This window comes from Delphinapterus leucas, chromosome 2 (genome assembly GCF_059928025.1).
Source record: "Delphinapterus leucas isolate spDelLeu-1000000601 "Yukka" chromosome 2, BTC_Dleu_Yukka2, whole genome shotgun sequence".
Lineage (NCBI taxonomy): Eukaryota > Metazoa > Chordata > Mammalia > Artiodactyla > Monodontidae > Delphinapterus > Delphinapterus leucas.
The window spans coordinates 45,538,456-45,682,634 of record NC_143130.1 but is presented as its reverse complement, the minus strand read 5'-3'; the positions used below and the strand labels follow the sequence as shown (position 1 = coordinate 45,682,634).

Genomic DNA, 144,179 nt, shown 5'->3' with positions numbered 1-144,179 from the left:
GATCATCTATGCTAACAACTTTAGAGATTAAGAAACTGAGACTAAGAGATTACAAAAATTGTCTGTCTAAGATCATATAATTAAGGAGAAAGTTAGGAATCTAGCCAGGATGCTCCCCCCACCTCTGGTCCCTACATAGTTATATTTTATCTTCTGTAGTAACCAGCCTCATTGATGACCTCCAATGATCCCTATTCCCTGCCAATCACACTCTTGTATCATCTCCTCCCAAACTGAAGAGGGCTGACTTGTATAACCAATAGGATATTGTGAAAATGATAATGTGTGACTTTTGAGACTTGGTCATAAAAGACATCATGGCTTCTGTCTTACTCTTATGTATCATTTGCTCTGAGGGAAGGCAGCCATTATGTTGGAAGGATGCTCAAGGGCTCTTTGGAGAGGTCCACATGACAAGGAACAGAAACAGCCTGCCTATGTGCGTGAGTCTTTTTAGAAATGGATCCTACTGCCCCATTCAAGCCTTTAAATGACCGCAGCTCCTGCCAATATCTTGACTATAGGCTCACGAAAGACCCAGAGTCAGAACCACCTGGCCCAATGGCTCCTGAATTCCTGACATACAGAAACTGTGTGAATAATAAATGTTTATTGCTATTAAATCACTTAGTTTTAAGGCAATCTGTTATGCAGCAATAAATGACGAATATACTTCCCATTGTGAGCAGTAATTTCTCCAAGGTTTGTGCACATTCACTTTTCTCCTCCTATATTCCAAGCTTCTCTTCCTAAAATGTAGTTATAAATCCACTTTTTTAGTAGTTCCCTAAACTCACTTTCAGAGACATTAATCAAATGAGAAAAGTTACTTCAATAATCTGATTTCCCCATGACCTTCACCCAGCTGCCCCAGAGGTTTTCCATCTTGTCCCCAAGCAATTTCCTCACCATATACTCACGTCTAAAGCCTGAGATAAAGTTGACTAGGCAGTGTGAATGTCACATACTCTATATCTCATCTGTCCTCTGAGGAACGCATAATAAGATCTGAGATGCATCTTGTTGAAAATTGGATGCTGAAATGATAGGATCATGGCACTTAAATATATTCTTGTTTATTTGGTCCGGATCCCATGTTTCTCTCTTCTTTAAATACTTCTACCATCCTCCTGTCCTTTATGATTTATCGTCCTTATTACTGAGAAACCAAAACCATAGAAACTGGTTGTTAACAATACTCATCCTTTTAAAAAATGTATTTATAAATCAGAGCCCCTTCTTTTTCCAAAGCAAATAAATTGTGAAGCCTCTAGTCCCCCAGAGACTTGACTATTTATGCAACTCCCTTGAGAAAAGGAAATAAGAAGTGAAGATCATGAACTCACCCCATCTCTGCCCTAGGAAACCTAAGATACTTGTCAAGATGAAGGGAACAAGATGCTGGCCTATCAAGGGATTGATTGTTCCTCATCCTAGCTGTATGGCCAGGAGCAAATGTCATCAAGTCCTTACAAGTGGGGGTGAGAGTGAAGCAGAGCCAGCAACACCTTCCAGAAATATTCAAAATTATAATGAGGAATAAATTAGTTAACTGCAAGTGCTTCCCAAACTTTCAAGAGTATACAAATTACCTAGGGATTTTGGTAAAATGCAGATTCTAATTCATAATGCTAAAGGATGGCCTGAGATTCTGCATTTCAGCAAGCTCCCAGGAGATGCTAATGCTGCTGCTCTAAGGACCACCTTTTGAGTAATGAGGATATAAAAGAATCGTAGCTCTTAGCAATTATTATTGGTGTTGTTCATATGATCTCCATAGCAAGAGTAGTAATGCTGGTAAGTGGCAGAGGTGAGATTTAAATCCAAGACTAGCTCTCCCTCCCAACTCCTATGTTGCCTCTGAAAAGGAGTAAGATATGCTTAGAGCAGGGCTGGGTGACAACTTCATAGAGTCATTATGCCAGTGGTCTACCATGCCAGTAACTTGCCTTGTGACAATTCAGCCCTGATATCTTAAAGGCTCCAGAAAGTAATTCCAGCAGAGGAGTGAGGAATTCGTTAGAGCCTCCACCACATTATCACATGCTGAGGACTTTCCAGGTTGCCCAGAAAGCATCTGTCAGCAAAGTTAGATTCTATCAAAAATGAAAATTGAGGCTTAATTCAGCATGGGGAGGAAACTGATTGACCAGAAGATGGGAGATTAATCCCCTGGGCCACATCTCAGGGGTGAGAAGGGGCTAACTGTTCTATGTGCATTAGAATCAATTAAGCACTGTTCACCCCAGGAATCACAGGCAGGAAACTCTCTCCCAGGACTGAATAAGCCCGGAGACAGAGGCACAGACCTTCGCTCTTATGGCTTCTCAGTGGAGGGTTGGGCCTGAATAAGCAGACTTCTGGCTTTATAGGGGGTGTGACAAGGCTGCTGAGACAAGCCTGGCATTATCTTACACTTACAGCACCTTTGAGGCAGGAGTGCTTGGCACGTTTATATTATTTTGTCTTAAATATGCCAGTAGTCATGGGGAAAGGAAGCAGAAATTAACTCTGAGAAAGGAAGATGTGGGCCATCCTCACATTCTAACACATTGGCGTCGGACCCTGGGAGTTGGTTACAGATGCACCAGCAACTAGTTGTGGAAGGTTAAGGACTAGTGACGTACTTGCAATCACAGTAAGTTTAAAATTTGACTAATAAGACTTATGACTAATAATAGCTACTCTTCTGCCTCAGATGCTGCATTAGCATGATAAATGCATCATCACAGTCAATCTTTCCTGTAGCCTTACGGGGGATGGATCTGTGACCCCTGCTTTACCAAGAACTGGAGTGAAGTTGCTTGCTGGCTTCCAAAGGCACAGGTGATGCTACAGAGAAATTTGCCTTTCATAGCAGTTGAATATGTTGGTAGAGAAAAGAGATTGAGCATGAATCAGAACGCAAGATTTGTGAAAGCACACGAGGGAAATGAGAATAGAAGGGTCTCGTCATTACTGACGAAGATACAAGCATGATCACCCAATCTTTCCTAGCTATACAAAGCATTCACTAGAATATTTGTGAGCTTTATGTGTGGGCAGTGTGTTGGAGGTTCAGACTCGTTCTAGATGTGGCTACAGTTTCTTAACAATGCTTCTCTCTTGCTCCACTTACAGCCACATTCATTTGAAGAAGGCAGCGATGATCTGAATTAATTCTCACTAGAAGTTTGGCATCACAAAGCCTACATTTATTTTCACCCAGGTCACTGGTGTGCCCTGGAAACTGAGGAATAGCAACTACCTTTTCTGATCCTGTATCCTCATCTATAAAATGGGACTAACCCTACTTACTCTACAGGACAGTTGAGACGAGCAAACAAAATAATAGTTGAGAAAATTACTTGAGCATGCTGCACAAGTGTTAGGTGTGGAACATGTGGAGGGAAACCACTCTCCTTTCTTCCCCAGTGAAGCGCCCAGCCTCAAGCAGGTATATTCCTATTTTCTAGTTCTCTCTCAAAGAGAATGGCAAAGGATGCATGAATCAGCAGAGCATACAGCACTGCCTTTTCTTTTCTCAGGGTCATTTTTCCTTTTTCTTCTCTTTCTACTGGCAACATGGCCTTTTGAAGATTGACAGTGACGCTTATTGGTTGGGTCACTTCTTTATGACCAAACAGAAGTTCTCTTTGGGAAACTGAAACATGCCTCCTTCCAACATCCACACTGAGAGAGGGAAGTTGGCATGAAGATAATCAAAAAAATCACAGGTAAGCTGGCCAATCCAGTTATACCTGACCCTAGGTCATAGACCAACCCTCCAAAATCTCAGGAGCAAACACAGCACACACTCCTGAGCATGTGCACACAAGCTATGCATCCTCAGTATGAAGGGAAACTCCCTGTCCCATCTCACACCCCATGTCAAAGCAGGGTCTCTACCAACTGTCAGTGTCAGCCAGGAGGACCAAAGCTGGAACAGATGTCAAGGTGGGGCCATTAGCTAATGGTCATGGAACCAAAACCTCACTGACAGAGCAAAAACAAGGTTAGGAATGGGCTGAAGTCTTCTCAATATAAGAGCAGAACTTCCTAAATTCTGTGATGCTCCCTCAGGGCTAACGTGGTCTTGCCTCTGAGAGTATTCACTCAAGATCAGCATTCCTGGACACGTTCAGGCAAAGTCTGCAGAGTCATTCCGATTTGGACGTTTCCAGAGAGGATGGGAAGCTCCACTTCCTGAATAACTTCTCCAGTACTTTCCAACGTTTGTCTCATTCCCACAGAAGAAAACTTGGGAAGGAGGAACATGAAACTGGCTTCTACACCTGGTTTTTGTTCTCTTCTAAGTTTGTAATTATTTTCACTTCTTGCTTCTTCCTGACTTTTTTGTTTCCGTTCATTTCAATTCTTACACTTTGAGGGGTAAAATTAATTTGTGCTAATAATTTGAAAAAAGAAGTCCAATATTTTGAAAAACATTGGGGGCACAGAGGTTTTTTTAAAAAAATTTTTTTAACATCTTTATTGGGGTATAATTGCTTTACAATGGTGTGTTAGCTTCTGCTGTATAACAAAGTAAATCAGCTATATGTATATATATCCCCATATCCCCTCCCTCTTGCGTCTCCCTCCCACCCTCCCTATCCCACATCTCTAGGTGGTCGCAAAGCACCGAGCTGATCTCCCTGTGCTATGTGACTGCATCCCACTAGCTATCGGTTTTACCTTTGGTAGTGTATATATGTCCCTGCCACTCTCTCACTTCATCCCAGCTTACCCTTCCCCCTCCCCGTGTCCTCAAGTCCATTCTCTATGTCTGCATCTTTATTCCTGCCCTGCCCCTAGGTTCTTCAGAACCTTTTTTTTTAGATTCCATATATATGTGTTAGCAAACGGTATTTGTTTTTCTCTTTCTCATTTACTTCACTCTGTATGACAGACTCTAGGTCCATCCACCTCACTACAAATAACTCAGTTTCATTTCTTTTTATAGCTGAGTAATATTCCATTGTATATATGTGCCACATCTTTTTTATCCATTCATATATCAATGGACACTTAGGCTGCTTCCATGTCCTGGCTATTGTAAATAGAGCTGCAATGAACATTGGGGTGCATGTATCTTTTTGAATTATGGTTTTCTCTGGGTATACGCCCAGTAGTGGGATTGCTAGGTAGTATGGTAGCTCTATTTTTAGTTTTTTAAGGAACCTCCATATTGTTCTCCATAGTGGTTATATCAATTTACATTCCCACAAACGGTGCAAGAGTAATCCCTTTTCTCCACACCCTCTCCAGCATTTACTGTTTGTAGATATTTTTACCATGGTCATTCTGACTGGTGTGAGTCATTGTAGTTTTGATTTGCATTTTAGAGGCAGAGTTTGAAATCCTAAATTCTTATCCCAGGAGCTTCTTTGAAGAATATGCCAAACCTCTTGTCTTCCTCTTCTGCCGTTAATTTTGATTTGAAGTCATGTATTAACCTATCATCCATTTACTTGCCAAGGAATTATGAGGGTATCTTGAATATATTAACCTTACACATCCTAGGATTCTGTCATAGATTGGACAGCCTTTAGCTCCACAACTTCTAAAAGCACGATATTCAAAGGGAAACTTGCAGCTTGACTATTCCCAAATTTCGTCAGAGATTTTAAAAAGCCCGGCTGCCCTATTTCGTCTACCACCACGTTGAAATACAAGGATCAACACTAGGGCTTAGAATATATGGAGATAATTAGGAATTCCCTAGGGAAAAAAAGGAAGTAAAGGATTAACCAAGGAGAGCTATTAAATAAAGGATTAATTCTTTCTTCTCAGTTATCACACATAGAGTCTTCCTCTCCACTCCAAGCTCCTCCCCAAACCATCCTCAGTCAAAGCAGGAGCCTATCAGAGGGAGAAGAATGTCTCTTTTTTTTAATCCCTTAAATTAGAATTCTCTACCTGAAATTGTGAATGCTAGTTAATGATAAGCAAGGCCCTGGGGCCTTGAAAGGACCTATGGAGCAGAGTTTGAAATACAGAGCGACAGAATGGATTTGCCAGTTGCTTTGGTTATGCATCCAGCATACTTTTTAAACACAATAATATCTATCAACTGGTTAGTACCTTACATGTGTCTAATTGGGGATTTTCCCATAAACAGAGACTGAGTAAGGAGTTCAGAAGGTGATGCCTGAATACACAAGTGAGGGAATGGAGACAGTGAGACAGGGAGCAGGACAGGCCAGAAAAAGGTGCATTTTCAAAGTCACTGTGAAAAGCAGCAGGGCTGTGCTCTGCAGGGAGCTCTGAGGAGTGTACAGCACACAGCACAACTGAGCACTGGGGCACTGACCCACTGCCTCCCCTTCTCCCTTGGATAGGGCTGCTCTAAGGGGTATTAACTGCTCCCGGCCCCACTTCCTGTTGCTACTGTGCACTGGCTGAGCCAGCTCCAGATGCCTGTGGCAAAAAGTGGAAAGAGGCTCTGTGCATTGGAGGAGGGATGGAATCGCCGCCAATGGAAGTGGGTGCACAACTGCCCAGCTGAGCCACAGCTGAAATCAGACGTGGAAGGCCAGCATGTGACAAGCAACACAAAAGGGTCTGATACACATAGACACACATCATAACCCCTGTCTGCTCCTTCCACCTCATGACTTTTGTACAACCTCTATGGAGAGCAATTTAGTCATATCTTTTCAAATAAAAAATATACATACCACTTGACCAAGAAGCTCAGATTCTAGGGATTTGCCCCATGAATATTCTTGTTCATGTGTGAAATGTCGTATGTACAATGATGTTTACTGAAGAATTATTTGTAATGGCAAACAATTGGGAGGAAAAATCTCAGTGTCAATCAATATGGAACCCATCAAATAAATAATGATATATCCACAGAACAATGGAATTAGGATGATAATTAACTATATTCGATAAGTTGCATGAAACTGTCATTAACAAATCAGAACGGACACTCAATAGACAAGAAGAGCAGCCAGCTGGCATGCCCATAATGATGCATAAAATGTCAGTCATGAATGGCAAACCTTGTAGCAGCTAAAAAATGAAACTTCCCTATAGTCATAGTTATAATTCCCTTTAGATCATCGTTCTGTTAAGAAATTCAAGCTGAAAGTTCAAGCATCGTGCCCTCAGTTCCCTTGGCTAAATTCTTCTGCCTTTGATGCTTATTTGAAGGGTGAATGGAAGGAGATATTTAATATATTAGGCTTATTATGCAGTTATTAGTAGAGTGGTTTTTCTCCTGTCCAAATCTCCATTTTATTCTAGATGTCTAAGCCCTTGATTGAATTAAAAGCAGGAGTCCTGTGTGTGAACAGCCAGACCTTACAGAGTTAAACTACTTCCACAGCAGGATCACTTCATCAAGCAAACTGATAAATCACACTCAGCGGGGTTTTTCCTTCTTCCTGATAGCTTTCTTCTCAACTTTGGCATGCAAACAAAATTGTATTAGCCTTAAGAAAAAGTATCCAGAATCTTGAATCCTACTTAGTCTTCCCCATGGAAACCAAGATCCTGGAGAGGTATGTCCAGACCCATGCAAAACAAACCTCCCCATCCAGCCTCCTGCATTCTCTGTCTTTAAAGGCAGAGAAAACTCACGAACCCAAACCACATCATGCTTTTTAAATCTCAAAAGGGGCTCACCTAGGATCCCATGCCTAGATTCATGGCTTAAATTCAAAGTGAAAAAAAGCAATTCCTGGATTGGAGCTTCCTGGGGAGTTGGTTATCCCTATAGGGTCTCTCCTGCACCTATTCAAGCAGCCATCCCGTCCTCTGGCCTCAACATGTGTTCAGCCAAATGTACAACATAGTACAATACACCCAAAGCAACCATCATAATTTAGACTGTCAAGGAAGCAAAAAGCAGTCCCTACCCAGAGTTCTGTCTGGCATTCTGCTTTCTTTGCCAGTAGGGAGATATCCCTGGGGATAAAAGGAAAACCTCCTATATCAGGGTTAATTCCAAGAGTGGTAAGGATTCAGCACAGTGTAGGAGTTAAACCTCTGTTCATTAAGACCATCGTTCTTCGACTGGATGTTTTATGAAGGACTGTGAACAATCCCATAAAACAAAAGCACTTGCCCTTCTCTTTTCCAACCTTGGAGATTACAGTTTGGATCCACAGTAGCTTAAAACAAAGCACATGGTGAGAAGCCTAGTTCATCACAATGACAAGGACTGCAGTAAAATTTCAAGGAGTTGAGCGCCATTCAGCCCTGTTCACAGACTGAATATGATGATAAAACTTGTTGATTCCCTAGTCTTCACTAGGGATTGTGGAGCCAAAGGGGCCATGGGGAGTTCTGGGGCTTAAGGGGGAAGCAAAGGGGCTTGTGGGGAAGTGCGTTCTCACAGCAAACAGGACAGGTGTATGTGCTGACATCTTTTTGGAACATCGGTCTCCAGACAGGCTTGTCCTATTTCCCTGTCATGTCACTGAACCTTGCGCATAACTGAAACAGGGGTGCTAAGTTCACTTCATGAACTCTGGAAAGTCCAAAGTGTAGAAACACAGGTTAGTAATTTCCTGTCTAGATTTTGTAGTTAATGGAAGGGGAAACATGAGACAAGCGTTTTTTAAATTTTCTTTTATAAATAAAATACTATTTAAATTAGCAGCATCAAATTTCTCTTCCATTAGGACACTTATTTTCCATTTGTCATTAAAAAAAAAAATTTCAGGGCTTCCCTGGTTGGCGCAGTGGTTGAGAGTCCGCCTGCCGATGCAGGGGACGCGGGTTCGTGCCCCGGTCCGGGAAGATCCCACGTGCCGCAGAGCAGCTGGGCCCGTGAGCCATGGCCGCTGAGCCTGCGCGTCCGGAGCCTGTGCTCCGCAACGGGAGAGGCCACAACAGTGAGAGGCCAGCGTACCAAAAAAAAAAAAAAAAAAAAATTCAGATAAATAAAACACCTTTACCCCCACTCATTTCATTCCCTTCCCTTTACACACGCCCCATGACAATTACTCAAGTTTGGTATTTATTTTTCTCACATATGTCTCTATAATTGTATATGTATATACTACTGAACAATAACTAGTATTACTTTGCATGCTTTTAACTTTTAAAAAGTATATGTATTTCATTCGCGTTTGGTACTTACCCATACTGGTATGACTGCTCCAGTTTAACCTGGCACCATTTAATAATGCATTATATGAATCTACCACAATTATTTATCCCTTCTCCTGCTGGTGTGTAGTTAAGTTGTTTCCAACTTTTCACTATTACAATACTGCTACAATAAACATCAATGAACATCTTTGTACTTGTCTCTGGCACATGTGAAATGGTTGTGGCATGTTTTGAATAAAACAGTACATCTTGGAGATCTTTTTGTGCCTGTGCATGTTGTTATCCCTCATCTTTTTAATGCTTAAACAGCATCCTAGCAAATGAACTCACTAAAATATATTTAAATGTGGATTGCTGAACATTTAGATTGCCCTTCCCTTTACTTTGAGATATTAACAACAATGCTACATGTCTCTGTGAGCTCACGTGAGAGTTTCTCTATTGTATGGACCTATATTTGCGATTGCTTGGTCAAGAAGTGTGTGCTTTCAATTTTGCCACCTACTGCCAAATTGCTCTCCAAAATAGCTTTACTGATTTGCACCACAACCAGCAGTGCATGAGGATATCCACTACTCTACCACCTTACCGTCTCTTAGTACCATCATTCCTACAGGTTTTTGCAAGTTGATAGATTTGAAGTGACATCTCAAAATGTTTATTTTCATTTACGTGATTACTCGTAAAGTTGAGCATCTTCTCATGTATTTCATCGTCTGCTGATTGTGGGTCCATATCATTTGTTCCCTTTTCTTCTGGGGTGACCGTTATAAAAGTCTGTTTCCGATAATCCCTATAGTCTAATAACTTTAGGAGAGGATAGTCCATTGAAAACTTAATTGAGAAAAGTCGAAGTAAATAACAAATAAAACGGCTAACAAGTAAAATAATCCTAAAATCTAGTAAGTGAATGAAATTAATGCATATCTGGTTCTCAGAGCTTTGGGAACTCGACAACGATGGCTGTTCTATAAGTGAGAGATATCTGCTCAGAAGCATGTAAGTCTCTGCTAGCAGTGGAAACCCAACACTGCTTCATGCCCGCTTTGCATGAATAGGGGAATAGGGAAGGAACTAACATTGTCGAATATTGACTCTGTACACAGTGCTTAACAGATATCATCTCATTTAACCCTCGCAAAAAAACTGTGAAAGAAGTATTATTTCCCGCCTTCGAGGATGAGGAAATAGAGACTCAGAGAGAATTAAATGTTTACCTTGAGGTCATGAAGCTTGTAATCAGCAGAGCCAGCATTCGAACCCAGGTTTGTCTGCCTCCAAACCACATGCACTTTCCACTGTACCAGAGATTCATAATCCTTATGGATACTGTAGTTTGAAAAGAAGGATGGCATTTGGAATGGTAGCCATCCTTCCAGAAATAATTATTTAGGGAGCTTAATAATGCCCAAATTTTTCTGAATCTAGCCATCAGGGACATTCAGAGGCACACTTTCCCCACCACACTTTCCCTAAAAGGAAACAGTGGCCATCACATTATTGTTCAAATATTGTACCCTCTGTGGGGAATTGATATGCATTCTCTTCTGTTTGCCTTACACTACTTGTCCTCCTGCTAGGAAAGGAGTGGTTAGTTTTTCAGGAAGCAATATTACCTGCTTCCTCAAGGGGGTTGATGACTTGACAAGGCATGCTAAGGAGGAGAGATGAATCAGGTTTGAAAGAATATAAAACAAGTTTTTTTTCAGTGAGCACTAGAATTTATGCTAAAAATTTTTGAATTAAACACATACCCATAGAATATATTACACATTTTTTAAACTAGTGGTTTATTTCCCAACTACAGCTGTTGGGTGATTACAGAAGGAAGCCAAATTGAGCCCTGACAGTATGCAATTTGGGGAATCTTACAGGAATTTGTGAAGTAGTTTTCATAGCTCTTAAAATGTCTTGAACTCTGACAGACTTCCCAGGAGTTTTAGGGCAAAGCATTTTTTAAACTCCCAGTGGGGAGATGGCCAAGGTCCTCTGCATCGTACATCATCACCTGGATGTGATTTCAGCCAAAGCTCTGCTGGACAGTTCCCACTGCATCCTCCCACTCCCCACAAGCACTTTTCCACTTTCTGCCTTCAGATTCTTTTGAAGTCAAGGAAGCTTGTTCAGTCTTTATACAGAGCCAGAAATTCAAGAGAGTTAATGCCTCTGGAGGCATTAACTCCAGAGGAGTTAATGGAGATTAACTCACCCAATAGGAGATAAAATCAGTAAGTAAATGTCCCACCTCTGGCCCTACAAAATGAAATTCTAAAGCATATTCTACATACCCATTTACCCATACCCATCGATTCAATAATGAATGCACTCTTTCTTGGATTTCCTTCCTTCCCTCTCTCATTCTCCGTACTTTCCCCATCCCCCCTCCCCGGAGCACTTCCCAAATAAACTACTTACACTCAAGTCCTTTTCTCAGGTTCTGCTTTTGAGGGTACCTAAAACAAGACCCCCAAATTCTCACATATATCTATGTATCATTTTAGATATAACCTCCTCCTCTAAGAAGCCTTCCCTGATTTCTTCTAAGTATTAAAAAAAAAAGCATAGCTAAACTTCCATTTTATCACACCATATTTTAATTAGCTACTTATTTTTCCATGTCCCTCACTAGACAGTGAGCTTCTTGCAGATAGAGACTATATACAATTGCATGCTGAATCCCTAGCACAATATCTGGCACATAGTAGGCACTCAGTAAATATCTGATGGATAGATAGAGACAATAATGTGTAGGTACTGGGCAAAGTACTAGACAGTCATATACCAAGATGAACAATATTCAACATTCCCTTTGATCAAGAGGATTCAGTGCACTGGAAGTGACAGATGTGTAAACAGATAAATTGCAAAGCATCATGTTTTGCTCTCCAGTGGAGATGTGAAACAAGCATTGCTTAAGCTCTACCTTGAAAGGCAGAGAAAGGCTCTCAGAAAGATATTTGAGCAAGGACTTGGAGAAACTTGGTGTGTCTTTATTAAATTAATAAAGACAGTTAAAATAAAATGACTCACATGTGTTGAGCCTTTATTTGGTACCTGCTACTTGTACAAAGGGCTTTTCTGGCAGTATCTCATTTAACCTCCAGAGATAGATATTGAACAGTTCCATTTCCCAATTAAAGAGACTGGAGTTTGTGAGGTTAAGAATTTGTCTCAATTTGCACAAATAGCAAAAGGTAAAGCCAGGATTCTGGTTTATTTAATATCCAACATTTATTATAACAAAACTTGCTACTCTGGGGGTTACAATTCAAGATGGTGCTATAAGAGGATCCTGAACTCATCTCCTTCCCTAAATACACTGAGTCTACAGCCTCATATGAACCAACTTTCTCTGGAGAAAAAAAAACAACTAAAAACTGACTGAGCAACTCCTACACCTCAGCTGAATGAGAGAAGACCCACACTGAAGCAGGTAGAAGAGGCTGGGACACAATCTTGTCATAAACCCCAACACCAGTGCTTCCACCTACAGTTGGGAGAGAACCCAAAACCTGGAGCTTCTCCCTGAGGAGCAGAATTTGAACCTCACATAGGGCACCACCAACATTTAAGACCTGCACCTTAGAGATGAGCCCCCAAAACATCTAGCTTTGAAAACCAACAAGGCTTGCATCCATGAGACCCACATGGCTACAGCAATCCGAGAAACAGCTCTTAAAGGACTCAAATGCTCAGACTCACCCACCTCAGGGCCTATTGCAGAAGTGGTTGATACAGGGCACCCAAATGTCTGTGGGAGAGGCTCACTGGCTTGTCTTAGAGCTCTGGCTAGGGGGCAGGCACCTGATTGGACACACATTTGGGGGCATGCTCTTCAGACAGAGACTGACGGGTGCCATCTCTATGCTCTCTCTCTGCCTTGCTCCCACTGGAGAGAATCATCTTCTTTTTTATAACTCGAAGACTTTTTTCTCTCTTGCTCTTTCTCTTTTTACCCCCAGCAAGCACCATTTATATTCCTGTCCTCCCTCTGCCTTGCTCCATCCAGTGGATGCCATTTCTTTTTCTTCTTTTAAATTCTAGACATCTTTTTTTTTCTTTATTTCTTTCTTCCTCTCTTTTTCCTTTCTTCTGTCGCAGTGGGAGCCATTTCTACTCTCTCCCTCTACCTCACACTCCCTCTGCCATTCTCCAGACTACCCATGTCTCTAGGAAAGGAGCTTTTACACACATCTGGTTCCCTGGTTTTACATCTGGTGACTGGGTTTTTGTGGCTGATGCCAGGGGACACTTTTACATCACCTGGCTCTGGTAGCCAGTAGGGCTTATGCTCATGGGCTCCACAAGACTGTAACCAATGGAGAAAGAGTTCTTAAATGGTTACCACCCCCAGGGCACAGCAAGAGGCAACAGACCTAGGAGTTTGGTCTTTCTATGGAAAAAGCTTATTAGCTAATCATCATAGCTGCAGCCTGAGGGGCAGGCTTCTAATTAAACACACATCTAAAGGCTTACTGTAATCCCTTCCAGAGACTTTGGATGGTGAGCATTATCTTTATGCTCTTCCTCTGCCATGCTCCAGAGCATGAGAATCTCTCAAAGTGAGGTTTTACATGCATCTGGTGCCCCGGTTTTTACTCTAGTGCCCTTGTCTTTGAGGCTTCTGCTCAGGGGATGCTCCTTGATCATCTGACTCTGGTGGCCAGGGGGACTTGTGTTCTTGGGTCCTACAGGACTGTAACAATCAGAGAGATAGTTCTTGGCAGGCCACCACCTCCAGGGCACTGCACAGACAGCAGGCTGAAACATCCCCAGTCTTTCTGTGAAGGAAGACTATTTGCTTGTCCTGGAGCTTCAGCCTAAGGGACAGGCTTCAGGTTTGGCAGACATCTAGGGACTAGAGACGTGCTCTCAGAGAACACAGGCTGGGGATGCCATCTTTGGGCTCTACAAGAATGTTGCTTATACAGTCATCTGGAGCCCCAACTTTTGCTACTGCTATCCAGGGGATACCTCAAGGTAACTCGGCTCTGGTGGGCAGTGGAGCTTATGCTTGTAGTCCCACAAGACTGTATATATTGCATAGTTTGAAAGCTGCTACCTAAGGCTCTGGCTTCAAGGCGGCATGAATCTACGTGTTGACTGAGCTCCTACCCTTTGGGACACTGCCAGGTCTTGGCACGCCCTCAACTACTCTGAGCCATTAAAAATGAAATAGGCTGCTTGGATAATCACAAAGGTTTGAGAGACAACCAAGACCTAGTGCGGAGTTGAATGATGTTTCATCTCCTACATGAAGCCACTCTTTCAAGACTGGGAGAAGTGACTGTCTTATCTAACGCATAGAAATCAATACAGAGAATCAAGCAAAATGAAGGAACAAAGGAATATGTTCCAAAAGAAAAAGCAAGAGAAAACCTCAGAAAAAAATTTAATGAAACAGAAATTAGTAATTTATCTGATAAAGAGTTCAAAATAATGGTCATAAAGATGCTCACCGAATTTGGTAGAAGAATGGTGAACATCTTCAAAAGAGATGGAAAATATAAGAAAGTACCAAATGGAAGTTACAGAGATGAATAATACAATAATTGAACTGAAAACTAAACTAAAAGGATTCAAGAGCAGATTAGAGGAAGCAGAAGAAAGGATCAGTGAACTTGAAGACAGAACAGTGGAACTCACCCAATAAAACTTGCTACTCTAGTGGGATAAAAGTCAAAAGATGGGTTATTCCCTATGTGCCAAGGACTTTCATGTGAATCCAGGCATGGGAAAAAACAAACAAACAAAGCCTTAGGGAAAAGGGGTATGATGTCATTTTTGAAGAATGACAGGGCTTCCCTGGTGGCACAGTGGTTGAGGGTCCACCTGCCGATGCAGGGGACATGGGTTCATGCTCTGGTCCAGGAAGATCTCACATGCCACAGAGCGGCTGGGCCCGTGGGCCACGGACACTGAGCCTGCACGTCCAGAGCCTGTGTTCCACAACAGGAGAGGCCACAACAGTGAGAGGCCCACGTACAGAAAAAAAAAAAAAAAAAAAGAATGACAAACACTACCACATACCCCCACATAGCCTCAGCCACATGCTTACTCCACACCAAAGCTCACGTTTATCCTTCTGCAGTTGAAGAGTTACAGGTTCTGCCTCTCTATCTAGTTAGAATGGTGTGTACCAGCCTCTTTCCTCTCCCTCCTTTGATTCAACTTTTCTTGAAAAAAAAAATGTATACACACACACACACATATATATGTATATATATATGTATGTGTATATGTATGTGTGTATATATGATTCTACTTGGAATCACTTGTTATTTCTTCAAGCACTTCTCAATTGTTTTAAATCAATCCTCAGAACCTCCCAAAAGGTGCATCTGTGCACATCTCTCTCTCTCTCTCTCTCTCTCTCTCTCTCTCTCTCTGACACACACACACGTGCCAAGGAAAGATCACCAACGATCACCTGAATTATATACATAAGGGTGATTTGGGGATTTACTCAGTAATTAGGAGATAATGTTAAAATTTTAAGGCTAAACTCTCAAGACTTCAAATTTCCTCTCAAAATGTGATCAACTCTACCATAGAAACAAATTATTTCAGCACTTTCATTCTCAGTAGAGTCATAGTACTATTTTGGCAACTTCGTACAGGTGAAATATGCTTAACATGATCTATTATAGAAGTCATTTCGTAAAGGAGGGAAAGAGAGAAAGGGAGAAGAAGAAAGAAAAAGAAAGAAAGAAAGAAAGAAAGAAAGAAAGAAAGAAAGAAAGAAAGAAAGAAAGAAAGAAAGAAAGAAAGAAAGAAAGAAAGAAAGAGAGAAAGAAAGAGAGAGAGAGAGAAAGAAAGGGAGGAAGGGAGGAAGGAAGGAAGAAAAAGTAAGAAAGAAAGAGAGAGAGAAAGGAAGGAAGGGAGGGAGGGAAAGAGAGAAAGGGAAGAAGGGAGAGAGGGACAGAAATGGATAGAAGGAGGAAAGGGGGAAAGGGAAGGGGAAGGAGAGGAGAGGAAGCTACTTTTCTTCTAATGGGAATAAGTGTAGCTGCTGAATAAAGAAAAATAAATGGTAGGGAAATAAAATCCACTTTCCAGGTTTCTTTTCCATTAAAAGAAAACAGGAAGCTTCTTCCATTGCCTCTGTTGTGCAGTACACCAGGCAGGAGGGGAAATTCTGGAGGAGAAAAAATATCTTTGCTCTTACTTGAAATGCAGCATGGATAGATGAAGAAATTAAGATCTTCTAATGGCTCAGAAATAGCATAACTGATTAAGCAAGGATCCTGGGATGAAATGAGTAACTCCACTTTATATTATTTAAAGGAACTGACTCAGAAGAAGGGAGAGAGACTAATGACAGAGTGATGGGCAGTTATCAGTACCATATCAAAGGTCTGTTAATGGGATCTTGGAATGAGAATTGGGCTGTGAGTTGGTTTAGCTGAAGGCCGTTAAGAACCTCTTCCAGTAAGACTCTAATCCCCACAGGACTGAAGAAAGTGACTGCACTGCATAAAACATGACCATGGTTTATGGCACACTTTCTTGCAAAGATCTCAGGCAGCCTCTGAGGAATTGACAAAGCTGTGATTCCATGTTAATTGATACAAAAGGCACTGCTTTCCAGATGACCTCACACCTAATTGAATAAGGCAGACACACTTACCACATGTGATCATGTTTATTGCATGCATTATCATCATTTAGCATTTATCACCCTTTACCAGTAGCCTGTAACAGTTAAGAGGGCTGATTCTAAGATCTGATAGACACAACCCTTATCAAAAAATTAGCTCTGTGAGTTTAATCATCTTTAAAATAGTGGCAAAAAAACCAGTACCTTCCTCAAAAGGTTGTTGTGTGTGAGGAAGACTAATGCATGAAAAATAAAATATCTGGCACACAGTGAACATTTGTAAATATCAATATTATTTGCATTTTCTGAAAGCAGTGTGGGTGGATTTATTAGCTAGACTCTGCTCCTTGGGCAAAATCAACTAATAATTTTCAAGCACCTATTTTGTACACAATACTTTCATATATGCTCTTTATTCCTCATAGCACTTCAGTGAGGTATGCATTATTATTCCTACTTAAAAGCTGAGAAAATCAATGCTCAGGTAAGATAAAATAATGTGCTGTTCATCACTTGACTATAAAGGCGTTTGACTTGAGCTCAGGTCTTCTGACTCCACAGCATGGACACTTATACTATATTATACATTACAGTGTTATGACTTTTTACGTACGTGAATTTTTATAGCCCATATCCATTCGTGTTTTGATAAGCCAGTTCTCCCAAAACCAAGCCCAGTTTTATCACATTTGCCAATTTCTGTGGTGTAAATACTTCCACTAAGGCCAATGTCAACAATAAGCTTGGAAAAATCTTCTATACTTAACAATCTGCTCTTACTAGCCATTATAAGCCAGCTCCAGCCCAAAATTGACCTTATTCTTTTATATAAAACTCATAGAAACAGAGAGTTGGAAAAGTGGTTTCCAGGGGCTAGTGAGAGGGGAGTAGACAGGAATAGGGAGAGGTTGGTAAAAGGGTACAAACTTTCAGTTATAAGATAAATAAGGTCTGAGGAGTTAATATATAATATGGTGACTATAATTGTTAACACTGTGTTGTATAATTGAAATTTGCTAAGAAAGTAGGATTTAAATATTCCCACAAAAAAGGGGGGGTAAATATGTGAAGTGATGAATGTGTTAATTAACTCAATGGAGGGAATCCTCTTGCAATGTATACATATATCAAATCATCACGATGTACACTTTAAATATCTTACGATTTTAATTGTCAGCTATACCTCATAAGGACCTACCATATAGCACAGGGAACTCTACTCAATACTTTGTAATGACCTATGCAGGAGTCAAAAAAGAGTGGACATACATATAACTGATTCACTTTGCTGTACACCTGAAACTAACACAACATTGTAAATCAACTATACTCCAATAAAAATTTTTTAAAACTGTACCTCAATAAAGCTAAAAAAAGTGGGGTAATAATTAAATATTATTAAATGTATGTATGTGTATATATCCATACCCAGTTAGCACTAAAATAAAACTTCAGACTAGTGGTTCTCATCCTTGACTCTACATTGTAGTCACCTGGCAAGATTTTTCAAAGTCTTGATTGCCTAGGCTGTACCCTGGCCTAGCTCTATCAAAATCTCTGGAGATGATAGGACAAAGTGCCCACAACTGAGGGAAGTTAAAGCTTGATCCTGTGCCTCTTTCTGCCTATTGCTTGCTGTGTTCTTTTGCTCTCAGGCTCCTGACTTTCTCAGACCTTGTGGGTGCAACCTTGGAGCCTACCTTGGAGAGGCAGAGTGTGTTAGAGGGGCCAAGCCCAGACTAGGGCAGAGCCAGCCTATAAATCAGAGCCAGCAAACAGCAGGGAACAAGGCAGTATAACACAAGCAATGGCTCAGAAACAAGACTGGCAGCCGAGAGCAAAGGAGAAGTCCAATTCCAGACCAAGAAGAGGACCTAAGGAACTGAAGGGACACAGAAGCTAAGTAACAGACAATCAAACGGGAGTTGCCAAGGCTCAGGGTGGGAATCACACCAATTGGTTCTACCCTCTGCCCAGCCACTGCTCACAGTGTACCTGTGGGCAGCTCATTTAAATTCTCTTTGCCTCAGTTTCGTCTCCTATGAATGGGAGCAATGGTATCTTCATATAACAGAAGCTAACTCTGCCTCAACCAGAAAAGACTTTTTAAATTTTACTTTATCCTATTTTTCGAGCTCAGGTACACAGATTTGATCACCCACTTAAATACATGGCACACTTTTATCATCAGTCCATCTGTGGGTCTCTTTTTAATTTGTTTTTCACTTTATTTCTTGTTCTAATCCCATTCTCTTACCCTCATAAGCACCTTCCCTCCAGTATTTAGTATACATACTTCTAATCTACACCTATGTTTATTGTGTTCCCTTTCTATCTATGGAAATTATAGCTTATGAGTGAACCCTTTAAATTTACATAAGTAGTATCATAATAGTTTACTTGGGCTGCCGTAACAAAATACCACAGGTGCAGTGGCTTAAACAACAGGCATTTCTCACAGTTCTGGAGGCTAGAAGTCCAAGATCAAGGTACCAGTGGGACTGGTTTCTTCAGAGGTCTCCTTGGCTTACAAATGACTGCCTCTCACTGTGTCCTCACATGGTCTTTCCTCTGTGTGAGTACATATCTGGTATCTAAATTTCCTCTTCATAAAAGGACACCAGTCAGATTATATTGGGGCCTAACCCAAAAACTTCATTTTAACTTACCTCTTTTAAGACCTTGTCTTTAAATATGGTTACGTTCTGAGATCCTGGAGGTTAGGGCTTCAACATATGAATTTGGGAGGACAAACAAATTCAGTTTGTTATCAGTCCATAACAATTATTGTTTTATTATAGTAGATTTTTGCAGTCCTGGCACCCAATGAGCCACACACCTCCTTGGAACCATGTTCTGACTCCAGAATTGGCACATAACTTACTCTGGCTAATGGGACATTAGCCAACATGATCAAACAAAGGCTTGATAAATGTTTGTGCATTAGGGCTCGCCTTCTCTTGCTGCTGGCAAGTCCTCTGCTACCATGTGAGAAAGCCCAAGCCAGCCCACAAGTTGTTGCTGACATGAGACCCTCCCAGACATAAGGAGCCAACATCGGTGGCTAGATGGGCAGGTGAAGCCATCGCAGACAACCTAGTAACAATTCTTCCAATTGCCAACCAACTGCAGGGGAGTGAGTGAGCCCAGAAGAGACCAGCAAAACTGCCCTGCTCATCCCAACCCCAAATGTTGACTCACAGCCTCCTGAGCTAATAAATAGTGGTTATAAGCCAATAAGTTTGACATGGTTTTTTAAGCAGCAACAGATCTCATAGCAGCTATGGATCTTATTCTATTTCTTACTTTTTTTCATTTAACATTATGTATTTGAGACGTTGCTATTTGTAGATCTGTTTCACTCCTTCTGGCTGCTATGTGGCATTCTGTCATATGCACATGTCATGTTTTACATATCCATTCTCCTAGGGAGGAACAGTTGAGCTGCCTCCAATTTTTTACTCCACACACATTCTTGGAGATATCTCATTATCTGCCTGTGTGAGAGTTTCTGTGGACACAATACTCAGGAGTGAAATTTCTGTGTTGCAAAAGCCATATGAATACTTAATTGCACTAAATATTGTTGCATTGGTCTTCAGAATAGCTATAGCAATTTACATTCCTTCCAGAAGTGAAGGAGGGTCAGCCAGGGGACTTTTATGTTTCATATTGGAGCAGGAATCATTCCCTGATGGCAGCTAGCTTTCAGCCTGCAAGAGAAAGTAAGTATAAGTCCTGAGCTGGAACAGAAAGGAATGGTCTAGAAACCAAAGCCCAGCTTCTACCATAGGCAGATCTTAACACTCTTCATATAATTTATAAAGTCTGTAAACTATAGACTTTAGTTAATAATAATGTTTCAATATTTGTTTATTCATTGTAATGGATGTTACAATTAATGTATAGTTTAGGGATACATGTAAAATTGTAAAACTATACAGACAAGCTAAAAATATAGAGTGATTATTTAAAGGGAAGATTAGAGGTTGTGATCACAAGGGCCATGTAGGTATTTTCTGGGATGCCTATAATGCTGTATTTCCTGACCTTATTGAATAAGGGGTAAGTGTGCGTTAAAAGAGATGTTTGGTTTAGTAATATTCATTAAGCTTTATTACTATATGTTAACATATACATGTACATTTTATGTACGTTTATCACCATAAAAATATTTTTAAAGTAGAAATACACTGCAGTAACAAAGGAGATTTTCTCTGCCTGGTGAGATTATGGATATTTTTTCTTTTTCCTACATTTTAAAATATTTTCTAATTTTTTTTGCAATGCACATGAATGTTATTCATTATGTGAGAAGCGTAAACTCTACTTATTAAAGAAGGAAAGAAAAGCAGACTGTTAAAGAGCATCTGGCCAGAAATAGCCTTTTTCTTTCCATTTACAGCTTTATGTTGTGCTAAAAGTTGACTAGAAATATACCAGTTAGGGTCATCCAATTGCATGCCAAATGGAAACGTAAGGTAGAGTATAATGCACAAAAAATCTAGAACTGCTACAATATAGTTTTCCATAAGTCATTCTAATGATGTAAAAGATCATTTTTTCATAATTCCCAGTTTGGAAATAGGCTCACAAATAACAAAACTACGATGACTTTGGAGAAAACACAATGACCCACAGAAAAGATGGCAAAAAATTTCTTCCCGTTTCACAGCTTCCATTTAGAAGCAATTAAACATCTGGGCTGGTGCTTTCATTTGTGATGTCAAATACCACAGGGGAAGTTATAAGTGAAATAGACAACAGCCTAAGCTTGATTATGGACAGGCATTTCAAGGGAGCCACTCACAAGATGTTTATCCTTAGATAAGTCCAACATATGATTGTATGTGAACTTATGCAAGTCATATAAGCCTCCCTGGACCTCAGTGTCCTCATCTGTAAAATGAAGGCTTGGAAGAAATGACCTCTGAGGACCTGCTAGTATTAAAATGTTATGACTGAGTCTATCCAACATGCAGGAGGACAGGTCTTATGATAAAATCAATGCTGAAGATAATAGCATTGAATGTTCTATAACATTTTAATCTATAACAATACTTTTCAATCTATGTTCATTTTATCCTCAACAACTTCTCTTTTAAGTAGAAATAGATATATCATTACACCTATCTTGGAAATGAGAAAATTGAAACAAATATTGACATAATGCAATAGACAGCAAAAAATTTCAGTGTCTTCTGAAAATGTAGGACCTGCTATTATACAGCTGTGGGCTCTTGAGCATTCCGGTTCTCAAGGTTTGGGTGTTTTGTTTCTTTTTTATTCTCATCTGTAAAATGAGAGGTTGAACCAGACTAGATGATATCTATGATTCTTTTATTTTATGACTACAACAAATTCACATTCTAGTAAGTAGACGAGGTCCTGATTTTGAAAATAGCCTTCCCCCAATCAATGGTCACCTTATATAGCTCAGAAAACTTCGATGTGTGTGGAAATGGCCTAGAAGTCACTTACTTGGATACTCTTCATGGCCCCTAACAACCAATATAGTGCACACCAGTCTCTTCTCTGTCACTGAACTGAGTCAACAGAGACCCACGCTCTGATTCCAACTCATGATCGCTGAACCTCAGTTTTGTAATCTATAAACTTAAGGGCTTTATCAACAAATTGTGATTCTGGCAGTTTTTGATTCTGTGGCCTGGCCTTCATGACAGTGGGTCTCAAGCTTTAAGGGGCATCAGAACCACATGCAGGGCTTGTTAAAACAGAGGGCTGGACGGCAACCCCAGAGTTTCTGATTCAACACACCTGGGATGGGGCCCTAGAATTTGTATTTCTAACAAGTTCCCATGTGACCTTGATGCTGTTGGCCCAGGGACCACGTTTCGGGATGTTCATTGCTCTGAAAGGGATACAGCTCCAAGAGTAGGTGGACATAATAGTCAGCAAGTTTTTCATACTAAACGCTCCGTTTACTTTTCATCCATTGAAGAAGGCTGCCCTTCGTCCATGTGACTGTGCTTCAAATATTTGGAGATAATTTTCCTGCCCAGCTCCACCCTCTTATGGTCGTTTTCAAGCAGGCCATCATAAAAAGTTGTCTGGTAAAATTTAAACTATTTTCTCTAGCTTGGTGGAGCAGTAGTGATTGACCATGTCAGCAATAGCAATGCTTTTAAAAAATAAACTAAACACAAAGTAGTGAGGCTGGTTCATGTTGTTCTTAAATTTCTTCAAATTCTAGGACATATGTTCGAAAAATAGTCAGTATGCCACATTCTGCATTGCATTATTAGCTGTTAATTTGAATATATCTTCTTTCCCCAGTTTGATTATGTAGGTTGGATTCCAAGCTCCACCACTAATTATGTCTTGACCCTGGGCAAATTTTTTAAATTCCCTGCGCCTCAGTTTCCTCATATGGTTGTTTTAAGGACCAGAATGAGTGTGCATGTGCACTCACGTGTGCACACACACACATACACAACATAGAACAGTGCCTGTGCAGAGTAAGCCCTATATGTATTTCCTCTTATTGTAAGTTGCTTAAGGAAAAGGACAATGTAAATAGATATGTTTAAATAAATGATTGTCTTATAAAGGAATTGATTTCTCTAAGTAACTAAATTCATTAATAATAGAAGCTAATAACTCAGGCTTAAAAATCTACAACTGCTCACTTCCTAGGAAAATGGATTGACTTAACTTAGCAAAACTAGTGAATTCAGTGTTTGCTCATAAATACATTGACAAGTTGATGATTTTCATGCTTATTTTTCATTTTGCCAACACCCTTGCCCTTCTTCTGATACCACCTACCACATCTGATCACTCCATACACAGGACTACCAGATAAGTCCTCACAATCAGGCTTACCTCTCCCAAGGTAAGCCAACCAGAGCGCTGTCATGGAAATCTTGAAACTAGAATGGAGAAAGAAAGTCAGTCCTTGAGCGGTTTACTATAGGATGGGAAGCTCAGGCTGGATTTATATTCTATTTTCCTATGACATAGACAGGAGAAATGAAGGAAACATTTGTACATAAAAAGGAGGAAGAAAGAAAGTGGTACGTAGAGAGAATTGTATGTAAAAGAAATAGAAAGTCAATGCTAAAGAGCATCTGTGTTTCTGATCCCAGGTTTTCCTGAGAACTGATAACATTTTTATTCTCAAGTTCTGTGAGACACCCCCGTATCTTTAAAAGAAATCCCGTTTCGGGCTTCCCTGGTGGCACAGTAGTTGAGAATCTGCCTGCTAATGCAGGGGACACGGGTTCGTGCCCCGGTCCGGGAAGATCCCACATGCCGCGGAGCAGCTGGGCCTGTGAGCCATGGCCGCTGAGCCTGCGCGTCCGGAGCCTGTGCTCCACAACGGGAGAGGCCACAACAATGAGAGGCCCGCGTACCACAAAAAAAAAACAAAAAAAACCAAGAAATCCCGTTTCTGCTTGATTCAGCTGGTGTGATTTTCATCCACTTGCACTTAAATGATCCTAAACAATAATATGTCCTCCCAAGGTGACCTCTGAAGGTCACCATTCATTTAGATGTAATTGAGGCTACACCCAGAACTCTCCAGTAAACTTGGGTTTTTAAATGACAGTAAAAACTACAGGCATAAAAGTATTCCTCTGCGAGGTAATACCCAAGATGCTCACTTCTCAAAAACGAAAAAAAAAAAAAAAAGATTTAGTGAAATTGCAGGAGGTCAAAGTCTGAATCTTACATAAGGTCACAGTCATTAGAAGAAGAATTCATGAAAGAAACAGGTTTAACCCAGGCATAACTAGGCTCATACTCCAGTTCAGCCCTGAGATTCTGGCTTCAGGATATAAAAAAAATAAAAATCTCAGCCTTCAATGAGTTCTGCAAATTCAAGGCCTGCCTTATCACATGAAGGAGCCAGACTGTAATAGACAACCTTGATCTGAGAGAGAGAGAAAAAAACTCTAAGATTAAAAAAAAAAAAAAAGAATATAAAAGATAAAGCTTCTTTTTGGGTCTTCTTGAAAAGTCTTAAGCCACATTTCTACTCTCTCGACAAAGCAATCAGAAGAAAACCTTCCAGGGTTAGACAGTGATGGATGAGAAAGATCTGCTGGTCAGTCTTGGAGCTGCTCCCGAGAATGGCAGTGTGTCATCGTTTTACAGGCCCAAGGCTGTGGCACTTTCCTCATTGTCTAGAACAGTGTTAGAAGCTGCCCTAACATGCACTTCCTAGAACTAACAAACTGTAATCTGGGTTTAATGGTTTCTTTCTTATCTCCAAAGAAAATTTACCAAAAGTAATCAGGAAGACTTACCATGCAAGTCATGCTATAATTGATATTATGGCTGGAGCTAATATGGCTTTAGACTCCAATTTTCAAAGGGAAAAGAGGGCCACCCATCTGTTCTCTCTGATATGTTCTATCTCACTGCCCCGGCTGACTGAAAACCTGAACCCCAGAAGAGGCTGCAGAGGAAAAATTTCAAGAAAACACAGGAGCGTGAAGCTTTTGCTTAATCAAGGCCTCCTAGGTTGAGACCTTGCTGTCAGTCCCGAGGCATATAAATGAGTATTTAGGCAATATTAACCTTTCAGCTTCCATTATGATTAATATCATTTGTTCACTTATTCCCTCTTTGTTGGATCTCTGCCTTCACAAGTTGGACTTTAATTGACTCTTTTAATTGGCCTCTGTAGGATGTGAAAGTGCAAAATTTCCCACAGATTAAGAGAGAGAATAGTCTCTCCCAGGAAAGCATTCTAATGGAGAGAGAAAGACAGGGATCATGACAGGGTTGTAGTTGGAGCTTTCCTTTAATTTAAGACCCCCAGAAAATATACTGTCTTATATCAGTTAGTTTAAAAAAAAATCATCACAGTGTGACCCTCTTGATATAACTGCTGAAGTGGCTAGAATATCAGGTGGTTTGTAAACCCTAAGATGCATATCGGTAGGAGGTCATAGCTACTCTTTTCATAAGAGTTCTCTTACTGACCTAATCAATTCTGCCTTAAAAGTGATGCTCCTACAGGGAAGAGACTGGTGAAGAAATCTATGAAAACTTAACTCTTAAGCCTGCTTCCTAAAATCAAGGCTGAAGCCACGGCTCCACCAGCAACCACTTATATGACCTTGAACAAGTCACCAAATCTCTCTAGCTTTACTATCTCATTTAAAAACACAAAACAAAAAAACAAGAAAGAACCAATGCCTACCTGCAAGATGGGCTGCTAAGTACTCATCCATTCATTCCTTCAACCAGCAATCACCTTGTAATTCAAGGTGATAACTGCAATAGATGGGTTTGTATAAAATCCTGGGGCACAAAGAAGAAGCAATCGATTGCATCCAGAGGTGTTGGGACAGGATGCTCAGGGAAGGCAAGTTGGAACTTGGAAGATTCATCATGTCATCCATGCCTAGGGATCCATGTGAGAAAAGGTGGGAAGACAAAAGAACTTTGCGGGTTGAGAAAATAGGTCCGGGGCTCCGTGAATGGAGCCTCCCATGGCGGGGGAACTGTGGGAACAGAGGCTGGAAAGGGAGGCTGGGGCCAGATTATGCAGCCTTAAAATCAAATGGCAAACTGCATTGGGAAACACTTTCTAAATGGCAAAATGAACATAAACGTCTGCTATTATGATTACTTCTTTTCCTCTTTCCTTCCCTAATCCCCTTAAGTACTGCAGAGAATGCCAAATTCTCCCATCAGTGTTTCACAGAGAGAAGCTTTGAAACCTTCAGACTTTAGCTTGAAACTGGGCTCTGTATACATGCTGCAGTAAACCTCAATCTCCCCATCTTTAAGCTGGGCTTGATAACACCTACTCTGCAAAAATGTTATGGACGGTAGGAATCATTTACATAAAATGCCTGGCACATTCTAAGTGGTCAATAAATGGTAGCCATTAGCATATTTTTATTGGCAATAATGTATATGAAGTGCCAAGATCAATGCCTGGCAGAGAGGAGGTGTTAATAAATCCCCTTCATTACTCCTGGAGGTGGGAAGGGCAGTTTCTTGATTAGCCTCATTTGAAAAGGGGTCAGAATTCCACTTCTCCCAACAATTCTCATCTGAAAATTTCCACCCTCAATCATTCAATGGATCATGGAAAAACTTCTCCAAAGTGTGTTTTTCAGGCAAAGTAGTTCTATGGTCTGAATATGTAATAGAAACACACACACACACACACACACACACATGCACACACGCACGCACGCACATATGCGTGCGCGTGTTCTTACATACAAACACAGCTATACAGCATTTCCCAAACTTCTGTGACCACAGAACACATGCCTCTGTAGAGCTGAATTCAGTTGGAGAAAAGACAGGTAGAGCTTGATAACATGCAGACATCTTATCCAAGAGGAGATAAAACCTGGACAACTTACGGTAGTAGTAGTGATATCCATAATTCAGTGTCTTCTATATGCTTAGAATGTTACATGCATTATCTCATTTAATTAATGTTCATTAAAGTCTTAAGATAATAATAGCCACACTTATACAACACTATGTGCCAGGAACTCCAAGCTTTTTAATAATTGTTCAATTCTTAAATTAACCCTATGAGGAAAGTATCATTACTATCTCCATTTTACAGGTGAGAAAATTAATGTGCAGAGAGATTAAGGGATTTGCCCAAGGTGACAACTTCTGAGGAGCTGAATCAGGAACCAAACCCAGGCAATCTGGCTCCAGAGTCCATGCTCTTAACCACTGCATCATGTATCCATCAATTCAGGGATCCATTGCTAGACGTGCGAACTGAGGCACAGAAATAGAAGAGACACTTCTAGGGAAATCAAAAGATGTTCATGAGAGCCATGATGGATACTCAGATCATTCTCTGAAGTTCCTGGGCAAAGCTAAGAGGAGATGTAATTATTTCTGGAGAGTTGGTTATGATGCAGTAGAGAGTTTGGGACACACAGGGAGCCATTCTCACCTCCACTGGACCCCGGGCAATTCACAAAAAAAGTGTTTATCAGACAACCCTCAACAAAAGAAGTCCCTTTTCCTGCCTGAACCAAACCCCTAGTTTGACATGGATCTTCTGGAGTCTAGTCATGGTACTAGTCTCAGCAACATGGCTTGATGCATGGGCCCCAGAGAGACCAGTGGCTTGCAGCCCAAAACTTCCCTTATTGGACAAAACCTGCTCAGGTAGCAGGGTCCACCTGCTGCTCCCTGCTGTGGTTTAGCCACATCCTCGTTAAATCCATTCTAGTTCCGCTTCACTTACCGCTTTTCAATTTAACAGATGAGCCGATATGGCTCCTCCGTTGAATTTACAAAGCCGCAGATTCAGTCCTATGTCTGGCTAAAATACTTTAGACCACACAATCAACTCGGTGGGACTGGAGCTGGGTACCCTGTGCCATTGTCACTGACAGCACCTGCAGATGGCTTTGTTTTCCTCCCCCAGGCACAGTCACACTAATAGAACATCGAGGGCTTTATTACTTTTCCAGCACACTTGCTCGTCTTCTAAGGGAAGAGAGGATTTATGGGAGCTCCGGGACCCCTCAAGCCCTGAGATCCGCCCCACCATCACTCAGCAGGTGTCAGTGCTCTGAAACCAACAGGACACCAGCCCAGGTAACTTATGCTCAGGCTGGAGGCTTCAAAACCTCTCCATGAAATAATTTACCTCCTATGGTTCAGTCAAATGATAAACTATCACACAGCCACACACAGACACACAAACACATACACACACAAAGATTACTAGAGAAACAATGCAGAAGTATAAGACAAAGTTTTGATGTAAGAAAATTTTAAATGGCAAAATTCAGACTGGCCCATATGCTCTGGATCCAACTGTGCAGAAGTGTTTATGCAAGTGGTATGTAATAGGCTACGTGAAAGCCAGTCTTGTATTCAAGTGTTGGAAAAAGCATTTTTTTAAATTATTGCATATGCTTTTTTTATTTGATCAATTTGACCAACGTTGTATAAGATTTTGAACATAAAAGAATCACATATTCCACAAGAGCTTTTGTAAAGCAAGGAAGTTAATAGCCATTGATTATGTACTGCATGCCAAGGGATGTACATACAATATTGCAATTAACCCTTGAGACAAAATTATAAGGTGGGGAGTATTATCTCCTTTTTTCAGATAGCACAAAGTAACTTGCTGGTACATGACAATAGCAGACAGAATTATGGCTCCAAATCTTTACTCCATCTCCAACAATAGGATCATACATGCATATCCTTGGCCATGTAAACTTTCATTGCCCCTTGGACTTTGAGTTCAGCCTATATGACTTGTTTTGGCTGACGGCATCTTAGCCCATAGGATGCACACAGAGACTTTGAAAGCGCTTTTGCACTTGGACATGTTCTCTTCCACCTCTGCCATCACCAGCCAAGTCTTCTGGTTCCAAGAAGACACAAGAAGCAGAGCTACCCCAACGGAACCAAGCCCAAATCAGTCTACCCACTACCCACCCAACTCCCACACTGTCCCACAGACACACGAGCTAAATGAATCCTTATTTTTATATGCTACTGAGATTTTGCAATTGGTTGTTACTTAGCATTATTGTGGCCGTGTTTAAATGAATCTGTGACTAAGTCAGGATTCAAACTCAGACCTCTCACTCCAAATCCACAGTCTTTTTGGTGCCATATTACCACATAGTCTAAAACTTTTAATAAAACCACACTCAATATATGGGAAATTGGGCTGAAACAAATTAGATTTAAACAGGTTCATCTTTGTCATCCTTTCTCTTTTCCCACTACGACCTCTCACACCTAATATCCAAATCAGGCTGGCGCACATCCTACAAATGACAATGAATTTTATCAAGCCTATTCCAATGCAAGTATTGCCCTGAAATTCTAAAGCTGGGCTAGACTTGTTTGCAAAGAAATTTTACATAGTAATGTCTGCTATTAGGTAAACAGAATCATAGCAGAGAAACGGTTGAACTGAGAAATAGCTAAATAAATTGTGGTACATCCAAACAATGGGTTATTATCCCTTTGTCTTATATATTAAAAAGCTAAATATGTATATGTGTATTTGCTCATTTTTGCATGAGCATAGATAAAAGTATGGAAAGATACATACCAAACTGTTACATTGGTTACCTCGGGGTGGGTGGGGAGCAGAGGTGTGAGTGAAAGATTATCAGCATTTAGTTTACACATCTTTATATTGTTTTGCTTGTTACAACAATCTTGCATAACTTTCAAGCCATTATTTCTTTGAAAATATTTTCTCCTCTTTTCCCTCCTCTCCTGGTACTCCCATTATGCATACGATGCTGTGCTTGATGGTCTCCCACATTTCTTGGGGGGGGCATTTTTATTCATTCTTTTTTCTCTCTATTCTTCATCTTGCATAATATCTATTGATCTATCTTAAAGTTCATTAATTCTTTTTTCTGCCACTTCAAATCAACTCTTGAGCCCCTGTAGGAAAAATTTTTATTTCAGCTATGTAGTTTTCAACTCCAGAATTGTCACTTGATACTGAGTTATAACTTCTATTTTCTTTATTAATATTCTCTATTTAGTGCCTTCCCTACTTCTTAACTCATGGTTTCCTTTAGTTCTGGGATCATATTTATAATGGCTATTTTGACAATGGTCGCTGTTAAAGCTGACATCTGGTCACTGTCACAAGCAGTTTTTATTTGTCTTTTTTTTTTTCCGTGTGTATGAGTCATACTTTCCTATTTCTTTATATGCCTCATAATTTTTTGTTGGTAATTAGACATTTCAGATTATATATTGTAGCAACTCTGGATACTGGTATCCCCCTCCAAGTCTTGTTTTCATTATTTGCTCGTGTGAAATAAATTCATATTTTGTGGTAAGACAAGAAGAATTTAAACATAAAAATTTTTCTTTGCTCTTTGGCCTCCTCTCTCCCTTCACTGTGCATTCTGTATCTGCATTATGCATCGACCAAAACCTCCCCCATGAGCAGAAATACCTGCTCAGCCTTAAAGAGTAACATTCTTCTAGCACCAACAAGACAACTCCTTAAAAGATAACATTCCGTCTTGATCTTGCAAGGGGCAGCTTAGATCTGGGTTGTGTAAACTGTCAATAATACATAATTTGGGCTTCCCTGGTGGCTCAGTGGTTGAGGGTCCGCCTGCCGATGCAGGGGACACGGGTTCGTGCCCCGGTCCGAGAAGATCTCACATGCCGCGGAGCGGCTGGGCCCATGAGCCATGGCCGCTGAGCCTGTGCGTCCGGAGCCTGTGCTCCGCAACGGGAGAGGCCACAACACTGAGAGGCCCGCGTACTGCAAAAAAAAAAAAAGAATAAATAATACATCATTAAATGTACACCCTTCTGTCTCAAAAACCTTATATAACTGTGCCTTTACTTCTAACGGTTCTCAGAGCTTTCTGAGATGCCCTTCCTGGGTTATAATTTTTCTGAGACGCTCTTCCTGGGTTATAATTCTCAAATTTGGCTCAAATAAAATTTTCCATTTCTTTCCTAGATCGACTGATGAAATTTTCATCAATTCTGTATTTTTTAGTGACAGATTAGATTTTAGTGAAGTCCATCTCCCCCACAAACACAGAGTGTTAAGCCTTTGGTGTTGTCCTCAGGGAGGTGCAGCTTTGGGGATTCCCACAGCATGCTAAGATGACAATGGTGTTGGCAGGGCTCACTTATCTTTCCCTGACCTCACCCAGCTGTTAAACTCTACTAATTGCCTACTGATTGCTCTATTGCTTTCAACAATGCCCTGGGGCATAAATTGCTCTATAAACTAATCCAATCACACTGTGACTCCTCTGGAGGAAGAGTTTCTGATATACATGTTTGATATTTGCTCTGACCCCAGGAAGGCTCCTATCAGCTGTCTTATTCCCCAGTTCTCTACTGCAAAGTAGCCTGCCTATAACCTAAATGTGTCTTCATTAAAACCATGAATCTCCACCCAATTTCCTTTTACCACAACCTTCACTATTCTTGAGAGTGTCCTTAGGTTTGAACTTCTCCACACTCCATTGCAATTGAAGTCAATTCTTTGGGGAAGAGATTAGGAGCTATCTGTTTCATGGCTTACTTCTCTCCCAGGAAAAATCTTAGAGCCACCTCTCTGCAGCTGGAGGTGAGGAAAAATAGCAGAGCAAAGCTTTACTCTGAGTGATAACCTGCTCTATTTGCTGACCACCTGGTTGGGGGTTGAGAGGGAGCTATAACCTAAAGTCCCCTCAGCTTGCCTCTCCTGGTACGGGACCACCACTCACAAACCCTGGCAAAGGCAACAAAGCCCCAGTATTCACAGCATAGCATGCCAAAGGTAGGACATTGTCCCACAAGTGGGGACTGGGACTTAGCCTCAGCATCAGGTAGTTGGGAAGCAAGACGTGAAATATAGAAGACCTTCTTTTCCTGGGAAGAAAGCCCTCCAACTGGAAGCAGGGGGAAAGGAAGCCTGTGTTCCTGGCTGCAGCATCAGGAGTGGAGTCTCCATTGGCTGAGCAGGAGTCGTGAGAAAGGGAGTGGTCTTGGTTCAAATACTACGAACTCCCTTTTTAAATCAAATTTTCATAGATTTTCTTGTAATGCTGTTTTTTTTTTGCTTATTGTTTGTGCATAGGACCATTTCCAGAGGTTTTACATGGTTGGGTTTTTTTAAGTAATTTTCACCAGTTTCACGGGTGAGTGGATCAGTGGAGCCCCTTGTGCTGTTGTGTCTCTGTCCAATCGATGGACCTTAGATAACATTTTTTTTTTTTTTTTTTTTGCGGTACGCGGGCCTCTCACTGTTGTGGCCTCTCCCGTTGCGGAGCACAGGCTCCGGACGCGCAGTCTCAGCGGCCATGGCTCACAGGCCCAGCCGCTCCGCGGCATGTGGGATCTTCCCGGACCGGGGCATGAACCCGTGTCCCCTGCATCGGCAGGCGGACTCTCAACCACTACACCACCAGGGAAGCCCAGATAACATTTGTGATTAATGAAGATGTAAAGTGAAAAGCGAAAGATCTGGAAGAGGTTTTACTCCAAACCTGACCATTTATTGATGTAGAAGCTGAGGCCCAAAGTCAGTGGTTCATCCTGATCATCCTTTCATTATCTCTCCCCACAGCTGGGATGAGCTTGGGAGCCCAGGCAGACCCACAAGAGATGTGGCAGGTGCAGTCCTGGAGACAGATTAAGGGAGGATGATGGGAATCTTCATGATGTCCAGCTCATCCCCTCTAGTTCAACAAGGTGGCTCCCATGAAGGGGAGATTTTATTCACGTGACACAGAGACCCCAACGAGGCCAGCCAGATCAAACATCACTGTACAGCCAATACCCAGGTTTCCTTAGAATTATTACATTCAGTCTTTGCTCCTTTAACCTTATGTTACTAAAATAACTCTGCTTTGTTTGACAAAAATGCATCTGGATTACAGAATCTTAAAAGAGGATATGCCCAGATGGTAGTGGTATTTAAGGAAATATAGGTTTCCAATTTGAGAATTTGTAACCCCCTCTGATTTTATTTTATATGATTTTCCAAACCCCCCTTTTTGCCCATATACTGTTCAAGTTGCCAGGGGAGTTTTCTGGTGTAGTCATGGTAACCATGAAGCCTCATTATGCTACCCACCCTCTACACACACACACACACACACACACACACACACACACAGACACACAGACACACACACACACACTTCACACACTTTACCCACCAACCATAACTTGCTCAAACTCCAAAAATCATTTATAGCCCGAAAATGAGTTTAAAATAACAAATCCCAAAGTTGTATGAACCACCACATGTTGTGTTTTTGTCACTCTGTCTAATTACTATTCGCACCATAGGTAAAAAATATAAATGGGATTCAGGAGCAGATTGCTTGTAGCTGAGGACTTCCTCCTTAATAGAGAGGAGAATGTGGGAGTTGTACATTCCCTGCTCTAAGAGGAAAGCTGAAATTGAAGATGACTTTAAGACGTGCTCCTTCCTTATTGTTTTCACTTTCCTTGCAGTCATAATTATTCTTGGCTAATAATGTTGGTTTTTAAAGCAGGTAATTAGTGCTTCCAACACTGTAATTGAATTTCCTGAAAGCAAAGGCCTGCATTCTACAATCCAGGACCCAATTATTTGACCAAGAACTGAATATCAGTGACAAGAGGCAAGAATTCCCCTGCATTTGCTTTAGTCAGGCCACACTTGGTGGGATGTCCAGAGCTCAGGAGACTGGCTTCAGGAGAACACTGATGAACAGGTCTGTATTCAGGGGCAGGAGACCAAGTCAGTGAACAGATCTGCCAACCATGTCTTAAAATTAAGCCCTGGAGAAACAGAGTCTTTGGTCTAGAGAAATGTGTGGGATTTGAAATCCCAAAGTCTGTGTTTTAGGTAAAACCATCTCTAAAGAGCAGAGGAACTGCTCCTGAAAAAGGAATATCATTAACCAGAGAGATACATGCCCCATGCATTTGCCACCTCTCCAAAGCAAAGGATGGGGGAAGCGCCCTCACTATTTGTTCTGGGGCTCCTTCCTGCCCCTGCTCTCTATGGTCATGTGTTATGTGCAAGAAGCACAAGCCAGGGGAGTGATTCCCATCTCCTTCTCACTCTCAGTCTGTTATTTCCCTAGCCCGGGTTACCCCATGGTAGAGCCTGAGATAAAGGTGTATGTGAGAGTAGTTTATTTAGGAGGGTGATTCCAGGGAGCAAGACTGAAGGACAGGAAGAGTGAAAAGGAAATAAAGAAGGAAAACCAATGCAAAGATGCACTTGTGTTGTCTAACTGGTCCTTGCTCTTGAGCCCCTTAATGGCATAGGATCATCTGAGAAAACATGCAATGTGTCTCCAAGGCATCTGGGTAAGAAGGGGGAAGACATTTACCCTGGGATCCTTCCCCAGTGGGTCCAGGGCTTCCCCAAAGGGTACGAACTCCCTCCACATCACAGCTGAGCATTTGTGGGTCCTGGGAAGTTCTTCAGGTGTGCCCTGCTGTGGAGTCAAAGCAGCAAGTAAGGACTGAGGAAAGCTTGTCGAAGCCTGTGTGGATTGACTGCCCAGCAGCCATGATGGAAATAGGGGGCCAGGCCAAGAGGATTCGAGGTGATGCCTCGAGGTATTCAACCCACCCTTCAGAAGGGTGACAGTCAGGGCAGAGGGCAGGTGGACGAGGCCCCGGACTCCTCAGTCACTCACTGGGTGTGAAGTGGTAAAGACTTGACTGTCCATTTCTGACCCAGGGATGCAGTTTCCCATTTCCTTCTCTAGCATCTTCTCCAACAAGATGGAGAGAAGAATATAGCATGCTTGATTTACATCCATCTGAAACTACCTGTGTCCTCAGACAGGAATCCTGTCCCCCATGACCAGTTGGAATGCATGGAGCTGACCCAAGCCTATAATCTATGATTCTGCTAAGGAAAAAAAAGTGTTCCCTGTTTCATCTATTCAGTACAAATAACTCCCTCTGAAACCAAATGAATAGATAGGATACCACCAAGTATAGTAGGAAAATCAGGGTACATTAAGTTTGGCCTGAAGGAACCATGCTTTTCCAGAAGGGTCCCCACCTAAAGATGAATCTATAATTTGGCACCTTTTCAGTATCCCCCACTGGAGGACTCAGGATCTCTGAACACACTCTCCATCTGTATTACTAGAACTTCTCATGATGACCTTTTTCTTGCTTCTGTAGGCACCACCTGCTGTCCCCTTGTGACCTGGCCTCCTTCCACATCCTGGCCTCCTCCTCACCTTCTGTGCTCCTCTGTCCCCGTCATCTGATGCGCTCTCTCGCTCTCTCTCTCTCTTCTTCACCCTCTTTTATTCAGGCTAGGTTTCCCCAGAGAAAATCTTATATACAGTGTAAATTACATTTGAGAGCTCGATGCAAATGCAACAGCTATTTTTTTTAAGCAAGATTATGTAAATTGTGGGTAGTTTATTAGTTTGCTCGCTGAAATTTAAAATTATGAATTTGAAGTTCTTTAATATGAGTCAGGCCAAAAAAAGTAAATACATAATGATCAAATCATGAAAACATGTGATACTGAAGCAGTCTGTTGGTATCACAGACATCGCATCCTGACTCAAGGAAACCCTAACACCAGAATTTTGGAAGAGACATAATTCTGCTAAACTTCACCCAGTCCTTTTACATCTCTTTTCCATGTAAGAATCCTGAAACTCCCTCAACCATTCTTTCTAGGGTGCATGGCCTACATCAAGCTTCTTATAAACTGGGTCTCATTTACAGTAACCACCCATGTTTCTTAGGATTTTCTTCAGGCTTTTAATATGGAATTTCCAAACACATTAAGAGTTTCTCCTGGAAAACTATAATTCAGAAAGGTACATGAACAGCACTACTTACAATAGTCAAGATGTGGAAACAACGTAAATGTCCATCAACAGATGAATGATAAAGAAGGTTTGGTGTATATATATATATATATATATACATATATATATATATATATATACCAATTGGAAAAATGGAATATATATTCACATATAATAAAATATATATGTGTGTGTATATATATATAAATATATATACACACAATGGAATTTACTTAGCCATAAAAAAGAATGAAATAATGCCATTTGCAGCTACACGGATGGACCTAGAGATTATCATACTAAATGAAGTAAGTCAGAAAGAGAAAGACAAATACCATATGATATCACTTATACGTGGAATCTAAAATATGACACAAATGAACTTATTTACAAAACAGAGACAGACTCACAGACATAGAGAACAGACTTGTGGTTGCCGAGTAGGGGGAGGGATGGATTGGGAGTTTGGGGTTAGCAGATGCAAACTATTATATACAGAATGGGTAAACAACAAGGACCTACTGTATAACACAGGAAACTATATTCAATATCCTGTAATAAACCGTAATGGAAAAGAAAAAAAAAAGCATTTCTCCTGATTATTTCAAGAAACTCACAAGGGGTGCCACACATTTGCATATGTGTTTTCCTCGTGTTCTTCTGCCTGTTCCCCCCATTTGATGTTTAGTGCCCCCCACAAAGCCTTCCCCCACCGTCACCATCACCGAGGCTGCTGTGCACAGTCTGTCCTGCAGCCTCCTCTCCCATGGGGCTCCCATGCAAGTCCAGGGACATGGCCAGTGACCGATCTCTGAGATGACGTTGTCTTCCTGCCCTTCTTTCCCATGGGCCCAGTGCGCACATCTGATCTCTCCTCCTCTCCAGACAAAAAGAATTCTGCCATGCATACCAATGCCAGAAAGGTCCGTTTCATGAAACACACCAGGCCTCACACTCAGATACACTTCCACATCCTTCACCCATCTGTCTTTTCTGGGGAACATTCTGGAAAAGCACAGTTCCTTCAGGCCAGACTTAATGTACCCTGACTTTCCTACTATACTTGCTGGTACCCTTTCTATCCATTTGGCTTCAGGGAGAGTTATTTGTACTGAATAGATAAAACATGCAACACAGTTTTTTCCTTAGAACTACAGATTCAAGTACAGTAAAAGCAAAGGGGGCGAGGCAACTAACATTTACAGACATCAGATGAGAAAAAGGAGGCTCAGAGAAGTCCCCCACTTGCCCACGCTTACCCATCTAATAAATGATAGAACCAGGATTTGCTTCCATCAATATCTCTTTCCCTCTCTGTCTCCTCTCTCTTCCCCTGATGACTTTCTTTCATAGTTTTCATAGACGTGACTGAATGAAGTTCCCTGTCACCACTTTGTGTGTATCTTAGTTGAGATCTGACTATAAAACTAGATTCCATTTTCTCTGTGGCTACTTCCTTTTTCTTTTTTCTTTAAGTTAGCCCTGAGCCCAGATCTCCCTCCGTATTACGTTTACAGATCATTTGCCGCTTTTTCCTTCAGCAGAAGACACCGGGAAGGAATAAGCAAGTCCATCCTGTCACGTGTCTCCAAATGAAGCGTATCTAACCTTGCAAGCATTCTCTTCCTTGCATCCCACCAAGATTCAGACGCAGAAGATTCTATTTCTGTGTTTTGTTTCGTGAGCCTTCCCTGGTGGACATTGTTCGCATTGTAGAAAATTAGAACTTGGAGGAACCTTACAGCTATTTCTCCACCTCTTCTATCTTAAAGATGAAGAAATTGGGGTTAAGTAACCAACCCAAGACCTCCCAGCCCTTTCCTAGATCACGCAAGTTAGGAGTGGAACCAAGAAACTCTGGGCTCCCCAGTTGAGCTTCTCCTAGGATATCCAACTGCCTTTACAGGGATCAGATATGCTGAAAAGGTTTGCTCCCATAAGCTCAGCTAGGACAGTGGCTACCTGTGTTTAAACATCGTTAATGTCAGGAGCGGCCTCCCATACTTGGAAGATTTCAATTTTTAAAGAGACACATTATAAATGTACAAACAACACTCCTGCATTCTCATTTATAACGCTTAATCTTCACAAATTCCCAGCCACCCCTAGAGGTTTCACCTGTATGAAACTACCCAGCAACAGTAAATGGGGCAGGACTGCTTAAAGAAGCATGGAGTAAATGTCAGTCGTCTGCTAGAATGATGTTAGGTGTTTCCACATGGACATTTAATAAATGTTTGCTCGATCTGAATCTAGACAATTGCCCCCAACGATTAAGCAAGTCCTATTTCAGGCCTGAGCATATTACAAATGATTGAAGAACACTCTGGGCCCTTGAGAAACTATTCTGGAATCATCTCCATATTCAGATACATCCTGAAGAACAGAGGGAAATGTTCATCGTTTTGCAAAAGCTGTCTCGTTCCACTTGACAGAGCAGGACCAAAGGCTAACCACCCTCAGAGTACAAACCTGTTTTACATCTTCAAGGTAGCTACTGCCCTCTAGTGTTCTGGGAGTACAGCAGAAAGTATACCTGGTAGAATCTAAGCCAACTTCACAAAGTTTTTCAATTAATGATATGTCTCAGTCACCAGTCACCTTAGTAGGTCCTTAGAAAACAAGGATGCTGCATTGGGATTGACCAGGTGTGGCTCCCAAGGTTTCTATTCAGCCAATTCACAGTGGTACTTCCATGCTCGTTAAAATACTGAAATGCTTCCGTACCACTAGGCAGAAAGCCACTATCCTAAATTCCCTGAGCACCCACACGGTCGCTCCAGAACCAGAGCCTTCCCCTGCACTCCCCAGGGTTCTCCACCACCCAATAACTAAAGCTTTACTGCTTGGCCAAGCAAGGACCTCCAAGACCCTGATCCAGAGACACGGCTGCAGTGTTAGGTCAGCATTCGAATCAATCCAGTGATGAAACATTTTGAATGTGACACTTAATTGCTCTTCTCCATTCAACTAGCATGTTCATTCATCCATCCATTCATCATTTATCGACACCTACTATGTCCCAGACACCATGTTAACCACAATGCGTGGGGGGAAAAGGAAGATTCTATTAGATTGCAGTCCTGTGGAATCCTCTGAACTTAAAAAAGACATCTAATTTGGTTAATATTGTCCTAGTGACCTGGAAACCTCTGCAGCCAATTACTAATCTACATCCAGGCTTCTTTGGGTGATTACACTATAGTATATGCCAGGTGATGAGGGGCCAGACTTTGCCTCCACCTCTTAATAGCTCTTTATCTTTCTAGATTTCAGGTTCCCCATCTCTAAAGGGAAGAAAACAACACTTAGATCACTAGATTATTGTGAGTATTAAGGGAGATAGTATTTAACACGGCTTGTGTCATAGAGTAAGCTTTCCATATGTGTTTGCTAATATTTGGATCACAAAATATTAACGGTTAAAAATTTATTAGCCAAATCAAATGTTTCTACTACTTTACTACACTAAAGAACAAAAAAAGCTTAGGTCATCAGAGCAATTCTACTTTCCAGGGACAGTGAGATGGAAAAAACACTTAAAGGAAAAGGGTAACTAAAGCATGAAAAATATGAAGAGAAAACAAAACTGACTTTGGTCATTTCATATTCACTGCATCGGTTTAATCGTTCTGTAGGTGCATTCACTACATATGGTATTATTTACAGACTTATCCAGACAGCCCTAAATGGACATACAGCAAAGCTTTATCCAGCCAGCTGTCAAGTCATAGTAAATCAGGCAATGAGTCCCTTTGCCCATCACCTGCAGACTTCCTTTTCGTAGCTCATGGTCCATGGACCGTAGTCCATGGGACCAAGGACTGGTCAGTGTAATTCACGACCGTGAAACAAACCGACTTTTCGTCATCTCCACTTGCAGGTGCTTCCAAAGAAAGACGGCAGGCTTCTGAAGAAACAGCTCCTTCCTCCACAGGCTGTCTATCAGCACATTTCATCAATTACAATAGTACTGCTTTCTATGTATGTATATGCAATAGTACTGCTTTCTATATATGCCTTTCTATAAATTCCTTCTATACCTATGAAGAATTCTTTACAAGTCTTAGAGCACTTCACAGGCCCACAACAGAGACTTGGCAAGATTGTCTTTATTAACTTTGTTCCCAGACACCCATTCAGGAGCAAATGCCATAGCGGACATTACTATGCAACTTCTCACATTTGAAAAGCTAGAAGTGCCCCCATCCAATCAAAGGACTGAGATAGCCATGTTTGTAGCAGTGACTATAAAAAATATTCAAAACTACCGGTCAAATATTCAAGGAAGACTGTGAGAATTGACTCACATATGGATACTTTTGACCTCCCCCTCCCACAATGGCCCCTTATTAGCCCCCCTCCAGAGGGAATAAAACCTCTTAATCCCCCAGTATTTCTTATTGGAGCCCAGAGGCTTAGTTTGGACTTTCTAAATTTAACCTACTACTTTGGAATTTTTTTTAAAAGATTCATAAGCATAAGTCAGATGGAAAGATGGACCAAAAAATCTTGAAGTTCTCTTCCTAACAACTCAACCTGCTTTACATACTTAACCTATCGTGTCAAGAAAAGAGAAGGAATAACAAAAGATATACTCTCTTAGTCTGTTAGGGCTGGGGACCTCTGGGAGTCAGACAGACCAAAAAGTTGGGACCAAGTGGAAATGCACAGATCAGCTGTTTTAATGTTTGCCCTATTCAAAATGCAGCAGAACTGACAAATCTGTGTTTAACTACATAATATTCCACACTTTTAAATTTCAAAATATCTTTTGGGTTTTATCACATAAAGTAAAAATAGCCTGAATCAAAACTGGCTAATTCATGGTGTGTGTATTAAACAATAAAATCGTTTTACTATCTATATATTGTGATGCGTATTTTTTATGTATATAATAAAACTTGAGCTACCTTTCAAAATCATCAATTTAAGTTACTAGACACTCATATGTCTATTCAGGACTACCAATAAAATGCTCTTGTCCTGCCTCACTTGTTACAGCCTAGGTTCTAACATACATCTCAGCAATGTACCACCTATATTCTGATAGCAAATCTTCAGCCTATCATTTGATATTTCAACTGTAAAATATGTAGAATACAGGTTTCTGAAATTATCCTTATTAAAAATCATTAGTACAAATACTAGCAAATTAGCTATTTGCAATCCACTCTAAACACTTGCTGAGTTTTCTTGACTCATCCAGACAAACTTCAAATTGGAAAGAAAGGCGTTATTATAAAACACACTTTAAATAAGTAGAGTTTTGTCACTTCCAAAAATTTTTGAGGTTGGAAAAAATTTGCTGTCTGATTCTTTGGGAGAAACACTTTTATAAATAAGAGTCATTTATAATTTTGCTCATCAATTGCTTACCAATTTTTTCTGAGCTTTTTTAAAGTAATTCTTTGTGAGATAGTTCAAGGTCTAATTTTCCTGGAAAGCCATTTTTGTTGGCCTTTTGTTCACCCCCTATTGAAGTCACATATGCTGATTTAGAGAAATCTGAATTACGGAGATTATATATTGTAGGTGAGACGTAAACAAGACAGTTGGTTTTGAGCAGTTTGCTTTCCTGGGCAACAGTCACTGAGATTAAACAGATCTCCCTACCCAGTGAAAGGACCAAACGTGGAGACTACATTAACTTGGGGTAGGGGACAGCTCCTGAAAGACCTTTGCTTTCTAGAGGAATACGTATTTATGGCCTCTGAAATTTGAAGACATTTGAAGCCAGCAGGACTCCTTATTCCTCAGCTCATGGCTTGAACCTTCTGGAGGGTGTAGTATGGTCCTGCTCAGCAGATCCCCTGTTCTTCCTGTAATTAGCAACTTTTATTTCTCCATTTACCTTTGTGGATAGCTCTTGTCTCTGTTTCAGTTCATCATTAATCTTTTTGGAAATCAAAAATTGTGTCAGTGCTGTCACAAGAGCCATGCATATAAATCTCCCCACCGTGCTTCTGCAAATTAAATAAAATGTGCTTTAAGCTTGCCTCAAACGCAAAGGCTCCGTGTGATTTATTTCCACACCGTTTTTACGGCTGAGCCGAAGCATGACTCAGCTACCCACAAAAGCCCAAACTTTGAACAGGGGTACAATCACGTAGAGGTGGGGACCTTGGACAGCATGGGACACAAGTAGCCATTCTGTAAATACGTGTTGAATGAGATCTAAGCGGAGGAATTTTTGTACTCCGCCTTTCTCTTTTCAAAGGAAAACATCTTTTCACCCTTTTCAAAACACATTTCCATGCCAAGTTCAAGTTGCCTGTCAGCAGGTCAGATTCACACCTAGCCGTATCTTCATTGACACTCTTTAGTCACTGATGCACTGCCCCTAGTTGATTGTCTCTGAACTTGAGGAAGATGGTGATTGTTTTTCATGGACTGCCCTTTTTTGTGAATCTCTTTCTGATTGGGCAAGTTTGAAATTATCCAGGCAATAGAACTTCTCCAACAAGTCAAATTGGCAGATTGTTGGTGCTGCTCAAAATATGACCCAAGAACTGACATCATCACACCACCCGGGAGCTTGTTAAAAATGCAGATTCTCAGATCCCACCCCAGATGGGATGCAGCCTAGCAGTGTGGGTTTTAACACACCCTCCCAGGTGATTCTGACACATGCTAAGGTTTAAGAAGCATGGTCCACCTCTCCTTTCTCCCTTTCTCCATTAGCGCCAAGATCCTTAATTTAGAGGAAGGCTGACAATGCTCCCAGGTAATCCCAGCCTCTGCTGCAACAAAGGGAGGTGGATGATATACATGTGGAAGCAACCAGAAGGGGCAGCCAAGAGAGCAGTTTCAAGGGAGGCTGGCTAAGCTGGGAGGTGCAGCCCCTTTGCCTCTTGCCCTTATTTCTGCTTCCTGATGAACTGTGGATGTAAGGACTGGTGCTCCAACAGCCATCTCAGTCCATGAGGCAGCCTTGACCATGGAAACGGCACTAAAAACTGAGGAGCCAAAAGGCAGGATTCTGTTCCCAATAATCAGATGACAAAGCAGTCACACTGGCCATGGCTTTCTCTCCTCCAGATTCCCTTCATATGAGAGAGAAATAAACCTTAACTTATTATAGACATATTCTAAACCTGCTTGTTTGAATTTTCAGTTATACGTCACCCAACCAAATCCTAACTAAATCCCAAATGTTGAGAGAGTGTTACTCAGCTGTCCCCTAGAAAAGCCAAACGTGGAGGCAGAAATGCCTTTCCAGGACTACTGGGAGCCTCGTCCCACTAACAAATGTCCTGGTTGAATTCCTTGCCCCCATCCCTCTTCCATCTAAAACGTTCTTGCAAGTCGATTAAGCAAAAACTGATTAAGTTCTATAGAAAATGAGCAAGTGTGCCTTTTCCCTTACCTGGTATATAAAGAGAAGAGATTGGCACATTCCTTGAGGAAAAGAGAAGGTGGACAGGGACTTGACTGGTAAAGAAGAATCCTCTTACAAACAAAAGGTGCATTTTACTGATTGTAAGATCATTGCACTTTGGATTTGTTTTTTTGGAGGGGTGTATGTTTTTGCCAAGTTAATATCCATCTTGCCCACTCCCTGTAAGCAGAACAAAGCAGGAGGCAGGAACTTTTTTCACCTCTGTATCCCCAGAACTGAGTGTGCAGACTGGAACACAATAGGGACTCAGTAAGGATTTGTTTATTTTTGTTTCTTTGTTTTGTTTTTTTTAACATCTTTATTGGAGTATAATTGCTTTACAATGGTGTGTTAGTTTCTGCTTTATAACAAAGTGAATCAGTTATACATATACATATGTTCCCATATCTCTTCCCTCTTGCGTCTCCCTCCCTCCCACCCTCCCTATCCCACCCCTCCAGGCGGTCACAAAGCACCGAGCTGATCTCCCTGTGCTATGTGGCTGCTTCCCACTAGCTATCTACCTTACGTTTGGTAGTGTATATATGTCCATGCCACTCTCTCGCTTTGTCACAGCTTACCCTTCCCCCTCCCCATATCCTCAAGTCCATTCTATAGTAGGTCTGTGTCTTTATTTCCATCTTACCCCTAGGTTCTTCATGACCGTTCTTTTTTTTTTTCTTAGATTCCATATATATGTGTTAGCACACAGTATTTGTTTTTCTCTTTCTGACTTACTTCACTCTGTATGACAGACTCTAGGTCCATCCACCTCACTACAAATAAATCAATTTCATTTCTTTTTATGGCTGAGGAGTATTCCATTGTATATATGAGCCACATCTTCTTTAACCATTCACCTGTCAATGGACACTTAGGTTGCTTCCATGTCCTGGCTATTGTAAATAGAGCTGCAATGAACATTTTGGTACATGACTCTTTTTGAATTATGGTTTTCTCAGGGTATATGCCCAGTAGTGGGATTGCTGGGTCGAATAGTAGTTCTATTTTTAGTTTCTTAAGGAACCTCCATACTGTTCTCCATAGTGGCTGTATCAATTTACATTCCCAACAACAGTGCAAGAGGGTTCCCTTTTCTCCACACCCTCTCCAGCATTTACTGTTTCTAGATTTTTTGATGATGGCCATTCTGACTGGTGTGAGATGATATCTCATTGGAGTTTTGATTTGCATTTCTCTAATGATTAATGATGTTCAGCATTCTTTCATGTCTTTGTTAGCAATCTGTATATCTTCTTTGGAGAAATGTCTGTTTAGGTCTTCTGCCCATTTTTGGCTTGGGTTGTATGTTTTTTTGTTATTGAGCTGCATGACCTGCTTGTAAATTTTGGAGATTAATCCTCTGTCAGTTGCTTCATTTGCAAATATTTTCTCCCATTCTGAGGGCTGTCTTTTGGTCTTATTTATGCTTTCCTTGGCTGTGCAAAAGCTTTTAAGTTTCATTAGGTCCCATTTGGTTTTGTTTTTATTTCCATTTCTGTAGGAGGTGGGTCAAAAAGGATCTTGCTGTGATTTATGTCAAAGAGTGTTCTTCCTATGTTTTCCTCTAAGAGTTTTATAGTGCCCAGTCTTACATTTAGGTCTTTAATCCATTTGAGTTTATTTTTGTGTATGATGTTAGGGAGTATTCTAATTTCATACTTTTACATGTACCTGTCCAGTTTTCCCAGCACCACTTATTGAAGAGGCTGTCTTTTCTCCACTGCATACTCTTGCCTCCTTTATCAAAGATAAGGTGACCATATGTGTGTGTTTATCTCTGGGCTTTCTATCCTGTTCCTCTGATCTATATTTCTGTTTTTGTGCCAGTACCATACTGTCTTGATTACTGTAGCTTTGTAGTATAGTCTGAAGTCAGGGAGCCTGATTCCTCCAGCTCCACTTCTCGTTCTCAAGATTGCTTTGGCTATTCGGGGTCTTTTGTGTTTCCACACAAATTGTGAAATTTTTTGTTCTAGTTCTGTGAAAAATGCCAGTGGTAGTTTGATAGGGATAGCATTGAATCTGTAGATTGCTTTGGAGGGCATAGTAATTTTCACAATGTTGATTCTTCCAATCCAAGAACATGGTATATCTCTCCATCTATTTGTATCATCTTTAATTTCTTTCATCAGTGTCTTATAATTTTCTGCATAAAGGTCTTTTGTCTCCTTAGGTAGGTTTATTCCTAGATATTTTATTCTTTTTGCTGCAATTGTAAATGGGAAAGTTTTCTTAATTTCACATTCAGATTTTTCATCATTAGTGTATAGGAATGCCAGAGATTTCTGTGCATTAATTTTGTATCCTGCTACTTTACCAAATTCATTGATTAGCTCTAGTAGTTTTCTGGTAGCATCTTTAGGATTCTCTATGTAGAGTATCATGTCATCTGTAAACAGTGACAGCTTTACTTCTTCTTTTCTGATTTGGATTCCCTTTATTTCTTTTTCTTCTCTGATTGCTGTCGTTAAATCTTCCAAAACTATGTTGAATAATAGTGGTGAGAGTGGGCAGCCTTGTCTTGTTCCTGATCTTAGTGGAAATGCTTTCAGTTTTTCACCATTGAGGATGATGTTGGCTGTGGGTTTGTTATATATGGCCTCTATTATGTTGAGGAAAGTTCCCTCTATGCCTACTTTCTGCAGGGTTTTTATTATAAATGGGTATTGAATTTTGTCAAAAGCTTTCTCTGCACCTATTGAGATGATCATATGGTTTTTCTCCTTCAATTTGTTAATATGGTATATCACATTGATTGATTTGCATATATTGAAGAATCCTTCCATTCCTGGAATAAACCCCACTTGATCATGGTGTATGATCCTTTTAATGTGCTGTTGGATTCTGTTTGCTAGTATTTTGTTGAGGATTTTTGCATCTATGTTCATCAGTGATATTGGCCTGTAGTTTTCTTTCTTTGTGACATCTTTGTCTGGTTTTGGTATCAGGGTGATGGTGGCCTCACAAAGTGATTTTGGGAGTGTTCCTCCCTCTGCTATATTCTGGAAGAGTTTGAGAAGGATAGGTGTTAGCTTTTCTCTAAATATTTGATAGAATTCGCCTGTGAAGCCATCTGGTCCTGGGCTTTCATTTTTTGGAAGATTTTTAATCACAGTTTCAATTTCAGTGCTTGTGATTGGTCTGTTCATATTTTCTATTTCTTCCTGGTTCAGTCTCAGCAGGTTGTTCATTTCTAAGAATTTGTCCATTTCTTCCAGGTTGTCCATTTTATTGGCATAGAGTTGCTAGCAGTAATCTCTCACGATCCTTTGTATTTCTGCTGTGTCAATTGTTACTTCTCCTTTTTCATTTCTAATTCTATTGATTTGAGTGTTCTCCCTTTTTTTCTTGATGAGTCTGGCTAATGGTTTATCAATTTTGTTTATCTTCTCAAAGAACCAGGTTTTAGTTTTATTGATCTTTGCTATCATTTCCTTCATTCCTTTTTCATTTATTTCTGATCCAATCTTTATGATTTCTTTCCTTCTTCTAACTTTGGGGTTTTTTTGTTCTTCTTTCTCTAATTGCTTTAGGTGCTAGGTTAGGTTGTTTATTTGAGATATTTCCTGTTTCTTAAGGTAGAAATGTATTGCTATAAACTTCCCTCTTAGTACTGCTTTTGCTGCATCCCATAGGTTTTGGGTCGTCGTGTCTCCATTGTCATTTGTTTCTAGGTGTTTCTTGATTTCCTCTTTGATTTCTTCAGTGATCTCTTGGTTAGTAAGTAGTGTATTGTTTAGCCTCCAAGTGTTTGTATTTTTTACAGATCTTTTCCTGTAATTGATATCTAGTCTCATAGCCCTGTGGTTGGAAATGATACTTGATACGATTTCAATTTTCTTAAATTTACCAGGCTTGATTTGTGACCCAAGATATGACCTATCCTGGAGAATGTTTTCCATGAGCACTTGAGAAAAATGTGTATTCTGTTGTTTTTGGATGGAATGTCCTATAAATATCAATTAAGCCCATCTTGTTTAATGTATCATTTAAAGCTTGTGTTTCCTTATTTATTTTTATTTTGGATGATCTGTCCATTGGTGAAAGTGGGGTGTTAAAGTCCCCTACTATGATTGTGTTACTGTCGATTTCCCCTTTTATGGTGGTTAGCATTGGCCTTATGTATTGAGGTGCTCCTATGTTGGGTGCATACATATTTACAATTGTTATATCTTCTTCTTGGATCGATCCCTTGATCATTACGTAGTGTCCTTCTTTGTCTCTTGTAATAGTCTTTACTTTAAAGTCTATTTTGTCTGATATGAGAATTACTACTCCAGCTTTCTTTTGATTTCCATTTGCATGGAATATCTTTTTCCATCCCCTCACTTGCAGTCTGTATGTGTCCCTAGGTCTGAAATGGGTCTCTTGAAGACAGTGTATATATGGGTCTTGTTTTGGTACCCATTCAGCCAGTCTGTGTCTTTTAGTGGGAGTATTTAATCCATTTACATTTAAGTTAATTATCGATATGTATGCTCCTATTACCATTTTCTTAATTGTTTTGGGTTTGTTATTGTAGGTCTTTTCCTTCTCTTGTGTTTCTTGCTTAGAGAAGTTCCTTTATCATTTGTTGAAAAGCTGGTTTGGTGGTGCTGAACTCTCTCAGCTTTTGCTTGTCTGTAAAGGTTTTAATTTCTCCATCAAATCTGAGTGAGATCTTTGCTGGGTAGAGTAATCTTGGTTGTAGGTTTTTCTCCTTCATCACTTTAATTATGTCCTGCCACTCCCTTCTGGCTTGCAGAGTTTCTGCTGAAAGATCAGCTGTTAACCTTATGGGGCTTCCTTTGTGTGTTATTTGTTGTTTTTCACTTGCTGCTTTTAATATGTTTTCTTTGTATTTAATTTTTGATAGTTTGATTACTATGTGTCTTGGCGTGTTTCTCCTTGGATTTATCCTGTATGGGACTCTCTGTGCTTCCTGGACTTGATTAACTATTTCCTTTCCCATATTAAGGAAGTTTTCAACTATAATCTCTTCAAATATTTTCTGAGTCCCTTTTTTTTTCTCTTCTTCTTCTGGGACCCCTATAATTCGAATGTTGGTGTGTTTAATGTTGTCCCAGAGGTCTCTGAGACTGTCCTCAATTCTTTTCATTCTTTTTTCTTTATTCTGCTCTGCAGTAGTTATTTCCACTATGTTATCTTCCAGGTCGCTTATCCGTTCTTCTGCCTCAGTTATTCTGCTATTGACCCCTTCTAGAGTATTTTTAATTTCATTTATTGTGTTGTTCATTGTTGCTTGTTTCCTCTTTAATTCTTCTAGGTCCTTGTAAATGTTTCTTGCATTTTCTGTATTCTGTGTCCAAGATTTTGGATCATCTTTACTATCATTATTCTGAATTCTTTTTCAGGTAGACTGCCTATTTCCTTTCACTTGTTAGGTCTGGTGGGTTTTTACCTTGCTCCTTCAACTGCTGTGTGTTTTTCTGTCTTCTCATTTTGCTTATCTTAGTGTGTTTGGGGTCTCCTTTTTGCAGGCTGCAGGTTTGTAGTTCCTGTTGTTTTTGATGTCTGTTCCCAGTGGCTAAAGTTGGTTCAGTGGGTTGTGTAGGCTTCCTGATGGAGGGTACTAGTGCCTGTGTTCTAGTGGATGAGGCTGGATCTTGTCTTTCTGGTGGGCAGGTCCACGTCTGGTGGTGTGTGTTGGGGTCTGTGGCCTTATGATTTTAGGCAGCCTCTCTGCTAATGGGTGGGGTTGTGTTCCTGTCTTGCTAGTTGTTTGGCATAGGGTGTCCAGCACTGTAGTTTGCTGGTCATTGAGTGAAGCTGGGTCTTGGTGTTGAGATGGAGATCTCTGGGAGATTTTTGCCGTTTGATATTACGTGGAGCTTGGAGGTCTCTTGTGGACCAGTGTCCTGAAGTTGGCTGTCCCACCTCAGATTCACAGCCCTGACTCCTGGCTGGAGCACCAAGAGACTGTCCTTCACAAGGCTCAGAATAAAAGGGAGAAAAGGTAGAAAGAAAGAAAAATGATAAAATAAAATAAAGTAAGATAAAATAAAATAAAAAATTATTAAGCAACAAATTTTTTTTTAAAGTTACAAAAAAAACAAAAAAACCCCGAACGGACAGAACCCTAGGACAAATGGTGAAAGCAAAGCTATACAGACAAAATCTCACACAGAAGTATACACATACACACTCACAAAAAGAGGAAAAGGGGAAAAAGTAATATATCTTGCTCCCAAAGTCCACCTCCTCAATTTGGGATGATTCATTGTCTCTTCAGGTATTCCACAGATGCAGGGTACATCAAGTTGATTGTGGAGCTTTAATCCGCTGCTTCTGAGGCTGCTGGGAGAGATTTCCCTTTCTCTTCTTTGTTCGCACAGCTCCCAGTGTTCAGCTTTGGATTTGGACCCGCCTCTGCGTGTAGGTCGCCGGAGGGCGTCTGTTCTTCGCTCAGACAGGACGGGGTTAAAGGAGCAGCTGATTTGGGGGCTCTGGCTCACTCAGGCCGGGGGGAGGGGTGCGGATGCCGGGCGGGCCTGCGGCGTCTAGAGGCCGGCGTGACGTTGCACCAGCCTGAGGCGCGCCTTGCGTTCTCCCAGGGAAGTTGTCCCTGGATCACGGGACCCTGGCAGTGGCAGGTTGCACAGGCTCCTCGGAAGGGGGTGTGTGGATAGTGACCTGTGCTCGCACACAGGCTTCTTGGTGGGGGCAGCAGCGGCCTTAGCGTCTCTTACCCGTCTCTGGGGTCCGCGCTTTTAGCTGCGGCTCACTCCAGTCTCTGGAGCTCATTTAAGCAGCGCTCTTAATCCCCTCTCCTCGCGCACCAGGAAACAAAGAGGGAAGAAAAAGTCTCTTGCCTCTTCGGCAGCTCCAGGCCTTTTCCCGGACTCCCTCCCGGCTAGCCTTGGTGCACTAATCCCCTGCAGGCTGTGTTCACGCCGCCAACCCCAGTCCTCTCCCTGCGCCCCGCCTGAAGCCCGAGACTCACCTCTCAGCCCCGCCCGCCCTGGCATGTGAGCAGACAAGCCTCTCGGGCTGGTGAGTGCCGGTCGGCACCGATCCTCTGTGCGGGAATCTCTCCGCTTTGCCCTCTGCACCCCTGTTGCTGTGCTCTCCTCCGCGGTTCCGAAGCTCCCCCCTCCGCCACCCACTGTCTCCGCCCGCAAAGGGGCTTCCTAGTGTGTGGAAACCTTTCCTCCTTCACGGCTCCCTCCCACTGGTGCAGGTCCCATCCCTATTCTTTTGTCTCTGTTTATTCTTTTTTCTTTTGCCCTACCCAGGTACGTGGGGAGTTTCTTGCTTTTTGGGAGGTCTGAGGTCTTCTGCCAGTGTTCAGTAGGTGTTCTGTAGGAGTTGTTCCACGTGTAGATGTATTTTTGGTGTATCTGTGGGGAGGAAGGTGATCTCCGCATCTTACTCTTCCACCATCTTCCTCCCATCAGGGTTTGTTGAATAAACAAATGAATGGCTGACTGAATGGATGCATACATACTAATCCTTTCGTGTTTATACTGGACCTTCAACTTACTCTATGTAAACCAATCATGTGAGCTTTCAATGAATGGTCACAGGTAAGTGTTGGTCACATTTTCCCTTTCCTCAAAGACTATGGGAGACCTTGTAGTAACATATCAGTGACTGAGAGATTAGTCCAGAACTAGACGGACAGCATCATCGTAGGACTTGTAACTCACTCTAAGAACTACATGTCACCTTGGTCACATCATTGAACCTCTCAAGGTCCCCCTATGCAAAATAAGGAAGTTGAAGGAAATGATTGTCAGCATTCCTCCCAGCTGATCCAATCAATCTAAGAATACAGAATAGACTGTAGCGTCTGGAAATAATCTCTAGTCTCAGTTCTTTAAGGTTTGCTTACAATTATTTTTATTATTATTTTTAATGAACTAATACAAGGTGCCAGGGAACCCTGGGAACGGGGCTATTTATTACATGACCTCTGGGTTGTGTGCTATAAACGTCACAAATAGGCACACCCCTTTCACTATTTATTTCCAGTAAAACAAAAGATCAAAAAATCAGCATCAAGGGATGACACAATACAGCTGAGACCATTAAAAGTAACTACTCCCAAACTGGGCATCATAAAATACATCATGAACTGCAAACAGATTTACTCAATGAGGGAGAGCCTCATCCCTTTAATTCTCCACGGATGCCATAGGGAATTTCTCAGGGTAGAACATGAAATGAAAAAGAAGCGCCTGGCCAGGAATGCTGTACATTATCCCCCAATGACCTGTCACAGAGACTATTTTTAAAGAAGCATTTATCTCAGCAAGAGTGACAGCATTTAAGAAGTGGCCAGGTCCCACTGCCAGACAATCCTTCGTGGGAAAAGGCTGCGAGCATGGCTGTACCTTTACAAAGGCCTGAATGATTGATGGGATGCGAATTGCCCTTGGTTGGTTAGGTTGTTGGTATAAAGGAGCCATAAAGATAATGCAGAAGTTAGAACTTAGGAATCAAATGGAGTTTACCCCAAATCGTTGCAGCCATTCCAATGCTCAAAAATTAATCAGGTTTTAGATTTGCAAGATCCATCATAACTAGAAATGCAGACCCTCACTGCCTTGTAAACTTCTTAAGCAGTAACGGCTCATCGAATTGTATTATCCCATTGAAGAATAATGTTATAAGGGATGTGGTAATCCCAGTTTACACAATTCTGTTTTATGAACCTAGCCAGTGTATTTTGTATCACAAGCAAGTATATTACAGCTATATTACATTGGCTCTCTCATTACTGATGTAGCACTGATGTTAGGTAACTCCTGTAAAACACTGAGAGAAACACTAACACACAATGGTATATTTATATATTTGGGGGAATCAGGATGTCAAATCAGAGTTGATATGTCTTCCTTCCCTGCACAGAAAAAAAAAAAAAACGGCCAGTAAATAGGTGGGGAACATGAGAAGCAGAGAAAACCTTTTAACCATTAAAATTGATCTCAAATCCAGGGTATAAATGTGTTATAGAATATACTCTTTCCTCCTGTCTACCTTCTTCTACTCCAGAGAATAACCAAAAGATGGCCTGAAGTTATCATGGGACTTGGTGTTTCTCCAAAACAGAAAATACACTCAATGCAGCCATCATTTTCTTTAAATTTTTGAGGTTTCTGGTAGAGAAAGTGTGGCACTTTACAGAATTGAGAGCATCGCAAATCAATTCAAAGAACTAGTTCTTGGTGACTGGTGTTCACCTGGCCTCAGCAAGTTCACCTCTGGTGGCAAGGGTTTTACAGCTCACTGTCCCTTCCATGCAGGACAGTTCTGATGGGTGAAACATTGTTCTTTTTCTATGGAGTCAAGACTTCAGTCTATTACTGACCTTTGCCAAACAGTTTGTCCTGGGTTCCTCACCCCACCCCCACCCCTACCCCCATTCGTGTTTCAAACTGGATCTGAGGAAAGTGTTCTCCTGGAACACTGAAGGTAAACATATGTGACATCCACTACACTCCCTAACTCGCATGTCAATGACTGCTTCAAAAACCCTGAACCGAGACATATCAGGTAGATTTTTCATTGGACCTGACCATTATAACAAATACGGATTGTGTTTTACTGCTAAATTTACACTTTGAAGATCTGTGGCTACACTTCCCCATCCCTCCCTCAATCCCCCACGTGGTCCACCGTGTTTTATTCTCGCCTACAAAGAGGGTGCCAGAGGTCACGGAAGACTTCCCGTGTTTCTTCTGGGTGAGCAGCAACGTCAAATGCCAGGATGGAAGATGGTGAGCTTGCGTTTCACCAGTGATCTGTGTAAGAAAGGAAAGTAACTCCTCCCCCCACATGAAGAAAAGCGCCTGGATGAAAGGAACTGTACAACGTGAGTTTGCTAAGTGCATCCTCTCGACAGCAAGTTAAACGGCTGTAAGAAGTCGTGCTTGCACTTCATTCCATCAGCCCCAATTTTCTGGAAACTCAAACACCAAGTCCTCTCAAAATATGGCTAAATGCTGGCAAATATGTGCAGATATCATTTCTGCAAATGATCCCAAAGACAGTTATGTACAAAGTTAGTTTACAGAAAGCTATCCCATTAAGTTTCTTTGACGAGATCAAAATAGGAATAAATGTTATCCTTAAGTTCACCACCTAATCATCATGGAAAACTTAGGACCCTTCGAGGGGGTAAAGTAGATTTCTACAGATATTGCTCACATATTTGGTTTTCTATATCAGAGTATCTTCAATGCTATTGTGCCAATTTTCAAATGGAAACTATGATAAGTAATACTTTAAATGCAAAAATATATGTATCCTGTACTTCAGTATTCATATGATGACTCAACTTCCCTGCCAGGTCAATTTGTCAGGTCCTCGGGCTCCAGGGAACTTTATGGAGGACATTGAGTGTTTCTCAAATTCATTTTGAAATGAATGAAAAAAGTCCTTGCACCTCACTTGTGGAAATACTCCTTACTTAGTTTGGAGGGCATGATCCCTCCTCCCTCGCCCTGGGCTGGGGATGCCATTAGCCAAGCACATAGTTCTGGGACTCTAAGGGAGGACAGCTCAGGACACCCTCAAATCAGTCACCTGAGTTACAAACATATAGACAGCTGAAATGGGTGCTAGACTAGGGGTCACAAATTCAACTTCTCTTCCTGTGCTATCCAGGTGTCCTCTGGACAGTGATGGACAGGAAGTGTAGGTGCAGTTAAGGTTCCTGGACGAGGTTCTTCCAACATTTCCTTTCCCCGTAGGTTGTTCACATCAGGACCTGTTCTCGAGTCTCTGGCAGTCGTAGAGCAATCAGGCCACCCCCAACGAGAGAAGTAGCAGCCAGAAGGATGGGGACCACTTTGGTGATCCCAACAAAAGAAGCAAAGATGGTGTTTCCCAAGATGGCACCAAATTTGCATAATCCATTGAGGATGCCAAAGGCTGTTGCCCTGTAAAAGAAGAAGAAAGTAAATCATTCTGGGAGATGCAAACTAGACCTCCTTAGATATGTGGGACTGGGTTCTTTCTTTCCCTTGTTAAAGAAGTATGGTGAAGGTGTGGGAGGGAATTTTTCTTCCTAAATGTAAAAGTAACACATTCTTACTTTAGAAATTTGGAAGTACAGAATAACATAAAGATGCAAGAATATATAACTTCACCACTGAAAGTAATCACCATTATTAACATTTTGGAGTATCTCCTTCCCCAACTTGAAAGAATGAAGAAGGATGAAGCAGAAAGTGTAAGTGTTCCCTATTAATAACACTTCGACCCTCTTGTGGCAGAGACTGCTAGTTCTCCCTAAATAGCATTTCTCCAAATGTAAGACTACATTTCCCAGATTCCCTTGTTTCTGAGTCTGGCCATGTGACTAAGTTTAGGCCAACGGGATGTAAGTACTCCCAGCAGCTCCTGAGAAACTCCCTTAAGAGATGTCAAGAGTGGTCCTTTTGCTCTCTTCTTTTATCTTTTTTCCTCCCATCCTGCTTCCTGGAGTATAAATGGTCTCATCTTGGACCATAGTTGAGGCCATGAAAGAGGAAGAAGAAGATAAAAAGAGCCTTTAGTGCCTATCTTCCTAAGTGTGCAGTTATTTGGGGTCTGTGTCACCCATGGCAGAAGCTAATCTTAATTGTTATTAATCACACTTCCCAGTGATAGCTACTGTTAACCATCAATCCTTTTCTGACTCCATCTATATACAGAGACAATATTCCCAGCACTAGTCCTCCTTAGATTAAGCAAAATATCTCTATTTCACACCACTAGTTTATGAAGAATATGGCTATATTTTTGTACTTTAAATTCTTTTTACATTTTTTCTGTAACTATACTACACTATACCTTTATCCATTTTCACCAGCCCCAATCCCCATCCTTTTGTTTTCTGAATTTTCTTAGATATTTTCACATGTGTATTTTTCCAAATAAACTTTAGACTCATTTTTTCAAGTTCCCAGAGTGTGGAAAAATCTCATGGAGTTTTGAATGGACTCTTTAAAAACTAAAGAATACTTGACATTTTTGTAAGATTAAACTTTCGTAGAGTTCAGTAAGATATATCTTGACATACAGTTGAGTCTTCTTTTATATCTCTCAGTAAAGCTTTATGGTTTTCTTCACATAAGTGTTTCACCTTTCTCATCAAATTGATTCCTATATATTTTATGATTTCTTCTATTATTAGATGGATTTTAATTTTTTGATATATTTTAAAATCTATAAATTATTAAATTAGTTTTATTATTGACCACCTTACCAAATTATTTTATTGTTTCTGGTAGTCGCTTTAATTCTCTTAGGTTTCCTGGATTTAAAATCACATACCATTGAACTAATGATAACTTTTCCTCCTCTTATTTCTTGTAAAACTTAGAAGTTCTTTGATTCACAGAAAAGGCTCCAAATTCACTATTCTGTGCTTTTCCATAGCTACCTCTATCCCAATACCTCTGTCATCAATCTTGGGAAGATCATTAAGATTTGATGCAGAATTGCATTTACCTGCCTTCCACACCACTTCACATTCCTTTCTGGCCAAAGAGCCACTTATCTGCTGTCCTGAAAATTCCTCCTCCAAGAGGAGAAATAACTTTTAAGCAATGGCCTTGACCCTATGCCTTTAAACCAGGCCTCTTCCCATAGGGCATGCACAAAATAAAAGGAAACCCTGGGCATCCCTGCCCCATTCTCCACAAATGCCCTAGACCATCATGCCTCATACCCACCTTTATTTCTGCCCCACCCTTTGTTTGTCTAGTTCTGCACCTTTTCACTTCATTTCCCATTGGCAGGCCTGTTCTCACCTCCCTTTGGATTGCACGATACATATGGTTTAGTCCTAGTTCTTCTCTCCGGGACAAGGTTTGCCCTTATCCTTTGCATCTTGCCATCCACCCCACCCTATCAAGCCTTAGCCTTCCCACTCCCGGCCTATGCCAGCCCCCAGGCAGGAGAAACGCAACAATCTAAAAGACATTTGGTCCATGGAACACCAAGAAGACCAAGATGTGGCCATCATCAAAAAATCTACAAACAATAACTGCTGGAGAGGGTGTGGAGAAAAGGGATTACTCTTGCACTGTTGGTGGGAATGTAAATTGGTACAGCCACTATGGAGAACAGTATGGAGGTTCCTTAAGAAACTAAAAACAGAACTACCATATGACCCAGCAATCCCACTACTGGGCATATACCCTGAGAAAACCATAATTCAAAAAGAGTCATGTACCAAAATGTTCATTGCAGCTCTATTTACAATAGCCAGGACATGGAAGCAACCTAAGTGTCCATCGACAGATGAATGCATAAAGATGTGGCACATATATACAATGGAATATTCCTCAGCCATAAAAAGAAACGAAATTGAGTTATTTGTAGTGAGGTGGATGGACCTAGAGTCTGTCATACAGAGTGAAGTCAGAAAGAGAAAAACAAATACCATATGCTAACACATATATATGGAATCTAAAAAAAAAAAGGTTCTGATGCACCTAGGGGCAAGACAGGAATAAAGACACAGATGTAGAGAATGGACTTGAGGACACGGGGATGGGGAAGGGTAAGCTGGGATGAAGTGAGAGAGTGGCATGGACACATATACACTACCAAGTGTAAAACAGATAGCTAGTGGGATGCAGCCGCATAGCACAGGGAGATCAGCTCGGTGCTTTGCGACCACCTAGAGGGGTGGGATAAGGAGGATGGGAGGGCGATGCAAGAGGGAGGGGATATGGGAACATATGTGTATGTATAACTGATTCACTTTGTTATAAAGCAGAAACTAACACTCCATTGTAAAGCAATTATACTCCAATAAAGATGTTAAAAAAAACAAAACAAAAAACACCCTAAATGCAATGTGGTATATTGGGTTGGATCCTGAAACAGAAAAAAAAGGACATTAGTGGAAGAACTGGTGAAAACCAAATAAAGTCAGAGTCTAATAATGTACCAATGTTAATCTCTTAGTTTTGACAAATGTACCATAGTTATGTAAGATGCTAATATTAGGGGAAGCTAGGTGAAGTGTATGCAGAAACGTTCTGTACTATCTTTTGAACCTTTCTGTAAACTTAAAATTATTCCAAAATAAAATGTTTAGTTAAAAAAATGGAAAAAAAAAAAAAAAGAAGAAGAAGCCCAAGATGGTGGAGGATCTTGGGGCAGATAGACTTCTGGCCAAAGAAGTCCAAGAAAGTCCCAGAGGGAAGCCCAGAGAGGAACTGACCTCTGGTTGGTGGGATACAGCTCCACCGTGATCACATCCAGAGCATTCCAGGCAGCAATGCTTGTCCCACAGAACAGGCACTGCCAGCCAATCATCGCCGATTCACTGTTGCCAAAAAATAGGAAGAAGCAGCAGACAGCCGAGATGAGCATGGAGCCACCTGCAGAGGGAGATCAGGGCAGAAAGAAACATGAGGCCCGTGGCAGACGACACCTGAAAAAACAGATTCATCTCTACACAAAGAAAGATGTGGACCCCATACATGGTACCCCAGCCATGGGATTAGAGACTTCTATGTGGGTCATATCACCAGAATTAGCCTCCAGGAAGGATTTCGAAAACCTCACCCCATGGTGCTGTCCAGCCCAGAATAACTGAGAACAAGGCAGAGGGTGTGGGTATTAGTAGAGAATTTATTATGCTCCAGACATTGTTCTAAGGTGCCCGAGATACATCAGTATCAAAAGACTCTACTCTCATGGAGCTCACATTCCACTGAGAACACAGCTGCAAACGGGCAACAGAAGAACACCTGATCAAGGGCCATGCTGCTTATTTTCATGTATGCCCATCTCCACCCCAGATATCTGAGCTGCCCTTCTCAGCTCTGCTCTGTGCCCCGGGAAGCTAACCCCCATGGACTGCATACCTGGGGGTTCCTTGTCAGTTGTGAGGAGAAAGGGCTTGGCATACTTCTTCCTAATTCCCATCCTGCTTTATAAGCCCTTTATTGGCAAAGGCTGCTTCCCCCCAGGACGACAGTTCCTCCCGGACACTGCCTGCTCCTTGGTTTCAGCTCTCCCTGGGCTCAGTTACTGCTGTTTTCTCCCTTTGTCCCTGCAGCCCTGGAGGAAGAGCCTGCTGCTCACTTTTGCTAGTATCCGGGTGTCTCATCTGCCTCATTTGTTCCCATAACCCTGCCCACACCTCTAAAACCTGCCCCATCATACAGTCTCTTCCCTAGAACTCTCTGGGGTAAATTCCTTTTCCCACCAGGACCCTGGGTGATACAGCTAATGATAAGAGATCCCACTGAAAGAAGGCTATGTCAAATCCTACTGAAATCCAATACGTCCAGCCCAGAAGAGCTTGGGAAACCTGGAGTGAGTGCAGGGCACAGAACAAGAGGATGTCTGGAAATGCAGTGGGACTAGTTAGCAGAAAGGAAGGAAGGAAGCAGGTCCCAAACAACCAGCTAGAAAACAGGGCAAGAGTCCCACCCAGGCATCAGAACCCTGGAGGAGGGAGGTCTTCAGGTTGCCAAGAAACCAGAAGGCTGGTCTGGCCTCACCCACAAGTGCCTCCTGGGGGGCCTCCACCTGGAATCTCACCCTCAGACCTGGAGCTGCCGAGACTGGTGCCAAACCCTGCTGAAGAGCTGGGGAATGGTAACTGTCTGCTTTATGTCTGTTGATTCTGAGAAGGGCTAGGGCTGTGACTGGGTAGCCTGGTAGCCTCTTTCCAACAGCAAGAAGAGAACTAGAATGGGAGGAGACTGGCATCTAGTGGACCACAAGTGCCCTGAGAACTGTATCATCGACATGCATGCATCCCTCAAAGTGGCCAGCCATGGGGCTTGGCGTACAATGTTTGTTGAATACAAAATATTATCATCAAATAAATTCAGTGATAGGGAACTGACCCCTCAACTATGTTAGGTCTTCCCGCTATAGGTCCCTCTGGTGCCCAGTTCTTCCACTCTCATCATTAGTTCTTATTCCCCTTGTGATGGAAAGGCCTGAGGTCAAATCCCAGCTCCCCCTGTGTGACCTTGAGTGAGGTCACAACCTCCCTGGGCTGTTTCACTTTCCCCATCACAGGGCTATGGTGAGGGTTAAATATGCTAATATTTACAAAACGCTTGGAAAAAAACCTGACCTATAATAAGCACTTCCTAAGAGTTAGTTAAATGAAATTTCTAGTTTACATCTGTCTCTCCCAATAGATCATTTTTCCCTTAAGCACAAGGATGCTGTCTGTGTCAATTATTGCTGTATTTCCATTGCCAACCATACAGCCTGGCGGAGAATTATGCTGCATAAATTAATGTTTATTGAATGAAGAAATGAAGAGTAGCAGGCTCATCGGCAAAACTTTCTTCTCTGCTGTTAACAAGGCACGACTTCTGCCCAGGAAAGGGCACAGCAGCAGAGAAAGCAGGATAAATGATTCTCCAGCAGACTCGATAGGGGATTTGTCTAAGGGTCAGGGGAGAGGCAGTTTCAAAACAGGTCACCCACACCCCATCGTGACATTTATTGAGCACCTAGTATTTACTGGGCCCTGAGAATATCGCAGCTGATGCACTGTATGCCAGACCTTTTACTAAAGATACAAAGGGGGCACTGTCCGAGCTTTAAACCATCTGGCTCGGAAACAAAATACAGGCATTAATAAAAAAGCAAGATATAAAGAACAATAAATATTAGTTCCAGATATCCAGTTTGGGGGGTATGGCTCTATTTAGCATTAGAGAAATCAATTTTTATCTGGGATACATTCATGATGACAAGAAGGGCTTCAACAGTGAAGAAGAGGCTGTCCACTCTCTCCCTGCCCTGCCTGCTCCCTGCGCCCCGCCCTCCCTCTGTCCCTGGTCGAGGGGGGCCATCCATTCTTCTTCACAGATGCACCCACCCCACCCTTCATCGACCCTCACCTCCCAAGAACTTCCTCAGCTACTCCAGGACCTGACCACAGAATTCACTGTTCAACCCTGGGACTTAAAAGACCAGAGACAGAAATTTACTTTCTGGTATGAAGATTGCTCTTTTCTCCTCCAAAATTGTTGTGTTTTTTTCCCATAAAAATAGGCTTGTCAGAGCTGCTCCAAGTGATTTAGTTCAAGTGCCAAGTAAAAATGTTTGGGTTCGGTCACCTGCTTTTCTTCTCTACGTTGATTAGACAGGTTGGAGAGACTGCTCCAAACACACTATTTGTCTAGCTCATTACATATTAATATTTCCAAAATAAATTTTTAAAAAAAGGGCCAGTGACAGAATGGCAGAAGTGTCACACATCTACTCTCACAGTCTTTGTCTCACTGGAGCAAACAGAGGTATTATTTTAACCATTGTGCTTCCAACTCATCTAGGAAAGAGGTCATCTTCGCTGGCTCAGGTCAGTCCCACAGCATTACTAAGTGGCAACTCAGTGGCAGGCACCGTGCTGGGCACGAGTGTCACAGAAGTTAATAAGCCACCATCTTCCGTCATCAGGTTTCAGGTCTAACCAGGGCATCGCCGCTAACAGGGGACACAGCTCAATCTGCCATGCCTGAGAGATGACTGTCCTCACCACAAGATTAAAAAGCAGAAATCACAGGCATGTCTTGGGCTCACCATTCTAAATATTCATGCTACTACTTATTGACAAAATGATCATGTGATTTATCTTGTTTCCTTTGAGCTTTGCTGCTAGGATCTTGGAATTGATTTTTACTGATCAGCTATATCCCTGGGGCAGAACTCATGGCATGTTTATTAGCCTATGGTCTGCTTCCCCTTTCTTGGCCTTGACTCATATTCTAATGGGTGTACAATTTCCCTGGCCCTGGGTGTGTATATTTTGTTTCTTGTTCACTATGCCTGGCATGTGTTTCAGTAACAAACTGCTGAATGAAGCAAGGCAGACATGAGAACCTGCAATGCACCAAGCACTATGAGATGCTTTGGGTACATTATGCTCAATCTTCACAAACCCCTACCAGCTCATTATAGGTCTCCTCATCTATAAGATAAGGCCCAGAGACGTAAAGGAACGTGTCCAGTCAAACAGCCTTTAGGTGATAGGATTCCAACATGAGCCTATCCAACTCCAAAGCCCCAAATGTTATCACTATTAAATAATCATAAGTAATAGGATTTATTTTAAATCATCAAATGAAACCAAGGCTCATTTAAGAGCATTTTACAGAGTGGTACAGTGGATGTATTTAATATCCTATTGAAGTGCTAATAACATAAGTAACTGTCACAGAATTGCTGAGTCAGGAAATGAAGATGTGTCCCTGGCACGGACCAGACCTCCACGGGGCCCTGGGGTTTTGCAGATGTGCCTCCTTGGTTCTACACCAGCAGATTCCATCTTACCTGTGTGGTTTCCTGTGTGAGATTTCTTTAAGAAAAGCTCCACTGCTTTCATACACTTTAAGCCAGTGCCTTAGCCCACTAGAGCACGGATGCGGCGTCCCTAACAACTCACCAATCATCTTGAGCCTTCCGACTCTATCCATGAGAAGGGCAGATATGATGTTCCCAGGCAAGACAGACAGACTGCCAAGGAAGCTGACGAGGTAAATCAAGAAGTCGTTATCTTGCTCTAAGTCCATGTGGCAGCCCTCCTTCTGCTCCAGAAAGGTGACGTTGATAAAATGACAGTTGATGAACTTATGCTGGTAGAGGTCTGCGGAGAGAAGGAAACGTTTGGTTCACATGAAATGGAGGGAGGCTGGGGAGATTTGGGGCAGAAACAGGGATAAAGTTATGCCCCTTCCTTGGGCAGGTGGCACCACCCCCTGGCAATCAGACAGTCTCAAAATCCAGGTGATGCGTGGCCAGGTATGGATGAAGTGGGAAACCTTTAAAAATGTAACGACCTGTTCAAGCTCCTATAAGCAAGGGGAAATGAACATTCACTGAGGGACACGTTTAAGTACAGCATCTTTCAAGCCAGATAATAGTTCTGTTTGTAGCAACAAGATGACATTGGGGGCCACCGTACCTGGGCTACTCCTCTGAGGCTACCCAGTGTATACGAGGGAAATGACCAGAGAATCGGATCCAGATTGAGCCAATCACTCCAAAGCCCATGCAGAAACCTGAACATGCTTCAGAATAAAAACCATTTGCTCCTTGGTTGTGGAGGAGGGAAAGAGATGACTAAGTAGAGTACAGTGGATTTTTAGGGCAGTAAAAACACTCTGTATGATATTATGATGATGACTCTTATCCATGTGTCCAAGCCCATAGAATGTACAACAGCAAGAATAAACATTAGGGCTTCCCTGGTGGCGCAGTGGTTAAGAATCCGCCTGCCAAGGCAGGGGAAATGGGTTCGAGCCCTGGTCCGGGAAGATCCCACATGTCACGGAGCAACTAAGCCCGTGCGCCACACCTACTGAGCCTGTGTTCTAGAGGCTGTGAGCCACAACTACTGAGCCCACGTGCCACAATTACTGAAGCCCACGTGCCTAGAGCCTGTGCTCCACAACAAAGAGAAGCCACCGCAGTGAGAAGCTTGTGCACCTCAACGAAGACTAGCCTCCACTCGCAGCAGCTACAGAAAGCTAGTTTGGGTGATGATGATGCCTAGGTTCATTAATTATAACACATGTACCGCCCTGGTGGGGGATGAGGATAATGGAGGAGGCTATGGCATGGGAGCAGGCAGCATATGGAAATCCCTGTATCTTTCTTCCAATTTTGTTGTGAACCTAAAACTTCTCTAAAAAAATAATGTCTTAAAAAATAAGAATAACCATTTGCTTCGGAACCAGTTCCATGTTTTCTGATACCTTCTAACATCAGCTATTCTAGCAAAAAGGTCACTATATAGGCTCTCAGGAAACCTAGGTTTGGGAACTGGCTCTGTGGCTGACCCACTTTAACCTCCCTGAGCTTCTACCTACGAAGTTAGAGGAAAACACCTGATGATCTCCACTGCTTCCCAGCTCTGACATTTCATGACTGCAATGTGTTTGCAAAAGACCTCAATAGACATTTCTCCAAAGAAGATATACAGATTGCCAACAAACACACGAAAGGATGCTCAACATCACTAATCATGAGAGAAATGCAAATCAAAACCACAATGAGGTATCACCTCACACCAGTCAGAATGGCCATCATCAAAAAATCTACAAACAGCAAATGCTGGAGAGGGTGTGGAGAAAAGGGAACCCTCTTGCACTGTTGGTGGGAATGAAAACTGATACAGCCACTATGGAGAACAGTATGGAGGTTCCTTAAAAAACTAAAAATAGAACTACCATATGACCCAGCAATCCCACTACTGGGCATATACCCTGAGAAAACCAAAATTCAAAAAGAGTCATGTACCAAAATGTTCATTGCAGCTCTATTTACAATAGCCAGGACATGGAAGCAGCCTAAGTGTCCGTCGACAGATGAATGGATAAAGAAGATGTGGCACATATATACAATGGAATATTAGTCAGCCATAAAAAGGAACGAAATTGGGTCATTTGTTGAGACGTGGATGGTTCTAGAGACTCATACAGAGCGAAGTAAGCCATAGAGAGAAAAACAAATATCGTATGTTAACGCACATATGTGGAATCTAAAAAAATGGTACAGATGAACTTATTTGTAGGGCAGGAATAGAGACCTAGATGTAGAGGACATACATGTGGACACAGGGGGGAAGGGGAGGGTGGGACAAATTGGGAGGTTGGGTTTGACATAAATACGCTACCATATGTAAAATAGATAGCTAGTGGGAACCTGCTGTATAGCACAGGGAGCTCACCTCAGTGCTCTGTGATGACCTAGATGGGGGGGAAGTTGGGGAGGGAGGTCCAAGAGGGAGTGGATATAGGTATGCATATAGCTGATTCACTTCATTGTACAGTAGAAACTAACACAACATTGTAAAGCAATTTTACTCAAATAAAATAAAAAGAGTGTTCAAGCAAAGAGGCAATAATTTTCTCTTGAAAGAGAAAATAAAAGATATGCCAAAGAGTAAATGTATAGAACTCACTGATATTTTTTTAAGTTCAGGATAAACATAAATTAGGAAGATAAATCCCATAATTGACTATTTAAAGACCAAGGGATATTTAGAGACCAGATATTGAACCTTTTGAGGCTGATATCATGGAGGAAAAAGATGTTCTTGCATAAACTGTGCCTTGGTGCCAATGCCAGGGAGAAAGCATTGATCTGGACATAATGCAAGTATCTCAGTGGAAAGCTCACAGACTTCAGAGCTAAACAAATTAAGAGATGAATCAAAGTTCCTCCAACTTGCTAGCTGTGGCCTTGGACAAGTTGCTTAAGCCCCTGTTTCCTTAGTTGTAAGATGGGAATGATAGTACATTTCTTACTTGAGGCAATATTGGTGAAGCCCCTGGTAAAACTCAATTAGTTTCCTTATAACCCAACTCCACTTGGTATTAATTTATAATGAGAGCAGTAAAAATAATGAGGAGTGAGAGAGTGGTGGAATTTTGTGATTTTTTTTTTAATCATGGAAATCTGAAATGGTGTAATTTTAAAATATTCTTATCTCATTTCACGCACGAAGCTTGAAAAGATGCAGTTTTCCCTTTTCATTTATTATTGTGAGAACATATGTCTTGAATTTTGTTTCAAATTATGCTAGGTCTTCAAGAATGCACTCCAGGTATAAAATGCAGCCCTCCTGGAATGCTGTCTTTTTCTTTTTTTTTAAATATGGGTCATACTTTGTTCCTACCAAAGATCCTTAGCATATAGCATCAGTCTCGTTGAGATCAGAACACTTGTCCAGTACTTTTATTTCCATTTTACATGTGATCAAACTGAGACACAGATAAACTAAATGCCTTGGTAAAGGCTGTACAAAATTCTTTGTTGTACAAAGAAGCCCCAATGTGGGGCTGGAACCCATTTCTCCACATGAAGACTCAGCATGAATATCTGTGAATACTTTACTACTCCTAAAGCTTATAACTGAGCAGTTTGATTCTAGACAACAAGCCCACCCTGTTCGTGCCCTTACCTGTGTTATAAAAGATGGTCGATTCAATGGTACAGTTTTTGAAATAGGTATCAGTCGATGTAACGTCTTCAAAATAGCACTCGTCAAATAAAGTGTCCTCAAAGAGTACATGTTTAAAGTACATCTTTGTGAACCTGTGGGAAAAAATTAGCCCCTGAATGATTCACCCAGGAAAAAAAAAAAAAAGGAGACTTGAGACTCAGATGGAAAACACAGAAAGGCAGAAAAAAGGAGAACTGCAAGCCCAAAGGTGCTGGAACGTTATTTTCAACCCAGACTAGTTCCCCATTTCTTCACTGTGTGTTTATAAATGGGGAGGGGCCTCAGGACAGTGGAAGCTGATGTCTAGTCCAGGTACACAGCCTGTGGTTCCCATATGCAGGTTCATGGACCTCCTACATCAGAATCACAGAAATGTGAAACAGTGTGAAATGAAAATGTTAATAACATCTTACTATAGGAGTTTTAAAAACATGAATACCCCTCAGATGGTCTTAGAAGGTTTAAAGGCAGTAGATGTGTGAGGGCCTCAGAATCTTTGTTGAACCAAAAAAAGTGGGGAAATGGGCACTTTCATCCACATTGTTGGTAGAACATAATTGGTGCAGCCTCTTTGGAGAGCAGTTTTGCAAAATTTAAAATGTACAATCCCTTTGACCTAGGAATACCACCTCTAAAAATTCATCATACACATACTTGCTCATGCATTCAAAGAGACACATTCACTGATCTTCATTGCAACATTGCTGATAACAGCAATGAATTACTAGATAGATAGACAACAGATAGATAGATGATAGATGGATAGATAGAGAGATAGAGAGATAGATACCATACAGTGGAATACCACATAGCCATTATAATTATTAGGTAGATCTATATGTCTTAATACGGAACCATCTTCAAGATATATTGTTAACTGAAAAAATTAAATACACTATGGTGTTTATTGCATGTGACCATTCATGTAAGAAAGGATATGGCACATATGCCTGTAAATGCATAGCATATACCTGGAGAGTGATGCAAGACACTGGCAGATGTGGTTGGCCCTGAGGAGGTACAATGGGGGTTGGGCATGAGACAAACGTAATTTTTTCTTTATATCAAGTGTACATAATACTTTTTTACTTAAAAATAAAACAGTCAGTAAGAGGTAAAAACCCCTAGATGATTATGAGGTGCAGCCACATTTAGGAGCTGCTGCAAGACTCCAACTCCTACATAAACTTAAAAGAAAAGAACAATATTACATTTAAAAACATATACTGACATACATTAACATCATCCCCTATTGGTTATATTTACCAAGCTTGGTTAAACTTTTAAGCAAGAAACCTTTGGCTATGGCTTCATTTATGAAGAATTACAACCCGTTCATTCATCTGTCTATTCATTTATTTAGATATTCAGTCTTCAGCAAATACTTACACAGCTTTAGGTGTTACGAGTACAGAGAAGAAAGACATGGTCCCTGCCCTCAAATCTAATGGGAAAAAAATAAGCAAACAGGCAACTACAAGTCAGTGGGAATCACAGTGACAAAGGTAGCACAGGGTGCTGAGGGTCATTGTTCCTCTTCACAGCCACCAGATCATTCAATCCATGACCACATGCAGTGCGCAGTGCCCCTTGCCCTTTATGCTCTGCTGTGTTCTGCTGAGAATGCTAACCTAGAGCCACCTCTCATTAGCTTCTGCCAAAAGACCTCCCACCCAATAAGAAAGCCTGGGTCAGTGCTTCTCAAAGAGAAGTCCCCAGACCCCTTGCATCAGAATAAAACGGGAGGTTATTGTGAAAGATACAGTTTTCTACATTCCATCCTGGACCTCTTGAACTAAGATCACCAGAGGAAGATGCCAGATTATTATACTTTAGAAAATGTGAGAGTCACTGATCTAGGAAGCCAAAGTGTTTTCAACAATTTTTCTTACGGTTAAATTTGCTGCAGACTTTTAAACAGCAGCCTCCAAAAGTTATCACTGGACAATTCATATTTCCATGGAAAACCTAATCAGTAAGGCTTTGTTACAGGAAGATGGCTCTGATGTCAAAATTAATGTAATTTGTATGCTGAATGTATTTATTCAGGAAAGCTATTCCTGGAGACTGTCTCAGGTCTTTGCCCTTCTTAATATATCCTTCTCTTTAATACAGTGATAGGCTGGTGATGTGGCCTTCGGTGGTATTTTAATGTTCTACCAAAAGTGGGTGAGAAAGCAGAGCCATAAATCATAATAGGTCTGACACAGACAGACCTTAAAATGTATCTCCAAGTAAGTTATAAAAAGCCAAAATCATAAAAGAAGAGATAAAAGGAGAAAGGGCCAAGGCATATTTTATGAGTCTTTTACATAAATCATCTCCTCCAATCTCTAATTTATATACTAAACTGGTCCGAGATTCTTCATTCAGGAGATTTCAAAGGCTGAAAGAAAAGTTAACAAAAGTATCTTGTGGAACTTTTCCTTTAAGGAAGCAGAAGCTATTGGCGAAAGAAATAAAAGAGTGGACTTAGGACATGGCCATCTTATATCTCCAAACAGTTGAAATATTATTTCATGGAGAAGCAGATTTATAGGCTGGGAAATACTGGTGCTAATGTCAACCAAACAGACTCTCTAAGGACATATGTTCTTGTGCCTCAGAATATAAGATTGATACCAGAGTTGAATAAGAACAGTATAAGGGGGTTTCCCTGGTGGCACAATGGTTGAGAGTCCGCCTGCCGATGCAGGGGACATGGGTTCATGCCCCGGTCCGGGAGGATCCCACATGCCGCGGAGCAGCTGGGCCTATGAGCCATGGCCGCTGAGCCTGCGCGTCCGGAGCCTGTGCTCCGCAACGGGAGAGGCCACAACAGTGAGAGGCCCGCGTACCGCAAAAAAAAAAAAAAGAACAGTATAAGGGAAATATACACCAATCTCACGTAGATGCAAAAATCCTAAATAGCACCTTAGTTCTATGGGTTTTAGCAAACGTATGATGAGATGTATCCATCGTCATGGTCTCATGCAGACTATTTTCACTGCCCTAAAAATCCTCTATGCTCTGCTTATTTATCCATCCCTCTCCCCTAACCTCTGACAGCCACTGATCTTCATAGTTTTGCCTTTTCCAGAATGTCATATAGTTGAAATTATACAGAGGTAGCCTTTTTTAGAGGGGCTTCTTTCACTTAAGAATGTGCATTTCAGGTTCCTCAATGTCTTTTTATGACTTCATAGCTTACTTCTTTGGCCCTGAATAATACTCCATGGTCAGTATGTACCACAGTTTATTTATCCATTCACCTACTCAAGGACATCTTGGATCATCACTGGATAATATGGTAGTTCTGGTAGAGGGTATATGGGAAATCTCTGTGTCTTCCTCTCAATTTTGCTGTGAACCTAAACTGTTCTAAAAATAGTCTTAACAAAATAATAAGTTGAAACCCAATTTGAAATATTTGCACAAGTTTTTTGTAAAAAATAAAGGACATGTACGTTGCCTCCAAGTTTTGGCACTTATGAATAAAACTGCTATAAACATCTGAACAAACAAACACAAAATTAGTAAATCAAATTTGTCAATGTATTGACTGCCATTTTAAAAAATTCACACTGGGGGCTTCCCTGGTGGCGCAGTGCTTGAGAATCTGCCTGCCAATGCAGGGGACACGGGTTCGAGCCCTGGTTTGGAAAGATCCCACATGCCGCGGAGCGACTAGGCCCGTGAGCCACAACTACTGAGCCTGCGCGTCTGGAGCCTGTGCTCCACAACAAGAGAAACCGCGACAGTGAGAGGCCCGCGCACCGCGATGAAGGGTGGCCCCCCGCTCGCTGCAACTAGAGAAAGCCCTTGCACAGAAACGAAGACCCAACACACCCAAACGTAAATAAATAAATAAATAAATAAATTTATTAAAAAAAAAAAAAGATCACACTGAATGATTAAGCTATATCCCAGGAATCAAGTATGGTTGAATACTGAAAAAAATATTATTTTAATATATCATATTAATAGGTCCAAGGAGAAAACAATATGATTATCATAATAGATGCAGAAAAACGTTTGACAGATTCAATACACTTTCATGATAAAAACTCTCAGCATACTTAAAACAAAAAAGAATTTCCTTAACTTTATAAAGGAGGCCAATCAAAAACATACAGCAAATGTCATACTTAAAAGGAAGACACCCCAAATGCCCCCACTGAAGTCAGGATACCCATTAGCATGGCTTCTATCCATCACCAAACCGGATGTCATAATCAGCACAATATTGTACATCAACTACACCTCAATTAAAAATAGTTAAAAGAAGTAAATAGCCTAAAAGTAACAAAACTAGTTGAAACATTTATAGTATGAGAATTACACATTCACATCTATAACCTAGTATGATATTTACCTAAACTTTAAAGCACACAAAAGAATGCTGTACAATGTTTACTGATACATAAATATATTGGAAAAGTATAAAAACACACATGAATGTAAAACACCAAATTTATGACCGTGGTGATCATCACTCCTCAGGAGGAAGAAGAAGAGCATCAAGAAGGGCAACTGAGTGAGTGATGTTTAATCTATATTAAAATCTGAAGTCAATGTAGCATCGTTTATGGTTTTACAAAGCTAGGTCCTCTGAATAGGGTTGTTGGTGTTATTCTCTATTCTCCATGTATTTGATATATTTCATGATGGAATAAAAAGGAAAAGAAAGGAGACAAAACAATTGTTATGGGCAGGTGATAGGCTGGTATAACAATAACAAGGGGAAACTATTAGAACTAATAAAAGAGCTCGGTTAGAGACAAAACAAACATCCCCAAATCAACAGGATTTCTATTGATCTGCAATAACCTGGGTAAATGTCTGATGGAGGAACAGCAATCCCATTTTCAGTAGCCAATTAGTTGTAAAATATTCAGGAAGAGGCTCTATAAGACCTATGCCGGACCTAGATTAAATTACAAAATTTTGCTGAGATATTTTATTAACTCTGAAGCCTGATGGACATTACACATCAATATTATGACTTTCAGATGTGGAATCAGAGGCTTAAACAGGTCGGTCAGAGGTGGCTCAGCTGTTTACTGACCCATCAAGGCTTGGAACCCAAGTCCCTCAAGCCTTGGCTACTTCCTCAGACCTGAAGCCAAAAGGTACATTTAACACATTTCCCACCCTTGCCAGCTTCGCAGAGATTTACTGTCCTGAAACACACCCACTGCAGATGAGTTAAATTCCTACTGATGCCCCACTAAAAAATGCTTTTAACAGTGTGGGTAGCATTTCATTGTGATGTGTGAAATCAACCTTCTCTCTTCTAGATACGCATTTGCTTTCTTTCTCTCTGCTCTCCCTGCTAAAAGTAATCTTCCCCCATGTGTGATAGTCAATAAAGTAAATAATTTTATTTAAATTTTTAATCAGCAAAGTGTGGATAAAGTCTAAGGGGGAATACTGCTACGAATGGGGACAATGCCCCATCCAAGCTAAAGAACTTAAAGAATTTAACTCTCCAAAGAGGCTCAAGGTTTCCAAAGGTGGCATGTTTTCTAGTTTATGACCAGCAGATGGCAGCATAACTCAAGAAAAGAAACCAGGTTCAATTCCTCAGATTAGTTTCAAAAGTTCCTAATCTTTTTCCAAGGAGAAAAACACCATTTTTATTCAAATAAATTGCTGGGGTAAAAATTATGAGCTTCAAGTGACAGTGGTATCCCCTGGTTAAAAAACTGAATTACATATATATGACAAATTAAAATGAATTCACTGCAACTTCTGAAGGAATTTATACTTTAATAATCACACAAAAACATTTGTATGCATTTGAAACACAGAAACATGGTAGAACACCTGTGTGTGCAGAATATTTACATCCACTCCCAGACAATCATTGGCCTGGTTATGCATTTGCAGACCCTTAACAATAACTCTATTGTTCCCTGGGGTCCTGGTTCCACAGATGAGGCCACCGCCTTCCTCAAGCCTTAAGCTTTGGGAGGCTGGGATCTTTTAAAAGGACAGAGTGGAGCAGAAGTTCCCATTTTCTGTGTAGCTAAGTCTTAGAACTCCAAAACCTACTTTTAAAAATCATAACAGCTCTGGCATTGCAATTAACTTTTTAATGCAGAAAGCACCATGTAAAACAGGGCCTTTGTGGGAATGCAGAGTTTCCCAGTGAGACGGTATTTGTAGTTGTCAAGGTCATAGGTTGGAGTCCGAATGCATGAATTGGTGAGAGATATTTCTAATCTATTTACATTAGCTGTGTGATTTGGGCAAGCAACTCAACCTCTCTAAGCTTGTTTCCCAACCTGTAAAAGAGAAAGCACATTTCTTGCCTCCTGGAGTTTTTGTGATGATTAAACGAGATAATCTCTGAAAGGCACTTAAGGAAGCACCTGGCACACAGAAGTGTCATTACCATCGTTATTATTACTAACACCACAATAGAGTATCACTGAACATTGGAAACTTCATAGATAAGGTCTCTTTTAGTGAATTTGTCTCTGCAGGGAATAACAACATATCATGGGTGACATCTAGCCCTCCATAATGTCCCTTAGTTTTCAACATTTCCAAAGCGTTCTAATAAAGAAGGGCAACATTTCTTCCTTGGCAATGCCAACGCAAGATCTCTGGGCTTATATTGAAGAGCCCTGACAGTGAGAAATACTGGGGAGAGTTGCCATCCACCAACCACTAGCCTTCGAGCTGCCATCCCTGGAGTGGCCACTCTCAGCAGATTCCAGGAACCGAAGTGTCCCCAAAGACAGCATGTGCATACATGGGCACGTGAAGGTGGAGATGTTTGTGACTGAGCCTCGGCATTTTAAAAAATCATCTGAAAATCTGAATTCCATGTCCACGGATAGTCGGTCCTAACTTTCCTGCCCCAAAGGCCTTATATTTGTAGAAATAACATTCCCCTTTTTTTTTTGTCACACTTTCTTTCTCATCCTAAATAACAGTGAACATTTGCTAAGGTCTGGCCGGTAAGAACATATGGACTAGACTGCCCAAGCCAACTTCCTTGGACTTCACCCAGACATACACTTCTTTCTCACAGTCACGGGCATGGCCACTTAGACACACAGGTGGGTGCAGGCTGGGGAAGTAGAACCGAGTCGGAGGAGAAAATTCATGGTGATAATTCTTGCACAGACACATTAACCTGGGGGCAGTTTATACCACTGACACTGGGCTGTGGTGTTTCTGGTGTATCATGCCCTCACCTGACCCAGTGAACTTGCTAAGGATAATTCAAGGAGGGAAACAGCAGAGGTGAAAATGCTCAGTTTAGTGGAGCATGTGGCCTGGAGGAAACTCTGTCCTGCCCTGACCCATTTGGGGCCTTCAGAAGGCAACCTCAAAGAGGTGTTCTGAAAGCCCAACAGGCTGGACTATCCACCTCAGTATCCCAGGAGTAGGAAGAGGAGGAGTCAAACAGATTGAGGAGGATGTGGGCGGGACTTTTCTAACACTCCGCTCATTTTTGCCCCAAAGCACAACAACATTCTTGATGACAATGGGCCATGCCAATCGACGCTTGGAGGTAATGTTAGGTGAAAGAATAACATATGACAGTGTTATATTGGCCTCTGGATTTGCTTCTGAAGAAGCATCCAGAATCAAAGAAAAAGCTCAACAGCCAGGCTGTGAGTTGGTGCAGGGCCTCACTGGTGAGAGCTCTGGGACCTCTCTCCAGGCAGGCATCACTGAGGGGCTCTCTGCGCATCACCATTAAAGATGCGAGGTCTCAGGAGAGATCATTTGGTTGACCCTCCTTGGATGAATCGACCTTAGGCAGGATGACAGGGGACAGCACAGTACAGACAGAGACACCAGGGGCACTGTCGAGTCTCTGGCAGCCATGGTAAGCTGTGATGCTCCACCAGCCTTGGAGCTCAATCCTCGCCATATTGAATTCTTATCTTCCCAATGGCTCTCTCCCCAAGACAGTCCCCACACACAGCCCCCTTGATCTGAGGAAAGCCCATGGTCTCCCACTTACTTGTCATTCACAAGTTTCCCACGTCGGTGAATCTGATTTTCCATTGTGAAGTTGATTGTGACACCATACACGTGCTCATCATGAAATACCTTCATTTTGGACTTGTATGCTTCATCTTGAAAATACCGGATCATATCAGGGAACCAAACTGTCAGTCCATAGTAACTGTAATACAGAAGACAGAATATTTGAGCAGCAACACCATCAGAGACTGCATTCAGGACTTGATGTAAATCAAGCCCATTTTAAATGTATCAGTATGGTTCATTAGAAATATCTAATAATATAACTCATCATATTAATAGATTTAAGGGAAAAAAATCATGACTACATCCATAAGTGCCAAAAAGGTATTTGATAAAAAATGACATTCATTCCCAATAAAAACAATAGATTAGGAATTCATGGATGCTTCCTTAGCATGTAAAAATATATATATCTCAGCTCAAAAGTCAGGATCTTTCTTAATGAGGAAACACTGCAGTCATTACCACTAACATAAGAAACAAGACCAGGATATGCATTATCAGCACTACCGTTCAACACTATGTTGCAGGTCTTAGCTAACTCAGCTACTCATGAGAAAGAACACAGGAATATAAAGTTGCAAAGCAAGAGGTAAAACTATCTGGAGGGCAGACAGCAGAGGCAAGAAGAACTACAATCCTACAGCCTGTGGAACGAAAACCGCATTCACAGAAAGATATACAAGATGAAAAGGCAGAGGGCTATGTACCAGATGAAGGAACAAGATAAAACCCCAGAAAAACAACTAAATGAAATGGAGATAGGCAATCTTCCAGAAAAAGAATTCACAATAATGATAGTAAAGATGATCCAGGACCTCAGAAAAAGAATGGAGGCAAAGACTGAGAAGATGCAAGAAATGTTTAACAAAGACTTAGAAGAATTAAAGAACAAACAAACAAAGATGAACAATACAATAACTGAAATGAAAAATACGCTAGAGGGAATCAATAGCAGAATAACTGAGGCATAAGAACGGATAAGTGACCTGGAAGACAGAATGGTGGAATTCACTGCTGTGGAAGAGAATAAAGAAAAAAGAATGAAAAGAAATGAAGACAGCCTAAGAGACCTCTGGGACAACATTAAATACAACAACATTCACATTATAGGGGTCCCAGAAGGAGAAGAGAGAGAGAAAGGACCCGGTAAAATATTTGAAGAGATTATATTTGAAAACTTCCCTAACATGGGAAAAGAAATAGCCACCCAAGTCCAGGAAGTACAGAGAGTCCCATACAGGATAAACCCAAGGAGAAACACGCTGAGACACATAGTAATCAAATTGGCAAAAATTAAAGACAAAGAAAAATTATTGAAAGCATCAAGGGCAAAACGGCAAATAACATAGAAGGGAACTCCCATAAGGTTAACAGCTGATTTCTCAGGAGAAACTCTACAAGCAAGAAGGGAGTGAAATGATATACTTAAAGTAATGAAAGGGAAGAACCTACAACCAAGATTACTCTACCCAGCAAGGATCTCATTCAGATTTGATGGAGAAATCAAAAGCTTTACAGACAAGCAAAAGCTAAGAGAACTCAGCACCACCAAACCAGCTTTACAACAAATGCTAAAGGAATTTCTCTAAGTGGCAAACAGAAGAGAAGAAAAGGACCTACAAAAACAAACCCAAAACAATTAAGAAAATGGTCATAGGAATATACATGTCGATAATTACCTTAAACATGAATGGATTAAATGCTCCAACCAAAAGACACAGGCTTGCTGAATGGATACAAAAACAAGACCCATCTATATGCTGTCTACAAGAGACCCAATTCAGACCTAGGGACACATACAGACTGAAAGTGAGGGGATGGAAAAAGATATTCCATGCAAATGGAAATCAAAAGAAAGCTAGAGTAGCAATATTCATACCAGATAAAATAGACTTTAAAATAAAGAATGTTAAAAGAGACAAGGAAAGACACTACATAATGATCAAGGGATCAATCCAAGAAGAAGATATAACAATTAAAATGTATATGCACCTAACATAGGAGCACCTCAATACATAAGGCAACTGCTAACAGCTCTAAAAGAGGAAATCGACAGCAACACAATAATAGCAGGGACTTTAACACCTCATTTACACCAATGGACAGATCATCCAAACAGAAAATTACTAAGGAAACACAAGCTTTAAATGACACAATAGACCAGATAGATTTAATTGATATTTATAGGACACTCCATCCAAAAACAGCAGATTACACTATCTTCTCAAGTGCTCATGGAACGTTCTCGAGGATAGATCACATCTTGGGTCACAAATCAAGCCTCAGTAAATTGAGAAAATTGAAATCATATCAAGCATCTTTTCTGACCACAACACTATGAGATTAGAAATCAATTACAGGGAAAAAACGTAAAAAACACAAACACATGGAGGCTAAACAATACAGTACTAAATTACCAAGAGATCACTGAAGAAATCAAAGAGGAAATCAAAAACTACCTAGAGACAAATGACAATGAAAACACGATGATCCAAAGCCTATGGGATGCGGGAGGGCAGACAGCAAAAGCAAGAAGAACTATAATCCTGTAGCCTGTGGAACAAAAACCACATTCACAGGAAGGTAGACAAGATGAAAAGGCATAGGGCTATGTACTAGATGAAGGAACAAGATAAAACCCAAAAATACAACTAAATGAAGTGGAGATAGGCAACCTTCCAGAAAAAGAATTCAGAATAATGATAGTGAAGATGATCCAGGACCTCGGAAAAAGAAGGGAGGCAAAGATCGAGAAGATGCAAGAAATGTTTAACAAAGACCGAGAATTAAACAAAAAACAAATAGAGACGAACAATACAATAACTGAAATGAAAACTACACTAGAAGGAATCAGTAGCAGAATAACTGAGGCAGGAGAAAGGATAGGTGACCTGGCAGACAGAATGGTGGAATTCACTGCTGCGGAACAGAATAAAGAAAAAATAATGAAAAGAAATAAGACAGCCTAAGAGACCTCTGGAACAATATGAAACACAACAACATTCGCATTATAGGGGTCCCAGAAGGAGAGGAGAGAGAGAAAGGACCCGAGAAAATATTTGAAGAGATTATATTTGAAAACTTCAGGGAAGGAAGATAGACAAGATGAAGCGGGAAGTTTATAGCTATACATCCTACCTCAAGAAACAAGAAAAATCTCAAATAAACAATCTAACCTTACACCTAAAGGAACTAGAGAAAGAAGAACAAACAAAACCCAAAGTTAGCAGAAGGAAAGCTATCATAAATATCAGAGCAGAAATAAAGGAAATAGAAACAAAAACAATAGCAAAGATCAATAAAACTAAAAGCTGATTCTTTGGGAAGATACACAGAATTGATAAACCATTAGCCAGACTCATCAAGAAAAAGAGGGAGAGGACTCAAATCAATAAAATTAGAAATGAAAAAGGAGAAGTTAAAACAGACACCACAGAAATACAAAGCATCCTATGAGACTACTACAAGCAACTCTGTGCCAATAAAATGGAAAACCTGGAAGAAATGGACAAATTCTTAGAAAGGTATAACCTTCCAAGACTGAACCAGGAGGAAATAGAAAATATGAACAGACCAATCACAAGTAATGAAATTGAAACTGTGATTAAAAATTTTCCAACAAACAAAAGTCAGGGACCAGATGGCTTCACAGGCAAATTCTATCAAACATTTAGACAAGAGCTAACACCCATCCTTCTCAAACTCTTCCAAAAAACTGTGGACGAAGGAACACTCCAAAACTCATTCTACATGTCCACCATCACCCTGATACCAAAACCAGACAAATATACTACAAAAAAAGAAAATTACAGACCAATATCACTGATGAATATAGATACAAAAACCCTCAACAAAATACTAGCAAACAGAATCCAAAAACACATTTAAAGGATCATACACCATGATCAAGTGGGATTTATCCCAGGGATGCAAGGATTCTTCAATATATGTAAATCAATCAATGTGATATACCATATTAACAAATTGAAGAATAAAAACCATATGATCATCTCAATAGATGCAGAAAAAGCTTTTGACAAAATTCAACACCCATTTATGATAAAAACTCTCCAGAAAGTGGGCATAGAGGGAGCCTACCTCAACATGATAAAGGCCATATACGACAAACCCACAGCAAACATCATTCTCAATGGTGAAAAACTGAAAGCATTTCCTCTAAGATCAGGAACAAGACAAGGATGTCCACTTGCACCACTATTATTCAACATACGTTTGGAAGTCCTAGCCACAGCAATCAGAGAAGAAAATGAAATAAAAGAATACAAATTGGAAAAGAAGAAGTAAAACTGTCACTGTTTGCAGATGACATGATACTACACATAGAAAATCCTAAAGACACCACCAGAAAACTACTAGAGCTAATCAGTGAATTTGGTAAAGTTGCAGGATACAAAATTAATGCACAGAAATCTCTTGCATTCCTGTACACTAATGATGAAAAATCTGAAAGAGAAATTAAGGAATCACTCGCATTTACCATTGCAACAAAAAGAATAAAATACCTAGGAATAAACCTACCTGAGGAGACAAAAGACCTCTATGCAGGAAACTATAAGACACGGATGAAAGAAATTAAAGATGATGCCAACAGGTGGAGAGATATACCATGTTCTTGGATGGGAAGAATCAATATTGTGAAAATGACTATACTGCCCAAAGCAATCTACAGATTTAATGCAATCCCTATCAAATTACCAATGGCATTTTTTATGGAACTGGAACAAAAAATCTTAAAATTTGTATGGAGACACAAAAGACCCCGAATAGCCAAAGCAGTCTTGAGGGAAAAAAACAGAGCTGGAGGAATCAGACTCCCTGACTTCAGACTATACTACAAAGCTACAGTAATCAAGACAATATGGTACTGGCACAAAAACAGAAACATAGATCAATGGAACAAGATAGAAAGCCCAGAGATAAACCCACACACCTATGGTCAACTAATCTATGACAAAGGAGGCAAGGATATACAATGGAGAAAAGACATTCTCTTCAATAAGTTGTGCTGGGAAAACTGGACAGCTACATGTAAAAGAATGAAATTAGAACACTCCCTAACATCATACACAAAAATAAACTCAAAATGGATTAGAGACCTAAATGTAAGACCAGACACTATAAAACTCTTAGAGGAAAATATAGGAGGAACACTCTTTGACATAAATCATAGCAAGATCTTTTTTGATCCACCTCCTAGAGTAATGGAAATAAAAACAAAAATAAACAAATGGGACCTAATGAAACTTAAAAGCTTTTGCACAGCAAAGGAAACCATAAACAAGACGAAAAGACAACCCTCAGAACGGGAGAAAATATTTGCAAATGAATCATCGGACTAATTGATCTCCAAAATATATAAACAGCTCATGCAGCTCAATATTAAAAAAACAAACAACCCAATACAAAAATGGGAAGAAGACCTAAATAGACATTTCTCCAAAGAAGACATACAGATGGCCAAGAAGCACAAAAATCTGCTCAACATCACTAATTATTAGAGAAATGCAAGTCAAAACTACAATGAGGTATCACCTCACACCAGTTAGAATGGGCATCATCAGAAAATCTACAAACAACAAATGCTGGAGAGGGTGTGGAGAAAAGGGAACCCTCTTGCACTGTTACTGGGAATGTAAATTGATACAGCCACTATGAAGAAGAGTATGGAGGTTCCTTAAAGAACTAAAAATAGAATTACCATATGACCCAGCAACCCCACTACTGGGCATATGCCCAGAGAAAACCATAATTCAAAAAGACACATGAACCTCAATGTTCATTGCAGCACTATTTACAGTAGCCAGGTCATGGAAACAACCTAAATGCCCATCAACAGATGACTGGATAAAAAAGATGTTGCACATATCTACAATGGAATACTACTCAGCCATAAAAAGTAACGAAATTGGGTCATTTGTAGAGACCTAGATGCATCTAGAGACTGTCATACAGAGTGAAATAAGTCAGAAAGAGAAAAACGAATATTGTTTATTAACGCATATATGTGGAACCTAGAAAATGGTACAGATGAACCTCGTTGCAGAGCAGAAATTGAGACACAGAAGTAGAGAAAAAACGTATGGACACCAAGGGGGGAAGCGGCAGGGGGTGTGGGGGGTTGTGATGAACTGGAAGATTGGGTTTGACATGTATACACTGATGTGTATAAAATGGATGACTAATAAAAAAAATACATAAAAGTTGAGTAGAAATATAAAGAAAATTCCTAGAAAAAAAAAAAAGAGGTAAAATTGTCTCTATTTGCAGATGACATGATTTTATACCTGAAAAAAAATCAAAATCATCAACTCCAAGAAATGGCCATTAAACATATAAAACTGATGCTCAATCCCACTCATAAGAAAAGTGCAAATTAAAACCACTCTGTTACCATTTTCGCCTACCAGACTGTGAAAACTTTGAAGTTTGCCAAAACTCTGCTGGTGAGGCTATAGGTAAGCAGGTGCTCTCATACATTGCTGGAAAAAGGACAACATTTTACAATGCAGAGGAGAATTCGTCAATGTCTAAAATAATTACTGATGGATTTATGCCCTTTTGACTCCAAAATCCCCTTTCTAGGAATCTATTCCACTGATTAACTTGTCCAATACAAAGTAGCCTACAGTTACTCATTGTGGCATTGTCTGCAATAATGTAAGTCTGAAAACTTCCCAACAGTCTAGCAACAAGGCCCTGTGTTGAATGACATGCTGTTGTGTACTGTGGAGAGCTATGCACACATTCTAATGCTGCTGTAAAGAAGAATGGGAAAAAAATCTCGACTTACTGGTATGATAGATTGCCAGAATGTATTTTTGAATGCAAAAAGCAGTTGCAGAACTGCTTTTTGCAGTTCCTTTGCATAAGAAAACGATGAAGAAATTTGTAAATATACGTGTATTTGCTTAAATTTTCAAAAAGAAACACTGGAATGATAAATAGGAAAATAAAATATAATTACACAGAGAAGGCAGAAGGGAATAAGTAGAGGGGGAAGGAAGGGAGTCCAGATTTCTCTGTGGTTCCAAGATTTGAAATGCATCATGTATTCGACAAAATTAAATTAGACATAAGCAAATATAAGTAAAATATATCTTAAAAATATCAGTGAATTGGATCTTGGGTTTACCATTTTTAGCTTCTGAAATATTCTCTCCTAGTTTAGATGGAACAGGTGGAGGGAGCAGGGTCCAACTTCCTCTCTACCTGGACCTGTTTGGGTCTCCATCAATAGCTATTGGAAAATATTTGGTAAGATATTGGAAAAAGTAGGTCTCCCCACGTTCCTCCCATAATCCAAGAGGTCACTAAAGCCAATTTAATTCCCTGGGTTGAGGGAGTGTGCCTTTGGGCATGGGCAGTGGTGAACAAAGTAATTTCATAGATGGAAGTGTAAAATCTCAGTGAAAGGTCCTAGTTAATAATAGCAATTTATTGAGCACTTAGGATGCGCCAGAAACAATTGCAAGCACTTTCTATGTACAGTAAAACAGCCTCTTAATGCTGTAAGTGGGCCCCAAAACTTGCATAGAAAGAAGGGTCATGTTATCTGGAAGTGAATGAAATGACTGGGGTGAAAGCCTACTGTTCAAGAGAGGAGCCAGCTAAAAACCAATTATGTTATATTTATTTTTTTTATTGCCACGCACATTATTGCAAAGTTTCACTGTTTTCTCCATTTAATATTCACAAGGACACTGATGTCTGCTGACCCAATACTCATTCCCTGCTTCTTCCTTGGGAACTGGAAATTGACTTTGTTTGGGTATCAATGCTCAGGAAAGCTGATGGTATCATCAGCTGAGAGGCAAATCCTGATTAGTCTAAAATCACTGGGAAATCACATCCCCTTCACCAGTGGCTAGCTTAGCCCTAAGCATGTGACACACATCTGGCTAATCTGGTGGGGGAGTCTGCTGGGGGCTTCTGAGAAAGGTTTCCTTGCTGTTAAAAAGTGAAGCTGAGACAAATCTTTCTCATTGGGACATTTTCCTGTATCTACAGGATGCCCAGAGCAACTCAGGCATCTGGTCATTGTATGAAAACTAGCATGAGGCTGAGACGTCATCTGGAAGTTGCCTCCCTGTGGAATTCTTTTTACAAAGGATCAGAGATAGAGGACCTTCAAGATGGTGGAGGAGTAAGACGTGGAGATCACCTTCTGCCCCACAAATACATCAAGAATACATCTACATGTGGAACAACTCCTACAGAACACCTACTGAATGCTGGCAGAAGACCAAAGACTTTCCAAAAGGCAAGAAACTCCCCCACATACCTGTCCATGTGGCTGACAGGGTCTTGGTGCTCTGGCCAGGTGTCAGGCCCGAGCCTCTCATGTGGGAGAGCCGAGTTCAGGACACTGGATGACCAGAGACCTCTTGCCCCCATGTAATATCAATCACCAAGCGCTCTCCCAGAGATCTCAGTCTCAATGCTAAGACCCAGCTCCACTCAGCGACCAGCAAACTCCAGTGCTGGACACCCACACCAAACAACTAGCAACATAGGAACACAACCCCACCCATTAGCAGAGAAGCTGCCTAAAATCATACTAAGTTCACAGACGCCACAAAACACACCACCAGATATGGTCCTGCCCACCAGAAAGACAAGATCCAGCTTCATCCACCAGAACATAGTCACCAGTCCCGTCCAGCAGGAAGCGTACACAAGCCACTGAACCAACCTTACATGCTGGGGGCAGACACCAAAAACAATGGGAACTACGAACCTGCAGCCTGTGAAAAGGAGATCCCAAACTTAGTAAGTTAAGCAAAATGAGAAGACAGAGAAATACACAGCAGAGGAAGGAGCAAGGTAAAAACCCACCAGGCCAAAAAAATGAAGAGGAAATAGGCAGTCTACCTGAAAAGGAATTCAGAGTAATGAGAGTAAAGATGATCCAAAATCTTGGAAATAGAATGGAGAAAATACAGGAAGCGCTCAACAAGGACTTACAAAAACTTAAGAGCAAACAAACAAAGATGAAAAACACAGTAAATGAAATTAAAAATACTCTAGAAGGAATCAATAGCAGAATAACTGAGGCAGAAGAACAGATAAGTGACCTGGAAGATAAAACTAGTGGAAATAACTACCACAGAGCAGAATAAAGAAAAAGAATGAAAAGAATTGAGGACAGTCTCAGAGGCCTCTGGGACAACATTAAATGCACCAACATTAGAATTATAGGGGTCCCAGAAGAAGAAGAGAAAAAGAAAGGGACTGAGAAAATATTTGAAGAGATTATAGTTGAAGACTTCCCTAATATGGGAAAGGAAATAGTCAATCAAGTCCAGGAAGTGCAGAGAGTCCCATACAGGATAAATGCAAGGAGAAAAATGCCAAGACACATATTAATCAGACTATCAAAATTAAATACAAAAAAATATATTAAAAGCAGCAAATAACATCCAAGGGAATCCCCATAAGGTTAACAGCTGATCTTTCAGCAGAAACTCTGCAAGCCACAAGGAAGTGGCAGGACATATTTAAAGTGATGAAAGGGAAAAAGCTACAACTAAGATAATCCATCAAGGATCTCATTCAGATTTGATGGAGAAATTAAAACCTTTACAGACAAGCAAAAGCTAAGAGAATTCAGCACCACCAAACCAGCTTTACAACAAATGCTAAAGGAACTTCTCTAGGCAGGAAACACAAGACAAGGAAAAGATCTACAGTAACAAACTCAAAACAATTAAGAAAATGGTAATAGGAACATATTGATAATTACCTTAAATGTAAATGGATTAAATGCTCCAACCAAAAGACATAGACTGGCTGAATGGATACGAAAACAAGACGCATATATATGCTGTCTACAAGAGACCCATTTGAGACCTAGGGACACATACAGACTGAAAGTGAGGGGATGGAAAAAGATATTCCATGCAAATGGAAATCAAAAGAAAGCTGGAGTAGCAATTCTCATATCAGACAAAATAGACTTTAAAGTAAAGACTATTACAAGAGACAAAGAAGGACACTACATAATGATAAAGGGATCAAGAAAAAGATTAAACAATTGTAAATATTTATGCACCCAACAAAGGAGCACCTCAATACATAAGGCCAATGCTAACAGCCATAAAAGGGGAAATCAACAGTAGCACAATCATAGTAGGAGGCTTTAACACTCCACTTTCACCAGTGGACAGATCAGCTGAAATGAAAATAAGTAAGGAAACACAAGCTTTAAATGATGCATTAAACAAGATGGACTTAATTGATATTTATAGGACATTCCATCCAAAAACAACAGAATACACTTTCTTCTCAAGTGCTCATGGAACATTCTCCAGGATAGATCATATCTTGGGTCACAAATCAAGACTTAGTAAATGGAAGAAAATTGAAATCATATCAAGTATACTTTCTGACCACAACACTATCAGACTAGATATCAATTACAGGAAAAAAAAATGTAAAAAGTACAAACACATGGAGGCTAAACAATATGCTACTAAACAACCAACAGATCCCTGAAGAAATCAAAGAGGAAAGCAAAAAATACCTAGAAACAAATGACAATGAAAACACAATGACCCAAAACATATGGGATGCAGCAAAAGCAGTTCTAACAGGGAAGTTTATAGTAATACAATCCTACCTCAAGAAACAAGAGAAACCTCAAATACACAACCTAACCTTACACCTAAAGCAATTAGAGAAAGAACAAAAAAACCCCAAAGTTAGCAGAAGGAAAGAAATCATAAAGATCAGATCAGAAATAAATGAAAAAGAAATGAAGGAAATGATAGAAAAGATCAATAAAACTAAAAGCTGGTTTTGAGAAGTTAAACAAAATTGATAAACCATTAGCCAGAATCATCAAGAAAACAAGGGAGAAGACTCAAATCAACAGAATTAGAAATGAAAAAGGAGAAGTAACAACTGACACTGCAGAAATACAAAGGATCATTAGAGATTACTACAAGCAACACTATGCCAATAAAATGGACAACCTGGAAGAAATGGACAAATTCTTAGAAAAGCACAACCTTCTGAGACTGAACCATGAAGAAATAGAAAATAGGAACAGAAAAATCACAAGCACTGAAATTGAAACTGTGAATAAAAATCTTCCAACAAACAAAAGCCCTGGACCAGATGGCTTCACACGCAAATTCTATCAAACATTTAGACAAGAGCTAACACCTATCATTCTCAAACTCTTCCAAAATATAGCAGAAGGAAGAACAGTCATTCTACGAGGCCACCATCACCCTGAAACCAAAACCAGACAAAGATGTCACAAAAAAAGAATGCTACAGGCCAATATCATTTATGAACATAGATGCAAAAAACCTCAACGAAATACCAGCAAACAGAATACACCAGCACATTAAAAGGATCATACACCATGATCAAGTGGTGTTTATCCCAGGAATGCAAGGATTCTTCAATATACGTAAATCAATCAACGTGATACACCATATTAACAAAATTGAAGGATAAAAACCATATGATCCTCTCAGTAGATGCGGAAAAAGCTTTTGAAAAATTCAACACCCATTTATGATAAAAACTCTCCAGAGAGTAGGCATAGAGGGAACTTACCTCAACATAATAAAGGCCATATATGACAAACCCACAGCCAACATCGTTCTCAATGGTGAAAAACTGAAAGCATTTCCACTAAGATCAGGAACAAGACAAGTTTGCCCACTCTCACCACTACTATTCAACATAGTTTTTGAAGTTTTAGCCACAGCAATCAGAGTTGGAAAAGAAAACTTATAACTGTCCTGTTTGCAGATGACACGATACTATACACAGAGAATTCTAAAGATGCTCCCAGAAAACTACTAGAGCTAATCAGTGAATTTGGTAAAGGTGCAGGATACAAAATTAATGCACAGAAATCTCTTGCATTCCTATACACTAATGATGAAAAATCTGAAAGAGAAATTAAGGAATCACTCCCATTTACCACTGCAACAAAAAGAATAAAATACCTAGGCATAAACCTACCTAAGGAGACAAAAGACCTCTATGCAGGAAACTATAAGACACTGATGAAAGAAATTAAAGATGATGCCAACAGATGGAGAGATGTACCATGTTCTTGGATCGGAAGAATCAACATTGTGAAAATGACTATACTACCCAAAGCAATATACAGATTCAATGCAATCCCTATCAAACTACCAACGGCATTTTTCACAGAACTAGAACAAAATATTTCACAATTTATATGGAAACACAAAAGACCCTGAATAGCCAAAGCAACCTTGAGAAAGAAAAATGGAGCTGGAGGAATCAGGCTCCCAGACTTCAGACTATAGTACAAAGCTACAAGACAGTATGGTACTGTATAAAAACAGAAATATAGATCAATGGAACAGGATAGAAAGACCAGAGATAAACCCACACACATATGGTCACCTTATCTTTGATAAAGGAGGCAAGAATATACAGTAGAGAAAAGACAGCCTCTTCAATAAGTGGTGCTGGGGAAACTGGACAGCTACATGTAAAAGAATGAAATTAGAACACTTCCTAACACAATACACAAAAATAAACTCAAAATGGATTAAAGACCTAAATGTAAGGCCAGACACTATCAAACTCTTAGAGGAAAACATAGGCAGAACACTCTATGACATATATCACAGCAAGATCCTTCCTTTTTGACCCACCTCCTGGAGAAATGAAAATAAAAACAAAAATAAACAAATGGTACCTAATGAAACTTAAGACAACCCTCAGAATGGTAGAAAATATTTTCAAACGAAGCAACTGACAGAGGATTAATCTTCAAAATACACAAGCAGCTCATATAGCTCAATATCAAGAAAACAAACAACCCAATCCAAAAATGGGCAGAAGACCTAAATAGACATTTCTCCAAAGAAGACATACAGATTGCCAACAAACACATGAAAAGCTGCTCAAGATCACTAATCATTAGAGAAATGCAAATCAAAACCACAATGAGGTATCACCTCACACCAGTCAGAATGGCCATCATCAAAAATTCTACAAACAATAAATGCTAGAAAGGGTGTGGAGAAAAGGGAACCCTCTTGCACTGTTGGTGGGAATGTAAATTGATGCAGCCACTATGGAGAACAGTATGGAAGCTCCTTAAAAAACTAAAAATAGAACCACCATACAACCCAGCAATCCCACTCCTGGGCATATACCCTGAGTAAACCATAATTCAAAAAGAGACATGTACCACAATGCTCATTGCGGCACTATTTACAATAGCCAGGACATGGAAGCAACCTAAGTGTCCATCGACAGATGAATGGATAAAGAAGATGTGGCACATATATACAATGGAATATTACTCAGCCATAAAAAGAAACAAAATTGAGTTATTTGTAGTGAAGTGGATGGACCTAGAGTCTGTCCTACAGAGTGAAGTAAGTCAGAAAGAGAAAAACAAATAGTGTATGCTAACACATATATATGGAATCTAAAAAAAAAAAAAAATGGTTCTGAAGAACCTAGGGGCATGACAGTAATAGACACAGACGTAGGGAATATACTTGAGGACACGGAGAGGGGGAAGGGTAAGCTGGGACGAAGTGAGAGAGTGGCGTTGACATATATGCACTACCAAATGTAAAACAGATAGCTAGTGGGAAGCAGCCACATAGCACAGGGAGATCATCTCGGTGCTTTGTGACCACCTAGGGGGTGGGATAGGGAGTGAGGGAGGGAGACGCAAGAGGGAGGAGATATGGGGATATATGTATACGTAGAGCTGATTCACTTTGTTATACAGCAGCAACTAACACAACATTGTAAAGCAATTGTACTCTAATAAAGATGTAAAAGAATAATAAAAAAAATTTTTTAATAAAATACAAAATTTTTAAAAAACGGTCAGAAATTTCCTAGTTGTAGAAGCCACTAGAGTTGGTTGCCTGTTACTTAGAGCCAAAATCATCCAATCTGACACAGACTCTGTAAGTTAGAATCAACTGTAACCCTCAGTGTATAGATGAGGCACCTGAAGCACGAGGAAATTAATGAACTTAAGGAAGACAGACCTTACCTTAAAGCCATGGTGAACCAGACCACGGCGAGAATCAGTGTGTTCATCCTGTAGGGCCCCATCACACAGTACAGAGCATTTTCCCAGACCTATAACACACAGAAGAGATGGGTTGTTGAAGGCAGAAACTTGTGACTTGGAAGAGCTCATTTTTAATATTTTCTATTAAATTAAACCCATTATCTTCCAGAGGCAGCAATTCTGCTCAAATAACAAGGAAAGCCTCTTCTCTTCTTACTGGCTGGTCTCAACTTCTAACCGTCCTGTAGCATCTGGGAACACAACCATGCTCCATGCATGTGACAAAAAGCACATGGAGTGGAGATGTCAAGGCAGTGAATAACCTTGAGCAGTGAGTTCTGCTCCCCGCCAGTGGGCATGGGTGATATTCCAAACATTGAACCACCTTTTACACCAAGAAGGTTATCCAGGCTCAGGAGACTCTGGCCATTGACTGCCTCAGTGTTCAATAGTTGATTCACCTCACAGGAGCCTTGCCCTTCAAGAAGACTTTCTCAGAAATCACCAACAAATCTCAAAGGGGTCATTTCTTTAACCACTCCTTTCTTCCTATGGATTACTTAATGAGAAGGTGCTAGAGAGAAAGGTTTTTACTCACACTAGACATTGCACCTACATTCAAAATCTCTGCCTTGGGAAGGAAGAACAAAGAAAAGAAACGAAGGTTTATAGTTTGTGGCTCAAGGGCTCACAGATAAGCATGGGCTAGGACCCGAAAGTCCCTATCCAAGGTAGCTTCCTGCCCACCACACTGTCTTGGGTTGATGGGGGTGTTCAGGATCTCTATTCTTCACCCACTGACGTTACAGATTTCCATAGAGCCTCCCTCTCAACAACCCCAGGTCCCCAGCTGTACCTGCTTGAAAGTGGTCTTGAATCTGACTAGCCAGCGCTGGTACCAAGTCCCTGTTGAACTTTGGATCTCAATGAATTCATCCATTTGCTTGGGAGTTTTAATGTTGGAAACCTGTAAAGCAAAGATTGGCTAGAGAATCTTAACCCCACTTTGACTTTTCAATTTTTAGTTTAATGTAACTGACTTTATTAACTTACTTAGGGCTAGAGGAGCTTTCGGTGACCCTACAGTTCAGTAATTCTTAGCCAAAATTGTACATAGCATCTCTTAGGGATCTTTCTCAGGTGGCTATGTCCCACTGCAGACAAAATGAATCAGAGTTTTTTCACTCAATTATGGCTTTGGGAAATACACTGAATTCCTGTTTATATCTGATTTGCCCATAGTAGAGTTGACTCCACCTTAAAATTCACAAGTCTATCCTTAATGGATATTAACATCACAGAAATCTAGAACCCATATAGGCAACAGTGTGTGTGTGTGTGTTTGTGTGTGTGTGTTAGGAAAGGGGGTTTGCTATGCAAGACATTTTTAAAACACAGCAGAATAAAAGACATTATGTCCTCCTTCTGCACAGCAAAGGAAATCATCAACAAAACGAAAAGGCAATTTATTGAATGGGAGAAAATACTTGCAAATCATATATCTGATAAGAGACTAATATCCAAAATATAAAAAGAACTCATGCAACTCAATAGCAAAAAAAAACAAAACAAAAAGATCCAATTAAAAAATGGACAGAGGATCTGAATAGACAGTTTTCCAAAGAAGACATACAGCTGGCCAACAGGTACGTGAAAAAAATGCTCAACATCACTAATCATCAGGGAACTGCAAATCAAAACTACAATGAGATATCACCTCACACCTGCTAGAATGGTTATTATCAAAAAGACAAGAAATAACAAGTGTTGACAAGGATGTGGGGAAAAGGAAATCCTTCTGCGTTGTTGGTGGGGATGTAAATTGGTGCAGCCACTATGGGAAGTAGTATAGAGGTTCCCCCCAAAATTTAAAATGGAACTACCATATGATCCAGCAATTCCACTTCTGGGTATTTATCTGAAGGAAGTGAAAACACTAACTCGAAAAGATATCTGCATTCCCATGTTCACTGCAGTATTATTTATAAAAGTGAAGATATGGAAACAACCTAAGTGGCCATCAACAGGTGAATGGATAACAATGTGATACACACCCACCCACGCAAACACACACACAATGGAATACTACCCAGCCACAAAAAATTAAAAAAAAAATCTTGCCATTTGCGACAACATAGATGGACATCGAGGGCATTACGTACGTGAAATAAGTCAGACAGAGAAAGACAAATACCCTATGATCCCATTTATATTCGGAATCAAACAAATAAACAAAACAAAACAGAAAACCAAGCTCATAGATACAGCGAACAGACTGGTGGTTCCCAGAGGGGAGAGGGGGTGGGGGTGGATAAAATAGGAGAAAGGCATCAAAGGTACAAATTTTCAGTTATAAAATAAATCATGGGGATGTACTAGAGCATGGTGACTATAGTTAATAATACAGTATTCATCACTTGAAAGTTGCTAAGAAAGTAAATCTTAAAAGTCCTCATCACAAGAAAAAATCTGTTTGTAAATGTGTGGTGACAGATGGTAACGAGACTTATTGTGGTGATCATTTTGCAATGTATACAAATAACTGAATCATTATGTGGTGCACCTGCAACTAATATAATGCTATCTGTCAATTATACCTTAATTTTTAGAAAGAGAGAGAAATTATGTCTTCCTTGCTACCCCTGGTTTTCCTGGAGGAAATCAAAGAGATAGGGAATGGAAATAAGGCTGTATATCTCAGGGCTCCACCAAGGGCCCCGGAAAGTGTTAATTTGTCCAATGTCAGCAAGTAGCCCCAGGGAGCAAACCTGACTCATTACGACAGCGATTTTCATTTTAATCAATGTTTAAGACAACCACTGCATTCTATAACTAACCATCATGTTAAGGAGATTCCTGACCACACAAACTCTTAGCCAAGTTATCAAGGTCCGTGCATGCAGACCAATTCAGAGGAAAATAGAAGAGTGTACTCAAAAAATTCAAAACCAGTTTCTATCACCTCCTCCAACAAACCTTTCTTTCTAGGGAGAAAAGGCTTTAGTCGTAAGTGTCTCCATCTCTTTCTTCAGCCAAGGGACTGAGAATGTGAGGAGACAAAGAGAGAGATGAGGCTGGATATCCACAGGGGAAAATACAGTCCCTGAATTAGGGACAATTGCTTCTTTAATTCCCAAGCCCTGAGCCTAGGATGGCTCGGCTTTGTTTTTCTAAACACTGAAAACAGTGGTTCTTCTCTTGGGAGGGCCGGATACCCTTTTGAGAACCTGGTAAAAACATAGGTGCTCTTCCTAAAAATCACAGGTATATAAGCATGCCAGAGCCTCCTGGGCTGGTCCTGCCATTCCTGGGTGTGTGGCCTTTGCAAATGCTCTTCTGCCCAGGCCCACACAGGGACACAGGAGAGAGAATGCAGCAGAACCTCCAGTGGGACTCTTGGCTGGAACTGGTCTTTGTGTTATTAGGTATCCCAGGGAGACCAAGAACCCAGCTGCAGCCGAAAGAGGCCGAGGAGAAGGTTGACCCCAAGTCACGAAGCATCTCACTAAATGGGACTTCCCGGAGGTCCAGTGGTTAAGACTCTGTGCTTGCACCACAGGCGGCGCGGGTTCAATCCCTGGTCAGGGAACTAAGATCCCACGTGCCTGAGGTGCGGGTGGGGGAGGGGGGGAAGGAAATGCAAATTCTGTCTTTGTTTTGCTCCTGGGGAAAATAACACCCTATTCCCTAGGGATCTTGGGAGTGGGTGTGTTGACAACTTGCAAGCATAATTACTCTAATTTACAATTAACTAGGATACTTGGCTTTGCTTCAGTCTAAAGTAGAATACAGTCTGTGCGGTCCGTGCTCACCCCAGCCTTGCAGAGCATGGGTTCTCAGATGAACACTTCAACCCACCCCCTTTCCAAAGGTGTTTCAGTGGACACCTGCCAGGGGGCTGTTCAGAAGCTTGTGAAGTAGCGACAGGGGCTGGTGAAAGCCAGGGCTCTGTAGGGGAGGGGAAAGTATTCCTCTACCCTCTAAGGCTCCCTGGCTGGCTCTGGAAGCTAAACTGGCAAAGAGAGATTAACAGGAGTAAAGCATCCACATTTTACTGAGTTTTTACATGTCCGTGGGAGCCTTCACAAGAGAATGAAGCCCCGAAGAAGTGACCAGCCCAGGAAGTTTTTATACCTTGTAGAAACAGTAAATTTGTGAAGAACTGACAAGACAAAGGGATTTGGGCTAGGGTGAAGAAATGGTGAAGAAGTAATTAGGATGATAAGGGTTAGTTTAACAAGGTTTGTTGATAAGGCCTTCTTGGCCCTAAGTTCCCCATCTCTGCTGAGAACAATGTCTTCTTTCCTCCTGGTGCCCGGAGAGCACCTTCCATGTGGGAGATTTATGGTCTGTTTCAGGGAAGAAGGGGGAGCAGGGGGAGGTCAGAGTGACATTTCTACTTCTGCTGTTTTCTCAAACTCCTTCAGCTTACCATATTCAATATGCCGAGGTGCCATATCTTGGGGTATCATGTCCTGAACCCCATCAGCTCCAAGGTGGATGTAAGGAGGGCCACATCCAGGGCTCACACTAAGAGCCTGGCCTACCCTAAGCTCTTCCTCCAGGCCCCTGAGCATGTTTACTGTGAGTACCGTCTACAGAGGGGAGCGCACAGGATCATAGCAGACGACCCCATTCGGCAGGGCTGAGTATCACTCCTGACTCCAGCCACTGCCCAGCTGTCTGAGGTCAGGAACACTTTCAGGCTGTTTTTCTTTTCTTTTCTTTCTTTCTTTCTTTTTTTTTTTTTCTGGTACGCGGGCCTCTCACTGCCGTGGCCTCTCCCGTCGCGGAGCACAGGCTCCGGACGCCCAGACTCAGCGGCCATGGCGCACGGGCCCAGCCGCCCCGCGACACGCAGGATCCTCCCAGACCGGGGCACGGACCCGCGTCCCCCGCATCGACAGGTGGACTCCCAACCACTGCGCCACCAGGGAAGCCCCCTTTTCTTTTTTTTTTCCTGGCCCATACAGTCATCCTCTTCTACAAAATTACTATGATCATCAAGTCGGTTTGGAAATACTGAGCCCGTGACCTTTTTAATTCCCTTTTCCTGAGAAAGGGTGAAATCTACTAAAAGCAGAGGTTACACCCAAAGACTCAGTAACATCTCCTAGGAATAAGCAGGAGCTTGGAGAGAAGGCTATAGAATGGGTGGGGGTGGGAGGCAGGACTGAACCAAGCATACCCAGACCCCAGGGGACAGGGCACTCCTGCTAGCATCTGGGGTCCAGACCTGCAGTCCAGCTGCAGCATGAAAACCCATCACAGGGAGCGGCGGGGATGGGAGGTTGGGAGAACCACCAGTTCCCTTATCATCTTTCATTTGGAGTAGCTCTGCTAATTGTGCTTCTTCTTCCCTTTTCTTTTAAGTGTGGGAAATTTTTAATAAGAAAGTTAATTGAGGAAGGATTAAGAAAATGAACAAGCTAAAAGTTCTATTTTCAATTACATTTCGTTTATCCAACCGGAAAGTCTATAAATATTGTTAATGGTGCTTCTTAATAAATGTTTGTGATAAAAGGACTGGTCCCATATTTTAGATAATTTTAGGAGTGTTGGAATTGGGGAAATATGCCACTGGACAACTTTCTATAAAATCTATTATTTGAGTTTATTTATTAAAAAATACGACATAAAATATTTGGATAATAGTTAACATCTATGTAGTATTTACTCTAAGCCAGGCACAGTTTAGGTGCTTGATTTTAATCCTTACCATAACTGTATTCATAGACATTGTTATCCCTCTTTTCCCAGTGAAGAAAATAAGGCACAGACAGTACCTTGCCTAAGGCCACACAGCTAGAACATGTTAAAATCAGGATTTGGACCCAAACTGGTCTGGCTTCAGGTTGTAGATTCTTAGCTGCTATGGGGTCCTGCCTGAGAATCAGGGGTTTCAAGTAACAGTTTAACAAGAAAAAGTGTTTTACTCCAGACTCAAATTATGGAAGCCAAAGAAGTAAAAGCAGTGAATTGGAGTAGGTGGGAGTTAACTCAGGAAGGCTTCCTTGAAGAAATGGATTTGGAGTTGGTCTAAAAGGGGGTCATGCAGACAGGTGCACAGGGACCCTGCCGTGGGTATTCCTCGTGATTGGCCACAGCTTGGTGGGAAGAGCACAGTTCATGGTAACTAACGGGACCTCCCCGTGGAAACTGCCATTGGCTAGTTTTTCATTTTTTAAACTAGTGAGAAAGAAAATCCAGGCTAACAGCCAATGCTGGTAAGGATGCTGAGAAACAGGTATCCTATCATTGGAGGTATCACAGATCATTGCAACCCTACTGAAATGTAATTTGCAATGCATCTCAAGAGCTATAAAAATACTCATGCTGTTTGAGCCACTCATTTTATTTCTAGGAGTCTACTCTTAGAAAACAAACCCAGAACATGAAAGGAACTATGTGCAGGAAAAGGTTCACTGCAGCAATATTTGCAGGAACAAGGTAATAAAACAGGGCATATGCATCTCTAACATTGGGGACATGTTTACGAAAACTGTGTTAATGTTTCTAATATTAATGTCCGTTAAAAGGATGATTCTGAATACTATGAGACACATATAGAATGCTGATAAGTACTCCTAAATAATCTATATGCATTGATATATGTGAATATATGTACATATGGTTATCCCCATATGAATATAGCTAGTTTTTCCCTTTGCCATATTTGAACACTTAGCAGTACCAAGAAGGTATCCATCAAAATGCAAAGAATAATTATGATGCAGTAATAGGAATGTCAGGGGCTTTATTCCCCTTTTGACAAATTTTCTGGGATATGCTTATATAATAAAATTATTTTTTAGCAAACCAAAGCAGTGAAGAGGAGAGGCCCCCTCCTGTTGGCATAGGTGACCATGCACTCACCGTGAACACCTTCTCTGGGGCCCCCTTAGCCCTCATGTTGGTGTCGTGAACGTGCTTGAGAATCATCCAGGCTTCATCGTGTTTGCCCATCTGGTAAAACCAAGGAGAGAGACATGAACAGTCTTTTGCTGATTAGGGGTGGAAAACCCTACAAGCCCCACAGGTGCTGATACCCAAGTCTGAGGCGATTGGCCATGGATGTGTTACTATCTAGGGCTTGTGAAAGACTAGGACAAGTTTCTGTCACAGCCCATCTTGGAAGGATAGTAAGGTTGTACCTTCAAGGTGTAAATGCTGGGTACTATTATCATTATAGGCTGTGAGTAACTACTCGTAGTTTAAGGTTGAATAGACTGCAGGGTGGGAGCCATGTTCCTCCCTGGCAGGACAAAGCAAAGACACAACATGTGATGGGTTGAACTATGTCCCCAACCCTAAAAATATGTTGAAGTTCTAGCTGCCAGTACCCCAGAATGTGACCTTATTTGGAAGCAGGGTTGCTGCAGATGTAATTAATTAAGATGAGGTCATACTGGGGTAGGGTGCACCCCTAATCCAACATGACTGGTGTCCCTATAAGAAGAAGCCCATGTGAAGACCCAGAGACACATAGAGAGAACACCGTGTGGTGACAAAGGCAGAGACTGGAGTGAAACAGCTGCAAGCCAAGGAATGCCAAAAACTGCAAGCAACCCACCAGAAGTTGAAAGAGGCAAGTAAAGCTTGCCCTAAGGGCTTCCAAGGGAGTGTGGCCCTGCCAACACCTTGGTTGGGGACTTTTAGCCAACAGACCTGTGAGACAATAAATTTCTCTTACTATGAGCCCCTCGGTTTGTGTGCCTTTGTTAGAGCAGCCCTAGGAAACTCATACACAATGAAGGGTAGCTTTTGAGATAAGCATGGATAAAAAAACCTTTTGCTGCATCTGGAACCTGATCAATGGGATGAAAGAAGAAATTCAACAAGGAGGGTCAGTCTGCAGAAAGCTAGAAGGAGGCTTATAAGAAGACTCTGAGAATTGGGGCTGTAAGAGCCTTCAAGTCCTATCGCCCCTCCACCAGCCCTGCCTGTCTGACTACCGCAAGCACGAGAGCCTCACCACCACCACCACCAAACTGGAAACCTCACAGGACTCCGGGAGCAGCTTTCTGGAGGAGAGAGGTCCTGCAAAGCCAAGAGTCTTGAAGGGCTTGGGAGCAGTGACAGATTTACAACCCAGCTCACAGCCGTAACATGGAAAAACTGCATGCAGCTTTGAAGAGCCTCATAATCAGGACCTCTGGGGAGAGTGGGTGCCAGAAGCATCCTCAGCAGAGCCCCCTCCAGCTCCACCCAGCCTCCGGGAGCAGTGCTGCTGCTCTGTGCTCAGTAAGCTCCTGAGTCCCTCCGGCTCCGGCTGTCCTTGAATCCCAGGCGTGCAACCATCACGATGGATTTAATGATGGGCCAGGTCATCCAACATGGGACCAAGGGGCTGGAGCAGCAGGGCTAGCTCCTGTCGCTGTTCCATTGCCCTCACACGGGTTGGGGGCGCTGACTCACCTCTAGCAGAAACCTCGGGCTCTCTGGCATGAACTTCAGGGCCACCATGGACACAGTGCAGGGCAGAGCGCAGACGATGACAAACACTCTCCAGCTGTGGAAGTGGTAATTGGTGCCCATGCTGAAGCCCCAGCCTGTGAAGAAGCAGTCAGAGGATCTCTGACACACGGTCTTAGAGTGACCTTCAAGAACTGGCTTTCAAACCATGGGGCACAAGAGCATCACCTGGGGAGCAGGTTAACATGCAGACTCCCCGGCTGTGCCCCCAAAGCCTCTGATTCTGAAAGGTGCTGGGAATCTGCATCTTGTCAACCCCAGAGGCAGGCCTGGCCTGACACTTATGGGGCCTTGGGTAGGAGTACAAATAGAGGCACCATCCCATATTTCTATATATTCATTAAAATTTCAGTTAAACTGTTAGATAACAGATGTTCCATCCTCCTGCTCAACAAATAAGGAGCTGGAAGGCCAAGCCCTGACCTGCCCAAGACCCACCTTTACAGGACCCCCTTCTGTCCCCCGACCAGCCCCTCCTGTAGAATGAGGGGCCTCATGCCAACACGTGTGGTCACACCACACACACCACCGTGGTAAGAGTGGGTGTCCTTGTCATGATCCCTTGAGTTTAGTGGGGAGTCCTAGGTCCTGAGTAGCCAGAGCATGATCTGGATGGAGTGGGGTTGTGGCCTTAGGGATGCATGTTGCCTCATGGGAAGAGGTACAGCTGGAGGAAAGCCAGAGCAGGGCCTTATGTGACCCAGAGTTTTGATGGGGCATTAGTCTTACCTAAGTCAAAGGGCAATACCAGCTCTAGGTGATTCCAATGCACAGGGTTCAGGACCACACTTTGAAAAAACTGTCAGTGATAATACTAATTTTTTTAAAGAAACTGAGCTTCTACATTCAAATGAATTCTACCATCATTGAAATGGAGAGGTGAATAGCTCCTACTCAGCTTTCATTATTCAAAACATTTCTAAAATTAATTTTCAGAAATTGCCTTCAGGATCTACAAAACATTCCTTCAAATATCTTCGTAAGAAGAAAATTTCCCTCTTGCAAAGGACGATAACACAATGAAAAGTGCCTGGACTTTTGCAGTCACGTAGATCAGAGTTCAAATCCTGGCTTTCTCACATCGTGATTGTTATGTTGGTGGGTTTTCACAGCTGTAGAAGGCAGGTAATGGTACTTCCACAGATTTGCTGTGTGTGAAAGCTCCTGGCAACCAAAAGTAATTCACCTGCTTTGAGGGTAGATTTGATTTGTTTCAAAATAGTTACATGACAGTTAGTGCCAAAGATGTTGAGTAAAATAGATGAATATCAGCAAAAGGATTATTTTCTTTTAAAGCCAAGGTTATAAAATAGACTGGTTCTCTCATGTCACTCAAAACGATCTCTGAAGACAATTCCAACAGCATTTCTGCAAAAGGCCAAACTTTATAAATAAATATATTGATTTCTAAGGTTCAAACGGTGAACATTATTCGGCTGTAAAATCTCTATTCCATTTACTTGAAAATACACTATATGGCCAGCTCCGGAGGTGGGCAGTTTATGTCTTGAATTCTCGCTTACCATCGCGGTTCAATTTGTTCTACTTGCAGGGGACTCCTAACCAATATCTGTTGCTTCTGCAGATATTTCGTACTCTATTTGCACAATGGAATGACTGGCCGGAGGGAATCCCAGGTGAAAAAAACATGGGGCTGTGGCCGCTTTTACACAATGGCCACAGAACATAATACACATAAGACATCCAACATTCTCAATCACAATCAAATCTCTTTTTTGCACAGCCTGTCCTGTTCTCCTTCCATCTCACAGGAGTTTTTTCTTTTATAAATTTATTTATTTATTTTTGGCTGCTTTGGGTCTTCGTTGCTGCGCACGGGCTTTCTCTAGTTGCGGTGAGCGGCGGCTGCTCTTTGTTGCGGTGCATGGGTTTCTCATTGCGGTGGCTTCTCTTGTTGCGGAGAAGGGGCTCTAGGCGCATGGGCTTCAGTAGTTGCGGCGTGTGGGCTCAGTAGTTGTGATGCACGGGTTTAGCTGTTCCGAGGCATGTGGGATCTTCCTGGACCAGGTCTCGAACCCGTGTCCCCTGCATTGGCAGGCGGATTCTTAACCACTGCTCCACCAGGGAAGTCCCTGTTTGTTCATCTTAATTTTAATTAAGAAGTCTTTCCTCTCTTGAGAGTGACAACAGAGAGAAGAAGGCAAAACCATAGTAAGATTTCCACATCCTCAGCTCATGTCCAAAAACCACTGTGGCATAATCAGAAATAAAGCTGACCAAAGCTACATAGCAGTCAAACTCAGGTGGGTAACAAGAGAAGAAGGGCAGAAGCAGGTATGTTTAGAAAGTATTCTGCCTCAGAGATTTTTTTTTCTTAATGAAAATATATGCAAATTATCCAAAATCCATTATTCCCTCATGCCTCTCTGGTTTTTATGGTGATTTTAGTAATCTGCACTTATCACATTCATTAGGCACACCTTTGGGGCCTTAAATCAATTAAAAAACAGTGAACTGCTTCCAAATATATAAGACTGCTATTAATTTGGAGACAGGGATTGTTCTGGTCACTGATCTTTCAGCTTGCCCTGCTTTTCTCCATCAGGATTTCTCAAACAGCTGGTGCTGCTGACTACGGTGGGAATTAACCTTCCATAATATATCCATTTTGGGGGGGCTATGCCCATGAGTTCCCAGAAAAACATTCTGAGGTTTGTAACTTTCTTTCTCAATGACTCAGTCACCCAAATTCCTGGTGCCAAGACCTCCCATCACTTCATTCCCGCAAAACCAGTTAAATGGTTTGCACAAGCTACGTACAAACATCAAGTCTCCTTTCCGGATCACCCTTGCATTTGTCCCTGCTGAGTGGAGGGGGTTTTAGAGGATTAATGTCTTAGGTCTGTTGGGAAATATCATCAAATGTCTCTGTTCACTGTGGACAGGACATCTGGTCCTGGTAAAATGAGGTTTAAAATAAATAATCACTCCTGTTGCACTGTGATTCTAGTCCGCCATATTTCTAGGATGGGTTGCCCTCAAGTTAAGTTTCAATTAAGCCTAATCATCCAAGAGGCTGGTATTTTTAAATGGAATATAAAAGCCATAGATTTCTTATAGGCATACAAATAGGAAAATATCCTATCCATTTGGAGTAAGATACTTAACCACAAGCCCTGCTATCAGCCAGGAGCTATGTGGCCCCTCTGCCATGGGCATCCCACTTAGTCTTGGTCAATGTGTCCCCAGCCTGAATTCTTTTATTGCTTTTTTAGAAACCAGACACCCAGACATTGTGTGTTTGTGTGGCAAAGTGAAGTGAAAAAATGATGCAGTTTGTAGTGACTATTGTGGGTTGCTCCCCTCACAACATCCTTCCCATCCTTCCCCTCCACTGGGTTGCAGACTTGTGGTTTGGGTGGGACTGACCCCATCCCCAGTGCCAGGGATGGAGAAGAAAGTATATGAAACGCCCAGGACCTGGCATCCTCTGGGGTTTAGTGATTGGCTGAGGTGAGCACATGACTTAAGTTGATCCAATCAGAGGGAAGCCAAGGACCTTTGCTCATTGGTTGGTTGTGAGGGCAGTTCCCTTGTGGAACAAGCAGTCTGAAAATAGGGCTAGAATTGCTAATGCAGATTGGAGGGAAACCAGCCCAAATACTAGAATCGTCTCCAAAATTTTCTCACCATTATTTGCCTCCCAAGAACTGCTGGATCTTAGGGCTGGCACAGATCGGATCTCTACAGTCTATTCTCTTTGCTTCCTTCTCTCCATTTTATAGATAAAGGAACCAAGGCTGGACAAGCTAGGTGACCTGTCCCAAATTACACAGAACCACTATTTTGACTCAGCTTTTATCCAGAGTCTATTTGTTTCCCCCCACCTCAACAAAATTGTCTAACTCAACTTATATGTAGAAGTAGTTTCTTAGTGTTAACACGTTTGGATCAATTAACAGGGGAAATGATATTATAGCAAGAATTGTGGGGACAAAAGCAACTCCTTGGACTCATATAACCAACGGCCTGGATAATTAATGTATGCATTTTGGGGAAGGGTAGAATGCAGAGCCTGATATCAGGAGTAATACAATTTTGCATCTAAAATTATGTAGAATTACCTATGGTAACAAAATTATCTGGAAAACCCGTCAACTCTTTATTTCATTATTTTTGTTTGTATTTCTTCTCTGTTTCTGATACAAAAATCCAGTGGGATATGGCAAAGGTAACATGACGGTCCCAAACCCATTTCCTCTACCTTGTGGGCACACAGCTAGGTCACGTTTCCTAGTGTCCTTTGCTGTAGTGTGTGGTCATATTACAGATTTGGGGCCAATGGGATGTGAGCAAAGAAGATGTGATCCAATTCCTAGCCTGCCCTTCAAAAGCACCCACATACAACTGTCCATGCTCTTTCACCGAACCAACATGTAGGTTACCTGTTGAAGAGGGTAGATCACATGCTGGAGGGAACCTGAGCCCTGGGATTACTGATAGAGCAGAGCTGCCTGCAGATCAGAAACACCAGCCGGGCTTTGCAGGAGGGGAAAACTTCTTTGGTATTAAACCACTAAGATTTCAGGGTTTATCAGGTTCTCAGGGTAATACACCCAGCATCCCCTTAACTAATAAAATAGGGATTGTCTACACCAAAGCTTCTTCTTAAAAAGATAATACAGAAGCCTCCATTAACCCAGAACACACATCAGAGAGGGTCAGATTTAAAACAAGCATACCAGGAGAAAAAGGAACCCTGCTACACTCTTGGTGGGGATGTAAATTGGTGAAGTCACTATGGAGAACATTATGGAGGTTCCTTAAGGAACTAAAAATAGAGTTGCTATATGATCCAGCAATCCCACCTGTGGGCATATATCTGGACAAAACTCTAATTCAAAAAGATGCATGCACCCCTATGTTCATAGCAGCACTATTTACAACAGCCAAGACATGGAAGCAACCTAAACGTCCATGGACAGATGAATGGATGAAGAAGATGTGGTACATATATAAGATGGAATATTACTCAGCGATTGAAAAGAATGAAATGCTGCCATTTGCAGCAACATGGATGGACCCAGAGATTGTCATACTAAGTGAAGTAAGACAGACAAAGACAATTATCATATGATATCACTTATATGTGGAATCTAAAAAATGATACAAATGAACTTCCAAAACAGAAATAAACCCACAGACATAGAAAAAACTTACGGTTACCAAAGGGGAAAGAGGGGGGAGGGATAAATTAGAAGTCTGGGATTAACATATACACACTACTGAATATAAAATAACCAATAAGGACCTACTGTATAGCACAGGAACTATATTCAATATTGGGTTGGCCAAAAAGTTCGTTTGGGGTTTTCTGTAAAATGTTATGGAAAAACCTAAATGAACTTTTTGGCCACCCAATATTTTGTAATAACCTATAAGGGAAAAGAATCTGAAAAGAAGAATTGAGCTGCACAGTGGAAGATGGCGGTGTGGGAAGACACGGAGTTCGCATCTTCCCACAACTAGGGCACCTGCCAGACGCTGGTAGGGGACCTCAATGCCTAAGGAGACAGGAGGAACCCCTGAGTGACTGGGTAGGATGTGGGGGGAGTGAGGGGGAAGGAGAAGTGGAGGCCAGACAGGACCTGTGCCCCTGAGGGGTGGCTGGGAGGGGGTAGGGGTTCACATGCCTGGAGGGACCTTTGGGGGCTTGGAGGATCGGGGTGAGCATGCCTAGCATTTCCCCTGCCCAATCGGTCCCTGGGAATCCTGAAGGGCTCCCAAACTGGTTACTCCACCCTCCAAGGCCCCCTCCAGGCCGCACTGGTTATAGGGGCATAGGAGGGAAGTGCGGGGGGTGGTGCAAAAGAGGAGAGGCAGACGGAGGGGGAACCCTCCAGAACTGGAGGATCAGGGGAGGCATGGCAGCTGTTTCCCTCAAGCCCTGGGATGCCTGCTGGGCTCCCAGGTCTGGTCCTCCATTCTCTGAGGCCCCCTCTGGCTGTTGGGGTCCTAGGGACATAGGAGGGAAGGAGTGGGGGAAGAAGAAGAGAGGCCAATGGGGTGGGGCCCTCAAGGATCAGAGGATGGGGAGAATGCACCTAGCGTTTCCCCCACCCACTCGGGCCCAGTGAGCCTGCTGGGGTCCTGGACCTGGTCCTCAGACCTCCAAGGCCAGAGGCACTCCTGGGCCCCTCCTGCTGCGTTGAGCCTAAGCCCCACCCCCCACCCCCCAGGGCCTTTTCCAGTCCTAAGCATAGGCCACGCCCACCACCTAAACCCTGCCCCTGCCTAAGCTGCCCCCACAGCCAAGGCCTTTTCTGGCTTTTTTTTTTCCTCCTCTTTTTTACTATTTAGGATCTGTTTTACCTTCCAGTTGTTGCTTCATCTATATATATATTTTTTTTCTTTCTAACATATGTTAGTTTTCTAATCTTATTTTATTTTTTACTCTTTGTTATTGTTCTCATTTTTTTTCTTTCTTCTTTTTCCTTCTTTCTTTTTTTTTTCTTTTTATTTTACCTCCCCACATGGCTTGCAGGATCTTGGTTCACAAGCTGGGGGTTGGGCCAGAGCTCCTGTGGTGGGAGCTCTGAGTCTGAACCACTGGACTAACAGAGAACCTCAGTTCCCAGGGAATATTCATTGGAGTGAGGTCTCCAGGAGGTCCTCATCTTGGTACCAAAACCCAGCTCTACCCAACAGCCTACAAACTCCAGTGCTGGAAGCCTCAGGTGAAACAACCAGAAAGACAGGAACACAATCCCACCCATCAAAAAAAAAAAAAAAAAAAAAAAACTAAACGACAAAAAAAATATGTCACAGATAAAGGAGCAAGTCTTGTAGGATAAAAACTTACAAGAGTAAATAAATGAAGAAGAAATAGGAAACCTACCTGAAAAAAGGATTCAGAGTAGTGATAGTAAACATGATCCAAAATCTCATAAATAGAATGGAGGCACAGATTGAGAAAATACAAGAAATGTTTAACAAAGATCTAGAAGAACTAAAGAACAAACAAACAGAGATGAACAACACAATACTGAAATCAAAAATACACTAGAAGGGCTTCCCTGGTGACGCAGTGGTTGGGAGTCTGCCTGCCGATGCGGGGGACGCGGGTTCGTGCCCCGGTCTGGGAGGGTCCCACGTGCTGCGGAGCGGCTGGGCCCGTGAACCATGGCCGCTGGGCCTGCATGTCCGGAGCCTGTGCTCCACAGCGGGAGGGGCCACAGCGGTGAGAGGCCCATGTAATGCAAAAAATTAAAATAAAATAATACACTAGAAGGACTCAATAACAGCATAACTGAGGCAGAATAACGAATAAGTGAGCTGGAAGACAGAATGGTGGAATTCACTGCACAAAACAGAATAAAGAAAAAAATGAAAAGAAGTGAAGACAGCTTAAGAGACCTCTGGGACAACACTAAACGTACCAACATTTCAATTATAGGGCTCCCAGAAGAAGAATATAAAAAGAAAGGGTCTGAGAAAATATTTAAAGAGATTATAGTGGAAAACTTCCCTAACATGGGAAAGGAAAGAGTCACCCAAGTCCATGAAGTGTAGAGAGTCCCATACAGGATAAATCCTAGGAGAAACACACCAAGACACATATTAATCAAACTAACAAAAATTAAATTCAAAGAAAAAATATTAAAAGCAGCAAGGAAAAAGCAAAAAATAACATACAAAGGAATCTCCATAGGATTATCAACTGATTTTTCAACAGAAACTCCGCAGGCCAGAAAGGAGTGGGAGGATATACTTAGTGATGAAAGAGAAAAACCTACAACCAAGATTACTCTACCCAGCAAGGATCTCATTCAGATTCGATAGGAAAATCAAAAGCTTTTCAGACAAGCGAAAGCTAAGAGAATTCAGCACCACCAAACCAGTTTTACAACGAATGCTAAAGGAACTTCCCTAGGTGGGAAACACAAGAGAAGAAAAGGACCTGCAAAAACAAACACAAAACAATTAAGAAAATGGTAATAGGAACATACATATTGATAATAACCTTGAATGTAAATGGATTAAATGCTCCAAACAAAAGACACAGGCTGGCTGACTGGATACAAAAACAAGACCCATATATATGCTGTCTACAAGAGACCAAATTCAGACCTAGGGACACATACAGACTAAAAGTGAGGGGATCGAAAAAGATATTCCACGCAAATGGAAATCAAAAGAAAGCTGGAGTAGCAATTCTCATATCAGATAAAATAGACTTTAAAATAAAGAATGTTACAAGAGACGAGGAAGGACACTACATAATGAACAAGGGATCAATCCAAGAAGAAGATATAACAATTATAAACATATATGCACCCAACATAGGAGCACCTCAATACATAAGGCAACTGCTAACAGCTCTAAAAGAGGAAATTGACAGTAACACAATAATAGTAGGCGACTTTAACACCTCACTTACACCAATGGATAGATCATCCAAACAGAAAATAAATAAGGAAACACAAGCTTTAAATGACACAATAGACCAGATAGATTTAATTGATATTTATAGGACATTCCACCCATAAGTGGCAGAATACACTTTCTTCTCAAGTGCACATGGAACATGTTCCAGGATAGATCACATCTTGGGTCACAAATCAAGCCTCAGAAAATTTAAGAAAATTGAAATCATATCAAGCATTTTTTCTGACCACAACGCTATGAGATTGGAAATCAATTACAGGAAAAAAACTGTAAAAAACACAAATACATGGAGACTAAACAGTGCACTACTAAATAACCAAGAGATCACTGAAAAAATCAAAGAAGAAATTTAAAAATACATAGAAACAAGTGACAATGAAAACATTATGACCCAAAACCTATGGGATGCTGCAAAAGCAGTTCAAAGAGGGAAGTTTATAGCAATTCAATCTCACCTCAAGAAACAAGAAAAACTCAAATAAATTATCTAACCTTACACCTAAAGCAACAAGAGAAAGATGAACAAAGAAAACCCAAAGTCAGTAGAAGGAAAGAAATCATAAAGATCAGAGCAGAAATGAATGAAATAGAAATGAAGAAAACAATAGCAAAGATCAATAAAACTAAAAGTTTGTTCTTTGAGAAGATAAACAAAATTGATAAACCTTTAGTCAGACTCAACAAGAAAAAAAGGGAGAGGGTGCAAATCAGTAAAATTAGAAATGAAAAAGGAGAAATCACAACTGACACCACAGAAATACAAGGGATTATAAGAGACTACTACGAACAACTATATGCCAATAAAACAGACAACCACAAAGAAATGGACAAATTCTTGGAAAGGTAAAATTTCCCAAAACTGAACCAGGAAGAATTAGAAATATAAACAGACCTATCACAAGTAATGAAATTGAAACTGTAATTTAAAATCTTCCAACAAACAAAAGTCCAGGACCAGATGGCTTCACAGGTGAATTCTATCAAACATTTAGAGAAGAGCTAACACCTACCCTTCTCAAACTCTTCCAAAAAACTGCAGAGGGAGAAACACTCCCTAATTCATTCTATGAAGCCACCATCACCCTGATACCAAAACCAGACAAAAATATCACAGACCAATATCACTGATGAACATAGATGCAAAAATCTGAACAAAATACTAGCAAACAGAATCCAGCAACACATTAAAAGGATCATACACCATGATCAAGTGGGATTTATCCCAGGAATGCAAGAATTCTTCAATATATACTAATCAATCAATGTGATAACACCATATTGACAAATTAAGGAATAAAAACCATATGATCATCTCAATAGATGCAGTAAAAGCTTTTGACAAAATCCAACACCAATTTATGATAAAAACTCTCCAGGAAATGGGCATAGACAGAACCTACCTCAACATAATAAAGGCCATATATGACAAACCCACAGCACACATCATACTCAATGGTGAAAAATTGAAAGCATTTCCACTAAGATTAAGGACAAGACAAGGATGTCCACTCTCGCCACTCTTATTCAACATAGTTTTGGGAGGCCTAGCCATGGTAATCAGAGAAGAATAAGAAATAAAAAGAATACAAATTGGAAAAGAATAAGTAAAACTGTCACTGTTTGCAGATGACATGATACTATACACAGAAATTCCTAAAGATGCTACTAGAAAACTACCAGAGCTAATCAGTGAATTTGGTAAGGTTGCAGGATACAAAATTAAGGCACAGAAATCTCTCGCATTCCTATACACTAACAATGAAAAATCAGAGAAATTAAGGAAACAATCCCATTTACCATGGCAACAAAAAGAATAAAATAACTAGGAATAAACCTACCTAAGAAGGAAAAAGACTTAGAAAACTATAAAACACTGATGAAAGAAATCAAAGATAACATAAACAAATGGAGAAATATACCATGTTCGTGGATTGGAAGAATCAATATTGTGAAAATGACTAAACTACCCAAAGCAATCTACAGATTCAGTGCAATCCCTATCAAACTACCAATGGCATCCTTCACAGAATTAGAACAAAAAACTTTACAATTTGTATGGAAACACAAAAGGCCCCGAATAGACAAAGCAATCCTGAGAAAGAAAAATGGAGGTGGAGGAATCAGGCTCCCCAACTTCAAACTATACTACAAAGCTACAGTAATCAAGACAGTATGATACTGGCACAAAAGCAGAAATATAGATCAATGGTACAGGATAGAAAGCCCAGAGATAAACCCACTCACCTGTGGTCACCTAATCTATGACAAAGGAGGCAAGAACATACAATGGAGAAAAGGCAACCTCTTCAATAAGTGGTGCTGGGAAAACTGGACAGCTACATGTAAAAGGATGAAATTAGAACACTCCCTAACACCATACAGAAAAATAAACTCAAAATGGATTAAAGACCTAAATGTAAGGCCAGACACTATAAAACTCTTAGAGGAAAACATAGGAAAAACACTCTTTGACATAAACCACAGCAAGATCTTTTTTAACCCACCTCCTAGAGTGATGAAAATAAAAACAAAAATAAACAAATGGACCTAATTAAAATTAAAAGCTTTTGCACAGCAAAGGAAACCGTAAACAAGAGGAAAAGATAACCCTAGAATGCGAGAAAATATTTGCAAATGAAGCAATGGACAAATGTATAATCTCCAAAATATACAAGCAGCTCATGCAGCTCAATATCAAAAAAACAAACAACCCAATTAAAAAATGGGCGGAAGACCTAAATAGACATTTCACCAAAGAAAACATACAGATGGCCAAGAGGCACATGAACAGATGCTCAACATCACTAATTATTAGAGAAATGCAATTCAAAACTACAATGAAGTATCACCTCACACTGGTCAGAATGGCCATCATCAAAAAATCTACAAACAGTAAACGCTGGAGCGGGTATGGAGAAAAGGGAACCCTCTTGCACTGTTGGTAGGAATGTAAGTTGATAGAGCCACTATGGAGAACAGTATGGGGGTTCCTTAAAAAACTAAAAATAGAACTACCATATGACCCAGCAATCCCACTCCTGGGCATATACCCTGAGAAAACCATAATTCAAAAAGACACATGTACCCCAATGTTCACTGCAGCACCATTTACAATAGCCAGGACATGGAAACAACCTAAATGTCCAACGACAGGTGAATGGTTAAAGAAGATGTGGTACATATATACAATGAAATATTACTCAGCTATAAAAATGGAAAGTGACTGGATCATTTGTAGAGATGTGGATGGACCCAGTGTCTGTCATACAGAGTGAAATAAGCCAGAAAGAGAAAAACAAATATCATATATTAATGCATATATGTGGAATCTAGAAAAATGTTAGAGATGAAATTATTTGTAGGGTAGGGATTGAGACGTAGATGTAGAGAACAGACATGTGGACACAGAGGGGGAAGAGGAGGGTGGGACAAATTGGGAGATTAGGTTTGACATAAATACACTACCATGTGTAAAATAGATAGCTAGTGGGAACCTGCTGTATAGCACAGGGAGCTCAGCTCGGTGCTCTGTGACAACCTAGTTGGGTGGGTTAGGAAGGGTGGGAGGGAGGTCCAAGAGGGAGGGAATATAGATATACATATAGCTGATTCACTTCATTGTACAGCAGAAACTAACACAACATTGTAAAGCAATTTTACTCCAATAAATAAATAAATAAGAATAACTGTATCTCTTTGCTGTACATCTGAAACTAACACAACATTGTAAGTCAACTATACTTCAATAAATACACACACACCAAGGAAGGGAATGGGTAGAGAATTGTTGGTCAGTTTCAGGGGCAGTTTCTGTTCCTCCCTATGGTCTGCAGGATTCTGGATGATGGCAAAGCCTACACCCATAATCAGTGGTTCACCAAACATAATTTTGAAGGGTAATGATGATATTACCCAGGATACTCAAAAGGCATAATCAAATTCAAAACTGCTGCCTTCTCCCTACTTTACTCTTAATAAAATCCAATAGTGAAAGTTAATGTTGCCAAGTCCCTGCCCAGAAAATCCAGTTTTTGCAATTATCCAAGATAATAAAATTGTCTCAGCTGAAACCAAGACCTTGTCTGTAAGGGCTGCTCCATGTTTGCAGCTGAAAGAGTGACAGCAGGCACTAAAATGGAAGGTATATGAGAGCACCACACTGAGAGGGAGGGGGCATCATGATCCAAGGTCAGGCCAAGGCCAAGTCATCAATTTGGCCAAGTCACCAACTTCTTGGCTTCTGTTACAACATCTATAAAATGGGGTTACTGAGCCTAACTTGCTGTGAGGGGGAGGGGTGGAGGAGATGAAGGTTGAAGTCCTTTCAAAGAAAAGGAAGGAAAGGAGAGAAGGAGGGAGGAAGTGAGGGAGGGTAGACTGTATTATTTCCAGGAAGACATGTGTACTGAAATTAGCCATGTGTCTCCAGTGTTAGAATTTTTTTAGAAAGATCAAGGTCATACACAGGAACTGTGATTGAGTGTGGGAATAAGGCTGAGGACAGGGAATGTTGTTCGGATGCAGGTGTCATAGTAACAAGGGCCCCTGGGTTCTTTTAAGCCAGTGCACTCACCATAGTGTGGAATGATGCTCCAGGCCATGGCAGATGCATAGATGCCTCCAGTCATCCAGAAGATGCCTAACCAACTGAGATGCTCTCCTCGTTTCTCCCGGGACAAGAATTCAGAAAAATAGGCAAAAACAATGGGCAGAGAACCCCCAATACTGCAGAGAGAAAATGCCAGAAAGTAAGAACCAAGTCAGACACTAAAAATGGTCATAGCAGGAACCCAATTGCCTTGTCCCACCCTTAGGCTCAGTGGTGAAATAACCCAGTGAATTCGAAAGACCGGCCAAGGCAGTGTCGGATTATTTTGACCTTATGACTGACTTTACAGCCTAACCCCTTTCTAAGGTTCAACTTTAACACAGTATCTTGGAAGTCAAACAAAAACTCAGTTCAAAGTTTTCTGGAGGTACCACTCAGAGTCAGGGTATCAGGATGGATGATGGACCACTGGTCTTGGGGTTGGTGTGGGGGGAGGTCCAGCTGAACCTCTGTAATTACGCACCCTATGCCTGAGATGAGTCTGCAGAAGAGGAAGGCTCCATATCCCTGTACGAAGGAAGAGAGGGAGGCGAAGGAGGCGTTGACGGCCAGGGACATGCTGAGAACTCGCTTCCTCCCCAGCTTATCAGCCAGGCCCCCCAGGATGAAGGCTCCCCCCATCATTCCTAGGTAGACTATCAGCCCTGTGAGGAGGAGAAAGAGAGAGGAGAGGGTGGAGAGAGAATACAAGCGATTAGAGACCATGCAACATTTTAGAAAATCTGATGCCCATTTTAATGCATCCTAGAAATTCTGTGTTACAGACATAAAAGGTGGAATGTGACAGATGTTGGTGGCCAATTAGAAATGTTGGACAAATGTGACTTCTTAGGAATGGTATTCAAAAAATAATAGTCTCACCAGGTTTACATATTAAAATAGATCAACCATAGCTGAGTTTGATGTATCTTTTTTCAGATGCATAATCTTCAGATGAGGGAAATTCTGTCATTTTATTTTTAAGCAAAAAAATATTGGTGGGCTTCCCTGGTGGCGCAGTGGTTGAGAATCTGCCTGCCAATGCAGGGGACACAGGTTCAAGCCCTGGTCTGGGAAGATCCCACATGCCGCGGAGGAACTGGGCCCGTGAGCCACAACTACTGAGCCTGCGCGTCTGGAGCTTGTGCTCCGCAACAGGAGAGGCCACGACAGTGAGAGGCCCGCGCACCGCGATGAACAGTGGCCCCTGCTCGCCACAACTAGAGAAAGCCCTCGCACAGAAACGAAGACCCAACACAGCCAAAAATAAATAAATAAATAAAAATTTAAAAAAAAAAAAAGTGTTGGTGCTACAAAAGTCCTTGTGGGGTTATGGTTAGAGAAATTTTCCAGGGAAAATTGTGGCCAAGCAGGTATGGGGAGCAATGGGAAGGAAAAACATGGTGCAAGTGAAAACAGCAATTCCCAACAAGACAGCTTATTTTATTAAACACCCAAGAAGGACCTTTTCCAAGCCACAGCCAACGTTCAGATTTCTTAGGGGAATGTGGAAGAGAGTCGCAATGAGCTATCCTCTCTTCAACACATGTAACTACTATGTGCCTTGTAATAGAATCAGTTAATTTATGATATCATTTAAATACAGTGTTGTACACACATTTATGGAATTCCAATGAAGCCAGCAAGCATCCTCATAGAGGTGGCAAATCCCCAGAAGCACATGGATAATTCTTTCCTACTAAATATTGAGTACTTACTAATTATCAACGACTGTGCTAGTACATCATTTACTAAACCCAAGAAGCAAATTTTGGAGAATGTCTTTCATGCAGTGGAAATACTGAATACGAATTAGGTAAGTGTTCTTTTGCTCAGCCTTGACTGTAAATCAAACGAAGAACATCATTTGTCTTTCACAGAAAGGAAGCTTCTCCTGACCTGCGGATGCTTTATTTATGCAGATGTGTGCTGGGAAGGGCCCACGTAAAGCAAAGAGCTTCATTAGCTGGTTAATCAACTGGCAGGTAGGTCCCCAAAAGGAGCAATTCAACTATGCTCTGCTTTATCTTCCCAGTGGCAGATTTCCTTCTTTTACTATTTTTATTCCATGAGATGAAAAGAAATGATAACTTTGGTGCTGTCAATGGTTTTCACTAACTAGGATTCCCTTCCCTCGTGTGAATTGTAACTTTTCACCTCTACATCGCTCAAAGTCATGAAATATGTTATTTCATTTTTCTTTTCCGTATATGTCACTTCATGAAATATGCCTGAGTCTATAAGCATTCATTAAATGCCTCTTATTAGGTAAGTGCTATTTTTGTTAATGGGGATACAGCAGGGTACAAACACATGAAAATCCCTGCCTTCATGGCACTTACATTCTAGTTGGGGAAAAGAGATTATAAATGAGTAAAAGATACAGTAAGTGGGATGCTGATAAGTGTTATAGAGAAAAGTAACACAGAGGCAGGGAAAAGGAGAGTCAGGGTGGGAGGTGACAGTTCTAAATAAGATGGTTCAGGAAGCCCTCAGGGAAATGGGACATTTTGGCAAAGATCTGCAGGGAGTCAAACATGGGGGTGTCTAGGGGAAATTGCTGGACCTGTGCTCCTGGACCCAAGGTTTCTCTCCATTACAATTTTACCAGTTTCTCAGCCCATAGCTCAGAAAATGCAGTGAGCAATTTCCCACTGTATTAGGTCACTGACACTTGTGTTTGAGAAAATGAGTCAAGACTTGCAAACCCAATTCAGGCCTGGGTCATGCTGTACTGTAATAATGTCTGGGTTAGTCTTCCTGTTAGACTGTGAGTTTATCTGCCTGATCCAGCCCTGACTGGCCAAGGGCTTTCAGCATCTGGTTCCCAGCAGACTTAATCTTGCCCGGTTCTTAGCCATCGGGTGTTAAGTGGGATTGCCTTACTCACTGATGAGGGTGTCTTAAAACCATCTTCTGTTGCCATGACCTATCTCCAGCAAGAATGAATTCGGTCAGGTGCTTGGGTGAGCCTCAGGCTGTAGCTTCCCTATTATTCTCACCAAGTGGTACTAGTTTGCAAGACTGGCTTTGTGTTTGGTCCCCATGCTAGTTTCCTACCAGCAACTGATGCCCCAACCAATTGGAAAAGTCCCAAACCCTGTGTGTGTCCACCCAGGCTTTCCCCAGGAAAGAACTGGGTTCTACTTCCTCAAACTTAGACAACCCACCTAACACCTTGACCACGGCCAAGAGCCCCACATCTGAGATGCCCTGCCCTTCCTCCCCACTCCCAGTTAGACCCCTGGGAGCTCACCACCAGTCCAGTTCACACTGGAGTTTCACACAATTCCTTATACTTGGTAATTCAGACTTCTAGACCAGAGCAGAGAGGGAACTTTTTTCCCCAGTTAGGTCTGTTAGGCTTCCAGCATTTTTTGGCCTCAGTTTAGTGCAACTCCCTGCCAAGAATTTCCAACATCCCATTCAGCCAACAGAAAACTTGTGTTTCTCTCATGATACTTGGTCAGTAAACATTTGGAATAAAAAAAAAAAAACATATGGAAAGGGAAGAAGGAAGAAGGGGAAAAAGGGAGGGAGGAGGGAAGTCCCACTCAAATTGCAGCTCCATGAGCAAAATAGATGCTATGGTTGCTTTAGGCCACTGAGTTATACAGCAATAAATAATGGGACAGTAAATGCCGAACAAACTTAAGGAGCCTAATATATCATATAATAGCAGCAAAACGGCAAACACGGGGTGAGCACTAGCCACTAGACAGGCTCTGTGATAAGCATTTCACAGGCATTGTTGATCCCCTTTCATGTTTACAACAATCCAGTGAGGGAGATACTGTTATTATCCTTATTTTATACAGGAGGAAACTGATCCACAGAGAGATAAAGTAGCTCCCCAGTGTCAACAACTGATGGAAATATCAAGATTTGGGACCAGTACTTCTGACCTCAGAGTCCCTGCTTCAACTACTATATTTCACTGCTCTTTATGGATAAGCATTGGTCAGACTTTGTAGCTCTGCATCCGTTCATTCTTTCTTCATTGGTTTGTCCCCAGGATGGCTTGCTCAGTGGGGCATGGTTCTTTCCATTCAAGGAGATAAACCACAAAATCTGTGATTATCTCCTGGTGAGAAACAGTGCTCCAATAAAGGTATATGTCAGGTATTTTAAAATCACAGAGGAGGAGCACAGCCTGGATACACCTCACGCAACATGGGAAGGCTTCCAAGAGAAAGACATTGAGCTGTTGTTGAAGGACACATAGAAGTCAGTCAGGTCTCCATCTTGGTGACGGGGGTGTATCGCAGGCAGCAGCAGACAGCACGTGCAAAGACAGGGAGGCTGAAAGAACAACTGATGTGTTTGGGCAACTACCTGCAAGTAGTTCAGTGTGAGTAGAATACAGTACTCGTGGGACACCTGGTGAGGGATTGGGGCTGGAGGTTAGGACAGAGGCCAGATCATATATGGCTCAGAGGGTGTGTGTGCATGTATGTATGTGTGTGTGTGAGAGAGAGAGAGAGAGAGAGGGAGCACATGCATGCACATGTATTAGTGCGTGCACATGTGGTGTTTGCATGCCTATATGTGGGCCTACAAATTGGGGGAAGAGAAGATAAGAATCAGAGGAATGGTCAGGACACTTGCTAAGAACCAATCTGCACACCCCATACCCTGGTCCCACCCCAGAGAAAAACACTAGCGTCCAATAAATGTTCTATTTTTTTCTTACTTCAATAAAGCTATCTTCAGCACTTCTCGAATTTCACTATGTACAAAAATCATGGAGGTATCTTTTTAAAATCAGATTCTGATTTTCCAGTTTGGTAGGTCTGAGTCGGGGCCTGAGAGTCCGCATTTCTAACAAGACTTGTGCTGCTGGTCCACAGACCATACTCTGAGTGGCAAGAGGCTAGAGCACACCCAGCTTCAGGACAAGACAGGGAGGGGAAGTGGTAAGAATCCTGACTTTGGAACCCAAAGATCTCATTCACTGGTTGTGTAATTTGGGAGAAAATCCTCTCACCCTGTAAGGGCCTGACCTTCACATCTGTAAACGGATCATTGAGATAGCTAATCTCCAAGCTGCCTTCCCATTTGTTTGTTTCTAAAAAGTATAAATCATGAAGGATGAAATTCTGTGGAATTTCTCAGGAAGAAGATTGTCAGACTAAAAAAACAAACCCAGACACAGATGCTTGATTAACTTTTGTGATAGTCACACAAGACATGTTTATGGATCAGATGCGGCCCTAAGTGGCTTCTGGGCCACCAGTCTGCAATCCCAGCAGTGAACTTTGTGCCAGTTATTGAGCTGTTATCTCTCAGCTCCAAAGCCATCCTTCTAGCCCCTAGTTTGTCCACAAACTAATACAAGTACTTTGCAGGCTGCTCCCTGCTAGGCCCTGCCAGTAGGGGGCACTAGAGGGAGGCTTCAAGGAGGGGACCTCTGCTTTTCGCTCCTGTCGTTTCACCTGTGCAACACTTTTCTCTCTGGCCGCAGCAATTCCCTTCCACAGCAGCAGCAGCTGAATCCGAAAAGCAGAGCCAGACACATCCCGCCTCCCCTCTCCTCCCCTTCCAGAGCAGCACCAGCCAGCCTGGGCCCTCTCTCCAGAGATCTGAGCTAGCTCCATAGGGCCCCCTTTCCCTGAGCTTCTAAGTTATCATAATTCTAACTTATTCCCCCAGGTCCTAAGGGTGGCAGCTGCTCCTTGCCTTCACTACCTCAGTATACTTTTTACAAACATTTCACTTACCCAGTTAATAATTTTTTACATTAAATTCTCTCTGTTTCAATAATTGCCATGATTTCTGTCTCCTGACTACACCCTGACTGATCCAGACACATAAGCAAATGGATGAATCTTAGAGATTAGACATTGAGTTCAATCCCTTAGCTGTACTCGATGAGGAGACTGAATACCAGAGAAGGTCAGGGACTCTCTCGGAAGCTCTCTGCTGGCCCGGGATCTGCTGGCACTACACTCTGGTCTCCTAGCTCCAGGCCGGGTGCTTTTGCTACCAAACCTCACTGTCCAAGTCAAAGGAAGACCTAGAAAGAACAAGAAGGGCTTCTCAAAATGCTGTCGTAGAGGGATCAGAATATGCGGCCTCCAAATGTGCCACTTTGATATAAGGATTATTTTGAGCTGAAGACAGAGCAGACCCAAAACTCTCCCTCACATTTGCCTAAAAGCAGGCTTAGACTCTAAATCACCAGAGACTCTTATCAACATAGTGCTGCACAAAGAGGAATCTACATAACAAAACTCACTAAAGCAACTCTATATTAGTTTGCCCCACAGACTGATTTACCTTCCCCCAGTTTGCCACTCTAGGAAGCCTAAAACCCTGTTTGTTTGTCTTGTCACTTCTCTACAAATGTATTGTTCTTTGTGAAGATGCTATCTAAGCCCAGATTCTAACCATCCTTAGAGTTACTCACAAGTATATGCACTGTGCATGGCAATAAATTCTGTTTTTCTCTTGTTAATCTGTCTTTTGTCAGTTTAATTCGAAGGGTCCCCAGCCACCAAACCTAGGAGGATAGAGGGAAAAAGTTTTTCCTCCCCTGTACTGTTTTGGGACGCCATGAAAAGGAAGAATGGAAGAAAGATGAGCCTATCCAAGGAAAATTACTTTAGCATGAAGCTGATAAGGGACTAGTTAGAAAGCTAGGAAGTCTACCCTCCTTCAATGCTATTCAACAAGCTCAGTGGCATCTTGAGGCAATGTCCCCCCTAATAACACCAAGGTTTTTGAGGTAATTAAAAACCATGATTTAGAGTCTAAGCCTGCTTTTAGGCAAATGTGGGGTAGGGCAGAGAGCTTTTTTTCTTTTCAACTCTGCTCTTTCTCAACTGTCTTCAGCTCAAAATAATCCTTATATCAAAGTGGCACATTTGGAGGCCACATATTCTGACCCCCTACGACAGCATTTTGAAAAGCTCTTCTTGTTCTATCTAGTTCCTCTTTTGCCTTGGACAGTGAAGTTTGGTAGCAAAAGCACTCTGCTACTTGCAGAGCAGGGGCATGGAAGTGAAAGGAGGGGGATGTGGTGGGGTGAGAAGGGCTTTCAACTGGTGGTAACACCACAAATAAAATGGAAAAGAGGGAGGAACCCATACTGATAGGTGCCCATAAAAGGAAGAGCCCAGTCTTGAGACACAAGACTTGAGCTGGTCATGGTCACAGTCCTGGCTCCATGGGTTACCAGCAGCATGACCATGGGCTCCCCACTCAGCTTCTCTGATCATTGCTCCTTCTTTGTAAAATTCAGATACTAGTGATCATCTTGCAGAGCTGTTAGGATTATGTAGGACATTGGGTTGAAAGTACGTAGCAGGATGCCTGGCTCGAAAGTAAATACATAACTGATCAAAGTTGCTACTGTTGTTATGAGCAATGCAGCTTAGAATGAAATGGGCTGGTACCTGAGAAAGCCACAGGATTGGAAAAATGACAATAAGTTGGTGGTATTTTAAAATCAAATCAACCATATATAAGAATTTGAGAAAAGAGGATCAAGACAAGCCTAAGAAACTTATTTATAGGAGTTTTTTTAAAAAACTTATTTATTTATTCCCTTTAAATGTACCTCCCTCTATCCTTACCTGAAAAGGAAGCCAGCTTCCAACAAAAAGCTTTTTTGGACTAAAGTTTTTTCAAGTTTCTTCTAACAAGACTTTGGTGGCAGTGGGGGGGGGGGACTTTTTTCCCCTAACTCTTCTGTTTCTTAAGTTCCCAGATTAAATGTCATCTCCTGAGAGAGGCACCCCTGATGTCCCAAACTAGGACTCAACAAACTTTTTCTGTAAAGGGCCAGAGAATAAATATTTTACTTGCAAATGATTTACTCTGCAGAAGTCTTGTGGTCTCTGTGACATATTCTTCTTCCTTTTTTCTTTATAATCCTTTAAAAATGTAAAACAAAAATACGGTAAGTCTCCTCCATACAAACAAGTTCCATTCCAAAAGCGTGTTTGTAAGTCCAATTTGTTCATAAGTCCAACAAAGTTAGCCTAGGTACCCAACAAACACAATCAGCTATATAGTACTGTACTGTAATAGGTTTATAGTAATACTTTTCACACAAATAATTCATAAAAAACAAACACAAAAAATAAAGAAAACATTTTTAATCTTACAGCGCAGTACCTTGAAAAGTACAGCGGTATGGTACAACAGCTGGCATCCAGGGGCTGGCATCGAGTGAGCAGGCAAGAAGAGTTACTGACTGGAGGAGGGGGAGGAGGTGGGAGATGGTAGAGCTGAAGGATCGTCAGCAACAGGAGACGGAGGGCAAGCTGCAACTTCACACACGTTCGAGAACTTGAACGTTCGTATGTAGGGGACTTACTGTAGGCCACAGACCTGTAGTCCATAGTTTTCTGACTCCTGTCCTGTTCCACATGAAATTCTGTCATCTCTGCTGGTCTTTCGGCACCATACTACCATTCCTTCATATAGCATATGTCTATTTGTTATTATGTATTTATTGGCTCAACGTTTGTCGGATGCCTTTGACTGCCATGTCCCAGAGGAGGGGGAGGAGGAGACCTGTCAGTTCTGCCCGAGTGGAGTTCCCACTGTGTCTCTAGCACCCAGCGCAGAGAATGACACCTTGTAAGCACTCCATTAATATTTTTTCAAGAAATAAACAAAATAATATTAAAATAATTCACACCCACTGTAGAAAACTCTGAAAAATACATTAAAAATGTATAAAAGGTAAAGTCAAAACTATCACACCACCACTCAAAGACAGCTGTTATTAGCGTACTTTATTCTTTGTATTTGTATTTGTACACATACAATTACATGGTGGAGACCATTCTGTCTTGGAAGTTCCATAACCTATTTTTTCCACTTGATAAGTAACTCAGCAAAGAACATCTTTGTGCATATGTCCTTGTCTGCGTTGCTAGTTATTTGCTCAGAATTGATTCCTAGAAATGAAATCATGAGGTCAAAGGGTTTCTTGAGACCCAGCGCTGAATTTCCTTCCAGAGAGCTGGTATGTAACACAAACCTCTTGCCATCTCTAGAGATGCTCTTCACACAGACAGAATACACCCGCAGCACCAGGGGCAGCACGTTGAGGAGATAAACAATCAGAATGTGCTGGCTTATATGTGATGGGAAAGAAGAGGCTCCTGAAGGATAATCTTCTTTATCTAGCAATTAACCAAGGACAAAGAAAGCATTTCTCACATTTTTTTCACTTGAATACATAGAAATTAAATGCATTAATATCCTAGGAAACTTCTGAGCTCCCTTTTTCTGCAGCCACTCCAGTATTTATTAGACTGCATGCATGTGCCTTGCAAGAATAAAAATCAGCATCTCCAGATGGAACCATTTCTATTCCACTTCTTTATTATTCATCCAAATATACTTTCTTGAAGGGTAATGTTCTCTTGGACTAGGGTCTGGGAGTCACAGATCTATAAAGTTTACTGCTTTATCACGTGGTAAACGTGATAAAGGTTGAACACATAAGTGAACCCCTGGGAGAAGTCTCACTTTGGTACTAAGTCATGGAAGAACATCAGGGTATCTATCTGCATACCCCTATGAAATCAGATGCCTTGGGTAGTTTGGCCAAGTGCTTTGTTTATATAACATCTGGATGCTTGGAAACTTCTGGGATAAGTAAATACTTCCTTTTGGGTCTAAAGCATTTAGCACAGAAAAGGTTTGGTTTTAACAGTATGTCTAGTGGAAACCAACCTGGCAGTCACTGTATTGGACTCTTCTAGTACTTTATGTGTCCGATAAACTCAAGTGAATGAAGCTTTGGAAGTAGGTTAACTTTCCCAGTCTACTGAAAGTTGGAGCTCTCCAAAAGGTCACATAAGATATTTGGAAACAAGTGTGGAGAAGAGAAAGGAAGGGACAAAGGAATTAGCATCTTTTAAGACCCTACCATGTGTTAGATACTATGCTAGGTGATATATAGAATAATTTTAATTTGTCATTCCAACCCTGTGAGGGAAGTATTAATGTTTTCATTTAATAGATGAGGTTAGGAGCTTTCCTCTCTGACCACAATTATTGAAATATCTGAGTAAACTGTTCTAATATCTGATAGAAGAAATCCACGTTTACAGTTGGGTGATTCATCGATGCCCCAAATTATGGAGTAGCTCATGAGAAAAGGTGCACTAATACTATTCAAGGACACAGGGTTGGAGGTATTTGTCACTCTGCCTGAGGATGCAATACATTCACTCATGCTTGGTCCTGCAGCTCGAGAGAAGCCACAATGTTATGGAAGAGCAGAATCATCCCTCCTGGAAGGTCTAGGTTCAGCATGTGGCCAATAGATCCAGAGGTAGGGGTCTGCAGATGGATTGGGGAATCAGAGACAGAGCCACTTGCTTCAGCAACAGAGTGTAAGGATAGGGTCTTAAACCAGGAAGAGGTTCTTTCTCCAGCAATACTTAAAGGAAATTAAAGACCCTGTAAGGCAGCCCAGAGACTTTATCAACCCAGGTGACGCATAACCAAGCTCAAGCCACAAGGCAATATTCTGAGCCAAGCAGTGAGCCTGGAAGTATACCCAGACACCAGATCTCTAGCCATGTCTTTGGTGAGTAGAAGATAGGCCTACAGTCATCGTGGAAGCAACTGTAACAGAAAACTTTCAGGACACTAGTGAGGTTTCTGCCCTGGGCTAGCCCTGGGGCAAAGGGGTATCTGGCAGGTCCCTTAATCTTCTCTCAGGATGTTGTGAGAATGCTGAAATTGCCTTGTCCACATACCACCACACTAGAGCCATCTTAGAAAAGCAGAGATTTCCTTTTGGTACCTCTCAGTGCAGGTAAGAAGAGGTGTCGCCTGGACTAAAACCAGTAGAGGTGTGACATCTCTGATAGCTCTCCTGGACACCGTGGGCATCTCAGATATGACCATTACCCAGTGAGCCTCGGCAATCCCTCAACCATTCCACTAAAGCCCAAGTTGAGGCTGCCATTGTGGTCACTTCTAGAGGATGGAATCATGTATCTGATGACATCTAGGACCAGTCCAGGAGAATCACGGTAGTGCTAATTAATTGCAGAGTATGGCTCAGAGTTAATAGCTGAGACAGGAGTAGTTGACATAAAATCAAGAATGGAAACCAAAATCTTTACAAGGAAATTTGCTCAGCCCCATTCTCTATGTATCAGCGAGTGTGGGAGAGGGGCATAGAGATTAAATAAGGCCAGCCCAGTCCTCCGCTTTCAAAAACACTCACAATATAACAGAAATAAATAGGTGGAAACAAGTGAAGTGGTAGAGCAGGGCAGGGGCCAGAGAAAGGCCACAGCAAGAACTCTGGCAAGCTGATGACTAGAAAGAGGGTGGGGGCCAAGCTTTGCTATCTTAGAATAAGCAGATGGTTGGGGGTGGTAAAGGAATGGATGGATGGGGACAGCAGGACTGAGCCTCACACAGGGATCAGAAGGTGATGAGGCTGGTGATTGGCAAACTCACGACCTTACAAAACTTGGATGCCTTTTGGTACAATGACTCTGAACAGGCTACCTTGTCTTCAAAGAACATTATCTTCTATATTAGCATAGAGTTGATTTAAAGCCAGACTGGAAAAGATCTGTCTTTCTCTCTGGGACACCTAGACATCTGGCTCTGACTCATGGCTAAGATAAGAGTAATGAGATTTGTGATGTGCTGTTTAAAGTCTGAAACTCCCCTGGTGATCCCTAGAGCCAATTTGTTTACTCATGGTTTTCAGTGTCATAACTGGTTAGTCAACCTGGCTCTACCATACAATCAGAGGAACAAGAAAATCCCTCTGGGAACTTCTGCGTTGAGGTCTCCTAAAGTGAAGATTTCTTGCACAGATCTTGGTGGTTTTATCTGGAGACAAGCCCATATGAGAATAAGAAGGACCTTGGGGAGTGTGCCTGAATGTCTTTTGAATGTCCAGTTCTTGCCTACAATCTCTTTCTCTCTTTCTCCCCTTAAATAAGAGCCTATGTGACTATACTCAGAGGAGTCTTGTGAGTCCTCTCAAATATCCAAACTGATGAAATCTTTTCACCTCTTAGCCCAAGGACTTCAAAATCAGATGCCTACAGGGGCCAAGCAGTAAATGCAAATGAGTGAAGTTGAGCAGGCATATTTAATGGGGAATGGTAGGAATGGGGGAATACGGGCCCATCTAAAGGGAGCAGCCATACTTAACTTCAGCCAGTTGTTGTGTTATCGAATATACACTCTATTCCTAGAGTTTCAAAAAGAGCCGGAAATCTGATTTCTAAATAAAATTCCTTGCTTTTTAAAACACTCTACTAACAAAACAATTATTTTCATCCATTGTTTGCAAACCCTATGTGACAGAGATCGGCACAGGTTTTAATATTAGTATGTTAGGAAAGTGGGTATTCACACTTTTGTTGAAATAAAATGTATCTCGTGGGTCAGATCTCAATTTTTTTATTCCTATGACAATTACTCTTAATTTTCTCTTTACCTTTGTATCAGGTATTGAGTACCCCCTGGATAGTGATGTTCTATGCTCTTTCCCGTCTGTCTTCACATTGCTTGTTTCTCCATCTGGCATGCTCTTTGTTCAGATCTTTGCATGGCTGGCTCCTTCCAAAGCTTCCATGACCACCCATCCACACCATCCACAGTGGTGTCTCCCTCTGACAGGTGGAATCACAAAGCCCAGTTAGAAGGCCATTATATCCCAAGTGAGTGACACTGACAGCTTGGAGTGGAGTGACTGGTGGCAGTGGAAATAGTAAGAAGTGGCTGGATTCTGGTTGTATTTTAAAGGTTGAGTCAAGAGAATGGATGGTATATAAAGCAGAGATTGCATCAGCTCTCCAAAGAAGTGAGTGGCAATAGAGAGGAGCTTCCTTGGCTGAGTACTGAAATGTTCCAGTGTTTAAGGGTCAGGAAGATGAAGAGAAACCAGCAATGGAAAATGAGAAGGAGTGGCCAGTGGAACAGCAGGGAAACTGGAGGCAGGGGTAGCCTAGACATCCAATAAAGAAAGTGTTTCAAGGAGGCGGGAGGGCTGAACTCTTACAGTTGCTGCTGACAGGTCCGGAATGTGGAGGACTGAGACTGGACCACTCGACTGACCAAGTGGGGGTCACTAGTGATCTAGACAAGAACAGTTTTCTGAAGTGTTGGGGACTAAATTCTGCTCAAAATTGAGCAAAAATGGAAAGTGAGGACTTGGATTTAGTGAGTTTTACTGAAAACAGAAGAGATGTGTGTGAAGTCAGGATTAGAGAAACTGTATCATGTTTGTGTGCTGATGGGAATGACTTGAGATAGACAGAAAAATAGATGAGGGAGAGGAAGGTGAGAATTATGAAAGTGGTACCCTGGGGAAGTGAGAGTGGATGAGAATCTAGCCTGAGAGTAGACAGATGAGCCTCGCAGCTCCTCCACAGCAACAGGAATAAGATGGAAGCCCAGGGGCAGTTAGGAACGTAAGTGTGGAGGTAGGCACTGTGGGAGTTCTTTTCTGGTTGCTTCTGTTTTCTCAGTGAAAGAGGAACTGAGTTCATTATGCTGAGGGTAAAGATGGGGAGGAGGCGCTGGGAACTGGAAAACAGAGGATGAGGCATGAAATTGTCATCAAGGAGACTGGGAAAGTGAATAATTCAGGGGAATGAAGGATGATGGCTGGCAGCACAAGGGCGCCCTTGAGGTTATTGACAATAAATTTGAAGTGAGACCAGTGGACGACATGGTGTGTATCTCACCAGCCGTGTTCAGCTACAGGGTACAGGGACAGGCTGATGAAGAGTGAGGTGTAACCAGAGCTGAGGGACACGACGAAAAAGAGAGGCACAAGGAAGTTGATGGCGGTTATGATTCTGGCTCACAGAATTTAAGTTCAGTGAAGAATGGGATGAGGACAAAAGCGTGGTGAGTGACAGACCAAAAGGCTGTAGGTCTCATGAGGTTGAACAATTGTGGAAGCTGGAGGACTGGATAGAGTGAGCTAGAAAGACAGAAGAAGGGGTACTTGACATTGGGATTGTGGAGGGGTTGGAGTAATCGATAACAATAAGACCTAGGGTAAGACCAGGACAGTAGGTGATTAGGAGGGGGGGATATCATTGCAGAAGACTTTAAGGAAAGAAACTAGGATATTGGAAAGTGCTTACTGAAATCACCAAGAATTATAATGGAAATAGTGACAGTAAACCTGGCACTAAATTCCTCAAGGAATGAGGGGGCATGACACAGGGGGCCAGTAGATGACTGCAACAAGGATGCGTGCTGGGTGATACCCTCTGAGGGCAGGAGATGCAAATGAGGAATGTTTTAAGGAGGAGGAAGGGAGAATGGTCTGGAAATGTCAATTCCTCAAGGAATGAGGGGGCATGACACAGGGGGCCAGTAGATGACTGCAACAAGGATGCGTGCTGGGTGATACCCTCTGAGGGCAGGAGATGCAAATGAGGAATGTTTTAAGGAGGAGGAAGGGAGAATGGTCTGGAAATGTCAATTCCTCAAGGAATGAGGGGGCATGACACAGGGGGCCAGTAGATGACTGCAACAAGGATGCATGCTAGGTGATACCCTCTGAGGGCAGGAGATGCAAATGAGGAATGTTTTAAGGAGGAGGAAGGGAGAATGGTCTGGAAATGTCATGGGGGAGCCAGGAGGAGCAATGGTACAGGGGTGTGGAATATGAAAAAGGAAACAGCCACCCACTAAGACTGCAGGGCTAAGTAACGTCCTCAGAGGAGAATACATTTCAGTTGTAGCAAAAAGGCAAATGACATTAAGGGAAGAGGTGGGAGATGAGATAGGGGAAAAAAAAGGATGCACAGTGCCATAGGGGGATGAAAGTCTGGGTGATAATGAACATCTTGGGAGACATGGACCTCTCATGGTGACCAACACGTACAGTGACAAAGGGTGTAAACATGCTCCCGAAGGTCTCAAAACCAATTTTGGTAGCACGGTTGGTAGTATTAGGGGGAAAAGAAGTATTGAAGGACCTACCTAGAGCACCCTGAGTTCTGGATCACCCCCTGCTCCTGCCAATGGAAGAATGGAGTTTAGGAAGGTGTGGGGGGGTGGTAGAATCATCTCATTTATTGTCTGTTTCCCCCTAAAACGTTACCTCCATGAGGGAGGCACTTGTATGTCATTCATCAATGAGCCACTCAATAAATAATTGATTCCTTAAAGAGTTATTCAATAAGATAAAATATATATATATACAAAGCAAGATCATATTTGTTGGGTCCTTACTGGGCACTTTGATGAGCCCTTGATGTACACTATCTTATCACCCCTCACAATAGTTCTGTGAGGAAGGTACTAATAATATCTTAATCTTATAGATAATGAAACCAAAGTTCAGGGAGGCTAAGTGACTTGTCTAAGATGGTAGAGGTAGTTAGTGATAGAGCCAAAATATTAAGTCAGACTGTCCACCTTTAAAGTGTTTACACATATGGTAGACTCTGTTGGTCACATTCCCAACAGGACTTTTTCCCTCTTCTTCCTTGTTAAAGGAAGCGTGGTTTTGTTAGGTATTAAAATATGTTCAGAGAAATTCACACACACACACACACACACACACACACCCCTAGGGGATGAAGCATAGTTAACTTCAGATGGTCCTCTGAATCCAACTCTTAATTGAGGGAGAGCAATAAGACATACAGGGATGTCTGTCAAAGGCTACTAGGCAATGTTTTTGTGCAATAAAAGAGAGAACATTGCAGAAGAGGCACTTTCTTGCCATCATCGCTCTCATTTCCTGCTTGGAAAGCCATCATGGGAGGATGTAGAGCATAGAGCTATGGTGGTCAGCTTACGACCATGACGGAAAGGCCAGAAGAATGTCCTTGCCTAATGTCCTGACATCAGTAAGCCATTGACCCAACCCTGGAACTACCTACTTTAAGAATTCTTGATAAGTAAAGAATAAACATCTTCATGATTCAAAGTCATTGTTACCGGCAGTTGAATACATCCTAGACACATATCGCCTCCTAAAAAAGAAAGCATACAGATGAAAGATCATCTGGTTGATTTACATAGTCATTCCTTAAGAACAAAAGGCAAGACAACTCTGTATAGAGGAAAGACCTCTGTGCCAGTTGTCAGGGGCCCAGGTCCTGCTCTCAGAGCTTACGACCTTGAAGAACTCGCTTCCTCCTTGGGGCTCAGTTTTCTCCAGTTAGAAATGAAAGGCATGTTAGGAGTTCTCCTTTATCCCTTTCACTTCTAATATTAGACGATTCTATAATGTTTTAAGTAATGGCTTATGCCTTATAATCTGTTGTTACATCTCCTTTGAAGGATAAGACTTTCCTTTCTAGGACCCAAGGAGAGGTGAGGCAGAGAGGCCAAGGAAAGGATGCGACTTCTTTAGGCTATTTGCTGCACGTCCCCAGTGGAGACTGATACACGCCTCTGAGTCAGCAAAATCTCTGGTGTTGAAACAGATGATGCTCACTCTGCACATTTGAGCAGCCTGGGCCCGTCCGAACGGAGAAAAGAGTGTTCACGTTCAATCGGTTCAGTGGACCCCAGGGGGCATGTCAAAGGCTATTACATTTCCAAGACCATCTATCTGACTCTCCCTTCCCTCCTCCCTGCTCTGCTAATATCTGAGACTTCTCTGGAAACGAAATCAATCCTTTCCAAAGAAAAACCCAACTCATCTGGGCTTGTGCTGCACAAGGGTTATAAAATACAGAGAGATTTTACACCTGCTGGCCTGCAAAGGGCCATGATAGCTGTATAGTCATGAACTCCACATTGGACAAGAATGTTCCATTGTCTGATGTGGTTCCTGGCAGAAGGAGGGTGGGGAAGTCCTTTGTGCCTCTGCTGCTCTGGTCTAAAAAGGTGATGGAGCATTCCTTGGGACCCTTTTCACGGGTGGATGGCAGTGTTGCTCTTCAGCAATATGACAGCCTATTCTGGGCTCACAATCTATGCCTCAGATCACTGCAAGTCCCTGGTGAAATCGGCACCTGGCCTTTCTGGTCCAGCTGGCTGGGACGTGGACTACATCATACTCTCACCTACAGAGATAAGCTGTAACTGACCCTAGCACTCTGATGGAGGCCCAGTGCCTACTTGGCGACTGTATATTATCAGAGTCATGCATTTAGTGTAAAGGTTGCTCAAGGTTACTTATGTAACGGTCACCTAGAGACATCTTCCATAGATGGGACAGCAAGGTAAAGGAGCAGCAGTAGACTTTGCAGGCAGAAATAACTGGTTTCAACTACTAGAGCCATCACTAACTAGTTTTGACAAGTTACATTAACCTCTTAGAGACCAAGTTTTCTCATTTGTAAAACAGTGAAAATAATGCTTCCCTTGCAGGTTGTTATAAGGATCAGAAATGTCATATATAAAATGCTTAGTATAAAAGAGTTTATCAAACTGTAATTTTTGGTGGTGGTAGTAATATAATTATTATAATTTGATTTTAATTTAAAAGAAAGGTAACAGAGGTTGTACCAGTCCTGGTAAATAATGAACCCTTAAGCATTAGTTCTTTGCCTTTTATGAAGAAATCCATACATGAAAAAATAAACCTTCCAACCTCATTACTATAAAGTAACCCACAGTGAACATGAGTGGCAATGAGTGACAACGCAGGACAAGAAAACTACCTTAGGAACCATATGCATCACTTACGGTCTTCAAGCAGCACTTCCTTCATCCTATAAACTTGGGATTACCACTCTGACCACCTCACAGTTTCACTTCAAGATCAAATGTGAGTATCTTTGAAAATCATTGATAATCTCTTGGATATCAAAATCCATTGATAATCTTGTTTGCAAATGTAAACAAGATTTTTGGGTACAGCCCCATTTTCCTTACACTGGTCAAGGTATATGCAAATATCCCATCCATCACCACAAACTCAAGAAGGAAGCCATCTGGGGAGAATTCCTAGGTAGCACAATAAAAAAACCCTGACAACTCAGTAGCTCCTAATAACCCTGAGTCTCTGTGTAAACTACCTAGTTTTCTAGCCCGGCTGCACAACAGAATCACCAGGCAGCTGTGGGAAAATGCCTATGCCATACCTCACTCACAGAGTCCCTGACAGCATTATTCTACAGCAAGGCCTGTTTTTGTTTTGTTTTGTTTTTTAAATAATATTTATTTATTTATTTGGCTGAGCTGGGTCTTAGTTGCAGCACATGGGATCTTCGTTGCCTCGTGCAGGATCTTTAGTTGCAGCATTCGGGCTCTAGTTCCCTGACCAGGGATCGAACCCGGGCCCCCTGCATTGGGAGTGAGGAGTCTTAACCACTGGACCATCAGGGAAGTCCCAGGGCCTGTTTTATTTTTTAACAGCTCCTCAGGTGACTCAAATGGGCAGACAGAGGGGAGAACCCCTCACCTGGAGCAGTGGCTCTCAACTGGAGGTGACTTTGTCCCTCCAGGGGATATTCTGCAATATCTGGAGACATGCCCAACCCTGCAACTTCCCCTCCATTCCCAGTAAATATAACAGTTTACTTAAGGATTTCTCCCATTCATTCCTGCTGTATTTTCCATGGTCTGAAGATTATATTTTCAAATATGTGGATTAACAGCCCTATGAGCTTTTTCTAATTCACTAAAGTTTTCCATGGTGGGGACAAATATAGGGGAATACATATAAATAAGTAACTAGCACATTTTTATTCCCCAAATTAATAAATCATTAGTTACCAAACATCTTTTATTTAGGTCTCAAGGAGTGTGCTTACAACTGTGGAGAAAAACAAAAGCAAAAACAAAAAACCTTCAAGTCTTTGAAGGTCTCATGGCCAAAGACGTTCTGCAAGCAGTGTAGACAGAATGTACTGAGACATCTTTGCTACAATGAAAGTTCAAACAAGTTAGAAGCTGAACATCATCAGGTTGTTGGATCAGAAGATCCAACAGATGGATCAGATGGATCAGAAGAGCAGAATGAGTATTAACTGAGGACATACTGTGTGCAGACCCTGAGCTGGACAGTTAGAAGGGTGATCTCATTCAATTCTCCCAACAGCCCTGAGAGCTAAGTACTCCTCTCCCCCTCCCCCTCCCCCTCTTTTTCCAGACAATGCTATTTACTCCATGTAAAACTAAAACCTACACACATAGAGCTCCAAATAGCTTAGATTCAATCTTGATGAAAATCAGAGTAGAAATCCAGGATCCATAAGTTCGAATAAGTGGTTAATAGTTTTTGACACAAATGTTTTCAGACTGAGGTAGGCTCTATCCTTCGATGTAGGACTAAGTTGAAAGGCACAAAATTAAAAAACAGCTGTAGACAAATGGGAAAAGTGCCTCACTCAAAGCTAAATCCATACTTAACATGTAGCCCGCATCATAAAACTGAGGGTTTTGTTTCAAGAAGGTCTCCTTGCAAGATTTTTCTTAACCCCAATGGTTAATTGTGAAATAACTTTTAATCTTGAAATTACGATGCTGGTTTTTTGGTTGCTTGGTTAGCTGGTGGGTTGGTTGGTTGTACAGGAAATTGTTTTTCTTCCTTTATGTTTGTTACAGAAAATTGAATTTACTCATCAGCTTTGTCACAGTCAACCCTCTGACTATGAATTCACTGATTTTATTGCAATAAACACAGCCAGCTGTGTAAAAATGTCAATCTCTTGAAGTTAGGAAGGGTTGTCTTCTTTGCATAAGTCATCGGTTTTCTTTCTTGCATATATTAAATAAGAAAAAAAGGTGCTTATAGCAGAAATATTTTGAAGCTCTATATAAAAAAATCTCAATTTTTCAAAACACTCAAACAGCTTCTACTGTTTCCTCGATGTAGTAGTCCAGGAATTGCGTATTTCTCCCTTGGAGTACTCCAGTAAACTTCTGTCAGATCTCCCACCTTAGTCTCTCTCCCTGACAATCCATTTTTCGTCAATGTGGGGATTTTACCAGTTGCTAAATATGTCTACTCCAGTTAAGCACTCCAGAACTGGGGAAATAACCACAGGGTGGATTTGGGGACCTACCGGGCCCTCTGTGAGATGGGCCTGAGCCAAAACTCCATTGATCACCTGGCCTCCATTAGTCCCTAATCTGACTGATAGAACACAGTGATGTTTTGAATCTCCTGGAATTAGTGCCAGTCCAGATCCAGTGTCTGGTAATCCTCAAAAGGTCTGATTATTTCCTTTTCTCCAGCGCGCAGTCACGCTGGTAAAAAGCCAAAGGTCCCTTGGGGAAGACCGGGAGAAAGATGAACCAGTATAAATTTTTGGCAGCGGCCTGGGATCCTTCCTCAAGGGGACCCAGCCTCCCCTTCACTCATGGATTTTGGGTCTATAAACTGGCTCAAATCTGGGAACCAATTGAGGGGCAGTGACTGTTTTTATGAGACAGGTTAGACTTTTGTTCACTTGACCTGGAATTTTTCTGCTCATACAGATCAAATAAAAATTTAGTAGGCTTCCTATGTATTTCACTTCTGGGAATACCACAGTCTCTTAGAGTCAGGTACTGCTTTGACTCTGCTGTCCGTTACAGTAATCACGTCCACCTTGACTTTGGTGGTTAAGTACTGTCACTTGGCCCCTGCCACCCAGGGTCCAATTACTCTGCATTTAGGTTTCTCACTTCAGTGACTGAAGTCCCCACTGCGAGGTCTGGCTTACATTTAAGAGTGATCACAGAGCTCTTCAAGGATGCTGGGGGTCCCCTCACAAATTTATTTCTCATAGTCATGGTGAAAGGTGTGTCCTGTGTAACCCCCCAAGGCAGGTGAGTAGGTTTTAAATGACAAATTCACTCTAACATTCCAATCTCCCTAAGCCTTTGAATCTCTTCCTCTACATTAAACCAAGGCAGGTCTGGCATTCAAGTTCATTTACTGTGGGCCAACTTTTGGTCCATGTTTTAGCCAACCAACCAACCAAACTAGTAGAGCCCTTTCTAACTCCCCGAGCTTCAACATTAAATGCAGAAATCTCTGTTTATCGGGTCCATATCAATTAATGTGGCCCAATCCAAATTTATGTTCCTTCCACCATTACCCCACCCCCCTAATATCCATTCCCACACATATTCCCTGAACTTCTGTGTAAATTAGAAAAACCAAGTAGTTCTTTTGCAGTGTAGCAGAACTCCTCATGGGTCACATTTTGACCCTCACTTTTAGGGACCTGCAGGGACTTGAGTTTAGTTATAAGTCCAGAAGAAAAGAGGGGTGGGGGTCCTGAGGAGAATCAACAATGTCTTGCAAGGCAGGTGCCTTAAGGGGAGGCCATTACAGCTTCCTCATCAACGCAAGGTTAATCCCCTCAAGACGAGTGGAGGGCCTGCTTCTATTGGCGAAGAGAACTGATCAAAATTTAGGAGTTCAATGTCCCCATCTGCATCAGGGTCTTCCCACACATCCCCATGCCAACTTCCAGGATCCTATTTCTTCCCTATCAATGCCTTTACTTTAACAGTAGACATGCTGTGAGGCTGGGAATTCAACCTGCACTGTAATTCAGCCACTCAGAGGATGAGATACTGGGTTTGGTTGTCAGCAATCTCAGGAGATAAAGGTATCCTTCAGGGCAGACATAGAAGATTTTGGGTCATTTATGCAGTGCTTGTGCTGGGAATTCGAGTCCTCAGTTCATTAATTTCTTTTCCCACTTTGTCAATGATATTAGGAGCAACCAGCCAATCTCATACTCGTTACTTTGACAGCAGTTAGTTTGACAAAAATGCTCACCTAGATCCTTGCCTCTTGTAAGTATTTGAATAGGAGTATCCAATGATGATATCTTGTGTATCCCTATTGCCACATCATGTTGTGAACAGGAAGTGCTCTCTTTACTACGGGAAATAGAGTCAATAGTGTCTTTAAATCTAACCAGATTAGAGAACTGATTCCAGAAGCTCCAGAACCAATTCAGTAAACTCATCCTTAAGATTCTGTTCCTCTAGAACCACTCCCAGTACCAAAATCACAGGAGTAGAGCCATCATCCAAAACCACCTCGTCACTCCCTTCCTCAAAGCCATTTAATAGCTCCCCATTTAATAGCTCTTGCATTGCCTGTGGAACCAAGTCCACACTCCTAAATACGGCAATCGGTGTAGACTCTATTAAGGGAGGCCTTGGCTTTCATTCTATTCTGAAGAATCCCATGATCTAAAAAATATAAATAAGGACAACTGATATAATCCAACACAAAAAGATTATATGAAAATTCTTAGTGGTGGATTTCACCATCATGAGTATTTGTTTCCATGAGGCTAAGTAAGTATTTATTGAGCACGTATTTTGTGCCAGGCTCTGGGGTACAGGGGGCCCCTCCTTTCAGGAACTGACACTCTGAATTCAGGGCTAAAGAAAAAGTGGCTCATAAATCAAGTGCTCTGCCCTGATGTTCACTTCGAACTTGCATATAAAACAATTAAAGGATAATCTTTCATGACAGCAGAGTAATACATCCATCTCCGAGCTGCTATGGAAATTCAACACGCAATTTATTCTAATGAATCCACTCCATCTGACATTGCTCCATGTCCTCCCTTAGCTCATAATGACACCAAGCCCCAGGGGTCCCCTGTTACGTTCTAAATCACTATCTGAAGCGTAGGACTCCCTGAGCCTTCCCGCTGCAGATAGCAAGAAAAACTAACAGCCAACAAAATACCCACCGAGCAACTAGACCCTTCCAGGAAGTCAAAATTCTGAAGGCAAAAGGGGAACTCTTACCTAAAAATGAGGCTCTCTTTCTTTTGATCAGCATGAAGGTAGGAATCACCCACAGTTGCAGCCTAAGGGGTATTTTTACAATTACGAGAAAACTTTGGTGGCAATTTACCAAATGCAGGCAGAGAAGGATGCTGCTGCTTTGTTCCATGTGTCATCAATACTAAGTGGTATCCTAGCTATAAGGAAACAATGATTAGAGATGCCAACAATTTGATGTCATTTGAAAAAGCAAATGTCGTGCCAGACAGTCCTAAACTTCCTATCTTTAAGTCATTTTAAATGATTTTTTCTACATATAGCTAGAAAATACATGAATAATATTGATACCTGAAGGGGATTAAAAAGAAATATATTGATAGATTCATTCATCAACCACCTAAAATCATGGAAGACTCTGAGAGGAAGAATTCAGATCAGCACAAGGTCACACAACCACTAAACAGCAGAGCAGATATAAAAACAAGCCACTTAACTCTACAACCTGCCAACCTCAAGTTCTATCCCTTACACTGTCTCTGTTTTCTTCATATTTGAATAACAGGGATAATACTGAAAATTGCATTGCATAATTGCATAGTGCTGTTTGGTATTTTATATTTCTTGTATGAACTCTATTTTCACCATTAGAATAAAACACACTGAGTGCTGGGACCTGCCTGTCTTGCATTGCCATAGAGGGAATACAGGCATGCGGAAATGCCCAGCAATTCTTTTAAAAATAATAATAAAGAGTCTAATTAACAAATGAATGCATTCTTTTTGTCTTAAAGGGGACCAACCACTTTATAAGAAGCAGGGCTGACCCTTCAATGCTAATAACATTTTCACAGGACTTCTTCTTCCCCAACTGAGACAGTTCTAGACAAGTGACTCACTAAAACACAACCCTTCAAGGAAGCAAACTTTCATCTTTCTAAAACCTCAGCAAAGTGGCACAGCGGTACCCAGATATTTTTGTTACCCGGCCTGGGGACGCTTCTTTTATTTTCTGAATGGTTCATCCATTTCCAGGAAGAAAATAACAAAATAGTCTATAATTTGAGGCCCGTATTTGGGGGTAGGAAGAGTTCTCCTTCTGAATTCTTTCCCTGGAACATCAACTAGGAGTTAAGTCCAGAGGCATATCACTTTCAGTTTCCTTTTTTTTTTTTTTTTGCTGAGCTGCAGGTCTTGAGGGATCTCAGTTCCCCCACAAGGGATTGAACCCAGGCCACGGCAGTGAAAGCACCGAGTCCTAACCACTAGACCACCAAGGAACTCCCCCAGTTTCTTTTTAAAATAAAAGAGAGTTAAGAGAATGAGAAGACAGGTCACAGACTGGTAGAAAATATTTGCAAAAGACACATCTGATAAAGGACTGTTATCCAAAACCTACAAAGAACTCTTAAAACTCAACAATAAGAAAACAAAATCCTTCTTTAAAAATGGGTCAAAGACCTTAATAAACACTTCACCAAAGAAGGTATACAGATGGCAAATAAATATATGGAAGGATGCTCCACACCATATGTCATCAGAGTAATGCAAATTAAAACAACGGGATAGGGCTTCTCTGGTGGCGCAGTGGTTGAGAGTCCGCCTGCCGATGCAGGGGACGCGGGTTCGTGCCCCGGTCCGGGAAGATCCCACATGCCACAGAGCGGCTGGGCCCGTGAGCCACGGCCACTGAGCCTGCGCGTCCGGAGCCTGTGCTCCGCAACGGGAGAGGCCACAACAGTGAGAGGCCCGCGTACCGCAAAGAAAAAAAAGAAAAAAAAAAAAAAAAACGGGATATCACTTCACACCTATCAGTATGACCAAATCCAGAACACTGAAGACACCAAATACTGGCGAGGATGTGGAGCAACAGGAACTCTCGTTCATTGCTGGTGGGAAAGCAAAATGGCGCAGCCACTTTAGGAGACTTCGGCAGTTTCTTACAAAACCAAACTTTTTCTTACCATGCAATCCAGCAATCACACTCCTTGATACTTTCCCAAAGGAATTGAAAACTATGTCCATACAAAAACCTGCACGTGGACATTTATAGCAGTTTTATTCATAATTGTCAAAACTTGGAAGCAACCAAGATGTCCTTCAGTAGGTGACTGGACAAATAATCTGTGGTACATCCAGACAATGGAATATTATTCAACACTAAAAAGACATGAGCTATTAATCCATTAAAAGACATGGAGGAAACTTAAATGCATATTACTAAGCAAAAGAAAGCAATTTGAAAAGGCTACATACTATATGAGTCCAATTATATGAAATTCTGGAAAAGAAAAAACCTTATGCAGACAGTAAAAAAAAAAAAGTCAGTTGTTTCCAGGGGTTGGGGAAGTGGGGAGAGATGAATAGGCAGAGCACAAAGAATTTTAGGGCAGTGAAAATTCTCTGTATGATACTGTAATGATGGATATATGTCATTACACATTTGTCGGGCCCATTGAATGTGTAACAGCAAGATTGAACCCTAAAGTAAAAATAAACTATGGACTTTGGGTGATTATGATGTGTCAATGTAGGTTCATCAACTGTAACAACGTACATCTGCTAGAGGATGTTGATAATAGGAGGAGACGATGTATGTGTGTGGGGAAGGGGCATAAAGAAAACCTCTGTACCTTCCTCTCAATTTGTCTGTGAACCTAAAACTTCTCAAAAAAATATTGTCTTAAAAAAAAAAAATAGCTAGGAAGGGGAAAGAAAGAACTGGGTTAGCACTTGAACAGAAAAGGCCTTTTCACCAGCCAAGGTAGGGAAGCTTGACCTTAAAAGCCTATTATAAATAACTTTGGGTTAAAGAAATATGCAATGTCACCTGAGAAAATCTAGTCCTGAATTTGGATGAGTCATCATTATCAAGCAATCAACTTAGTAATAATAACAACCTCAACAATAATAACTAAAATGAGCACCTATTATGGGCAGGCACTGTTTCAGGCAAGTTAAATGCATTAAATCCATTTAGCCCTCAAAAACCCTATGAGGTAAGATACCATTAGTATCTCCATTTTGCAGAGAAGGAAACCAAGGCACAGAGAAGCTAAGTAATTCCCAAAGTCACCCTCCTAAGAAATGACAGAGCAAGGGCTCATACCCAGGCCACCTGGCTGCAGGGTCCAGGCTGCTCCATTGTCTCACTGCAACTATAATTCACTGTAAATGCTGAAGGGAGACTGTCATAATACAAAGTAACAAGAACAAACAGTAGTTTAGGGGCATGGAGAGCTGATTGCTTTACCAGCTTTATCTCACTGAATCTTCACAACAGATGTATCATTACCCTATTCCATATATTGGAAAACTGATAATTAAAGAAGTGATGACTTGCCCAAGGTCATTGGAAAATAAATGATATAGCCAGTTGCCAAACCCTAGTGGCCAGACACCAGTGTCCACACCACTATTCCCCACACCATGCTATGTCTCTGTTGGAAGCAATCCATGGTGCTCAAGTAATCTATGGGATGCTTGATGACTGGAAAGAAGTCTGCCCCATGGCATGACCTCCTTCCTAAAGACCATGTGTGAAAGAAAGGCGGTATGGTATAGCAGAATGAACACAGACCCTGAAATCAGAAAGATCTGGGTTGAAATCCCAGCTCCAGCAATTACTATGTGACATTAAATACAGCTCTCTGAGCCTGTTTTCTGATGTGTACAAATGGGATAAAAATCCTATAAGCACCATGGTGACTACAAAGCTGACATGAGACAGCACATGGAAAAGCCGGCCTCACGAGACCCTCCAAACACCCACCTCCCTGGATCCATAAAGGGGGCCCCACAAGTGCATCGGGAGTCCATCTCTGCTCAGGGGTCTGCCTGCCCCTCTTGGGCTGAGTCATAGCATCTTCATGATAAACACTGAAAGTAAAATTGCACAAATGTGGGCTCTCCAGGTTGGGACCATGTTCCCTCAACTCCTAGCATTTGCCCTGGGAGCCAGCAGGAGCTGTTACCATGCTGTTAATGAGGTTACTGGGCACCAGGTGGCAGAGAGAACAAGAGGGAATGAAAGCGTTACTAACATACCAATTTGGACTAATAGGGACCCAAGGTTTCAGTTGAGAATGTCACAAAACAAAATAATGGTCTTGGAAATATTTAGATCAATTGGGGATGGTTTGGTTTGATCAGGAGGTTGGGGTTTGTTTTGGTTTGGTTTTTGCCCTTTTTAAAAAATCTATTGAAACTTAGAGAAACACAGCAGAATTTTGTTGATAAAAAAATAATAAAAATAATTTTTAAAAAATAAAATTTTGTTGGTGTTTAAAAACTCTGGGTGACGTCTTGCTTATTGAGTCATTTCTTTTGTTTGCATATACTTGGTCTCTTCTGGTTTCTGGATGGCCATATCTGACAGAGTTCTCATCATTTTAAATGTCTCTTTAATTAAGCAGGAATGGATAAAACCATTTGTGTGTGTGTGTGTTTGTGAGTAGTATATTTCACTTATCATAATTCAAGTTTCATCCATGTTTTAGCATGTGTCAGAATTTACTTCTTTAAGGCTGATTTTTTTGGGGGGGCATTTATATTCATTAAGGATATTGGCCCGTATTTTTCTTTTTTCTTTTTTTTTAAATTTTATTGAAGTATAGTTGATTTGCAGTGTTGTGTTAATTTCTTCTGTACAGGAAAGTGACTCCGTTATATATATATTCTTTTCATATTTTTTTCCATTATGGTTTGTCACAGGATATTGAATACTGTTCCCTGTGCTATACAGTAGGATCTTGCTGTTTATCCATCCTATATATAATAGTTTGCCTCTGCTAATCCCAAACTCCCATTCCTTCCCTCCCCTACTCCCCTTCCTTGGCAACCACAAGTCTGATCTCTATACCTGTGAGCCTGTAAAACCATTTTTAAGAGCCTCCAGGGACAATTCTCTATGCAGATATTTTCTTTATATTATATCCCAATCTTATTTATTGTGGCTCGAAATCAGGGGCCAACAAACTATATAGCCCATAAGCTAAATTCAGCCTACTGCCTTTTCTTGTAAATAAAGTTTTATTGGAACCAGTTGTGCCCATTAGTTTACAAATGGTCTATGGCTGCTCTTGTGCTAGAGGCAAAGTTGAGTAGTGGTGACAGAGGCCATCTGGAGCTTTAGAGAAAATGTTTGTCAATCCCTGCTCTAAAGCAGGCATTGGGACCAGAATGGCACAAAGTGTTTCATAGCAGGTATCCCTACCATAATCAAATAATTCTCTATGTTCGTTAATGCTTGTTTGTCCTACTTTATGTAAGTTCTTTGAGAGTCAAGGACTACATCTACCTTGTTCAATATTTTCTCCCCAGGGCCTGAGCACAAAGACTAAAACATGGTACACAAGTAAGAGATATCTTTTGAGTGAATGAACTAAGTTGTTAGATGGATTTTGAGTTCTTGTGGGTCATAACTATGTCTCCGTCTTGAGGAAGAACCTGACTCACAGTAAGTTCTCTGTAGCTGTATTTGCTAAACAATCAATTGCATGGACTCTGAAATTAGAGAATGAATATGTTTTGCAGGACATTTAATGACCAAGACTATTTTGTCTATATTTTGATGAATCTCTTCTATGTCACACAATTTATGCCCATGCTCTCTCTAACTTCACAGAATCCTCTGTGCCGCAAGCCCTGATATCTGATGTTTGGCTCTGATGGTGCTAGTCTCATCAATGATTTGCAAAGCTGCTCCTCCATCCCATGGAATCCATCTGTGCTTCACAGCGTGATCCCCAACAGCCTGAAGGGGCTCTGTGGGTGGCTCAGCCCAGTATTCATCGCCAAGGCACATGGGCATTCAGCCCACTAACACTTATATACAAGAGAAACCAGGAGCAGATGCTATCAGGTTCTGGAAAGACATAGAGAGAAGTACTGAGTGGAAGAGACCCCTGGCTTGCCACACACAAAATGAATTTGTCATTTGGATATGGAAGATGGTTTAACATGAAAAAGAGAGAAATCAGACTCTCAAGGAGGCAACAAGACTTGGAAAAAAGAACATAGCCTTTAAAAATTGTGAATCACTATGTTGTACACCCGTAACATACAATATTGTACATTAATTATACTTCAATTTAAAAAAAAAAAAGACTTGGAAAGAAGAACTAAGAGCTTGGGACTCAGACAGATCTGGGTAGGCACCCAAGCTCCAATACTTACTAGCTTTGTAAACCTGTGCCTATTAATTTCTCTGAGATAAAAATACCTTAGTGACAAAATGGATGTAAAATGATAGTGTTGCAAGGACACTATGATAGATTTAAGATACCTAACAGTGACAGGTGCTATACAAATTTTACTGCTCTTTCCCCTTCAGATTTTAATGCCACAAAGAGAATGACCTTTGAAAATTTCTACTTACCAAGCATTCCTTTCTTGGAACTAGACAGACACATGTCCTTCTCTGCACTGGGCAGGGCAAAACTCACCACAAACACTTCCACGCCATCAGCCATCAGGGCCAAACCCAAAACAAAAAAGAGGGTCCACTGGAAGCGTCCGTGGCCACACTCATCGATGATGGTCTCGTACTGGTGGGCCAGCTGCTCTTCTTCTTCCATCCTCTCGGCCATCAGGTCTGCCTGGCCCCGAAGACCATCCACCCTGGAGGGCGCCATCTTGCTCTGCTTGGCCTTGATGTCATCTGGGTGAGGGATGCCCTGGTACTCGCCCTCATAGATCTCATCCTCCTCATCATGGCCTTCTGTAACATCACTCTGTGCATCTTCTTCTGGATTGGATTCATTACCACGATAATAGCCATCACTGGGGGCATAGCCCTCATAGTTGTCATGATATTTGTAGTCATCCATTCCTTGGTTCTGGGACTGCCTGCTTGCCTCTTGAGCTATATCCCTTGCACTGTGAAAGAGGTTTGGGCTGTTTCAATAAACATCATCCATTCTATGTACAGAGGTTTAAATGTAGACTTCTTGGGTGAACGTGACACCTGTATTCTTCGCCTTGGTCTCAAAGGCAACCTAAGTATCCATGTGCACTCAATGTCTATTGGAAGTCTTTGGAAAGTTTCAAATTCTGGTCTGGTCTCCTGCAGCAATCCAAGGGTATTGTGTTGGAGACGTTGATTAGAAATGGGTCCAGCTGTTCTCCTTGACAAGGAGTCTGCAGGACTTGGCAACTTGCTGACTGGCCTGGTTTGTTCTGCTACTGAAGGTTATACCCTGGAGTACAGAGAAAGGAAAGAGAAGAATGTTATGAAATGTGGAAATTCTGAAAAAATACTCTCAGAATTAAACAAATATGTTTATTAGTGCCAGTGCTTCATGTGTAATGTGGAGGAAATCTTGGTTAGACATAAGATTCATACCAAATGAAGGAGCCTTAAACCGGTGAAAAAGAGCAGTGGTCAGAGAGGCCCTTGGAAGCATTGATTAACCCATGAAAGGGGTCAAGTCTTATACAAGAATGAAATATAAAGCGAGCAAGAGATTTTCAATACAAGGCGATTTTGTGTTATGGGTTTTCTGTTAGAGTAGATCAAGCTTTTGGCAACAGGGCAGGTTTATTACAGCTCAGCTTCTGTTATGAGGAGGCCAGCTTTTCTAACTTTGGCATGAAGTGGCTGTACAATCTTACATCTAGAAATGTATGGCAAAGAAATATCCAGGACCATTTTTCCCAGGGCTCAGCTTACTTTTGAAACTCAGCATTGTGGTTCCAGGGCCACTCTGACCTTGTACTTGTCTTAAATAGGCAAGAATAGTTGCTAAGGACCCAGAACCAGAGAGCTTGTGCCTGAAATTTGATTCTGCCACATAATGGCCATGTGATCATGCACATATTTTTCTAAGCCTCAATTTTCTCATCTGTAAGATGGAGATAATAATAGTACTTAACCCGTAAGCCTGTACATAAAGTACTTAGAACAGTGCCTGACCTGCTTGGTAAACACTGTTTAAGCATTGATGTTATTTTGCTCTTTTTTTTTCTAGCTCCAGTTCTGGAAACCAAGACCCAGTATTGTCAGAGCCAAGACCCTACCTTATATCCCAATTCCAATCAGTGGGTCCATCTGTTGATTTCCATGCCCAACAGACCCTGTCCTAATTACATCCCTAGAATTCCAGTTCTCACAAGGTCTGGAGTCACCATTTAACAATGCCTCCTGGGTACCAGAAACTGTGTTAAATGTGTCACATCCCTTATCCCTAATTCCTACAACAATCAGAAAAAGAAAGAAAATGTGTTTGCCTCCTTATCTTACAGATAAAGAAACTGTGTCTCAGGTGGAGTTAGATCAAGGTCACAGAACCAGGACTCAACCAGGTCCACTGATCCCCAAAGTCAGTTCTTTCCATGGCTGTCGTGCTTCCCAAATGCTGTTCCAAGGGCCTGTCACACTAGATCCCCCGGGGAGTTTAGAAAACAGATTCTAGAATGCATGCAGAGGGGCTGGTTCAAGCTCAGAAATTGAGTTTTCACACGGTTCCCCGAGTGGCTCTGAGGCCCAGCTTCTTACTGAGCAGCCCCCCTGGGTGGAGGCCAGACCCCTCCCAGACACCTTAACTCACTTCAACTCTCCCCACTGCCAGACCCTCGGACTAAGATGGATGCTCAGATCTCTTCATCAGGGCTGCCAGAAATCCACTCCCCAGCTCAACCCACCTGCTGTGAAGTACATACTCGTTCCCTCAACCTTTCCAGGCCTCCCTGTCACACCCGAAACCCACATTGTCCTTTCACCAAGCTCAGCCGACGCCACCCCACAGAGGACTGGACACGCTTGCCCTCGCCATGCCCACAGGGTATTCCTGGACCCCCTGCCCTACACCTGTCTGCCTGGCTTTCCTCGCCCTCAGCCCTGGACAGACTCCAGCTCTGGAACTCATCTGACTCCGAAAACACAAGGGATATCTACTGGGGGATGCCAGACACTAGTGGTTCTCAAACGCAGGGTGGGCCAGAGCCAGTCAGGGCATGAGGGGCTCATTAGAAATGCAAATCCCAGCACCCCTCCCCCAAAGACTCTGAACCCGCAGAGCTGGGATGGGGCCTGGAAATCTGCAACTTCCGCAAACATCATAAGGAATCCAGCGGACTGCGCTTTGAGAAACAGTGAGGTAAAAAGTCAGCAAGAAATATTTACTGAGAACTGATTCTCACTTCATCCTTTCAGATTTTTCACCATCCCCAGTAAATAAATTTGTATTAGGCCATGCTGGCCTGAACCATGTCAAATTAATATTCTAAATCTGTTTTTATTATATGCATTCAGGACCACAGGAGGAATATAAATCACATGTAAACAGCATGAGAGCTTTGCAGAGTGCTATAAGAAATGGAGAAAGAACGCGCCAACTGCCTGAGATCTGGTGTGTTATTTCCATCCTGGGGGTTCTGCAAAAATGTCATGAACTAAAAATGATAGATTTGCAATTCCAAAAGCACATGTGGGAAATTCCACTCGGGGCAAAGGTCCTGGGACTTGCTTTGTGGAAAGAAGCAGATCTTTGTCAAAACAAATTCCACTCATCTGATCCAGTTAAATGAACTGCTGTGGATGTCAGGTGTCGTGGAGTCGGGAAGACTCACTGTCAAGTGCTGTGGGGTTTTTTTCTCTTTCATTGAGAAATGCCAACTCATTTTTTCAGCAAAGTATTTTCTAGAGAGTACAGCTATTAATCCTTTATGGGTTGAATTGGGACCCCACCCCCCTAAAAAAAAGGTATATTGAAACCCTAACTTCCAGTACCTCATAATGTGACCTTATTTGCAACTATGTCTTTATAAGGGTAATCAAGTTAAGATGAGGTCATTAGGGTGGGCTCTAATCCAATATGACTGGTGACTTATAAAAAGGGGAAATTTGGATGCAGAGACAGACACACATAGAGAAAAGATGATGTGGAGACACAGGGAGGGCACCATTGACAAGACAAGGGATGTCTGAGGCCACCAGAAGCAAGGAGAGAGGCCTGGAACAGATTCTCCTTCACAGCCCTCGGAAGGAATCAACTCTCATCAGGATCAATCAAAACCAACACCTTGCCTTTGGATTTCTAGACTTCACAACTGTGAAACGATACATTTCTTTCTTTAAGCCACCCAGTTTGTATTCCTTTGTTATGGCAGCACCAGGAAACTCATATATTCAAAAACATCAGCAAGTCTAATGATTATGAGCTAAACAGCAATAATAAAACAACCAGAAGAGCAGCTGTTAACTGTGGACTAAGATGAGCATGTTACAAGCATTACCTCATTTATCCTCACAGCCAATAGTGAAGCAATGTTATTCTCTCCATTTCACAGATGAAGAAACTGAGGGCTAAGAGGGTTAAAGAATGTGCCCGACGTAACACAGAGAATCAATTTCAGGGCTTGGATTTGAAGCCAGCTTCAGAGAGAATGTTAGGGATGATGTACAGTGGAAGAAACTTAGGAGTCCAAGGAGACAAGTCAGGGTCAGACAAGGAGCTGCCTGCAGAGCTACGACTGACATTGGGCTTCTGACTCCCAGGTTGAAGTTTGTTTGCCCATCCTCAACAAACATTCCCCAGGATCTTTGGTGCTTAAGGCATTGTATTAGTTATGACATGACTTGATCCCCATTCTCAAGAGGTCTACCCCTCATGAGAGAGTCAAACAACACAAAGCATCATGCAGTCATAAAAATTAAATGTTAATATTAACTCTCACTAATATTATCTTTCATTTATTGGGCACTTGCCTTGTGGCTTTGAGCCAAGTACAATGCTAAGTTTATCATGTGCTCTACATATTCCAACTGGGACAAGAACCCTATGAGGCAGGGGCTGTTTTTATACTCAGTTTACAATAAACAAGACTGAGGCTGAGGAGGTTGGACAGATGACCAGGGTCACAGGTTGTAGGTTCTCCAAGGAGGTTCAGAGAAGGGAAGGATCGCTATGAGCTGAGTTCTGCTGAAATAGCATCTTAGAGATTGGGAGATTTTCAAGGGCAGGAAAGGGCTCAGACAAGCAAACAACAGAGAGGAGGGCACTACAGGCTGGAGAACAGGGAGAAGCAAAGGCACAGAGGTAGGAATGGCTTCACTTGTTTTGGCAGCAATGAAGCATCTGCCCACAGCAGAGGATCCAAGAAGGGGCGATTATGGGAGACAGACTGGGGAGGGAAATAGCAATCAGTCTGAATGCCCTGCTCAGGGACTGAGAATTTTCCTTTGAGCAAGGGAAGCCCTGAAGTTGTTGTTGAAGTGAGTAAAGTAGCGTCATGCAGAGCAGGGATCTGGAAAGATTTTCCCGGTGGGAATGCGTGTCCTGGTTTTTAAGTGAAAACCTAGAGACAACAAAACCAGGTAGAAGTTTTCGTGTGTGTGTGTGTGTGTGTGTGTGTGTGTGTGTAACTGAAGATATTGCATGCCGCAACGAAGATGCCTCATGCTGCAACTAAGACCCAGTGCAGCCAAAATAAATAAATTAAAAAAAGAAAGACAGACAGACAAGTCTTTTTTCAGGCTGATCTGCCTTTTTGGAGGGTGGTAGGCTATATAGCAGAATGGCTCAAGAACACAACCCCTAGTGTTAAGGCCCCAGGTTCAAATCCTGACTCTGCCACTTCCTGCTACCTGTGTGCAAGCTACTGGCGACCCTGTGCCTCAGTTTCCTCACCTGTAAAATGGTCGTAATACTAGTACCTGCGCTGAGGATTTGGGAAGGTAATCCACGAAGAGTGCTTAGCACAGTGCCTGGCATGGATGCGATCAATATAAATTTGATTTTTTTATTATGATTGTTATGATTATTATCTGAGGATTGATAAGGAAAATGTAGCCAGGATCTCAGCTTGAGCCTTGCCTAACTCCACTTGAGACCTGGGGCCCATCTGGACTGGGCTGGGGAACAAAACACAGAGAAAAACAAACTGACATTTAGTTATTCATGAAAACCACTGCTTCTCCAAAATGACCCAGCACAAATCTCTTAAGCATCCTCCTTTAACTCTTCCATTCTGTTAACCTCTGCGTCTACGCTATCTGATTCAAAATCATCGCGTGGCAAACACTTGTTCATGATTAAATATCACATAGAACGAAGCTAAAAATAATGTTATGATCAAATGATGTAATGCTTCCCAAAATGTGTTCTGCAGAACATTAGGCCTTTTAATATGCTCATTTAAGGGGAAAAAAAAGAATTTCAAGAGCAAATAAGTTTAGGAAATGTTGCATACTCTCTTCACCATTTTCTTTCAGAGATTCATAATGCACATGGCTATGTTAAAAGCTGTGAGAAGACCTGAATAAAAACCTATTGCACACCACAATGAGCTACCACCACACACCCATCAGAATAGTTACAATCAACAGACAGACGATAGCGAGTGCTGACTAGGATATTATGAACTAGAACCCTCAGACATTGTTAGTAGGAATAAGACATGGTTCAGCCACTTTGGAAAACAGTTTGGCACGTTCTTAAAACATTAAACGTACACTTACCGAACAATTCCAACCTAAGAGAAATTAAAACACATGCCCACACAAAGACTAATACATGAATGTAAATAACAACATAATTTACAATGGCCCCAAACTGAGAACAATACAAATGTCCATCAACTAATGAATGGATGAACAGAAGGTGGTATATCCATGCAATGGAAGAATAACCAGCAAGAAAAAGGAACAAACTACCGGTGCATACTACAACATGGAGGAACGTCAAAACCATTACACCAAGTAAAAGAAGGCAAACACAAAGGGTTGTGTAGCGTATGACTCCATTATATGACATTCTCCAGAACAGGCAAATCCATAGAGACGGGA

General features: G+C 41.5%; 1 protein-coding gene across 1 annotated transcript; it reads right to left on the bottom strand.

Annotated features, from left to right (window-relative positions):
- Positions 1-51,025: 51,025 nt before the first annotated feature.
- SV2B (synaptic vesicle glycoprotein 2B) lies at positions 51,026-138,307 on the bottom strand. The gene is made up of 12 exons (XM_022598935.3): positions 137,772-138,307; positions 109,254-109,434; positions 108,755-108,906; positions 95,716-95,849; positions 94,174-94,263; positions 88,154-88,264; positions 87,277-87,365; positions 73,207-73,371; positions 65,196-65,329; positions 61,674-61,874; positions 57,471-57,630; positions 51,026-54,189 (listed from the first exon to the last, which is right to left on the bottom strand). The coding sequence occupies exons 1-12, from the start codon at positions 138,220-138,222 to the stop codon at positions 54,006-54,008; spliced, it is 2,052 nt and encodes a 683-aa protein (XP_022454643.2). The 5' UTR covers positions 138,223-138,307; the 3' UTR covers positions 51,026-54,005.
- Positions 138,308-144,179: the final 5,872 nt, after the last annotated feature.

Excerpts from the sequence above, each read along its gene's own strand:
- SV2B (XM_022598935.3), bottom strand. The coding sequence starts at position 138,222 with ATGGATGACTACAAATATCATGACAACTATGAGGGCTATGCCCCCAGT. Across the intron at positions 109,435-137,771 it reads TTCCAAGAAAGGAATGCTTG|GGCTGATAGTCTACCTAGGA; the intron begins GTAAGTAGAAAT and ends TCCTCCTCACAG. Across the intron at positions 94,264-95,715 it reads GCCCGAGGTTTCTGCTAGAG|ATGGGCAAACACGATGAAGC; the intron begins GTGAGTCAGCGC and ends TGGTTTTACCAG.